Source organism: Microtus oregoni, unplaced genomic scaffold (genome assembly GCF_018167655.1).
Source record: "Microtus oregoni isolate MIOR12 unplaced genomic scaffold, Mior012 000020F_ref0000438, whole genome shotgun sequence".
NCBI lineage: Eukaryota > Metazoa > Chordata > Mammalia > Rodentia > Cricetidae > Microtus > Microtus oregoni.
The window spans coordinates 10,895,979-11,037,545 of NW_024543079.1; the positions used below are offsets into that span (position 1 = coordinate 10,895,979).

A 141,567-nucleotide genomic window follows, 5' to 3' on the forward strand; every position below is an offset into this window, starting at 1 on the left:
TAAATAGAGCAATAATATCCAGCATCAATGTTTTGATAAAATGAAAGAGGGGGAAAATACATAATATTAACACCACCTCCGGGAAGCACGGTCAGAAAAAGTTATCAAACATTCTGTCAGAGCTTGGCAAGCCGCACTGTCCACCCACCCGACTCTGGGTGCCTAATAAAGGCCGCATCTAGGAATTTGTCACTCTCAAATGCATAATTCACTAGTCAAAAAGCAGAGGTAATACATTGCATTTTCATAAGGGGCTCCAAAGCTGTCTAATTTCCCTGAGCCTCGGGACGACAGGAGGCTGTGGCCACTCATGGAGGCCCCTTTATGCATTATGGATAGAGGTTTTGCAATTCAAAGTGACAGCTCAGATTCCCACTCCCTGTCACCCCCCCCCCAAAAAAAAAACCCAGATCCTTCATAGAAACCTAGAACTCAGAGGTAGATTTATCCCCAAAGGCCACGTACATTGTACCTAGAAATGAGTATGGGTGTGTTGGTGTGAGGGTGTGGGGGTGTGCATATCCGTTAAGGTAGAGAAAGAAGCAAAGTTAATCCCTGGGTCTTACCAAACACAATCAATTGGGCCTGTCATATGATAATATGTTTTTAAGATGGAGCAAAGAACAAGTAGACAGAGAGTCAATAGAACCAGTCAATCTGTGCTCCATGTCCACCATCCATGTCCTCCACAGGCCCCAAGTTAGACCCGCACTGCTTCCCAGTCTCATGGATGGCAAACTCTGTAGGTACCAAATCGGCACCCATCATGGCACCTGGGAGGAATGCATGTGTCCTCTCCCGGCCCCTCACAGAGGAGGCAGAAGCAGGAAAAGAAGCTGAGGCAAATGGCTAATCCCTAAACCTCTAATCTCAGCTCTCAGCGGGTAGAGGCAGGATCAAAGACTCATGGGTCAGCCTCAGCTACCTGATAAGTGCAAGAGCAACCTGGGATACACGAGATTCAACCTTAAAATAATAATAATAATAATAATAATAATAATAATAATAATAATAATGTGCAAGGGGAGACAGTCTCATGGAAGAGTTTTAGGCAAGCAAGCAAGTCGTCTAGCTCCAACCTCAGCCCAGTGTAGGGTACCTGAGGCAACACTTCAACCTTCCTCTGTTATGGTCGAATATAAGGTGAGATGTGCGGTGTGCTGGAAAGACAAAAGGACAGGAATGGAAAGAACGGCCCCTGATTCTGTCGCCATGACCCCTTGAATATGTCAGTTTTGATCCACGCCCACACAGGCAGCACCAATGGCCAGTGTTGCCCCCGTTCCTTCTTTCAGGTACAACGGCCAGTCTCTGCTCTGTGCCTCGTAGCTTTTCTAAAACAGATGGTGCTCAGCTGCCAGCATTTGCTCCCCTCTGCCTTAACATCACTGCGCTTCAGCATCTCCATCTCTGACATCAGGCGCCTGACCTCGGACAGAGATGCTGGAGAAGAAGACTAAAAGTGTGGCACTAGGAGCTGGAGAGATGGCGCAGTGGTTAAGAGCACTGGCTGCTCTTCCAGAGGTCCTGAGTTCAAATCCCAGCAACCACATGGTGGCTCACAACCATCTGTAATGAGATCTGGTGCCCTCTTCTGGCCTGCAGGCATACACGGAGGCTGAACACTGTGTATATAATAAATAAATAAATAAATAAATAAATAAATAAATAAATAATCTTTTTTAAAAAATTTTTTAAAAAGTGTGACACTAGAGAAGGCTCACGAATGACAAGCAGAGGAAGGGTGCTGGCTGCTGTCGCCAACTTGGCACACACCTATACACACCCGAGAAGAGGGAACCTCAACTGAGGAATGGGCCCCATCAGACTGGCCTGTGGGATGATTGGTGTGGGTGGTGCCACTCCCTGGGAAAGTAACTGAGCAAGCCAGAGAGAAAGCAAACCAGGAAGCAGTGTTTCTCCGCTGGCTCCTCCCTCTGCTGCTGCTTGAGTTCCTGCCCTGACTTCTCTCAGTGGTGACTGGAACTGGGACATGAAAGCCTTTCTTCTTCCAGTGACTTTAGGTCAGGATTTTATCATAGCAACAGACAGAAAGCTAGAACAGAAGGTGAGACGATGGGCTACCATGCATTATGGGCTGGGAGCTGCTAGGGGGCTTCATCTGACAGGACTTCCCCAAGCCAATGTTGCGGTGAGCTTTAGCCAGCTTTGTGTTCCCAAACACCCTTTTCTCTTAGCTTTCTGATCTCTCTCGCTGACAGCCAGTTCTTGATGAGAAAAGGCCACAGATGCTAAAGACGATCCCCGCTCCTCAGCAGCTGAGTCTACACACAGTGGTCAGATACTGAGAAAAAGGAGAAGCAACTGAGCCACAGGTCTAAGAAGTTAGATACTTTCCTTATAGCTATCCCTGCAACACAGAAAGGAGGTCTTTTCATCCGTCCTGCCCTCTGACAGCTCCAGGGATTTGATGGTGATGGACAAGCAGCCGAGGGTGACAGGTGAGAAGCTCTCAGCAACAGTCTTGGTTGAAATGCCACCATAAGCCACTTGCTCAGAAAGGACAAAGAGCAGGAATCATTGCATATAATCTGGAAGAAAATCCTCAAGACTGAAAGGAAGGAGAGTGGGGGGTTAAACAGGGAAAGAGAAGGAAGAGAGAGGTGAAAAGAAATGAAAGAGAAAGCTAGGAAAAGGTGGTGTGCGCGATGATACTGGGTGAAGCCCTTAGGATAGGAGGACTTGGAGGCAACTGAAAAAGATAATTCCCTATGTGTCAGTTCCTCTCCTGAAACATCCCTCGCTTGAGTTCTGCCACTCTCCACACATTTACCAGTGATGGGAAGAAGGCCTGATCAGGAGGCTTAGGGAAGCAACTGAGTTTCCTGCTGGTCCCCAGTGTTGATCAGCGGCTGAAGTCCTAACATCCCAAGCTGTTTCTAAATACTGTCACTAAATACATGTCACAGAAATCAGGGGCAGGGAAGCTGGGAAGGTTAGGATGGAATTTAGATATAAAACAAGAGTTCTACATAGATCTTAGCTAGAAGCCAAAAGATAGAAGACGCCAATTGATGTCAGTGATCCACAGATAATGTACACTTTGTAGAAACATCCTGTGATATACAGAAGGGTCAACGGGAGCCACAAGGAAGAGCCAACGATTGTGCCCATGGGCCTCCACAGAAGGATGAAAATTTGTCCCATTTGTTCCAAGCAAAGAAAGAAGCATGTCACAAAGTCACAGGCGGACATGTTGGAGAAAGGTAGTTGGTGCTGAGGTTCTGGAAGGTTGGATAGGGAGATGGAAAGTTGGGTAGAGTGGTAGAGGAAGAAGGGAAGGCCAGGAAAGACTCCTCGCCACTCACAGGAGTGAGGGAGGAGCTAAGAAAGGGGGCTTTCTTAGTGGTTTAGAAAGGCAGATCTCTACTATACAAAATCCAGAAAGAAGGGCTGGAGAGATGGCTCAGCACTTTAAGGGCATGTTCTGATCTCATAGAGGTCGTGAGTTCGGTTCCCAACACTCATGTCAGGCAACCCACACAACTGTTCTAACTCCAGCTCCAGGGAATCTCACGCCCTCTTATTCCACTCGCCTGCACACACCTGCATACACAGAGACAGACACACAAACATATAACTAAAAACAAATAAAATCCAGGAGCTCTGGAGAGAGTAACAGTAGGGTTTGGGTGCTATAAAGGGGGAAGTGGAAAAAAGGGTTGGGGGAGACAGTCACTGAGGAAGGGGAGGGAGAAGAAGGAAAGGGGGCAATACAGCAGAAAGAGGAATAAATAATACTAAGGATGTTTGTGAAAGCCATAGGGGATTATAATATTTTATGTTTACCTAAAATAATATATAATCATATGTATACACATGTGTATTTATTTATATGTATATGGTTTAAATGAATTTATACCATGTGGGGTAACAATGCTCCCCCAAGAGCAGTAGACTCTCTAATAAAAACCCAAGTGTTAGACATGCAAAACCTCCTTTTGCATTGTTGGTCACAGGCGTTCAAGAGACTCCCAAAACAATATAGAGAAAATATTTTGTGGGGTCCCCAGCCCCAACTGATGCAGCTACAACACAACCTCTATACCTAAGGCTTTGGGAACATCACATAAGAGGGAGTAAGGAGATTTTCAGAGCCAGAGGACCAGGACATCACTGCAAGATTGTGTCTTCTACATGGGACAAGGAAGCTATACCTGTGAAATGTCAACGATACCCAAACAAGACCTGTACAATGACAGCACCATTGCCACAAGGCCCCACTGCTAGATGGGAAATGACAGACAATTAATGACAGCTGAGAGAGGAAGGGTCAGCCTTCCTCGGGAATGAGTTCCCTAATTGATTATTCAATTCCCAAACTGGCTATCCAACCCCAGGCTTGAATACATGCACATATAAGCAACACCAAATAGACCAAGCTGGTTGTATTTCTATATTTATATGTATGTATCTGCTTTGAGAGACTGCGGTACTGATTCTGGGGAAGGGTTTATTTCTTGGAGGTCTGACTGCTGACCACAATGGCTATTCTTTGTTATAAACCTGACCATATCTGGAATGAACTATAATTCAGAAATAGAGGCGACACCTCTGATCCAGATCTTGAGGCAGGAAGACAGCATGCCTTTGATCCAGACCTTGAGATGGGAAGACACATATTCAATCTAGCCACACCTTCTGCTAGAAGCCTCCATAAGGAAAATGGAAGAGGGAAGGGTCTGTTCTTCACTTGTCGGCACGTCCATTCCTTCACTGGCAGTGGAGCCTACTCCTTCGGGATCCCAGCATACACTGAAGACCAGCTGAGGCGCCCAGCCTCGTGGGCCTGAGCAAGTACTAGATTCTTGGACTTTCCATTCACAGCTCGCCAGTGTTGGATTAGTTGGACTGCAACCTATAAGTCATTCCATTACATTCCGTGTGTGTGTGTGTGTGTGTGTGTGTGTGTGTGTGTGTGTGGAGAGAAAGAGAATCCATCCCATAACTTCTGTGACTCTAGAGAACCCTAACTAATACACTGAATAGATGTATCTTCTTCACGCCCAGCTCCACAGATGTGTCTAGCACACCTGAAGGACAGGGAGGTGCTGAAGATGATTGGTGCTGGGTGGCCTTCTCACACTGAACCCGCTCCGGAAGTGAGTTGTGAGAGAAGAATCAGAATCCATGCAGTTCACTTGGGAGAGGATCCAGAGTGGAAAGTGAGGTGGGAAAGGGAAGCTGCTGGTGTGGGATTGTGGAATGGGCTGCTACACAGTTCGCTGCTATAGACAAACGATACTGGCTCCTGGGGGTTGGGACATGGCCATCACCATCTTGAAATAGAACAGTGCTGATGGCTCACACGAGGCCCTCTGAAAACCTATTAACATCAAGGAGCTCCCAAGCCTCTCCTCCACAGCTTAGATCAAAGAGGTAAACAGTTGGCTGGGACTCAGTGATGCAGCTGCTTGTGAGTTGCCATGATAATGTAAAAAAAAAAAATCATGGAAAACCATTGGTTTACCAAGTTGGGCATAGAATCCTTTCTTTGGGGTGTGGGTACCTTCTTTACCTAGGGTGATTTCTCCCTGGAAAAAGTCACGAATCAGGGGTGAACATTAACTTTTTTACCCTGTGGGGCAAGGAAAGCGGGAGTTCTTCTGCAGCCAATTTTTAGATTGCCCTGTAGCTGCTTTTGAACTGGGCCAGACAAAGTTTCCCTGTAGAGAAGGACATGGGACCTCATCCTCTATGAAAAGAATGTTGCAGTCATTATTAAATAAAGGGTTTTTCAACATGAAGATCATCCTGAGTTATTCAGATGGACCCTGAAGTTCTCTCTCACAAGTAACTTTGCAAGAAGAAACTTTGATACAAATAGAAGGAAGACGGCATTATGACCATGGAGGCAGGGATCAGAGAGACATAGCTTCAAACTAAATAACACAGCAGCCATAGGGAACTAAAAGAGGCAACCCACAGGTTGCCCCATCGGGTCTCTGGGTAGACCTCAGTGATGCTAATTTTGGACTTCCATCCTCCAGAACCATCTTAAGATACCATGTCTGGGGCATTTTGTTACAGCAGCCACAGGATGCTGATACAGTTATCAAGTGTTGCAGAGGGCCTCTTCCCAAGGAAAAAGCAGCAGAAATTCCATCTGGCAGATTCTCACAGTGGGATGTCTGTTAGCTCCTTACACGGTGATGAACTATCTATGGGTCATGGCATGCCAGGGGCAGCCTCAGCCTCAGCGGTCTGACTTGGACTCCATCACTGCACCAAACCTTGGAGGTACACAAAGCAGGTGCTTGTCTGGGTGACTCCAAGGCCACGTCTCACTTTTCTTTACAAAGGAACAGCATAAGGTTCACAGACAGTAGAAGCTAAAACCCCAGGGAGCTCAGTGTTGGGGCACCCAGGAGGTGACAGAGGAGGGAGACATCTGTGCTGAAGAAAAAGCCTCCCTAGTTTGCCAGGCACGCACCCAGGTACCACAAGCCATACCCCTGAATTCAGGCTTTGAAGAAAACTCCAAGCTACTTCTATATCCTGATTTCCCAGTTATTAATAAGCTCTATGTCAAAATATGCCATGCTCAAATAAACTTACGTAAAGAGAAGGAAAGCAAATTTAAACTGACTTATTGCTCAAAATAAAGACGATTATACAACTTTCTCAATTCTTTAATTGTAGGCTTTTTTCATCTCTTGGGATTTGTTTCTCAAAAACATGCCTGGTAGAGATGATCAGATGAGACATAACAAAGGCCCAGAGGAGAGGCTACCCAAAGACCACCCAAAGGACACCCAAAGGGCACCCAAAGGCCACAGGCCAAGTATTTATGATGGTCGTGATTCTGGCCTTGGTGCTGTTAGCTCATCATCCCCACCCCATTAAAAAGGTGTTATAATTAGTCCCTCTTCTATAGGTGACTAACCAGAGGCTCTGGCTGGTGAGTGGGGACTAGACAGGGGCCCTAGAAAATAGGTCACTGAGGAGCATTTGAGGAGGACCCAGGGAGTAAGGTGAATAACACTCAGTCAGCCAGCCTGGCTCTGGGCTGACTTGTGCCTAGAAACCAAACACAAGAATGAGTCTGGCAGGCTGCCTGAGTGCTTGCAGAAGGGCAGACAGCCAGGGCTGAGTCCCTGATATATATGTTCCTTCATCCCCAAACGGCTAAATCCAAGTCTGCCTACCTGAACATAACTTGAGTTCCTTGAGCCAAATCTGCCTGAGTCTGTGGGTTCACAGTTACAGAGGGATGTCCAGCACTGGGGAACTCCCTGCCCTGGTTTAGGCTGGACTAGTCTAGCCTCTGCTTCATCATCAATGACAGTGAAGTGAGCTGTTGGGTACCAGACACAGGAAGACTCAGACTGACAAGTGCTGTTTATGCCATCTGGCCTCCAAAGTCCTGGGTCTACAGAGAAGACCAAGTTATGGGGTGCCTCCAGAAGACGCTTCTTGAACCCCAGACTTTAGTAGCCTGTCTGGGGCCTGCAGACCTTTTTGCTGACCCTGAACTTGCTGTTGCTCCACCAGGCCACGCCACTGAAGCATCTTTCTACCCAAAAAGTGGGCATTGTTAAAGAAGCGGTGGCTAGGGGAAAGGGAGCTTTCGAAGCAGTCAGTAAAGGCACAAACTCCCCAAGTCTGACCTGAAAAGCATGAGCAAACGTGCTGTGCTGGGCTGAGGGACCTGGGAATAATCACATCGGTACCATGTCATTAGCTGGGGCTGTAGGAAAACATTACCAGCAGGGAGCTTCCCACAAGAGCCCCTGAGGAGGGTTTGTAACTGATGCTACACTGGCCGCCCTGGCTCCTACTGTGCTAAGCATGGTCCCTGGACCATCCACTTCACCTGGGAACTTGTTGCTGCTAATGAATACAGCCCTTCCAGAGCCTACTGACAGAGAATTCTGCATCCTAGCAAGACCCCCGGGTCACCTGGGCATGCCCTCAAGTTTAAGATGCTCCGATGTGAAACTCTTTCACAGAAATTAGGAACAGGAGGGGTGACAGGAAGGAATTAGCTCCCTCTGCTCACAGCCATAGACCTTTAAAGCTGACAGATGATCAACGGCCCTTCCTCCCAAGAAGCCACTGCTCAGGCCACTGAGAAGCCCCTTTTACCATCAAGCTGCACGAGGCTCCCTGGCCTAAGACCGTGTGGGTGGGAAATTCGTTCACTCATGACCAGCTCTGCTCCGTAGCAGCCCCATCAGGCTGAGGGCTTCTCAGCCCCTTGCCTCTGTCTGGCATGAGCGTGGGGGTACTCCCCCCACCCCAAACTTCCCTGTCTTTGTAAAATGTTTAGTGAAAAACTGCCGACTATGTAAATCAGGGATCATTAGAGGTTGGGTTTTTCCTCAAAGAATGGATTCAGCAAAATGCTGTTTTCTCCCCGGCTCTGGGTCTCTATTTAGGGGATTGGAGCTCTGTTTGTTTATTTATTTATTTATTCATTAGCTGGGCCCACAGTCAAGGAGAAGGGAGCAGGGCCATTAATCTTTCCTGTCATCCGTTCACAGATGTGGAGTTCACACTGCAGCAAATGTGAAGTCAGCAGTACACAACCACAAGGTGGAAATTTCAAGAGAAATAAGCTTAGAGGAATGAAAAAAAAAGAAAATAAAGTAAAATAAAAGGGGAGTGGGGGTGGGGTGGGGAAGAAAGAGCCGCGAGGAGGGGCACATATAAAATACGGTCTGTCCCTTCCTGGGTGTCTGGGTGTGCACAGAGTAATCTTGTTCTCAGCATGGAGGAGCCATTGATATGTTAATAATAATTTTCCTTTCTCTTCATCCTAAAGAAATGAAGTTTGCAAACTGATCCCAGTGAAGCAGGGCACACACGTGCTGTTTGTAGAGTGACTGGAACACTCACGCGTGCGTGCACACACACACACACACACACACACACACACACACACTATTTATGGCATCTATTTAGTAAGTTCTAGAAATCTCCATAGAAGGGTGAGCTCTCTCAGGCATGAGGTGTCCCTTTTGGGAATAATGTGACTGCCAGTCCTTGCATGGGGACAGCTCTGTGGCTTGGCTACAGGGCTAGGCTCTTTTCCGAGGGAACAAACCTGCCACACTAAGTGACTCCCATGCCTAGACCTGATCTGGGACCTGGCTACAACCAGTTGGTGTGGAGTAGGTCAGAAAACTCAGTCATAACTTTCCTGCAGTTGGTGTCTTTTCAAAACCTGGTGAATCCCAGAAGTCCCGACATATCCATACCACCTTGCCAGAGTCAGGCCCTCCTGCCTTAGTTTCCTGCTTCTGTTCTTGCTTTGAGGACTGAGGCTCTGAGAGTTTAACTCTTTGCCAGAGAGAGGTTTGTTTCTCAACTGTGTCTAGAGACCATGGGTAGCCAGAGTCCCAAAACACACTGCTCTATCAGAACATTCCAGAGATCTGACACTGTACCTGTTTCTCACACCGCAATTCTCCGATCACAGCTTAACAAAAGCCTGATTCATTTCTTGCCTCGAGTGCAGCTGTTCCACTAGGCTACAATGCTAAGGTCTTAGCTGTACAGCCACACCCAGGTATGGCCCCATCTCAAGTGGGAAAGGCTGAGTCCAGCCCGCCTGGAGCCTGCCCACTCACCCCTGAATAGCAGCACTGACTCTTCAGGGGATGCCAAGGTCAATAACTTCGCTCATCACCATGTGAGCTCCTCCAGGCCTTCTGACTGTGGATTGATCTCTGCTCCTTGAAACTTTGCAGAGTCTCAGGGAACATTGGCTGCATTGCATTAAACCCCAGGTCAAAGGCAGAGCTGAGAAAACGCTGACTAACAGAGGACTGGGGTTAAGTGTGTGAGGGAAGCACAGGCTGAACGCTCTTCCCTGATACCTGAGCCTGTGTTGATCCGGATTCTGAGGCTGCGTCTGGACCTGGTGGTTCCTAGCGAGTCTGTGCTGCGTGCTAAGGGAATGGATGGTGTTCTGGCCTCACACTAATCAGAGAAGTGTAACTTCCATGTGTCATGGAAATTTTTAAGATTGCTGCTTTTCCGAGCACACTGACATTATAAGAGAAGGGCAAGAGGACACAGGTTTCACAAGCAGCAACAGGAAGAGAGACTGGACCTGGAGCCGTCATAGCAGGTGACACCAGGGGAAAACTGAATGCGGATCATCCAGGCTTGAGGCATGTCCAAAACACAGCACAGGGAGCCTCTGTTCAGGTTAGTCCAGGCGTGCTCCAATGTTCTAACCAGAACCCACTCCCAGCACCCAGAGTGGGTGGCAGACACACTTGAATCGCTTTCTAGAACATCTCTACCTCTCTTGATGCCATCTCTTTTGCGACTGCATGCATTTTTAAATCTGTAAAAATGCAAATGCAACCCAGGCCTAAGAGGAATTGAGAAGGAAATGCATGCATGCCCTGAGCAGCCAGCAGAGCCTACCCCTGCCACACGCAGCTATAACTATCAACTTCCTGAGAGCCAGCAGCCCCATCTTGCAGCCAGCACTATCCCATGGCCCCTTCTCTCAGCTTCTGCTTCCCCTAGGTTCCAAGCACCCCAAGCCAGAAGCGCCATGCCATCTCTGTTCATGCTTTTCTGTCAATCATCTCTCCCCGGGGCCTCAGCCTCAGTCATCAAGCTCTTCCTTTAGATCTCGGGTGAGAGACCGCCTCCTCCACCCCATCCTGGAAACACGCTTGTGAATCTGTGTCCTCAGCTACCCTGAGTTCTCTTCTATGATCAGGCTGGTCTACCACAGACCAGCCACCCTTTTTAGTAGAACACCAATGGCAAAGAGTTTAGGCATCCCAGGTTTTATGCAACAGAGCTGAGCTGTTCTTGTCTTCTCAGTTACTGTGATGGAAACACTCTAAACAAAGGCAACACAGGGGAGGAAAAGGTTTAATTCCACTCACCGGTCCATCATTGAGGGCAGGAATTTAAGCAGGAACTTGCAGCAGAAACTATGGGAGTTGCTGCTTGCTGGTTCACTCGCTGGATTATGCTCAACAAGCTCTCCTATACAACCTATACAACACACTTGCCTAGAGATGGTGACACCCACAGTGGACTGGGGCCCCCTACATCAATTAACAATCCAGACAACCCCCGACAGACATACTGACAGGCCAGTCTTATTTGGGCATCCATCAACTGAGACTCCCTTCTCAGGTGACTAGGCTGTGTCAAGCTGACAGTTAAAGCTGATTAAGGTGTGGACTTAGTCCATTTTCTGGAGACAGGCATGGCTGAGTCAAGGTCAACTGAGCCCCAGTCACCCCTAGACACAGAAGAAAAGACACACAATGCTTCTAGCCCTTGACCATGGCTTTGGGGTGCTTTGTTACGTAGCATTATTTTAACTATAATCAAAATAATATAGTAGGAAACCATCTCCGAGCCCCGAAGCTGGGTGCCAGGAGTCAACTTACCATCTCAGAAGTCTGCTTGCATTCCTCCCTCCCATGATCCTCCGCTAGCCGAACACTGTCAGGCCAAGGAGAAAAGCTCTGCATTCTGGAAGCTTTTGTTTGCAGTTGGCTTTAACTTTCTGAGTAGCTGTACAGACTGTGAAGCTTGGTGGAGGCTTCTTGGCCCCTGGGGCTTTAAGGGAGGGTCAGGCCCAGTTAGGACTGGCCTCTGTTAAAAGTGACAGAAAAGGCAAATGGACAATGGATCCTAATAAGAGTACAGGGCTCTGTGAACAGAGCTAGCCGGGTGTCCCCTGTGGATGGCAAACGAGTGGGGGCTTAAAGCCTGGACCTCTATGGCTCACGTGTGAAAGAATTATTTCTTTGGAAATATTCATGAATTCCAGGAGGGGGTGGGAAGGTTTTCCAATGTGAAGTCATTGTGCTGACGGCCTTGATTCTATAATTCTCAGAATAGTCTCATTTTGCAGGTGTGAACCAGCACCTCTGAAACTCAAGAATCAGGTGAGCCCATCAGAGCAAACCACAAAAGTTCCTAGGGCTGTCTTCTTTGAAACATTGTTGAAACATTATTCTAGATGGCTTGCAAAGTAACAATGATGATGACGATGATGGTGGTGATGGTGATGATGGTGATGACGGAGGTAGTGGTGATGATGATGATGAAAAGTTGTAGTAGTAACTGTTGTTACTCACTGCACCATATTCACACCCCCCTTTGCAGACTTGCCCATGACATGGTAAGATTTTGCCCCTCTTTCTCTGAGTCTGAGTCATCCTCCTGGTACACTTTGACCAACAAAATCTAGAGGAAGTTATGGCTTTCCACTTCTGAACAAGCTTCAGTTCAGTCTTCAGGAGCCCTGCCCAGCCTTCCTGTAAACAAACTGGGATAGCCTGTGGGATGAGAGATGACAGAAGACACCAATGAGTTATCCCAGCTGGAGGAATCCTAGATAAGCCAACCCACAGTCAACCTTGGACACCCGGAGTCTTGGCAAGGACAGAACCACCCAGCTGAGCTCAGTTCATATTACTGACCCAGAGGATGGTAAGTTAAGTAGATGTTAATTGTTTTGACCTAGTGCTTTTAGAATAGCTTTTATCCAGCAAAACTGATATTGTCTTTATTTAATAGGCATCGAGATCACTTCACATTCATGGGTATGATCAAAAACTAAATAAATGTTGGCAGGGACATTGGTACAGCCCGTGGGAAACAAGTTTCTCAAAAAAAATTAAAAATAGAATCACCGTGTGATCCAGCAACTCAACTTCTAGGCATGTGCCCAAAGAATGGAAAGCAGGGTCCCAAAGATTCACCTAATACACTACACCATTATTCCCGGTAACCAAAATACAGAAGCGATCTAAATGCCCATCAACAGATGAATGAATGGGCAAACCATGGTGTGTATATATGCGCACATGCCATGGAATATTACACAGCCTGTAAGGGAACTCTGACACAGACTACAAAATGGAACAGTGTGGTGGTTTGAGAGAAAATGGCCCAAAGGGAGTGGCACTATTAGGAGGTGTGGCCCAGCTAGAGGAAGTGTGTCACTGTGGGGGCGGGCTTTGAGGTCTCTTGTCTCAAGCTTCACTCAGTGTGGCAGTCAGTTGACTTCCTGTTGCCTGCAAGATGGAGCACTCTCAGCGCCAGCACCTGCCTGCTCTCTGCCATGTCCCCCTTCATGATAATAATGGACTGAACCTCTGAAATTGTAAGCAAGCCATCCTCAATTTTTTTCTCAGGAAGAGTTGCTGTGGTCATGGTGTCTCTTCACAGCAATGTAAACCCTAAGGCAATGAGCCTTCAGAACACTGTGCTAAGTGAGACACCACAATACAAACACCATGTGACTCCCCTTGTACGAGATGCTTACACAGGGCAAGTCCACAGGGATAGGAAACAGAACAATGGTTGCTACAAGTTGAAAGGTTCTGGAGAAGGGTGGTGTGAATACCGTGTGAATGGGTCCCTTGAGGAGATGCTCTCATACACAAAGCATGGCCAGCGGTCACTACTGATGGCAGGATAGGGTGAAGCCATTGAGAGCCAGAAAGCATTACTCTCCAGTTCCCACAGGTGCTGGACCAGCTCTGAGAGCAAACTGATGGAGTTTCAGTAAGAAATATCCACACACACACTCATGTGCTGAACACTTGGTCCCCTGCTGATGGGGCTGTTCTTGTCTCTTAGGACACGAGACCTCGTTGAAAGAAGGATGGAGCCTGTGCTTATTAGACCACTTTCTTCTCTTCTATTTCATGTCCACCATGAAGTAAACAGCCTTCTCTACAGCACACCCCGGCCACCAGGAAGTTCTGCCCAAGCACACGGGGCCAAGCAGCCATGGACAGACCCTTTGGAAGCCATGAACCAAAAGAAACCTTTCATCAAGTTGTCTGTGTTTGGTATTGTGTTATGACAATGCCTAAGTAACCAGTGTAGTGCTCTTTCTTATGTATCAGTCCCTGAACCTCTCATCACCCTAACCTAATCGTGGCTCGCCTGCTGAACAGAATTCCAAGGGATCTTGTCTAAAGTGCATTCCTGGGTAAAATTCAGACTCGAAGAACCTGAATATCCACAGGTGGGCCTGGGATTTTTGAGAGCACTGGGCCAGCTGGGGACTGGCTTTTGAGGGTGGGGTTGGCTGGACACTAATGTGGTAGGTTTCAGAGTATGAACACATGTTCACATAGCACTATGATTCCTGCAGAGATAACTCCAGGAGCCTCCAGGTGGCTGGACAAGGGACAGGTAAAATGCACCATACTTTGCCACCAAACACTTCAACTGTGTTTAAAGTTGGCCAGTGTTGGGGTCATGTATGAAGATGCCACTCGGTAGAAAGGTCTGGTTAGTCATCCAATAAGAAACAGCCACGTGAGAAGAGATTGGTGTCAGGGAATGTTTCAACAAGCAAATTGCAGACTTGAACTTGACCCTACTTCACTGTTCTTTTCTCCACTCAGACCATTTTGTTTCGTCTCTACCCCTGAAAAAGCCATGGCCTGGATCAGAAGGCTTCCCCTACTGCGTGACTTGAGTGGAATGAACCAGATCCTGGATTGCCCCTCTGTTGAGTCTTCATTCCCCCTCTATCCTGGCCCCTGGAGGGTGATCCAACCCAGCATCCTGCAATGGGCCTCCTTTGCATCTCTCTGGGCTGACTTGGGGGTGGGAGAAGGAAGAAAGAGTAGTTAGCTTCACCTCTGTCTCTCCCCTGTTGACTGAGGTTTCTGTCCCGCATGGTCCCACAGCCATTCAGTCTCAAAGAAACACACAGAGGCTTACATTAATTGTAAACTGGTTAGCCTATTCGCTGGGGTTTCTTGTTAACTAATTCTTACACCTTAAATTAGTCCATAATTGTTGTCTGTGTTAGCCATGTGGCTTGGTACCTTTTATCAGTGAGACATTCTCATCTTGCTTCTTCTGTGTCTGGATGATGACTGCAGACTGCACTTTTCTTCTTTCCAGAATTCTCCTGTTCTGGACATCCCACCTATACTTTCTGCCTGACTAATGGCCAATCAGCATTTTATTAAAACAATACAATATAAGCAACAGGGTATAAGACCACTGTCCCACAGCACTCCCCATCAAAACACTTGATCTCCCCATTCCCAGGAGAGGTCCTGTTCTCACCACCCTAGCATATGCAGGAGAAGGAGGAATCTGGAAACAGGACACTACCTTCTCAGTTTTTTTTTTTATTTAAAAAAAAAAATAGACAGACATGGAAACCTCCTGTAATCCCAGGCCTTAAAAGGCAGAGACAGGATCCCTGGGGCAAGCTGCATAGTTCAGCTAACACCAGGCTCATCAAGAGACTCTGTCCCACTAAATAAAGTTGGAGTAATCAAGGAAGATACCTGTCATTAACTTCGGGTCTACCCACACAGGCAAGCACGCAGTCACACATGCATGCCCACGAGACAGCATGCAGTTACATATGCATGCCCACACAGACAAGCATGCAGTTACATATGCATGCACACCCTACAGAAAGAACGAGAAAGAAGGAGATGGAGGGGAGAAAGTTAGGCAGGAAGGAGCAAAAAAAAAAAAAAATACAAAACCAAAAATGACAAATAAAAAAAAAATGACTGGCAAAATAGTCAGCCCCTCCAAGAATGGCCACTGTTGAATGAATCTCCTTCATGCTGTCCCAGGCTGCAGTCAAGAAGGAGCAATCAATTGGAAATGGCAGAAAGCCAGGCATCACTCCAGCCAGTCTCAGCCCCTAACACTTGGATAGAATCTTATTGAATATTAAAACAAAAATAGATTATATCACCGAAACATGAAAATGATTTGACACTGTGTATATAATTTAATTCAAATCACAGCCCCCCTAATCGACATTTAATTGACGCAATGATGTTTTCATGACGGTAAATAAACAAAATATATAAACAGAAACATCTTCGTTGATATTTAATGACTACTTAGCAGCTATTGGGGTCAGAGATAGCGCTCTCTAATAAACAAATGCTTAATAATCAATTGGAAGTCATTTCCCTGGTTATTGCTTCATTAAATCAGGATCTGACGTCAGCTGCGGGACAATTCTCCCAACAGGAAAACAATGGTGAGAAATAGAATGGGCGGCAACAAGGGCCCCAGAGAAGCCGTAAGTGAACCGAGAAGGTTTTCTCTCTGCCCCGCTAGCCTGTGTGCTGGGCTTTGTTGTTGCCTGAAAGCACAGTCTGTCTCCAATCTTGGCTTAGTTTACACTGTAAATCACCCCCCACCTTCTCTATCAGGTAATCAAAGAAAGAGACAGAGCCTGAAGGTGCCCAGCCCGTTAAGTAGATGTGCACTTGGCAAGATGGCGCTTCCCCTTGCCGTCTGCCGCAGTTGTTGTAATTCTAATTCAACACTGTTCTCTGAGCACTCCTGGAACTCATCCTGGTGACCACACCCAGCCAGTGCCACCCTGAGCCATTCTCTCCAGGCCTGGTTGGTGGTCCCATGATATTCCAAACTATGTCCATGAAAATGGCACCACTGGTCATCTGGTCAGTGGTCAGTGCCATGTCTGGCTAGAGCTCTGAGCTCTTGTTCCTTTTTAGGTGTCTGGAGGCTGAGACAACTTTTCCCCCCTGTCATCTTTGGCCCTTGAGCTTCCAGGAGGAAAGATCTATATGGAACCTCAGGTGGACAATTGGGGTCCATCTGCTCAGACAGACCAAGAGACACAAGTCAGCTGCCCAGGTATATTAAAGAAAGAGCAGAGATGTGGAGGTTTGGGGAGAAGGTGAAAGGGGAGGTAGGCAGAGGCACTGAGGGAGGCAGGGAAGAAAAAGGAAGGCGAAAAATTAGGGGAGCTCTCTAACTCCCTCCCCCGAGTCCCTCTGGAATGTGGGATGTGGGGATGGTATGTGTAGCATGCTGTGTGGTGTGTGTACATGTGTAATTGCATGTGTGCAGTCTGTTTTATATGTGTGGAGCATATTTTGTAGTTCTATGTGTCTGGTCTGTGTATGTGTGTAGTTGTATGTGCAGCCTGTTTGGAGTGTGTGTGTGTGTGTGTGGTCTGTGACTCTATGGTTGTGTCTGTGTGTACTGGTGTATGTGTGTACGTGTGGTTATGCACGTCTGGTGTGCACTTGTGAATGGTAATGAGGAGGGTGACTGTGACCAAACAAAGCAGAGAACTTTTGGTGTCGATGGACCATTTATAGGGCAGAAATGCCACCAGGGTAAGCAGAGGCACCTTGGAGAGGTTGTCCATGTGCTTGATGGTCCCATTGCGCCATCGTGTGGCCAGCCTATGTGATGACCAAAGGCACCATCACTAATACACTATTCTTGGCTCCTAGGATCTTCGATCCTTATTCAGGGAATAAAGCTGTGCCCAGGTGCCAGCTCCCTCAGAAGAGCCCAGTTCACCATCTTAAAGAAACAGGAAATGATGCAAAGCAGAATGAAAGAAAGAAGAGAGGGAGGAGCCTGCAGATTCTCACAGACTCTGGTCTGAAACACGGAGAATTGCTGGAACAAAGTACTTTAGCAAGTCGGTCCCCAGCGCAGAGAAAAAGACACGAAGGCAGGTGGCCTCCCACAGAGCAGAGTCCCAGTGCCTTCATGCTGGAAACCCCGGGGGAGAAGAGTTAGAATCCAAATTGGCAGAGGGAGTTGCACTTAGCACTTAGAGAATTCCCCTCCCTCCTCAGTTCCACCCCTCCTCCTTGCTCCTGCCCCTCCTCCTCTGCTTTTCCCTCTTCTTCCTTCTTTTCTTTTTTCTTCTTCCTCCTCCCTATCCCTCCTCCCTGCCCCATGTCTCTCTTTCTCCTCTTCCCTTCTCATCCCTTCTTTTCCCTCTTCTTCCAACCACTCCCTCTCTGCCCCTCCCCCTCCTTCACTCCTCTGTCTTCTCTTAACAGTCTAGGGGAGTTTCCAAGAGCCTCCTATATGGGCCCCACCTCTCTGAAGACTTCTCCCCTGCACTGAACCCCATGAGTGGACAAATCTGTACAACCCCGTTTTTTAGGGGGAACTGCCTGCACATCTCTTACCCCAAGGTCATATGAGGACTTGCTAATGGCTGCCATGGGACACTCAGACTGCCAACCTGAGATCTGTGGGTTCACTCCCCACTCGCCCACCAGCTGCTCTGCACCTCCACACTGCCCTCCGTAGATCCCATCTCAGGTCTAGATACCTCACAATTCTCTTCCCAAAACGGTACCCCAAGCACCATCATCTCTGAGGGCCAGAAATGCTGGACAGTTACAGGTCATCTGACAGAGCAAGGGACAGAGATAGGGCCCCAGGTTTGTCCCTACCCCTTAGGACCAAGAACTCTTAGAGGACCAGCATCATGGAGAAGAAACATCTTCGTCCTCCACTGAACTCCTAGTGACTGGCATGTTGCAGGGTGTTGGGTGACTTTTCCTGGGGAAGACATGGGTAAACATCTATTCATGCCCCATACGGTTCCCACGACAGACCGTAGGAACAGTTCCGGCCTAGCTCCGTGAGCCGCTAGATTTATTCTGCTTTCAGGAGAAACATAAGTGCCTCTCAGGCAGCAGTCTCAGAGAAAAGCCCACCCCACACGAATGACAACTCGGCATCCCTCCAGCTCCTTGCACAAGTTGCCTCCAGCCCCACCCTCGGCCCCTCCACCAGCAAGTGTTTGCTGCTTTTCCACCCCCAGAGGAGCCCTGTGAATCTCGTGACTTCCTGAGCTTCCTCAGCCGTGGAAATAGCACTCCTTAGAGTCTCGGGAGCTCCTCCCCCACTCCAGAAGGGCTGAATCCAGAGGAAATAGCTACACCACACTAGGGCTTAATGAGTATCTGTTGATTGATAAATCAGGTCAATGTGCAGTCCCCAAGCACGCCATGCCTGCAGGGCTAGGACTGGGTGGGCGAATCCCGAAGCTGCTCTCCCTCTGGCCCTCGAAGCTTCCCTTAGACCACCAAGAAATTTCCTGTCCTTTTGCCTCTGTACTTATTGTTCAGGTCCCCTACAACAAGGAGACCATCTCCACGCTGGCCCAGGAAGATGTCCTCTGCTCTTCCAGAGCTTTCTGTCCACAGTAGGCATAGCCAGGCTCCCAATGAGACCCCACTCAGACAGAGGAATTACCTGGCAGGGTGGTCACAGTCCATCCACCTGGCTCCTACTAGGGGTACAGTTGTCAGAAACCAGGGTGTTGTCTGTATTCCTGCAGCTAGCTGCCTCCAGCCTGGGAGACTTCAGAGAGCCTGCAAGTCCTTCGTGATGGTGAGAAGGGGATAAGGAGAGGGAGAGATGGAGAGAAGCAAAGAAGAAGTGGGGATGTTACTGGAGGGAATGGGAGGGAGGAAGCAAGACTCTGCCTCTCAGTGACTTTAGGGGCCTTCCCCTCTCCCCCACCCTAGCACGGAGGCAGCCCTCCTGGTTACAGAAGCAGGGCTGCATGACACCCTCACGCCTCTCACCTGCCTTCTCCCAACACTTCCTTCCCATCAACTCTGCGCTTACCTAACTCCTGATTCTCTCTGTGCAGACACGTTCTTTCCAGAGCTGTAGCAAGCACAGTGCTGTCTCATGAGTTAACACGCCTGCCACTCAGTGCTGATGCCCAGAAACAAAAAGAAACAAGACAGGAAAGGGAGCCTAAATGATGCTGGGGAGGGCAGACGGAGGGAGAAGGGATGTAGTCCCCCAGATGGCGATGGTGATTTCAAGGGTCTCCACGGAAGACAGGAGAGCAACCGCCCACTGCCCCTCCCCCGCCCCACCTGCAGTCGCTCTCTGTACCCCGAATGAGATGGAATGCCTCCTGTAGGCATAGGTACTGGCTGGGCAAGGGTGCCCAAGATAGGAGGCTTTACACCTGTGCCAAGCCAGAAGGTCAGAGCAATCTCACCTCCCCTCAGCTGCCAGGAACCCTCCTGAAACACTACCACAAAAACTACAAGCCAGTCTTCAGCCCCCAGCATTCTGGCTAAAAACTAAATAAGAACAGTAACCTACGCACTTCTTCTTTCTCTATGCCTTCAAGTGCCCATTAGTACAAAGCTGTTGTATTTGAGAGTCTTTCCAAAGCTTTATGGGAAGGACAATCACAGCATGGTGAACAAGCGCCCACATCAGGTTGGGCATGGTGTTTCCTGTGAGCTCATCTGGCCCTGTCTTACCCTGGGAAATTACTCATTATCCACACCTGTGTGCCATGACGGCTTAGCATGTCTCTCTCTCCTTCTTCCTCTTTCCCTCTCTCCCCTCCGTCTCTTTTCCCCCTCTCTTTCCCTCTCTCCCTCTTTCTCCTCTTTCTTTCTCCTTCTCCCTCCCTCTATCTCTGTCTTTTCCTCCTTCCCCCTCACATCTTCTTTCTACTCCTCTGCATGGAATACATGCAGGTTCTCACACTGTTTCCTAGGACTCTTATAATTCCACTCAAGTTGAGAAGAGAAAGCATCACCTTTTCCCATCCTCCCCACTCCAGACTGAACCAGGGGAGACCCTCTCCTTCTCAACTATGAGGAGCCATCAAGTTCTTCTCTGCAGCCAACGAGCCGCCTGCATTTTCTCTGGACTGCCAAAGCGGAGCCAAACATCTTATTTCTAAGTAGCCTGCCGCCTGTTGTGATGACTGTGAGCTCATGGAAGAGTAGCCTTGCTGGAACCACGGTCCACATGGTCCAGGAAGCTTCTCTCTGCACATGAGTGGTACCCAGTCTCAGGGAGCTAATGCTGGAATGTCCTGGATACTTGCAATCATATAGGCACTGTACCCAGGGATGCTGGTTTCATTATTCAGGATAGGGGCCTGGCAGTGTGATGTCCAGTGCTGTTGTTGGTCCCCAAGGAAAAGGCTCATAGCAAGAGCTGCTGTATTCAGCCGACTCCATTACCCATGTGAAGAGCGCCAGACATTTCCCAGTCTATTTTGCAACTGGATATGACCAGTAGGTGGATTCCACAGAGTGGAGGATGAGAGGAAGTAAGTAACCTGGAAGACTGGCCTAGCAAACATCCTACAGCAAGCTCTCCCCTCCTCACCGTTTGTCCCATGAAAAGGAAGGACTCCGTGATCATAAGGGATACTGAAGCTACAAGATGGAAGGCATCAGGTCCCTGCATCGTGGTGTGGAGAGCTCCAGCCAGTACATCTATGACATAAAGGACTGAGACTGGACAGTCCATTACTACTGGAGCATCAGTTCCCTCAAAACTGACTTTTCTTTCTAGAAAATAGCCTTGAAGTACTGGGCTAGCACCTCTCTTGTTTGATGGAGGTAGTATGTAATCCTATGGACATGTTCTGGTAATTCCATGGAAGTATTAAGAGCCTTGACACTCTACTAGGCTTCCCTTAGTGCTGTTGACCCCAAGTTCCTACCACTCTGCCCCCACGGTAAGGATTCATCTAGAGACCTTCAGCCCTAAAGAGAGGTTCTTCCAGTGCTTTCTGAAGCTGTCTGACCCCCTCCCTCCCCCCCCCCCCCGCCGTCACAGTAACATTCCTGTAGCTCCCTGAACTCACGATTCTTTCCTGCCTCGGGGCCTTTGCCCTCACTACTCATTCAGAACCCAGGATCGTCATGCTCCACATCTCTTGATGCAATTCAGATCACCTACCCTAGAAAGGGTGCCTCAGGTGGCCGTGTAGGGGATAGCGTGCATAACTACTATATTTGGCTACCCTGGACAAGACTAAAATCTACCTGGGCCAGACAAATGGATGCTCCGAGACAAATTGTAAACATGGTGTAAACGGGGAACTGTCCAGCCTTTCCCCCAAGACAAAACTTTCTTGAATTCCAATACACAAAGACGGTGATGTATCCATCAAAGCGGGACTCAACAAAACCTGCTTCAAGGGCTTCAAAGTCTCTAAGAATGAGAAAGAAAGAAACATCATGCATGTGTACAGAGTGACTATGACCCACAGCATGGATGCCGATACACCACAGTACTAGCAATGCCACACATCCTCACAGTCTGAGCTGGGTCTCTGCAGAGGTAGATGGCTCGGGCATCAAGAGGTAACCTCACTTGTCCTGGGCACAAGACAGTAACCTAGAGCATCACCGAAGCTGTGCCTAGCCCCCTGTTTCCCTCTTAAGCCTGTGTCCCCAGCTCCACAGGGCAAATGCCTGGGTACCATCAGTATATCCAAGCCCATTCTGCTCACCTTTGCCCCATGGACCCTTGAAGAGACAGGTAAGAAATTATCAGAAGCTACCATGGAAAAAGGAAGATGCCCCACAGGACAACAGGATATTAAATCTAATATTCTTCACTAAAACTCTCTCCTTCCTTGCCTCTGTTTCTGCACCCTACCCTGTGATTTGAGTAGGTGGGGCTACACAAAGGACAGCTGACATGTAAGCCAAGGATCTGTGTACTTCTTCACACATCGTGGATCCTCCTCTGTCAGTGGTTTCTAGAGCCACGTGACTCTCTTCAGCCTGTCTTCCACAATATGCTTCTCCTTTGGGCCATTCACCACCACACATCTAGTGATAGGCTGAGCCCAGGGAATTGGCGAAGTATAAAACACAGGAGCCTGCATTTGCCGGATTTCTGCTTCAACAATGCTGTTGGCACCCCCAATAGCTCAGCAGTGTTCAGTCAACAGGGCTTCCTCTGCTGTGGAACACAGGCTACTTTCTTCTGCTCACACTCGGGCACCAGTGACTACTTGGAGAATCCTGCTTCCGTAGCAAATGGAAGATGTACCAGAGAGTTGGGGAAAAAAATTTAAAAAAAAAATCTGTTTCCCACAATCCATCCCAGCACCCTGTCTAGTCACCAAGGCCCCTCCCTCCTCTTGGTCTCCCAAATTCCTCCTAAGCGGATTCAGTAAAGAGTTCTATGCCCAGACCGCTCCATCCCCTAATTTCTGAAGTGGAAACTGCTCTCGGGTGGCCTGAGAAGACACAGTCACCGGCTCTGCTCTGCAAACCCTCAGGTGACAGATGTGTAAAGAACACAAAGATTCCCAGAGCTCTAGAGGACACAAACACAACCGAGCTGTACCAGGGACGGCAGCCCTACCCACACACCTGGTCCTGGTTCCCAAAAGTCAGTGTGTCTCAGAACAGGCCTCAAGACTGCAGGGGGGAAGCCACGAGCCAAAGAGCCGCACTCGGGAATACATCAGGCTGCACAGGTCTGGATTTGGGTACACCTGGGGAGGGCAGGAGGTGGCCAGGACCCACCCGTTTCTGTGCTCTTAATTTGAAGCTCCAAAGGGGGGAAATAATAACAATAACTATCCCCGCTGCCGCCACAGCATTTCCCACCCTCAAAGGCGCCCAGAAAATGCTGACAGGGATGGCTGACAAGTCGCACGCATTGTAATTCACACCATAACAGCATCTTTGGACTCATGGATTTCTCATTGAAAAATTATGTGATGTCTTTTTGGAAACCCAATACTGAGTTATTGATATCGCGGAGCACGGGCGCCACTTCCAGCTTATTAGCTTCGCTTTCTGAAGCCTTTTTTTTCCCCTCCAATTTTCAACTTGGTTTTTCCTTTTCTGTTTAAATTGGATCATGGTGCTTGAGTGAGTGTCTAGGCATGTGGAGCTGTGGTGTGGGGGCTCTATATACCTGGGGGTGTCTTAGGTGTGTGTCCTCTGCTGTGAGGGTGTGAGTATCCACCTAAGTTATGCCGTCGTCTCCGTGTTTAATTGGGGGTAGGGATAGGGAATATTTAACTCTGCCTCCTTGTGTGCAGGTCTGTGTGCAAACGTGTGCATGTGTCCATCCATGCATACTGTTATGTCCAACAGCCATGTGTTACAGTATCTGCGTGGTTACCCTGGCATGAAGGGGTATAAAGAGGTGCGGGGGTATATGGCGGTGAGTGGGAGGGGTGTGGAAATGAATGTGGAGGTGTGTAGAGATGAGTGGGGTGTGGGAGTGAGGGAGGGTGTGGAAGTGAGCGGGGGAGTGGAAGTGAGTGTGAAGATGGGTGTGGAGGCAAGTGAGGAGTATGGTGGTCCATGTGGATGAACCTACACACACACCTGTATATATGTATCATCAGGTGTATGCATGGGTGTGAAAGCATGTAAACACGTGTAGATGTATGTATGTCAGAGAAGCCTTGTGAATGTTGTGTGTGTAACACATTCTGCCTCTCTGCAAGGACCTCTGATTTTCAGTGCATGCTCATATGTGTATCCAACTATCTTCATACCTTCATGATGTGGGTCTCTACTTATGTGTTCATAGAGACAGAAAGGTCACAGCGTGGAACAACTGAGTTCTAGCCTAAGGAAAGCACTATTAGTTTTGCCTCCTGTCTGGGGTGTGACCCTGAGTGATTTGTGTGACATCTCTGGCCTCTGCAGAGTGAGGATAGGTATAGCCTTTCTGAACAGAAGTGCTGAATGGGTACACAAACCTACAGCATGGTGCCCACTGTGGGAGGTGCCTGGCGCGAGGGTCTGAGGTTGTGGCCCAGCCCTGAAAGAAAAAATATTTGACTCTAGCTGGCACCAGCTTGAGCCGCAGGCGTGGTTTAAATTGTGCCTGGCACCTCTCTTCAAGGTCTTGTGGTTTAAATTGTGCCTGGCACCTCTCTTCAAGGTCTCTGCTATACTTCCTCTGTTGAACTAACGTCCTCTATTCATTCTGTGACATGACAATAGGTGCCAGACTCCCACTTGGCCTGTGGGGGGGGGGCAGAGCTGACCTAGCTGAACCCAGGACTATAAGCCAAGAAAAGCACCAAGGAAACGCAGGTGGCATCACACGTTCTTCACCTTTTATCCTGACTCTAGATCTCTAGCTGGGCATCAGAGGCAGAAAAGGGCTCCACCAAGGAAGAGAAAGGGGTTGTCTGGCCCCTCAAAGCCCCCTCTGTGACTCGGAGAGGGGTGGGCTCTGGTAAACTTTGTATTTCAGATGCCCATCAGTCATGGGAAGCTGGTGTCTAGTGTACAGGATAGAGGCCTGTCTCCTAGGGGCACCAAAATGCCAAATCTGAATATCTGAGGTTGAGGACCATGCAGGGACAGACACCTAGAAGGATGACATCCCCTCTAGGAAGGAGGAAAATAACTACAGAGTGAGACCTGGGTTCAGGTCAATGCAGGACTGCAAGGATGGGGTGAGAGGGTAGTAGAGGTAGGGGCAGAGGACTGACCTACAGCCAATAACCAACCAGCAACCCAGCTACCTCCAGAAATGCTGCGAGAGAAAGGGTTGAGGGAGAGGCGAAAGCCCCATGGGCACCAGACTCTGTTTAAGGTGCTCTGCAAAGAGCATCCTATTTTACCTTCCCAGCATCCCAAGACATCTACTGTCTCCAGCTAATGAAGGGTGTGTCAGAGCATCTGGGACCTCACTGTGATTGGAAAACCCTGAGGAGTAGGAGTGAGGAAGTACCTGCCAGGCCAAGGAATAGGTTGTTCTGCTCAAACCACAAGCCATACTCCTGTTGAGACACACTGAGGGACCAGCCTGACTTCACAGGTAAGGAAACAGGCTCCATGGAGCTCATGGTAGATGTTTAAGCAAACACAGCTATGACAGCATCTGGGATAACTCTGCACCCATTCATCTTCACCTCTCCCAGAATCCTTAGCAACCAGAGGATAACTGGGTCTGTGTGCTGATTGGCCTCCTCTGCCCTGATGACCCTCACTTACCCCCACCCCACAATCATAGTTGAAACTTCTGTCCACAACTTCCTATTGAGGAGAGTTGGGGCAGGGGTGGTCATGGTAAAGAAATTCTCAGCTTGAAATCAAAAAATCTGAGTTCAGGTCTTGACTCTTTGCCAGATAACCCTAAGAAGGGTCATCCCTCCTGCCAGTCAGGCTTCCATCCCTCCACTTATTCTTCCATCAGCCTATTCATTTGCTCATTAATCCATCCGTTTATTCTCCTGTTTATTCATACTTCCACACATCCATCCACGTGTTTCCGCCATCCACTCACTGAATATACTGGTACGGTCAAGAGCGAGGACTCATGGGTAGACAGGTGTCTGCTGTTCTCTGCACTAATGAACGTGAGCCAGCAAGCCCTCCTGTGTAACAGAGGGATGGTCACAGTACCTAGGTCCTCACGGACTGGGAGCGAAGCTGAGATCAACACTCAAGCAATGTGTTAGTACAGAACACATCAGTCAGTCTACCAGCCAAAAATGTTGCTGGGATGCAACTCAGGGAGAGAGGCTTGTCTGGTTTGTACCACTTGGGATTCTATCCCCAGTGCTGCAAAGATCTATTTTTTAATTATCTAGTGAGTGTCTATGACATATTGTATTGCTGGAAACGCACCGTGAAGACAGAATATAGCCCATCTCAGCTTAGATTCTGGTGCCAACAGCACACACAGGCATCCCCTACAGAGTCTGTCCCACCCCAGGGATTGGGTTAGAGCCTGTCTACTTGCCCCTGCTTGTCGATGTCTTCCTTCCCTGCTTCTCTCCCTGGACCCTGCCTAGCCATAACCTACCAATGAGACTGACCACATGTGGAAGTTAGGCACTGTGACATGAATATGAAGAGTGTTTGGAACCAGGAGGCCATCGGAGCCCTGAACACAGCAAGTATGCCTGCCTGCCTCCTTCAAATCAATACGAGGCATGCCCTGCCAGACACTACCACCCTCTCCCCCTCACCCCATCCCCACCTGCCCCCAGAGCCCAGGAGGGAGGCACCCACCTCCACGGTCTCAGAACCCAGCTCAGCAGGCTAGGACTGTCAACACTCTGGAATATTCCAGAAGCAATGGCTGCTCCTGTACAGTGAGATCAATATGAAAACGGAGATGTCCTTTTTATTAGATTGCTACTGATACGCCCGAAGAGAATCCACACACAGTATACACACGCGCGCGCAAATGCACACAGATTATTTTTCGGTTTTGTCTAACAGAGAAAGGCCCCAAGCACTCCATCCCTATCCAAGACAAGGTGTTCCGCACTGTGCCCCAGAAGGTCTCTGTGACTGGGTGCAAATGTGTTCCTTTTTTTTTTATTATTAGATGAATTGCATCATTAAATTACATTATAAAAGCTAAAAATGCACCATTAATTTTCAAAAACAATAGTAAATACATCTCATTTCTAATACATGATTCTGCATTTAATTTTTGCCTGGGGCCCTTATAGGTTTTTTTTTTCCTCAGCCTTACTGTCTCCCTTTATGCAGACTATATAAATGGATCTAAATTGCTAAGGAAATTTTTTGCCAAATGTCTGTAATGTGAAAATAAATGAATTTCTAATTGGCTGTTTCAAAAAGAAAAATTACTTTTTGATCTCAGCTCAGCCAAGCAAAAATCTACCTAGACTGGGTAATAAGACAGAGACGCGTGGCGACCGACGCACGGAGAGACAAAGGCCCTAGAAAGTGAAGCTCCAGATTGAAGTCTCTCCTGTCTCCTCCGGGCTCCCACCCTGCCACCGAAGGTAGCCTGACCTTAAGCAAATTCAGGGTAGAAGCCGTGCAGGAGAAGACCTCTGCGAGAGTCAGCTCTCTACCTCTGCAATGAGTAGGGGCCCAGCTGGAGCTTGGCTCAACTAAAGGCCAAGGCTTTCTGTTCCTAGCCGGCTCCACTGGGCCCCATTTGACCTCCCTCCGCCTTGCACTCTTCGCAAGGATGGCATTCCCTCCTGTCTTTCGTAGGCTCCTCGGAAGGTTTGAGAGGCTGACTTCATACCCCAAAGTTCACAGGTTGAATCCCTCACCCTAGCCATCTCCAAATATGACCTTGTCCTTGTCAGAGACTTTATAGAGGTGCTGCATTTAAAAGAAGCCATTTGTCTGCTCTTTCATCCATGATGATCTACGTCTTTATGGGAAGACTTGTGAACACAGATACATACAGCTAGAGAAGACGTCATGGGAAAGAGAGAAGATGGCCTCCCACCACCCGAGGAGAGAGATTAAAGCAGGGTCTTCCCTGCTTCCTTAGAAGGAACTAACCGAAACGACACTTGAACTGAGAGACTGAATTCTTGCGGCTCCTATGAGAGCAACCCTGGCTAACAAGAGCCCAAGACTGAGGAGCATGGCAGGCAAAGGTTAGCAATAGTATTATCCACTGCCCACCACCACCCCCATCCACCGTCATCACCCCAGCAGTGAACTGGGACTGTCCTACAAGGAGTTAAGTCCAAAAGTTTTGCCCCAAACGTCTTGCTTTGCCTTGTCCCGAGGATCAGACTCTCCGAGACCAAAACAGCTCTCATGGGACTTTCTCCTGTCTTTCCCTTTACCTCACATTGGTCCATCCCTGGGTTAAGACTTCGCCAATAAGGTGTCAAAGGTAAGACATACCCTTGTTTTGCTTTCTTCTTCTCCCAAGGCAAAAGCATAAAGCCCCTCTCACTCTCACTGGAACAAGACAGAAAGAAAACAGGCTGCAGGGTACCTCTATCTCCTTCCTGTCATCGAACAGGAAACCAAGAGCAAGAGAGGCACAGGATTTGACCAGGCCCCCATGGCTAGGACTAAGCAAGCTGGTATCTAACCCAGGCATTCGGTTCCACGGCCTGAGCTCCTGATCACATCAACACTGCTTTTCAAGGTGAGAGGCTCTTGCTGGGACAGGGTGCTTTCCTACAATCCAGGGGGAATGGGGCTAGAGACCGCAGTAGTCCAGGGACTGCCTGCAGGGGCTGGAAAAGGGATGCGAGGGGAACCAGGCAGGACAAAGGACAGCTCATGTCACTCCAAATCCCTTCCACCTGAGCATGGCTTAGAGAAGAGGCTCTAGGGCGTGTCCCCTAGTCATGACACTAGAGGCATAGGGTGAGACCCAAGGATGGAGCCAAAGCCTCACGCTGCTACGCCGGGACTAGGGAAAGCGGCAGGATATCATGCATAGGGGCAAAATGGTTGGCAGGAGTGCCAAGGCAGGAAGAAGCGGACTATTTCCGGAATGCCTTCAGACCTCCTTTACCTAGGAGGAGCTTAGCTGTGTGTCTACAAAGGTTGAGCCACTCCGGGATGTCTCAGAATTATCACCACCTTTATCCTTTGCTGGGGGAGTCTGAAGACGTAGCGAGTGAGTTCACCCTTTGACCTCCACTTAGGAGAACTTCAACTTCCTAAGGAGAGCAGAAAGGATGGTGAGGAGGAAAGAGAGGGATGGGGAGGACAGTGAGAAGGATGAAGGACGGGAGGGAAGATGGCAGTGGCCCGGTGCTCTTGCCCTGAGAGCCTGGCCCCATCCTGAGCCCGAGGGCTCTGGCCACACTCTCAGTACTCCCAGCTCTGCAACTGCTGCCTCACGTCTGTCACCAGTGACATCTGTCCAGCAGGCCACACCTGAGATTCATGAGCGCCCTGCTCACCCCTGGCCCCTACCCAAGAGGATCCTCCTACCTGCAGCTGCTGGACCGCAGGCCAGGCTCCGGGCCCCTGCTCCCTCTCTGGACCCTTCCACCCAGCTCCCACCTCTGGGTCTGACACTGGCTGGCCACTGACCTGACATGGCAGATGGCTCCCAGACCAGGAGCCAGGCAGTTGGTAAAAGTCATCTCCTTTCCCTCTTTCCTCTGTAGTTGGCGCATTAAGGACCCAGGAACAGGTGCACGTATCAGGCCCCTTTTATTAGTATCTCTTTGAGCCCCTGATGGCAGGTGCTAGGAATAAATCCTAGCCACCCGGGAAAAGGATTTACGACCCCAAATTTACACGGGCCGCTTAATCACAGCGCCTTTGCCTCAGACAGACTTTCTGGAGAACAATTTGGCCCGCAATTTGTCAGCGGGAAAATGGCCTTATATAAACGGTCTGAGGAAATAAATGTTAATCCAGAAATGGTCCTCCTCCCCCTAATTGCCCGGGGAATTTAAAGGAGACAAACTTATTTACTCATAGCAGGAAGTACACTGTAATAAACCATCACCACTGTGGGGAGAAATGGGTTCCCGTGACAAGCAGGGGGAGGGAGATGGGAATTACAGAGTAAGGAGGGCATGGGTCCTCCCCTGCCCAGCCCAGATGCTCCTGCATTTTAAACCTGAGACCTCTTTGAGGCTGATCACAAATGCCAGACTGATGTGTCGGTCCCTCCCTGACTCAGGCAGAGGCAGTGGGAAGGACTCTAGGGAAGGAAGCAAACTAGGACCCCAAGATGGCCCCAGAAGATGGGGGGCTAAAAGCCAGCTGGAAAATCAGGCTTAAGAGCTTACTCATTTCCTGAGCTACAATCTAGGCCTTGCAGCCAGAATTCTCCCCAGGGTTAGGCAAAGTGAAGCACCACCTCGCCCACACGCAGGTCACAAGAGCAGGGTGCGAGCACTAGGGTTCTGAGCATGCCCCGCGGAAAAGGAGACCTGGAAGGCTTGGTGGGAAGCAGGACTCACAAATCTACCTAGGGGAGGCAAGGCCGGCTGTGAACCATCCCTTTTTCATCTCAGTGCCTGGCAACTTGTTTTCAACATTTTAAAATATATAATGCATGGATATATTCTCACCATTAAATAAATGGAGATACATAAGTCAGGCCCAACGGCGCATGCCAGTAGCTCTAGCACTCAGGAGGTGGGGGCAGGAGGATTGTGAGTTCAAGACCACCCTGGGCTGCATAGTAAGACCCCCCCGTCTCAAAAAGAACAAAGGGAAGTAGAGATACTCTTGTCCACCCTCCCCAATTTCTCAGAACAGCCTAAGAGATCAACCGTTTCCAAGTTAGTGTGTTTCTCACCAGCTCTTTCTCTTCTGTTATTCTCATCATCTCACACACGTACATGCGTGTAACACGTGTGAGCACAAACACCCCAAAAGAGCAGCCACACCTATAAATCTGTGTAAGGGAAATTTATAGCGTTGTTTTCACAAGCTTACATTTTAATGGTATCTTACTTGAAGGTTCTGTCAGTAACTTGTTTGTCTTGACGCTGTTTCCACCTGTTTCTGTCAGGTGAGCCAGGTCTAGACTGTGTTCACAACACTGGGCTCCACCTACATAGTAGACCCACCAGCACCTAGTTATCAACTCCCCGTTGGCCCTGTGGGTTGTCTATAGCCTCTCAGACCCCTGTAGAACTCACCAGAATCCCAAGTCATGATAGACTCAGACAGAAAGCAAGAGAAAACAAAACTATTTCTCCACAGGATGGAATGCAGATATCACAGCCCTGGTTTCTAGTTAATCAGAGTCTCCTTTGGGGCTTCAGTTTCCTCCATTCCCATTCCAAGTGCATTCTCTCCCCCATCTCCCAGGATGCCTTATTCCATTATAGTGAGACGAAGCATAATAAGAGTGGAGGAGACAGCTCAGTGCGTTTGCTACATAAACTCGAGGATCCAAGGTCTGATCCCCAGAACCCATGTAAAATCCAGATGTGGTAGCATGCAATCCCTGGTGAAACAAAAGGTGGAAAATAGAGTACCTGTAAGATCATGGGCCAGCTAGCCTGGCATACGTGTACGGCAGTGGCCAACAAAGGGACCCTAGCTCAAACAAAATAGAAGCAAAGACAGACACGCAAAGTTATTTTCTAACTTCTACACATGCACTGTGGCAGGCACACCGACACATGGAGAGAGAGAGAGAGAGAGAGAGAGAGAGAGAGAGAGAGAGATTATTTAAGCAACTTGAGTGTCACACGAAGGCTTGTTCCCAGGTTCTTAGTCAGTGTTCTAGTTTGGACCTGAAATGCCCTCTTAAGGCTTGTTCCTCAGCCAGAAGAAGACTGTGGAACCTTAATATGATAAGAGCTGTGTAGAGGAGGCTGCTTGTTCGTTTACCGGCTGCCCAGACCTGAAATAATCACACGGAAACTATATTAATTAAAACACTGCTTGGCCAATAACTTAGGCTTCTTTCTAGCTAACTCTTACATCTTAAATTAACCCATTCCTATAATTTTGTATTTTATCACAGTAAGGTTCCCAGGTGTCTGTCTCCTTTGGTGACTACATGGCATCTCTCTGACTCCACCTTCTTTCTTCCTCTATCTGCTTGGAATTCCTGCCTTATTCTATTCTGCCCTGCTATAGGCCAAAGCAGCTTTATTCATTAACCAATAAAAGCAACATATGTACAGAAGGACTTCCCACACCAGGCCTAGCTAGAAGAAGTAAGTTATCAAAATGGAGCCTTTGAAGATGATTTGACTTAAGATGGTTACTTTTGTCAACTTGGGAGAAGAGTCTCAGGGAGAGCATATATGCATCAGATTAGCCTATGGGTATGTCTATGAGACATTTTCTTGAGGTGGGAAGACTCAGCCCATTGTGGGTGACACCAATCCCTAGGCACAGTGCCCTGAGTTGCATGAGAGTAGAGAAAGTTAGCTGAGTGCTAAGTATGCATGCACCCATTCCTCTCTGCTCTTGACTGTGGATGCGATGTGATCAGTGGCTTCAAGACCAGGCTTCCTCACTTCCTGGAAAAAATGGACTATGACCTGGAACTGTGAACTAAACAAACACTTTCTCCCCTAACTTGTTTTTTGTCAGAGTATTAAATAGTAATTAATTTAGTACATGGCCCTGGCTTCTGCTGTCCTCTCTGTGCCCTGTCAATCATAATGGGAACAGCTCTCTTCCAACACATCTCCATAGCCATGCTGTTCTGCGAATGTTGTGTGTGTGTGTGTGTGTGTAGTGTTGTGTAGTGTGTAGTACTGTGTAGTGTGTGTGTGTGTGGTGTTATGTATATGGAGGTCAGAAGACAACTTGCCAGAGACCTTCCTGTCCGTCCACCATGCAGTCCCAGGAATCAAACTTGGGTCCTTGGGCTTGGAAGCTCACCATTCAAAGCTTTAAGAAAGCCTAGGGCAACACCTTTCATCTCATCTTTAACCCCAGCTCAACTTTCTTGATGGATGGCTTCAGTAAAAGGCAGTTTTATTTCCCAACCACAGGCTCCAGAACACTGCTGTGGAAAGTCCTCACAGCTCTGGGAAGAACTGTCCCTTCTTCCTGTGAGTGGAGACTCTTGGGCTGTGGGTGTGGTCTGCTGCTGTGATCCAAGGCACATCAGAGCTGGAACTTGAATCTTTTCATCCTCACACACAGCCAGTATTGAAGTCCCATCGCTAGTCTTACCTGGGAATGTGTCACAGATGGAGGGAGGAGCCAATGCCCCACGTCCTCACTTCGTCTATAGTCTTGTTTAGCCAGTAAACAAACGACACACGAGGCCGCAACTTCTACAACATGAAAGTATAAAAGCAGGTGAGGATAGACCATAGGAGACAGAGACAGGGCGGAGCAGGTGGACACGTGACCCTGGGGAGTAGGCCCATGCAAATGACCTGGCACTCCCAGCCGACCATACTATTGCAGCAAAGGCTTGGAGGGTTGGAGGGAAAATAAGCCACCAGGCTAGAGTGGTTGAACAGCATGGAGCAGAGGTGAGGTCAGAGATGCCAGGGAGGAGGCAATAAGGCCCAGGGAGAGGAGCTTAGGAAGATGACGCCAAGACAGCACCGCTCTGAATGAGAGTGAGGATGGGGTAGGATCTGGCTTTCATTTCCTCTGGACACACTGCTGAGAGCCTACCTGACCATCAGCATCCTCTGGTCCAGGGCTGGGAGCTCCAACTCAGGCAGGAACACTTCCTCTTGCCCCTCCCAAGCCAGGGCGCCCTCGCCCTCACCTCCCCAGCCCTGCTGTGCCTTGCTGCTCCCCCTCCACTCTCCCAGCTACCCATGCCCTCCCTTCTCCCACTCTCGAAGTCACTCACTTCCCAAGACAAATGGCAGCTCCTTCCTGCCCATCCATCACAGCTTCCAGGCCCATCCATTAGCCAACGCTCCCCATCCTGCCCTGGCCCCACGTCCTTGCCGAGGGACGGGGTCCATTGATCAGAGGCCCATCTGCTGCTTGTCACATCCTGGCGGCCCTGACAGCAAGAGACAGAGCTGTTGCTGGCCCCAGCCAAGTGAGAGAGGACACTTCCTCCACCCAACTCTCCAAGGCTAACCAAAGTAGTCTGAGGGAGAGGGCTGGGATTTCTCCAGGTCCCCACAGGACAGACCCACAATAGTTTCCAAGGGCCCTCTACACCAACCAGAGGACTGTAGGAGCAAGAGAACCCCACCAAACTGTAGAGGACCCACCAACCCTCCCCAGACTCTACTGACCTCACACCACCGAGAACCACACAGGCTCTGCAGGGCTCCCCGAACCTGACTGGTCCAGGTTCTCTCCTTGGCCAGTGACCCCTCCAGATCCACTCCATCCTTTTACCCAGATAAGTGACCAAGGAGGTTGTTGATAGGGACCATAGCCTCTGCATTCGATCTAGATTCAGCCTGTGGGAGGCACAGGCAAACCTGACAGAGGGAGGAGGCAATTGGAGGCTGTTCAACACTCCATCTTAGGCACTAAGGGGAATGGTAGGTCAGCTACTTCCTCTGCTCCAGCTACTTTCCCTTGTAGGTGGAGCTAGCTCAGTAGCTAGCTCATCCACCGGGCGATCCTGTGCCCCTCACCCTCACGGGGCCATCACCTGTGCAGATGAGCTCTCATTGACGCTCCTCAACTGCCCCATTTGAAAGTGTGCTTAAGACTGTTCCCATGCTCCTCTTCTCTCTGAGGAGGGCAGGAGGTGGCCCCTCATCTGCTTTGTCCTCAAAGAAGAGTTTCTTCCCTCTTCTAGACTACTGTGACCCAGGCAAGATTGTGGCAGGACATTTTTCTGAAGTAAAAATGCAGTGTCCTTCCTAAAAGAGACACTGACAAGGACCGGGAAAGCACCTGTTTTGTCCCAGGTATATACAAAATAAGATGTTGTGCCTTAAGGGGTCCTCAGTGTGTGTGTGTGTGTGTGTGTGTGTGTGTGTGTGTGTGTGTGTGTGTGTGCGTGTGTTTGCCCATGTCCCAGGGCAATTACAACAGAGTATGCAGGTTGGTCCTTGAACCCAGGCTACCCCAACATGCAGTGAAGTTTTGTCCTGAAAATTTCCAACAGTGTCAGCATCCCAAGAACTGAGAACTCCTAATCCCAGGGGGCCCTGCCTTGGCAGCAGCTTCCCAATCTGCATTTTAGCAAGATCCCCAGGTGATCCCAGTAGATGCTGGCACTCAAAAGCATCACCTAAGAACCAAAATAGTCTCTGCAGACACTCCCCCCACCCGTACCCAGTTACTGCTGATCCCTGCTGGACTGAGCTTCCTACCTGCTGTCCCTCACCATGGCCTCTGCTAGAAACAGTGTCAGAGGAGAGAGGGCATGGGAGCTTTTCATACCCTGCAGCATTTGGCAATGATTTTATTCCTCAGATGACGTCTCAGTCCGACTGTATGTCTATGCTCTCAGTAGTGTGCTAGGGGCTGGGCAAACACCATGCACAGCTCAGGTGTCCCTCCCAGAGCTTAGATGCTAATGGACAAGACACCGTAAGCAATCAGGTTAGCACTTCAGAAATTATAAATCGGGGTGCATAATAGAAATGACGCCAACAGAAGGCAGGGTTAAGGAATGAAAGGGACACACACCACCTCCTTAGGGCAGTGGTCCTACCCATTGAAAAGTCAAGCTTCACAAGGAGGAGCCACCATGACAAAAGCCACATGGCTATGCTGTCTGGTTTGTCCCAAAGGCTCATGCCCTGGAAGCTGAGTCCCTGTTGTAACGAGTGGACCCTAGGGGGAGGTAATCGGATCATGAGATGTCGGATCGCAAGAGTCTGGGTTACTCCCTTTCTCTCAGTCTTTCTCAAGCTCTCCATACTCTTTACTCCTGCACATGGTCCACCAGTTCTGCTGTCATGTTATGGTCCAGACACGACTGCCCTGAGCTTGGGTTTGCCAGCCTCCGAAACTGCAACCCAAAGTCAACCCATTTCCTTAGTAAACATCACAGCTTCTAGCAATCTTTATAGTGGCAGAAACAAACTAAGACACATGGCTGAAGCAAAAGTCCTAGCATTGAGCCAAAGGTTGACTATCCCAGAAATATAAATGAGGCCAATGTGGCTGAACCAGTGAGGCAGGAAGAATGGAGAGACAGACAGGGTCAGGCCAGGCTGGCACAGCATCAGGAGCCTGCTTTCTGTGTATACCCAAGAGTGTGTGAAGGGTTCTAAGCCAGGGACGGTAATGGGATTTCAATCTCAGAATGTTCCTTCTGGATGCTGGGTGGGAACAGGCTAATAACCCATGTCTGTGGCACAAATGTCAGCTCTTGACACCAGGTGACCTGGGCTCAGATGGTAGGTCCTGTTCCTCCCTTATGTGCAGATGCTGTGGTTTGCATATTAACACTAAGGTGGACTGGAGGAAGAGAAGAAGCTGTGCTGCTCAGGTTTGCAAGATGTGAACTGGAGAGCACCACATATGAAGGTGTGAACTGGATAGCAGCTCGTGTGAAGGTGTGAACTGGGAAGCTGTGAACTAGATAGCAGCACATATGAAGGTGTGAACTGGATAGCAGCATGTGTGAAGGTATGAACTGGACAGCAGCTCGTGTGAAGGTGTGAACTGGATAGCAGCATGTGTGAAGGTGTGAACTGGATAGCAGCTCGTGTGAAGGTGTGAACTGGGAAGCTGTGAACTAGATAGTAGCATGTATGAAGGTGTGAACTGGATAGCAGCATGTGTGAAGGTGTGAACTAGATAGCAGCTCGTGTGAAGATGTGAACTGGATAGCAGCATGTGTGAAGGTGTGAACTGGATAGCAGCTCATGTGAAGGTGTGAACTGGGAAGCTGTGAACTAGATAGTAGCATGTATGAAGGTGTGAACTGGATAGCAGCATGTGTGAAGGTGTGAACTGGATAGGAGTACGTGTGAAGGTGTGAACTGGATAGGAGCACGTGTGAAGGTGTGAACTGGATAGGAGCACGTGTGAAGGTGTGAACTGGATAGGAGCACATGTGAAGGTGTGAACTGGATAGGAGCACATGTGAAGGTGTGAACTGGATAGGAGCACATGTGAAGGTGTGAACTGGATAGCAGCACATGTGAAGGTGTGACCTAGATAGTAGTACCACATATGAAAATGTGAACTGGATAGCAACACCGCATGTGAAGGTGTGGACTGGATAGCAGCCCCTGTGAAGGTGTGAACTGGATAGCACTCACAACATTAAATCAAAAGCAGAACTCCCGAGTCTCTAGGGCTGGATTTCCCTGCCTGAGGCAGTCAGCCAGGGTCTAGCTGAGCCTGCATCCTTTTACCTTCCAACTGTGGGGCAGGAATGCTGGATGGTACCCCTGCAGGGGTTCTTTGTCTTGGGCCCTCTTCCTGTCTCTCTCTGGGGAGCCATCTTCACCCTGTTTTCAGTCAAGTGCATTCTAGGTATGTTTGTGAAGGAGTTTTCAGAGAGATTGAACTGAGGAGGCATGGAGACCTGGAATACGGTCAGAGTGAGAGCTCCAGACTGAATAAAAATCGGAAAGGGGGAAGCCAGAGGTACTCCATCACTCATCTCCCTCAGCTTCCAGACTGCTGTCTGTCCATACTGCCTCCACAGCTAGAGCTGCCCTCGCCATCACACCATGATTTACTGGACCCTCATTTGTGCGTCAAAATAAACTCTTCCGTTCTTAAAATGCTTTAGTGGAGTGTTCTGTCAACTGCAATGAAAAAGGCAACTAAAATAACCAACCACTGCAGTCAGGGGTGGGAATCAGTGGGCAAAGGCTGGCAGGGAAGACAGGTAGTAGCCAGGGAGGGAAAGACACACCTTGAAGGCACTTTCAAGGCACTGCTGTGACAGGGACAAGAGAGGCTAGTGTTTGAGGGAGTTGTGAGAACAGAGAGGTTCTTCAAGCTAGGAAGATCTGCCAGGATGTTGAGGGGTGGGTCCAAGATAATCCTCAGTATATCAAGAGGTATTGGAAAAATGGCATACCAAGGGATTTGAGTTTGCCTTTCTTTGTTGTATTGGTCAGAGTTCCTAGAGAAACACACATACACACATGCACACACACAGAGAGAGAGAAAGAGAGAGGCTTGGCATGAGGACCTGTCTCACTACACTCTATGGAGTTCACCAAGCCCTAAGACCTACAGTCAGCAAACAACAGACCAAGGTGGTCAGGTCCACCCCAATGCCAGCAGGCGAAGCTACTGGTTCTGTTTAGTTCAAGTCTAAAAGCAGGACCAAAACAAGTGACATCCCAGCCAGAGGAGTGCCCCTCACCCACAGGAGGTTCCTACACATCTGCTCATCTGATCTTTAACTAACTGGGTGAGGCCCACCCACACGGAGGCCATCTGCCTCGCTCAGTGCACGCATTCAAATGTTATTCTCTCCCAGAAAAACTCTCACCCATCAAGAGAATGGTGTTGCTCACCACACACACTGTGCCCCTTCACACTGACACAGAAAATTAACCATCACAAGGATGGGTGGAGATGAAGATGTTTGTGGTTGTCATATGAATTATATAGTTTTTCTGGGCTCTGCAGATTAGAGCACTGGCTGCTCTCCCAGAGGACCTGGTTCAATTCTCAACACCTACATGGCAGCTCACAATCATCCATAACTCCTGTTTCAGGAAATCCAGCACCCTTTCCAGGCTTCTACAGGCATCAGGCATGCACAGAGTACACACACACACACGTAAGCAAAACAGTTGGAAATGCAAAAAAACTCTAAACGTTTTAAAATAAAGGTTTGCCCTTTGCCCATTCTAACAGCACTGATGATATTCTTACTCAGCTACTAGACATGCTTTTGGCTGTCATATGTGTCTAAAGGAACTGTCCCTTTGATTCGGGTCTTTCCTTGGGAAACTGAGATCAAGTAGTATCTCAATATTTTTTATATTTATTTGTTTGTTTGTTTGCTTGTTCTGTGTCTATCTGTGTGAGCATATGCCTGCCCTGACGCCCACAGTCGGTTCTCTCCTTCCACCATGCAGAACCCAGAAGATCCAACAGAGGAGAGCAAGCTTAGCAGCAAGCGCCTTTACCTGCTGAAGTGTCCTGAAGTGAGACCAAATCTGTCCATTGTTTAACTTGCAGTTCTATCCAAGGCTGTAGAGAAAACCCTCTTTTCCTGAGAGCAAACACTTCTCCTGTTATACTTTTTTTCTAGCCTTTTATTGGTTTATCTTTTACTTCCACCTATGTGGTTTTTATTTTTTAGACTCTAGAATAAAATAGAGATCTGAATTAACTGCTTTCCAAATAACCAGATTTACAGACAGCGTTTACTGAATAATCCATCCTTCTTCCACTGATATGCGACCCTTCGCTTTCTGTGGACTGAGTCCTCATTCAGGACAATCTATCTCATTCCATTGATTTGTCCATCCAGCGTTGTGCCTCAAACATACTGGTTTTATTATTGTAGCTTTATCACGCATTTAAAGAAAGGCTTGGTGAGGCAAACCTTTTTCTGCATCCACTTAGTTATCCTCATCTTAGGCTGATTTTGTTGTTGCTCTTGGTTTTTGTGTTGTTGTTGTTGTTGTTGTTAACATGTGTTGATTCCCTGTGGTATCTTTTTTCTTTCCCCCTGTGGTATCTTTTTACGCTTGTTTCCGCAAGTGTGAGTTTTGTGACGACATCCTGGGGATGCTGGACTTCCATGAGTCATCCCTAACTCTGTCAGCCAGGTAGCTGGTGCTATAGGACACTTGAAGCAAACAGGCATGGTGGCAGAGGCAGGCAGTAAGAACTCTGCATTCTGCCCCCAGCTGCTGTAGTGTCTCTGCTAAATAAAAGTCCACTTTTATTCTTCAGGAGCCGAGCAGGGAGATGTTTTACACGGGGGTCTTCACCCACAGTGATCTATGTCCCTTTTACAAACTTATCTCTGGGTTTTGCTCAGTTTATAAGCTTGGAGCAATCTTTCTTCCCTAACGCTTCCTTCCACCCGAGTTTGAAGGAACCTTGAGATTTCCTGTGGATGATTTAAGGGGCTATAACACTCGCAGGCTAGATTTGTTTTAGTGTCCATAAAACTCAAAAATTTCATAAAACAATTGGTGAAAATAAAATTACCAAAAAATGATCTAATGCCAGCAGACTGCATAATAGTTACGGGAGAAATGGAGACCATGATTCACCAGGGGATAAAAACGACAATGTATTTATTGCAGTGCGCTGGCAAGAAGCTAATCTGTCCCTTTTACTTTTGAGACAGGGCAAGAATTCTGATTTTTGTCTTCTTGCTCTCACTCTGACAGGAGAACAGAGGACCAAAATGATGTTCACATGCATACATGTGTGTATACATGTTTGTGCATGCATGTACATGTGTGTATGAATGTGTATGCATGTGTGCGTGTATGTGCATATATGTCCATGTTTGTGTGTGTATTTGTGTACATGATTGTGTGTGTGTGTGTGTCTGTGTGTATGCACATGTGTGTTGAACCTGGTCACTGTCAGCAATGCTTAAAGTATCTAGATGGCAGAAAATTTAATGTTTTATTTGAGTATTGATAGCATCACAATTTTAAAAAATGCAGCTTAAACAGATACATTGAGTCAGTGGTCACTAATTGTGGGGATGGGTGGCTAATGAGTGAAAGAGAACCTGGGAAACTTCCTGGATCATGGACATATCTGTATCTTACTGGGGAGCTATAGCACAAGAGCAAGCCTTTGCCCAAAGTCATTATCCCACTAACCTAAAACATATTTAAAGAAAGGCTTTAACATAAAGTATATCTAAAGGAACAGAATTGATAGAATATATATATGAATATATACAAACATATATATGAATATATACAAACATATATATGAATGAATATATATGCACATATATATTATAAATGAATATATTCATTTATGTGAGATTTATTAGAGTGGCTCACAGACTATGGTCCAGGTAGTCCAACAATGACTGTGCTCCAACAGAGCAAGGCCAAGAGTCTGGTAATTGTTCAGTCCATGAAGCTAGATGTCTCAGGTGTCCCAGTCTGGTGCTGGAGTCCAGGAAGATTCCTAGAGAGGAGCTAGTTAGTCTTCAGCCTGTGTTGGGATCTCAAAGATATGGGTTCTAATACCAGCAAAGGAATGCTTCAGTAACAGCATAGGTAAACTTGCCAGTGAGGGTGAGGGCAAGCAGGCAAAAAGCAAAAGCTTACCTCTTCCATGTTCTTTATGTGGGCTGGCACCAGGAGGTGTGCTCAGACTTAGGATGGGTCTTCACACCTCAAATGATCCAATAAAGAAAATCCCTCACAGGTGTGGCCAACTGCCTCGGTTTTAGTTTGTTCCAGATGTGGTCAAGTTGATGACCAAGACTGGAAGTCATAGCCATGAGCGAAGCTGATCTTTTACAGTCAGCCCATCGGAGGATGAGTGTTTGTGTTTGTGTGTAAAGATGTGTGTGAGCGTGTGTGCATATGTGTGAGTGTGTGTGCATGTGTGCCCTCTGAGACAGCCTTGGTGACCACATTCCCTCAGACTCGTACCTGGTGTACTCTCTCCCAAGTGTGGGCTGAACTAGGCTCTAGGTTTAGTTATTGCCCTCCACAAATTATCACAATGACACCACACGAAAATCAGTCTAGTGGGCTGGGAGTCAGCTCAGCCAGCGAAGTGCTGGCCACACAAGTGAAAGGACCCACGTGTGATCCCAGCAGCTACATATAAAACTGTGCAGATGTGGCGATGCACACATGACTTTAATCTCCATACTTGGAGGACAGAAGCAGGAAGATCTCTGTGAGTTCAAGGCCAGCCTGTCTGTCTACGTGGTGATTTCTTGGTTAGGCAGAGGTACATAGTAAAGCACTATCTCTCAGTAAGTATACAAACAAATAAGAAGGGCATATGTGTTTGTAATCCCAGAGCTGGGGAGGCAGAGAAAAGCAGAAAACCCTTTGGGTCACTGGCTACCAGGCCTAATTGAGTCAGCAAGTCCCACATCCCAGTGGGAGATCCTGTCTTAAAAAACAGGGTAGACAGCTCCTGAGAAACAACCTGAGGAAAAACAACAGTACACACACATACACACAGAGAGAAACACACACATACTCACACATACAGAAATGCACATACACACACAAATACACAAACTTACACACATACAGACACACATGCTCACATACACAAATGCACACACACAGAGACACATACACACATGCATACACACAGTAACACACATAATCACACACAGACAGAAACACATACACACTCACAAACATGCATACGCACACAGTAACACACATACAGAAACACACACATGCATGTACACACACACACACACAATCAAGCTGATACTCAGAGTCTCAGAGCCAGTTACTCTTCACAGCCTATGGGATACTGGCTCCTTCGTGTGTCTGGTGAGCTGCTGGTCAGGTGGGGCTGCTCACTGGTCTTGTGATGAGGCGAAAGTGGATCCACCTTCCATCAGGATAAAAGACAAAGCCATATCCAAAGCTCATGGATTTGGTGGGAACAAAGAGAAGAATATATCTTTTCAGGCTACCCAGCTACCAAGTCATGTGGTGTGCAAACTTTCTAGATGTTATCCACCCTCTGTGTCTTCAACTCAGTGGTCTCTAACTTAGGGCAGCACCCCAATTTTAGGATCTATTTTTAATTTCCATAATGTAATAAGATGAAGATGTGCTCAGAGGTCAGATCCACAAATGCACAGGTTCCCAGGTTTACAAGGACAAGCCAAGTGCCAGGGATTACTGCGTAGAGACACGTTATCTCACACAGACAGACACACTGTCATCGCTATGCGGCTATCCTAAACACACACCCAGGGTTCCCTTGCATATAGCATGTCACAAGGCATGCAAGCAGACACACCTAGGCTAGAATCTGTCATACAGAGACGTGCATAGTGTTAGGAGCCATGTCCAATGAGGACATAACCGCAGATGCCCACCAGCTCGTGGCTCTGGACACAGACTCTCAGAGTCCTGCTCACTCTGCATGTACGGTGCATCCACTCTTCCTCCCCGAGCCCCACACAAACATACATTCCAGGTCCGCACGCTGCAGATCAGTGTGAGCACGCAGACGGATCCACGTGACAGCTGCCAAATTTGTCTTCATTGGGGTGTTTTGGGCTTCAAGAAAGATGAATGTCGTCCTTTCAAAGATGAGTTGCCCACCCCACAAATCACCACCCCTCAGCCCTGCACCCTCCCCCCAACCCTCCCCCATTACTCATCTGAAAGGAAATGCAAAGAGTGATAATAATTAGACAAGGACAAATCGCTGGGCTGGGCTAGGGATGGCTACACTCAATAAAGAGCTGTTTCCCAGGCAACCAGGGCAGGTGCTGTGGGCAGAGGGACTTGAAGGACCACAACCAGGGCTTGTCCCTCTACTAGGTCCAGCAGGAGTTTAAGGGACTGGGTTTATCCAGACTCAGACCCAGGTTGACTCATTACCTGTGTCTCAGTGAGCACCTATCATATCTTGTATTCTGCATTAAGTTTTGCAAAGCTTAACGCTCTCCCCAAAACTTCTGATTTTCTTCTAAAGGGGTGGCATTTCTAAGACAATTGGGGGGTTTAATTTCTAAACACAAGTGCTTGTTTGTACCTTCTGCAATAATGCAAAAATATGTAAAGTGAAATGTGCAACTCTCTTCTGCATACCTCAATTCACTCCCTTAAGGTAGTACTGCTAGCTATTTCTAGAACTTTCTATAATGCGTGTAAATATTGACACACTGCAAGGTAAGGGTACACCTGATTCCCAACATAGAACTCAGTGCCAAGCACTGCTCTAATCACGAGTCCATTACTTCATTTAAACTCGTGATGGTTTTAATACAAAATGGTCCCCATCACTTCGTCTATTGTGGGCTTGGCTTTCAATTGATGGGCTTCAGGAAGGTGGTCACAACCTGAGGTCTCTGGCCTTATCAATAGATTAACATTTTGATGAATCTTTAATTTGATAACATTAGTGGGAGGTGGTAAAAAGCAGAGGTGGGGATCTGTTGGCAGAAATAAGTCATTGGGACAAGTCCCGGCCCCTGTTTCCCTCTCTTCTTTTCCTGACTGCCACAGGGTGGGAACTACCTTCCACACACAATCCCACAGCCATCATGTTCTGCTGAAGCTGCCAGGACCAATCAAGCACTCACTGAACCATCTGCAATCATGGTGAAAATATATATTCACTGTCCTACACTGATTCTCCAGCGTGTTTTGTCACAGTGATGAACGGCTAATACATTCCAATAATAGTGCTATAGGTTAGGTACCATTTGCCGTAGTTTTAGTGAATGTCTCACCAAAAGCCCAGTGTTAAAGTCTATTGTCTAGGGAAACCAAGGAAAGAGATCAAGGCAGGAGCCTAGAGGCAGAAACTGGACTAGGAACCATGGAGAAATGCTACTTACCGACCTATTCTCCCTGACTTGCTCAGCCCACTTTTCTATACCGCCAAGGCCCAGTGGCTGAGGGATAGTGTCACCCACAGTGGGCTAGACCCTCTCACCTCAGTCTTCCATCAAAAGAACTCCTCACAGACGTGCCCACAGGCCAACCTGATGAAGGCAGTTCTGCACGTGAGACTCTCTCCTCCCAGACAGCTCTAATTACTGTCGAGTTAACAAAGACGATCTGACAAAACATTCAAACCGTAACAGCAATTAAAAGACAGCAAACATTCTGAAGCAGTGGGAAGAGAAGGGTTAGAGCAAAGTGATGAACTGACCAAAGTCTCCCCACACGAGCCCAGCTTGCTCAGATAGAGCACTAAATTTGAGGTGGAAAAGTGGTACCTCAGATAACTTGGGGCATCCAAAAGTAACGGTGGCTTGGGTCTGTTGTCCTATCTGCAATCCTGATGGAGACGGCAGGGAGAGAGGAACAGCCGGGGGAAGCCCCACAGTAACATTGAGCAGGGGTGGATGTGGGCATCAGGAACGAGCTGAGAAACAGCATAGAAAGGGGTCTCACTGAGCAAGCACCCAGGCAAATCCAGTGCTGACCCATAGACACCGTTACCAGCACCATTGTGCCAATGAGGGGTCATGAACTAGCAAAGGCTTCCCACTTCGACACCGAACACGCTCAGCTACAACACCCTCATCAAGAAGATAAAGGAGAGAGAGAGAGATTTACCTGACTGAGGACCCTCTTATGGACCAAGTAGATCTTGGGTTAGGTAGATTCTTTTTCTACTTTCTGGTAGAGGCTGTGTGTCTTTAAGTGGGGAAAGAGACATAAATCAAACTCAATTACAGAAAAACAAAAACTTCAATGCCTTGTCCACCTGAGTTGTAAAAAGCCCTAAATGACCACACACATTGTGTATCTTGTGTCACTTCCAAATTGCTCTCCTTGAGCCTTGTACCAATTTGCGCTTCCTTAATGAACACATCAGTGGACCATTCCCCGTACCCGCACCAAGATGCATGGCCAATATGAAAGATACACTTGAAAACACAAACAACAAAGTTCCCTTTGTTCCAGCTGGATAATCAGTTACAGTCATCACACGGTTATGTGATGGATTCTGTCCACACCAGCTCTTGGCACAGAAACTGGAACAGACTACGAAACTGATTTTAACCAATTCAGAACAGTGGGTTCTTGGCTGGGGCACCACTGGCTTATTGAGGGATGTTGGGCCTTGGTGGGTGGTGAGCATCACATCCAAGGCAACAAAATGGAAAAGACTCCATCAGAAGAATGAAGGAGGAGGCTGCTGTGGGGTGGTCTTCGAGGTTCATCCAAGACAGAAATTCTAATGCCTGGTTTTGTTTTCCAAGGCTGCTAGAATGAATTGTCACAAACTTGGTGGCTGAAAGTGACACATCTTCCCATACAACCCTGTGCCAAATTAAGGTGCCAGCAGAAGGGTGGTCTTCTGAAGCACCTAAAGAGGGAGCAACTGTGCCCTCTCTCTGGTCCTCACGGTGCCACGCCTGTCACTGTGTCACTCTGTTCTGTGTCCATCACCTGCTCCTCTGTGCCCCCGCCCCCGTGTCTTTGTCCCTCTTCCAACAGATACTGCCCTGGATTTAGAACCACTCCCAGCACCCCACAGCTCAGCTTGGGCTCCTCAGTCTAACGGCATTGCAAAGACCCTTTTCCCAAGGAAGATTCACAGCCACAGTTCTGTTTTGTATGTGTACATGTGTGCACAAGTTCAGGTGTGAGCAGGAACAGGTATGGGCTGATGTGTGTAGAGATTAGGGGTCAACTTTAGACATCCTCGGGAGTTGCCTACCTACTTTTTTGGAGACAGGGTTTCCCCTTGACCTGGAACTAAGCTGACCAGACTGACTGGCCAGTAAGTCACAGGGGTCTACTAGCCTCTGCCTACCCGGTGCTGGGATTGCAAACCCATGCCCCCACACTCCCTTGGCACCATGCCCTACATGTTTTTAATACGGGTTCTGAAGGTCAAAGTTCAGTAAGTTTTCACACTGACAAAGCAAGCACCTTCCCAACTAGCCCATCTCCCCAGTCCCACAATCACATGTTCTCAGTGGACACGTCTTCGGGGGCACTGTCATTCAAGTCAGAACACCCCACTGTGTAATATGTTCTGGCAGCAGAATGGCCTCAGGCCTGCCTCCATTCCTCACAGAATGCTGAGCCATTCTGTCCCCCACAGTACCGGCATGGCCTGCTTGACTGCTCCCACGCCAGTGGGCACTGCTCCAGCTTTTCTACCAAAATGGCATTTGGATACTTGCCAGATGCCAACTGTAGATGTAAAACATTCTCCATTGAATCTTCTTGAGCTCCCGGGAGCAGCAACAGGAAGGAAACAAGCTAGAGCAGAGTTAAGCCCTCCTTGCTCTACCTTCGAACGGAGCGAGGTTTTCAGCCATCTCAGTTCCCTTGTCTGAAGGATAAATCTGGCCAGCTTGAGCATCCATGTTAGGAGCTCTCCCCAGTCTCTCTTCCTCTCTTGGGCTTAGAGGTTGTGCACACAGACTCCCTATCTCTTCCCCACCCAATGCCTCTGCCCTTTTCAGCTCTTTTGCTCCTTTCTGGGCCATAGTTGCTTTCATGCTTTGTCTAGGCTGTTAACAGTTGGGGAAAGAGATCAAGCAAGCTCATTCATAGAGAGAAGCAGGTACTAAAGCCAGGTAGAAAAGCACAGGGGATCCCACAGCCCCAGCACCCACACCTGTGCCTCCCTGTCCTCTTCATATTTGGTGTCCACAGAACAATGATGTCCCTGTGGGCCTCTGGTGGTCTAAGGACCACATGGGAAGAAAATACAGCTTTACATTTCCTGTATGGTTCAGATCCTCGAGCGTGCTCAGCGAGTCTGCTCCATGCTTTTATAAAACCCCAAGGATTTAATATCCACATGTCCTAAAGTCAGCTACTAGAGCATGTCAGGTCCTCCCAGCTCTTTCCCATGTATCCATGCGATCCTCAGCAACCACTAAAGCAGACGGAGCTCAGTCATCCCCTGAGATAAGGGGTGACAAGCCGGTCTGGAACCGCCGGTGAGTGAAGGGTCGGAATGGGGACAAATCGAACACTCTGCCCCAATACCAGGGTTGTAGGCTCCTACCTCAGGAGAAGGAGAGTGGTGAAAGAGGCCTCCCCAGATGCAGCCATGGCCCACTAACCTACCCTGCATACCTAGACGGCTCTGAAATGACAGGGCAGCCCTGGGATCTGGAGGTCAGAAGGCTGGTTCAAGTCTTGCCTCTGTTTCTCATTAGTCACCTGACTTTGCAAGTGATCAAAGCTCTGAGTGACAATAAAATTGTCAAAAAAAATGGATACAAATGATGGCAATATTTATGGTTAGAGAAGATGACACATGGGAAACATTTTGTAAAATCTTCCAACCAGAATTTTTCCGTCAGAAAAAAAAAAAAAGTTCTAGAGGTGGTGGTGCCTGCCTTTGATCACAGCACTCAGGAGGCAGAGGCAGGCAGACCTGAGTTCAAGGCCAGCCTGGTCTACAGAGTGAGTTCCAGGACAGCTGGGGCTACACAGAGATATTCTTGATGGAGGAAATAAAAAGAAACTGCTTGGTCCCCATTGGTTAGAAGATAGGTGGGAGGAGTAAACAGAACAGAACACTGGGAGGAAGAGGAAGAGAGCTCAGACTCCACAGCTCTCCTCTTGGGAGCAGACACCTCAGAGAGATGCCATGCTCAGCTCTCCCGGGCAGACGCACGCGATGAAGCAAGCCGCCAGGTTAGACATGCTGAACCTTTCCCGGTAAGACCGGTGCTCACAGATTATTAGAGATGGGTTGATCGGGATGTGAGAATTAGCCTGTAAGGGCTAGAGCTAAAGGACCAAGAATACAGTGTCCGTGTAATTATTTCGGGGCATAAGCTAGTCGAGCAGGCAGCCGGGGTGCTGGGGACGCAGCCCCGCCGCTCCTATTACTACATATTCTATCTCAAAAAAAAAAAAGAAAAAAGAGAAAGAAAGAAAGAAAGAAAGAAAGAGAAAGAAAGAAAGAAAGAAAGAAAGAAAAAGAAATGAGACAGGGTCTCATGTAGGCCAGGCTGGCCTCAAATTCACCATGTAGCCAAGGGTGACCTTGAACTTCTGGTCCTCTCATCTCTATCTCCCAAGTGCTAGGATCATAGGAAGGCATCGTCATGCCATTTCACATAAGAAATTTAGGTCTTGATATAAGTAATTCTGTTATTCCATCTAAACAAATTCAGTGTGCCTACAGCCCAGCACCAAAGTACAGTGGCACACTGAACCAAACCCAGCCCAACAAGCAGGGAATTCCCAGAAGCAATTCTGTCCTTTATGGGATCCTTCTAAGGGTGTCAAAGTTCATTACTTTTTTTTTTTTTTTGGTTTTCGAGACAGGGTTTCTCTCTGGTTTTGGAGCCTGTCCTGGAACTAGCTCTTGTAAACCAGGCTGGTCTCGAACTCACAGAGATCCGCCTGCCTCTGCCTCCCAAGTGCTGGGATTAAAGGCGTGCGCCACCACCGCCCAGCAGTTCATTACTTTTTGCACATTTTAATATCTCAGTACCCCACAACTACCCAAGCCTCCCCCTCCCTCTCTCTCTCTCTCTGCCTCTCTGCTCCTTGTCCAAAGTGTTCTCTCTCTCTCTCTCTCTCTCTCTCTCTCTCTCTCTCTCTCTCTGTGTGTGTGTGTGTGTGTGTGTGTGTGTGTGTGTGTGTGTGTGTGTGGAGTGTGGTACACTATGCACATATGCACAAAAGCAATCTTTCACCCCACGAGGCAGGCCCTTAACTTCCTCTCCTTCCTCCTTCCCAAGTTCACTTAATTTCTCTCTCTATGGAACAGCTTGGCCTTTCAGATAGAGTTTCCAGGTCCCTACTTTTCCACCCATCCTCCCAAGGTATAATTATCTAGATTCTCAAATCCCTGTTGCATCCCTGGGTCCCCGAGCAGAAGAAGTAGGGAGATCATCTTGAAATCCTGAAGAATCCCCCCAGAAACCAAAATACAAACGTCGTGTGTGGCATGTGAACAAATGCACACATACCAGGCACATTTGGACACATGAGTGTGCTGCAGCACAGGTATGGCTGGGCACTTGTGCCATGTGCAGATGCCATCTTTGCACACGTGCGGTATCGTGTGTTTGTACATGAAAGCACACACGTGTAAGTTCACATGCTTTATTTTGGGCAGAACCCCTCACACACCTATGCCATTTGGGCCCCGTGCCTTGCTTTCCAAGTCTGTGTCACACTGAGAGAGGGAAGCCGAGCCATCACCCCCCACCCCACCCCACCATCATCAGCCCTCCCTCCCAACTGCCTCTAGAAACAAAGACAGTTTAGCAAGGAACTCCCCAGCTAAGCTGTTTTTTTTTTTTTAAGACCTTCAGCCAGCAGCCGCCAGGCTGAGCGGAATGTCTCACTTTATTAGTGAGTTTGGCCTTGGGTGTCTGGCTGTTTGATCAATCCTGCTGGGGGTCAGTGATATTTCCTCCCGGGCTCCCCCTGCCCTGCCCTGCCTCCCCTCCGCACCTGATGAACAGCATGCCCCTGGACCACTGATCACCTATTGATTTTCCAGTCCGAGGCTGCCTCTGCAGCCAGCTGCCATCTCTAGCCCTGTCACAGGGACCAGTTGGTGACTAACTGATCCCTGGGTCCCTCCTAGGTCCCCCGCCCCTCACTGCAGGCCCAGATTCCACAGCATTGCCCAGGCTTAAGCTTCTAGCTAAGTACAATTCTGCCCTCTCCCCAGGGCTCTGTATAAGGCTGGGTACCAATCAAGGCCTCTCCCAGTGGCTGTTCCCATTCTGTCCAGGACACCCAGCTTCATGACCTTGGACAAATTACTTTAACACTACCTTAGTTCCCCACATGTAAACCTGGGACAATGTAAGAATCCACGCATCTTGAGCCAGTAAAATGACTCCTTGGGTAGATTCCCCTCTCTGAAACCTAATGACTTGAATTCAATCCCCAGTACTCCCATGGTGGAAATTGAGAACCCACTCCCACAAGTTATCCTTAGACCTCCACAAGTACAACACTGTACACATCATCTCCCACCCCGAAAAATAAATTAAAAAAAAACATTGGAAAAGTTAGGCATGGTAGCACATATCTTTAATTCCAGCACTCGGAAAGCAGAGGCAGGGGGATCTCTGAGCTCTGGGCCAGCCAGGGCTACGTGATGAGAAAACAAAACAAATAAAACGGTAATAAAAAATATTAAATAAAAGAATCTACCCAGCTTGTACATAAGGCAGAAGCTCCCAAAACCTGTTTTGGGTGATCCTGAGGGGCCAGAGATCTTTCCAGACTCCTCTCTCTCTCACCAAAACCTTTGAACTCTCAGTGGGCCATCCCAGGAGCACATGAGAGCGCCTCCCTCCGGCTGCAGAAGCAGATATGAGAGCCCGGCTGCCTTCTGCAACCGTGTCATGCAGCCACACTTCCTCCTGTATTTTGTGTGTGGAAAATATAGGCGCATCGTAAAAATGTTATTTGCGCTCGTATGCATTTATTATTGCTCTTTTAAATAAATTATAAACGAGGATCATTAAACTTTCTGTCTTAATTCCTAAAACAGTAAATAGTGAGAGATACAAACTGCACTCACAGAAGCCCATTGAGGTCCTTAACTGTGTGGGGATTGTGCAAGCACAGGCAGACACACGTGTGTGCAGATGCCTGAGCTCACGTATGCATTCCAGTGTGGATGCCAGGGGTCAAACTTGGCTGTCATTTCACAGGAACCATTCACCTTGGGTGTTTTTTGTTTTTTGGGTTTTTTTTGGGTTTTTTTGTTTTTCTTTTTTTTTTTTCCAGACTGCATCTGCTCTTGGAATCTAGGACTTGTCAACTGAGCTAAACTGCCCGGTCAGCAAGTTCTAGGGATCTGTTTCTGACTCCTCTGGCTGGGATTACGCGCATGTCCCAAGTCTCCCAGCCTTTTGTATAGGTGGTGGGACCCAAACTCAGGTCATGCTCCAGTCTCAGATAGGTTTCTGTTTCTGTGAAAAATATCATGACCAAAAGCAGCTTGGTGAGGAAAGGGCTCATTTCAGCTTACAGCTCCACATCACTGTCCATCGCTGAAGGAAGTCTGGGCAGGACTGGGAGGGAGGGGCTGATGCAGAGGCCGTGGAGGAGTAGTGCTTACCGTATTTACTCCCCAAGGCTTGCTCAGCTGCTTTCATATAGCAGCCAGGACCCCCAGCCCAGGAGGGGTACTTCCCACAGTGAACTTGGCCCTCCCGCTCCAGTCCTCAATCAAGAAAATATACTACAGGCTTGCCCACAGGCCAATCTAGTGGGAGCATCTTCTCAATCAACGTTCCCTCTTCCCAAATGACTTTAGCTTGTGTCAATAAACTAGCCAGCACACTAACTAAGTTTTTTCTCTGACCACCTGTGAGGGCTACTCTCAGTCACCAACCTGACGATGTCTGCAATAATTTAAATCCAAACAGTTGGGTACACCTGTGAGGGATTTGTTTTTTTCTTAATCTTACCTTCAAATAATTTAAAGTGGGGAGACTCGATTTCAATCTGATTTGTTTGAGGTGGGAAGAGCCACCTTTAACCTGGGCCACACCTTCTGCTGGCAGCCTGTATCAAGGACAAGAAGAGGACGCTTGTTCTCTTTGCCTGCTTGTTCCTGCTCTCGCTGGCAAGTCCATTCCTTCACTGGCATTAGAGCCTACTTCTTCGGGATTCCGGTGTATACTGAAGACCAGCTGAGTGATCCACCCTTGCGGACTGAAGAGTTACGAGATTTTTGGACCTTCTGTTGATAGACAGCTGTTGTTGGACTAGCTGTACCACAGCCTGCAAGCCATTCTAATAAATTAGATAGATAGATAGATAGATAGATAGATAGATAGATAGATAGAATATATCATACATATATATTGATAAATAGAATATATCCTATATATGATATATATTTCCTATCAGTTCTATTCCTCTAGCGAACCATGACTAATACACTCCCTCAATTTTAAGAGCATAAAAGAAATTGAAAATTGCTGTGCAAGATGCATGCACAGGGCCCAACCTCCGCCTCTGGCAGTTCAAGCCAGGTGTGGTGGTGGTACATGCCTTTAATCCCAGCACTTGAGAGGCAGAGGCGGGCAGATCTCTGTGAGTTTGAGATCGGCCTGGTCTATATGGAGTGAGTTCCAGGATAGCCAGGGCTACACAGAGAAACCTTGTCTGGAAAAACCAAAAGATTAAAATAAATAAATAAATAAATAAATAAATAAATAAATAAATAAATGGCGGTTTTAAAAAATGCACCATGATGTTGGAGAACAAGGCAACAGGCCCATTGACAGGTGGAGCAAATATTGAGTATCCTAAGTTGTGGCTGCAGCCTCATGGCCTCCACAGAGAGGGGAGACCCGGGATCAGGCTATAGCTCTAATCTTACTTTTTCAAGATTTTTAAAAAATATTCTTAGTTATGTGTAAGCATGTGCACGTGAGCACAGATACCCACGGAGGCTCTGCTCTAGAGCTGGAGTTACAGGCAGCTGTGACTCACTTGATGCGGATGCTGAGAATGGAAGCTGGTCCTCTGGAAGAGCAATGCATGCTCTTGACCGCTGACCCATCTCTCCAGCCTCCAATCACAGCTCTAAGCAGGTTCCCCTGCCTCCTGTTGCTGAGGCCACGCCCCAGATTCCCTGCTCCTGGAGGCTACAGGAGTAATGTCTATGGCAGACAGAAACACTGGAATGGTCTCAGCATCCCACCGACCCCTCAGATTTCCACAACCCACCTGCTGCTCCTTGTATTGTGGCAGGCCCAGCTGGTAACTGTAAATGCTTGCTGGCAGTCTTAGAGTGCTGCTGTGATCATCACAAACTGGGGTGTGAAATGAGGGGATGTACGCATTCCTCTTGGAGGCGCTGAAGATCAAGGGCCTGGCTGGTTAAAGTTCGTGGGCAATGTGACTCCTCACTCAAGGAGGCATCCAGACCAGAGCAGGCCTTAACTCTCGGGCAGTAAAACCAAGTCTGGCTTCTAGAACGCGCTGTTCCCGGTGCACAAACACGGGACGCCAGCGACCCCTGCTGGCCTCTGGGTGCAGCACGCGTCCCAAGCATCCAGTTACCTCTTCTATGTCGTGAACAGGCCAGACTCCGAGCTTGCACATCTTGCACAGAGAGCCTAGACTCTAATAAGGGTTTGACCCTGCCCCGCACAGGGAACGCAGCTGTACAGGCTGACCTATCGGTTTAGACAGCCTTGACCGCTGCCCCTGTCTTGAGTTATCTGAGCCTCAGTACCCCACAACAGGGACTAAACTAGGCTGGGACTCTCCCTCACCATCCCTGCTACACCTGCACCCCCAGGCCCACGCACACGGACATTTCCTGCAACTCTGAATGTCAGTGTGTCGCTCTGACCCGGAAGAGCCTTCAGAGGTTACACAAACTCTTGCTTTCACATCAGCGTGAACTTGACTTGTGCAGTCTGCATCTCAGAACAAGCCTAGGAATCATCCAGGAGGCTGCAGAGTTCTCCAGGTAGCCTGTAGTTCCAGGCCTGGCTGCAAAGGCCCTCTGGGTCACTGTAGCCAAGTCCAGTGTCCTACATCAGCACGATGCCCCTCTCACTAATGCTACCTCACACTGCATCGCAAAACTTGGGACGCATGACACGTTTTATCATAGCCACAGATGGTCAGGAACCTCAACCGGGCACAGTAGGATGGCTTTGCCTCTGCTCCACCTGCTGAGGGTCAATCGGGCTGGATTTGAAAGGACTGGGGTGGGACTCACCTCTGCAGTGGCACTCCAGCTCCTAGGCAGGAAGGTATGAATAAGGTAGGGATCTTCTGGGACTTTTGCCCAGACCAGTCCTTGGTCTTGCCAACATTCTGGCATTATCTATCCTACTGGCCTGTTCAGAGGCAGCTCAGTGTCCCGGCAGTGACCTTTTGTGGCCCAGCTGCACACAGCATCACCTCACAGTCTTCCATGAATAAAAACAGGCTCACGGGCATGCAAGTCCCAGAGAAGTGATGGACAGACTCTGCCTCTTCGTGGGAAGAACACTGGGGAGTCTGCACCGCATGTGGCCGGGCAGTAGGGACACACACCTTTAACCCCAGCACTTGGGAAGCAGGTCGATCTCAGAGTTTGAGCCTAGTTGGTCTACAGAGTGGGTTCCAGGGCAGCCAGGGCTACACAAAGAAACCCTGTCTGGAAAAACAAAAACAAACAAATAAAAGAGCACACTTAGGCACCAGCCCAACAAGTGGCTCCTGGAACTTGTGTTCAGTTCCCACAGCCAAGCCCTGGTGTTCCCTCCTGGAGCTCAGAACTGGCTGGCCAGTGAGCCTGGATGTTTCCCCACATCTGGGATTACGAGCCATGTGCCACCACACCCAGCATGCTCACACGGGTTCCGGGGATGGACTCTGGTCCTTACGCTGACAAAGCTCCCACTTCTAGATCCAAGTGCTTACAGGCAAGGGAGGGGCGTCAAGGGCATGAATGGAATAAGGGGAAATAGCTCCTCAGCTGCCTCTGTCCATCCATATCTGCTCTCAGATAGCCAGAAAAGTGACCAAAACTCATCCGTCAAGAAGCAGTGACTCCTATTGGCCAGCAGAGGGCAGCACAGTGCTACTCTGCAGCATCAGAAGCACCAGTGGACAGGACTGGATGGGAGTTGGGGTGGGTCAGAACCTCCACATTCCTGGTAAGGATGGGCTGATCTAGCACTTGAGGGCCATGAGGACGGGGACTGTATCGTGTTGACTGTTGTATTTTAGGCCATTTTATCTGAATGGTGAAACAAATGTGTATGGGGGTGGGGGGGGGGCAGGGAAGGGGGATCGGGCACATGCAGATAGCCCAGACATGAGGCACTAGGTATGCTAAATATTCATGTGCCTGACCAGATAAGGTTTAAGGATATCTATATACCAGGCTTGTTCCTGGGGACTTAAGAGTACTATATGTCCAGGAGAGGATCCATGCTGAAGCTACCACTTGCCTGGGGTGGCCAGCAGCCCCACCTGGATGTGTTCCCCACAAAACATCTGGTGTCCCAATAGCCAGGACCAGGGGGCCCCACTCTGGGCCCCTGAGAATCCCTCCTAGACATAGCCCTGGCTACCTCTAGATTCAGCCCATTTAGATGGCCCATCGTTGCATCTAATGCTTTTCTGGATGTTGTATCTCCATCATTCAAAGTTCTCCTTGGAGGAGACCCATACATCCTGGCACCAGGGAGTCCACATTGGTGATGGAGGAGGGGCAGGGGTGTCTTCTAGGATATAGCTGGACTTAGAGACAGCAGGAGTCTTGTCTACTGAACCATCTCAGGGCCAGGGCTTCTGAAACTCAATCCAGCATCAGTGCAAACGAAGAGGGGATTTATTCCAAGCTGTCATCCTCGCTTGACAAACAAATCCGATCCAAAGGTAACTGTGGAGTCTTTGTTCACAAAGTGACTGTCTGGGTGGGTGGGCCTTACACCTCGGACTTGTAAACACTGCTACACTCCTGGCTGTGATAAAAAACCAAACCAAAGCAACGTAGGCAAAGGCTTGACTCGCAGCTATGGTGAAGGAATGCCAGTGGAGCGAGGCACATCCTGACCAGAAGTGGAGAGGAACATTTGCACCCAGCAGCCTTTCTCCTTTTCATCCAGTCTGGAAGCCCAGTCCCTGGGATGGTGCCACCCTCATTCAGGGTGTGTCCTCACTATACCCTTCTGGAAATGATCTCGAAGCCATAGGGCATGTCTCCTAAGTGACTCTCAATCTAGTCAAGCTGACCATGAAGATAACCAACCCAGACACGGAACAGTCATATTCCATTTCTTAGGAAATCCTAGAAAAAACAAATGCACAGGACCAAAACCAGAAGGAAACAGGGTACCCTGACTATAGAGGATCACCAGGGAACATTTCAGTGCCAATGCTGGTGACCGATGCTTACGACCAGTGACCGTGCACTATGTCAAAACCCAGTGGCTACTCAACAAAATGAGTGGTCATTAAAGTTGGGACTTGGAGCCAGCAGTTCAGAAGGCAGGGTGCGTCTACACAGGTTGAAAGCATCGTTTCCGTCTTGAAGCTGCCATCCATTTTCCTGCCTCCTGTGTTGGATATACATATGGAGAAGCTGGGCCCACAGAAACCACACAAGCTCCTGTCGGTGTCAGCACTGTTTACCCATGAACATGGACAGGACTTTTCCTGTGAGCTCACTCCTACCCAGGGGCTAGTGCCAGCCCGGCTGCTGTGACTGGCTTTCCAACTGCAGGTGGAAACTAACCCCACCCTGGTGGTACAGAGCGAGGAAACGAGGCATCCCTGTTCCTGTAAACACTGGAAGCTCCTTCATCCACGGGAGACGCAGCTCTGTCGAGCTACAGTGCAGTTCACAAGCAGACTACTGAGACCAATCCTGTGACCTGCAGGAGCCACCGATAAACACACCTGAAGGCCCAGTTAGGCTAGGATTGTGTCCCGAAATGCAGATCAACTTCCATATGAGCGGGGGGGGGGGCTCCTATTTTGTCTGTACCCGTGTTTGTGGACAAGTGTGTGTATGGTGTATACCCACATTACCCACGTGTATAGTTGTATGAACACAGGTCAGATAAGGAAGCTCCAGACAGTACACACTAGCAATCCTGCCTCCACCCCACACAGCACTCAGGTTACAGGCGCATGTGCAGCCATGCCTAGCTTTTTATGTGGTGCTGGACTCTAAACTCAGGCGCTTATACAGTGAGCCAACACTCCAGCCCCCAGAGACCTCTTATTTCACACATCTTTGGTCTTAGCATTCCTATCACCAGACTCAGTTCTCCCTGCTTTGTCCACGCTTCTACAATCCCAGCACCACCCTTGAGGGGCCTGCGTTCTGCTCTGTAAAAGACAGTCACATTTCTCACTCTTTCAGCTTAGCTGTTTCCAACGTCGGTGACTGTATGAGGCGCAAAGGTGCTGGACTTTACAGCACACCTCGGTGTCATCCTCCATAATGGCCCTGCACACCCTCCCACCAATCACCCTGAGGGGAGCACCCTGCCACGTACCTGCTGTGGACTCGGGGAGGATATGGCAGGAATGCATCAGAAGCAGAAATCTGGGCTGTGGGGCATGTCCTTGTGATGAGCCGACTAGCACCTGATTCCAGTACAGTGGCCTCCACTCGACCCACACTGTTGCTACCCACGGTCTGCTCGTGGGCTGTGCAAAGGGTCGTGTAATTGCTGCTTCAGTGCCTTTCTTTAGTGGGGCCCTGACTCTCTTGGTTGGTCTGCTGGCTCTCTGGGTCTGTCTGCATGAGCCTCTCTTTCACCCCTTTGCCTGGGTTCCTACTGAGGTAGTCTTTGGCTGCTGACTTGAGGGCCACTTTGTGTGCCCCTGACACCTCACCCTTTGCTGGTGTCACCCCACTGAGATGACAGCTCCCAGCTCCCATTCAGGCCCCTGCCAACTCCCAAAGCAAACTCAGCTAAGACAGGAGGAGACAAGCAAAGAAAAGAGAAATGGGAGGTAAACTGTTGTTCAAATGAAACAAACGAATATAAAAAAGATCAACAAACTAAAATGTTAAGGAAAAATGTTTGTCAAAACAGCATAAAATAAATAAAATAACCCATGTTCTTTTATTAAGAACTTCGTGCTATGGGGACACGACCCAGAAGTCAGGGTAGGGAGCAAAGGGGCCCAGTCCAGTACAAGTAAAAACAGCAACCGAGGGGCAGAGCAAATACTACACGAACCTAAGACTGTGCCTTAGAATAATGAGGGTGGGGAGACGGGTCAGCAGGTAACACTGTTTGCCCTGGAAGTGCTAGGACTTGAGTTCAGATACCTAGAGCCCACAGAAAGCTGGACAATAGCAGGCTGTAACCCCAGCACTCCTACAGGGAGATGAGTGTGGGACAGAAGGCTCCCCAGAGGCCTGAGGGCCAGCTTGTCTGGCAGACACATCAGCATGCGAGGTAAGGACCAATACCTAGTTACCCTCTGACCTCCACATGTGCCACGGTACACACATACATACACACACACACACACACACACACACACACACACAGGCACATGTACACGCACGGAGTAAAAATAAAGAATCAGATTAAAACAGGGTAAGGAAGCAATCAAGAAAAAGGCTAAAGTAGGCAGAAGGCGGGCTGATAAGTTCCTATCAATACTGGTCCTAGAGTCCCTGTGTCCCAATGCAGGGGCCACATGAGTGGTCAGAACACAGACAGGAGCTCACCCACCAAGCTGACACCAACAAAGAACAGGGACCTTTGTACTCAAAGCCAGGGACAGCGGCATTATTGACAGACCAGGCCTCGCCAGAACTGGGTCTTCACCTGGCTGTGGAGACTCTCGGGATCAAGCACTGCTAAGTCTCCCACATTCCTACTCCCTGCAGAAGACACCACAAGCAGCAGAGTGTATCTGCAGAAGGCTTAGGGGACCTCTGCACTGGGAGCCACGTAAGCAGGCCTCAACAAAGCTGGCCTCAACATGTTCAAAACCACCCTAGAGCTTCAGGGATATCTCCAGGATTCACCCCACATCAGCCCCACTCACTGGAGAAAGCGGTGACTGAGGACCTGGGGCAAGTCCTTCCCAGGCCACCTGTCAGGCAAAACCCAGCTACTCTGTCAAATATGACTGGCTTCCTTTCAGTTCCCATGACCTAAGAAGCTTCAACGGAAAGCTCATCGGAGTTCTGTTATCTGCTTCATCGTGATAGGAAGTCGAGGAGAATCGAGTTATGGCACTGAAAAGTGGGAAATGTTTGATCTCACCCGTGGAAAGGACATGGGCTCAAGACCGGGTAGCATGAACTCCGCTGACAAGGAACAGACAGTCCCTCACTGCTGGAAACCCATTTGTTCAGCGCTGGGACTACATTCCAGGAGTGGCGGGGCTCAGTCTTGATGCCAGCTGGCCCATAGTCCACACAGCCCACACCCAGCAGTTTCCGGGCTCTGGGACTTCACCATGTTTTTGTTTACATTTTGTATTGGTTTTTAATTGGTTGGCTGACGTAAGATTGTTGGCATTTGTTTTTCCCCAAGAACATTATAAAATAATAATAATAAAAGAAATAAATCACCACCCAATAACAACATCATTCTACCTCCCTCCGGGTCCACCCTCCAGCCTTTGGCTGACAAGCATCTCCCCTCTCATACCCACACCACGTACACAGTCCAAGGGCTCAAGCAACATGTGCGGACTGACCCACAAAGCAGGCCAGAGCCTGGGTTCCAATCCACAGCAAATCACCTGTGGAACACATGGAAATGCACGAAGGATACCCTGGGCCACAGTCTTGTGCAGACTTCCTGGATGGTGAGAGTCCACCTCTACCCAGAAAGGCTATAATACAGTGGAGCACAGGAGACAGAGTCGGAAGGCAGCCCTCAGCTGTCTGGATGGGGAGGTAGAGATGACTATGTACTCGGACCATGCAAAGACAGATGCAGCAAGAGAAGCTGGCTTGCTCCCATCTGCGCCACTCTGGAGTGCACAGCCTCCCATTTTAGATATGTGACCTCAAATTTGAGGATAGGGTTCCTCTAGCCCCTTTCCCTTCCACTACAACATAACCTTTAAAAAAGAAAAGAAGGAAGGAAGGAAGGAAGGAAGGAAGGAAGGAAGGAAGACACTTGCTGCTCTTGCAGAGGACCCAAGTCCAGTTCCCAGCACCCGCGTGGCAGCTAGCCACAATCCATTCCATTGTATCTGGTCCCCAGGCATGCCCATGTGCAGATACACACACAGGGAAAACACATGAGATAAAAATACAATTAAAACCTCTTTAAGAGCCAGGCGGTGGTGGTGCACGCCTTTAATCCCAGCACTAGGGAGGAAAAGGGAGGTGGATCTCTGTGAGTTCGAAGCCAGCCTGGTCTACAAGAGCTAGTTCCAGGCCAGGAACCAAAAGAGCTACGGAGAAACCTCTTTAAACTAACAAACCACAGAAGGAAGCTGGGGAGATGGCTCTATTGACCAGGGGCTTGCACACAAGCACAGAACCTGAGTGGGATTCCATGAAGCCATGTAAAGAGCTGGGTGTGGCGGTGCACGCTTATAATCCTAACCCTGAGGAGGCAGAGGGGGAACCCTGGAGCTCACTGGCAGCCAGCCTAACTGAAAGGGTGAACCCCAGGTCCCGGTGACAGACCTCGTCTCAAAAATAAGGTGGGCTGTATCTGGGAAATGCCACCCGAAGAAACCTCTGGCTTCCGGGTATAACCACAAGCACACTATGGTTTGCCCGTACACACCCCACAAAAAACATTAACGAAACAGCAGGGAGCCCGCGGCTGACGAGAGTGAGATCCTCTTCAGATCTTCCTTGAAACAACGCCCCACGCTTTGCTCTAACAAAGATGTCTGAGAGCATCCGGGCACATAGCGTGTACTATGGGGCTCTGTGTCGATATGTGCCCCACCCCAGCTGCTGTAATACGACAGCATCGGGTATCTTAGACACTGCCAGACCTCTGGAATAATGAACCAGACCATCTCACAGACGGGAGAAACACGTCCCCTCAGGTAGAAAGATTTATTATGATTAACAACGCACCACTATTTACACACTTATAAAATGGAAATAAAAATGACAGAGGTTTGGCGCCAAAGTGGCACGTCCAAACTAAAACCAGTACAAAAATAAACTTTTAAGCTACGCTTTTAAAATAAACATGGCTGAGACATTAGGGGAGAAGTCTGTCTTGCCGTGTGCTGGAGTGCCACCACTGTCGCAGCAAAGCAGCCCTGCTGAGTATGAACAGTGCCCGGGGGAGCTGCCCGTGATCTTGCAAAAATGCAAGCAAACGAACAAAGATAAATATACAAGAGTTATATTCCTGAGCTACACAAGTTTAGGGCGTCTAAACTGTAGTGGGTTCCTGCTAAAGAGGAGTCCCGTGGGATCGAGGCTGATGAACTTTCCCTGGCGCCCAGACACTGGCACCAAAATGTGGCATCGTGCTCTGAGAGAAAGCTAAGTCCACTGCTAACAAAGACAGAGCCTGTGATCCTGCATGGCCCACCATCATGGCACTAAGTCTCCCGCTGCAGATAAGCAGGGACATGGGCAGAGGAAAGGAAGAAGCTGATTGGTTTGGGGCCCCGTGCCCGCATTTCCTTCTGTACTTGCTGCACAGAGCAGCAGCGGACTGCAGCAGTCAACAACTATGGGCACAGCAGGCCAACACAGGCAGCGAGAGAGCCCTGTCTACACAGCCTTCGGCCTCCAGCAGCTCACTCCCCTCCTCGCCCGCCACAGAGCAGGACCAGGACGGCTGGAGTAGCATGCTGGCTACCGAGAGGGAGGACTGGAGGCCAGGGCACAGCCGAGCCAACAGCTGCTTGGCCTAGGAGCAGTGCAGCAGGACACTGGCCATGCTCAGACTCCTCTTGGGTCCCAGCGAGGATAACAAATGCTGAGGGGAGCAGGAAGAGGGAGCATTAGTGCAGGGCGCAGTCCACACCTGAGCGACTGCCTGTGCCACCTGAGCTGGTGCCGGAAACACGGAGGGAGGATGTCAAGCCGTCCCTGCAGCCACATGCTGAGCTCCACTCATTGGTCCTGGACCTTGGCCTTTTTGGCTTTCAGGGACAGGTGCTGCAAGAGAAGAAGAAACATTAATGGAGATGGTGAGACTGACAAGGCAAACTCAAGCCGACTCCAGTCAGATCCTCCACCTAGCCCACACGGTCCCAAGGAATGCTGTGCCCCTTAGGAAGCTGTCTGCAGGGGGCAGCTATAAATAACAAGAAGCTTCCTTACATCGCATGGGCACAACTGAGAACTGAGGGAAAAACCATATTGTAGGCAAATCTAAATTCCTACAAATTCTCAAATATATATCTGAGATGAACATAAGCTTCTAATCAGGGATCTCTCCTCACCAATGGAGCGGGAGCTGACATCCTGTCAATAACGTAAACCAATGAGGCACAGACCCTCAGCTCAGCCAGGCTAGCACCCAGAAGCTCTTCCCAAGAGGATGCTGCACCCCCAACTGCTAGTGCCCAAACCCCATGTCCCCTAGCACATCCAACATGACCACACAGAACCCCAGAGAACTACAGCCCTGAAGAGACAGCACACTACCAACAACATGAGCTGACAGACCAGCAGGCCCCAGGCCTAAGAATATGGGCGGATTCCAGGCTTTCTACACACTTGTGCCTGAGAGGAGAGCCCGGGTCCTCAAACAGTGAGCCCAGATGCTCTCCTAGATCCCAAGGGTCTCTCTGGGGCAAATCTCGGTGGGCTTGCTGCTTCTCTGAATTCTTCCCTCTCTGTTCCTCACCAGACATGACCCTAAACTAATTCTGGACATGGGTGGCCTCATCCAGGCAGAGGCAAAGACACCACCAGCCAGTGAGCCATTTCTGGTGTCTTTATTGGAAGGAACGCCGAGTATAAACAAAGCTGACTTTGAGCCTCTACAGAGAGAAAGCAACTTTGAAAGACAAATGATGGAAAGTCACCAGAGGCGCCAGGAAGACCATGCCAATAACTGAGGGCTGCACACGGCCCAGAGGCTCGGCTCTGTGTCCAAGGCAGCAGACCTGCCCTGCAGGGGCAGCCCCTGGAAACCTGGAGAGTCCCTGAAGAAATGGCTCAACCTTTGGACCTCAATCCAAAAAGATACCAAGCTGCCACAAAGGGGTTCTGGGGAGCCCTGCCATATAGTAAGGATATTCTGGGTGGTTTCTAAAGGGCCAGCTCTCCCCAACCCTCTCATCATGGTGCAGGTGAGGGCTGAGAGCAGAAATTCTGAGAGAAGAGATAAACACAGAATGCTAACCTTGTCATTTTCTTCAACACACTGAAGCAATCTGCCCCTTAACTTTGTGGGTCTGACCTAAAGAAACCAACTTTGAGCTGAGAAGGAAAAATACTCAGTTTGTCGGCCAGCTCTCCCGGAGGGCAGCACCCTGCTACTGGAAGAGGCCCTCCACAGCACGCCCACCCTCTACACCCAGCCTGCCTTCTAACTATGTCTTTGGCCCCTGAAGGCTGCTGTTTCCAGCCGATTAGATGGAAGAGGCTTTCTTCTACTCCAGGTAACTTCTATTCAACCCAACAGAGCCGAGACACGCCGTGCACACACAGTCCGTCTGGTTCCCAGCTGAAATACCCGTGTCAGGACATGTGAAGAACTGCAATGGTTTGAGCCGTGTTTTGCTCTTTGACCTAAGAATTAAATGATGCAAGGGTTCAGAGGGCAACTCCTCAGCCTCACAGAGGAGGGATCACTCTCCAAGAGCAAAGCACATGAACAAACACACGGAGCAGGTCTGTGGCACCTCAAAAGGGTCACCAAGGGCAGGCAGCTACTGCTCCACCCCTGCTGACTGCAACCTCGAAGGGGCGAAACAAGACCCTCTGCATACACAGGGAGGCCTGAGAACGGCCGTTGGCCTCTCAGAGACACTGCACATGGCAAAAGAACTCTTTAAAGGGTTAAGATGAAAAACAAAACAAAATTCATTCAAGGTAGAATTACAAAGAGGAAAACTATCCTTCAAAAATAAAAACGAAGCAATACACTTGCAAATAAACAAGAGGGTGTTCCACCACAAGACGGCGCTGAAGATGCACTGAAGGAAGTTCCTCAGGCAGGGATCCCACAATGACAGTGGGAAATAGAGATGCTCTGCTATTCACTCTGGTGAAGATACAACTAACTGCTTAAAAGTAATCATAACATATTACCAAGTATAAACATGTGCAGAAATAAATTACTGACCATCAACAGCACAAAGGATACTTGGATACAAAGCAAGATACTGGTGTAAGTTTCTTACATTATAGCTAAGCAGTGTGATACTAATTCAAGATCAACCATGAGGAGGAGTCCAGGGTGTAAAAGGCCTCAAAGAAATAAAATATAATACTAAAAAAAAAACATTAATTGAAAAGCAGTAAGTTTTAAAAATAAAAACAATGACTAAAATGGACTAACGGAATCATTTCAAGGCAGCGTGCTTAAAAACAATCACTCAGCTCAATTTCCAGCAACATACACATTCACACTAATAATTACACTAACTAACTTACCACACAATTACAGCACAGTACAGACTGAACGGTCTGTGGGCCTCACCCAGCCAGAAAGCCAGTATACCTGTCAGTCTTCCAAACATGATCAACCATCTTTCAACTAAGTTATATTAGAAGGATGCATGGACTTTGGGGTCAATGAATGGACCATTTTTGCAAAAATGAAAAAAATCATAAATCTGTTTTCCAAAGTGCAAGTAGTAACGGTCTCACCTGTGTACTATGTGTGTGTGCGTGCGCGCGCACGCGTGTCAGTGGGGGTGACTGGGAATGATCTAGGGTACTGAGATGGAAAACACATACAGACAACACTATGAAGAGGCTGCTGTTCGCCTGGGGCCAGGTTCCCTCCAGTCCTACCGTTCCTTGTTGATAAAAGTGTGGAGCCAGCTCCAGCAGCCAAGCAGATTCTATGGCAGTCACGTCTCGCATGTAATACTTGGAGGTCTGTATAACTTCATTGTAGATAACCCTAAACAAAGAATGGATGGAAACACAGGCTGACGTCACCTCTGCTCTCAGCACAGCAGGTGCACGCTGCCTGGGTGCGGCTCTACACACAGGCACTGCGGCAGCTCACTCAGCCTCCCGACCGAGTGGCAAGTCACTGTGTTCCACAGATGCAACTCTACATCCTGCATGATTTTCAGGGCTCTCCAGCCAGCCACAAAGGACCTTGCCAGATTGTGGCCTGCATCTGCAGAGCTCTCAACAGAACTTAAAGACTTAATTAGGGCCGGGCGGTGGTGGCGCACGCCTTTAATCCCAGCACTCGGGAGGCAGAGGCAGGCGGATCTCTGTGAGTTCGAGACCAGCCTGGTCTACAGAGCTAGTTCCAGGACAGGCTCCAAAGCCACAGAGAAACCCTGTCTTGAAGAAAAAAAAAAAAAAAAACAAGACTTAATTAGAAAGTACAGAAATGGGCTCAAAGTCTTTTTTTTTATCTTTTTTTAAAAAATTTATTTATTTATTAAAGATTTCTGTCTCTTCCCCGCCACCGCCTCCCATTTCCCTCCCCCTCCTGCAATTAAGACCCCCCCCCCAGCCCGAAAAGCAATCAGGGTTCCCTGTCCTGTGGGAAGTCCAAGGAACCCCCACCTCCATCCAGGTCTAGTAAGTTGAGCATCCAAACTGCCTAGGCTCCCACAAAGCCAGTGCGTGCAGTAGGATCAGAAACCCATTGCCATTGTTCTTGATTTCTCAGTAGTCCTCATTGTCCGCTATGTTCAGAGAGTCCGGTTTTATCCCAGGCTTTTCCAGACCCAGGCCAGCTGGCCTTGGTGAGTTTTTTTTTTTTTTTTTTTTTGCTTTTTCAAGACAGGGTTTCTCTGTGGCTTTGGAGCCTGTCCTGGAACTAGCTCTTGTAGACCAGGCTGGTCTCGAACTCACAGAGATCCGCCTGCCTCTGCCTCCCAAGTGCTGGGATTAAAGGCGTGCGCCACCACCGCCCGGCTGGCTCAAAGTCTTGATTGTTCCAAAAGACTAGAAAATGACCATAAAGACACACAAAAGAACCTTCCAAAGTGACAAAAATATTTTAAATGCAATTTTGCATGCAGGTTATACCTCTGTCAAAACCCATCTTTAGCTGTCATAAATTATGTCTTAAGAGGAAAAAGACTTATCTATGGACAAGGAAATATAGTCAAAGAGCAAGGAACATGTTTGCTAAGCCCTGGACTTCAGGAGTTCACAGAGTAAACACTAGTTTCTGAATTATGGGAAGAATTAACTCAGGGCATCCTTAAGAACTACAAACCTATAAATACAAAAGCCACATGGAGTTTGTCTCTTAAACACTAGTAAATGAATCTCGGTGGATGGAAAGAAGGGGAGGGGAAGAAGTGGCAGGGCTAGGAATGTAATTTCCTTACTAGGCTCAAAGCTTGGGGGGAAGAAAAAAAGAGAGGGAAAGGAGAGCAGGAAAAGGAGAAGAGGAGATGGCAGGGAGACAGGAGGGAAAGGGGGGAATGAATGGAGAGAACAGGACGCACAGAAAACTGGGTTCCCTCCTGGACTTTTATATACTCAAGGGAGCAGGGAGACACCTATAAATCCAGCGCTCGGGTCACACTCCACCTAAGAAGCTTCTAGACCTGCACTGGTATAAGCATGGCCTAATTCTTTGGTCAATTTAAATACTCATCAGAAACACTGCCAGGAGTTAAACAGTGGGCACCGCCCCAGGTTCTGATTCGGGAAGGCTGGATAGAGCCAAGAACCTGCATTTCCAACATGGTTCCAGGCGGTGCTGCTGCTGGGAGCGCAGGGTACAATGTGCCTGGCACCAGTGTTCCCCGGCTCCATCCCTATCACTGACACTTTCCAACTTCTCACCACGCCACATGCTCCTGTCTTCCCGAGGACCGAGTTCTTTCAACTAGTAAAGGGCAAAGCGTTACTGCCTTTAAAATTTCTAATCCTTTGTCAATCCATATTTTTGTAAAATATAGTGTAAATAAATTATAGATAGGAAATAAACACAAAATGTAAGCCCAAATTAGCACTGACCTGGGAAGACATAAATGTGGCTTGTGAAACACCATAAAAATATCCGTGCTGTCTCTCACTGCTGCACTTGCCTCTGTCTTCCCAGCCAGGACTGCAAACTGGAATCTTCTTTCGGTCACCCTGTCAGCTCACTGCTCAGTCCCCAAAAACATGTGCTTCCTTCATGCTGCCACAGCTCTGCTACCCTCTTTCCTAGGTGTAACTGTCTTGAGTCCTTTCCTGCCAAAAACACCAGTCACCAGGTCCAGAGCAAAAATTATTAATTTCTCCACGGAGCCTGGCTTCCCGGCACTGACTCCAGCACTGCATACAGCCACTAGAATACTCCTACAAGAATTCAATCTGTTTGTTTGTTAACAGTATAGCTGGAGGCCGGTGGTGATGGCACACACCTTTAATCCCAGCGAGGCAGAGGCAGGTGGAGTTTTGTGAGTTTGAGGTCAGCCTCGTCTACAAGAGCGAGTTCCAGGACAGGCCTCAAAGCTACAGAGAAACCCTGCCTTGAAAAACAAACAAACAAACAAAGGATAGCTGGGATCTGAGTCCCCTCTCCATGCTGTACCTCAAACAGGAAGCCTTTAGTCAGTGGGTCAAAGTGAGCACCTGTTGGGAGAATGACTGAGGAGATACACTGCAGTTTGCTTAAGATTTTTTTAAAGAATATTTTATTGAGTACAGTGTAAGACAGCTGGGTAGTTACTGGAATGCTGTCTACCTTTAGGAGTTCCCTGATAAAGCAGAAATCCTGGCAACCCAGCACACCCAAGTCAACACAGGGAATAGAGCGCCTGTACTGCCAGGCCACCCAGAGAACATGCAGGGTCAAGTTCAGCAGCAGGAGGGGCTTACCAGCGGGGTGGCTTCTCTGCATAGAGGACGGAGGCAGGGTGGATGTGCAGCTCATGATCATCACGGATCGTCCTATGAGACATGAGAATTCTGTGTGAAGCACACTGCATGCACTTACTGTAAGAGCGTGGAACACTTTACATATGCAAATCCTTTTCTACAAATGTGTTAGTATTAACCCCCAGGTGCACACAGACGAGATGCTACTCTCTAGACACACCTCCACCAACACTACCACCTCGGAACCAAGAATAAATCAGGCGAGAAGAGGGCTGGGCATGGTGGAGCATAGCTGTAATAACGACTGTAATCCCAGCTACCTGCAATACTGAGTCAGAAGGATGGGGGGCAGGGAGCAACCTGGACAACTTAGCAAGACTCTTCTCTTTCTAAAATAAAATGTGAGGTTAGCTCAGCAGCACAGTGCTTGCCTAGCGAGCCCAGCATGGGAAGGGACACACTGTGGACACTCAGAACAAACCACACAGGAAGAGAACATTGATCCACAATAATGATGGTGTCTATCGTCTACAGATCCCCTCTCAAAACGATCCCTTCCCTGCAGAAACTGAGGTTCCACAGACTTCCTACTGCACAGTGAAACACTGACGACAGGCGATGGCAGGAGGCACTTATGTACCCAGTGAAGAAACAACTGAAGGCTCCAAAGACAAAATGCCATCCCACATGCCAGGCTGTGTCCTATAGAACTTGGGGACACAACGAACAGCCCACTGGGGAAAGTGTCTTCTCTAGACCACACCACTGTTAATGGTTCCTCCCATACTGAAATGTAGATATGTCACTGACATCCTAAACACGTGTCACTGTGTATGGCTGCACTGGGCATTAGGACTCTCCCAGAGAGCAGACAGTCTGCTGGAAGCTTGACAGCCAACCTCACTCGGTTTTAGGAGACCTGATGTCAATTAGAAGCCGCTCAGCTCTGACCTCTGCACGGTGAACTGTGGCCTCGTACCTATATGCTCCAGAGGAGTGAAGCCGCGCAGCATTTGCAAAGAAGCCCGACACGATGCACTTCAGGACGGGATCCGGATCACCTGCACAAGGCAGCAACAGAAGGCTGGTGAGACCCAGCACCCTGGCACCGCGTTCCACTTGCTCGCTCCCCGGCTGTCTCGGCCACCTGAAACCATTTCTGAGCACACTCGGCCTTGTGCTCCCATGTCTGACAACCGCTCAGCGTCTGAGGACGCATCCTCCCCCAGTCAGAACAAGGCAGGACTGCCCCCATAACAAGGTCTCTCCAGCCAAGCCCAGGCACAGAGGCCTGGACTCAAGACAGACGCTCCACAGACCGGCCAGTGAGCTCAGAGCACGGTGGAGACACAAACTGCGGAAGCACACCGCCCTGTCTCCGGCTGCCAGCTAGTTTGCAATTCTCCACCACTTCCAAACATTCTGGTCCTTTTTAACTGACATTTCTATTGCTACAGCAAACACATCTTTCATGAATAAAGCATCTCCATGCACTAGCTCATAGCCATGAGATGAATTCTAAATTACCATGCAGGGGATAATCATGTTTTAATGGCTGAAGATATACTCCATTTCATCAATTCTAAGCCATTTTAACTCACTTAAGTCAAGACACAATTACAGTGGCAGTCACTCCTAGTAATATATAAAATAACGATGAATACATGCCTTAGCTCTGATGAAGCACAGTGCATGGGCAAACAGGTTGCTACAGGTGGGAGCCTTACAGGGCTCTCAAAAATCATTTTACTGAATTTTTTACAGCACGTTTTGGTGGGGGAAGAGAAGGCTACGCTACATTCTTTTATTTTTTAGAAATTAAATTACTACTTGTGTGTTTTTATTTCTTCTTGGTGAGTTTTATATTCTAATCATTTGTTTACCTATCCAACAGGCTCAAGAAAGTCATTCTATAATAAACTTGGTTTTTAACTACGTAACTGTTGGGATACATTTTACTGTTCTCTAACCTCCTAGATGTGTTGTAATTTATATGCAAATGCTTGTCCTGTCTGTCATGACTGTTCCCAGCAGAGATGCTAAACCTCAAGCCTGTATTCTGTCCACTGCCCATCCAGATGCAGCCCCTTCCTCCAGCTGGTCAGAATCCCCATACACAACATGCTTTGTTCTCGTGGGTTGTTTCAGAGAGGGTAGAAATGCATGTAATAACTGTTTGTGACCCTCGAAACCCAGCTTCGTAAAATCATTCCTCAGCACCCCACTCCTGGGCAGTGGGATGACAGGGGAAGACAGATGCAGAGGTGAGGCTGTCATTTATCTGCCAGGCGACAGGACCCTGGGCAGATGTTCTCCAGCTGGCAACCCTTACAAGTGTCCTGTTTCTGCATGGCACCCTGGCATGGCATCCGCTCTGGCGGATTTCTCCTTCCCTTCACTTATTTCTGCTACTTGCCACTGTCACCCACTGTTACTAAAGTGTCTACACTGTCACTTCTACAAGGCTCTATAGCCTAGCATGACAGTCTACGTGTCTCCATGATACCTCTCTTGACTGCACTGGGCTCTCAGTGAACCAAGCTGTTGTCATAGCCAATCACTTTTTATTAATAGAAAAGCAAACAGCACTTCCTGGGTCCTGGCTCTAACAGGTTTCCCTTAGCCTAAAGCAGCCCAAGTCTCCCAGAGCGCTGAGAGCATGATGTAAGTTAACACACAACACTCTCAGACTGCTGCCCGGCCTAGCACACACGTCTCCCAGAGTGCAAATAGCATGATGTGAACTGACACACAGCACACTCAGCGTACTCAGGAAATGTCAAGAGGTGCTTGTTGCACAGCAGGCTTCAAAACTGCCAAATGAACTCAGTGTGCCCCTTCCTACAAGTTGGATGCTGGGTCTTTGGCTTGGCGGAATACAAGCTATGCAATCCTGAAGGTCATGTGGTTCCTCCCAGGCCCTCCTGGTTCCTCTGTAAACTAAAGACACCATCAACTGCACACCATACAGTGGGAGACAGAGAGAGAATGCGGAGACCCTGACATGGTGCCACCTACAGTGGATGCCACAAATGGCCACCTCGGTCACTGCTACAAGCCAGGACGTCTGGTACAGCCTTACCCTTGAATGCCTAAGCTAAACTTTAATAACACTGAATGTGAGAAGAACATGCAGTTTTCATGTAATACCTATGAATTTCATTCATTTAAAGTTAACATTTGGGGGATGTTAAGATGGCTCAGCAGGCAAAGGCCCTTACAGACAGCCTTAATACCTGAGTTCAAAACCCAGTAGAGGAAAGGTTCAACTCATGTGCCCACCCAACATACACACACACACACACACACACACACACACACACACACACAATCCTAGCACATATGGAGGCAGGAGGATCAGAAGTTCAAGGTCATTCTCAGCTATAGTAAGGCTGAGGTCAGCACATGCTATATGAGACACTGTCAAAAAATGTAAATTTTTGCAACAACCATCACTATATTGATTATACGTGCAATGATGTGGAAGTTAATAATCCTTAAGCATTTTCACAAGCTTTAGCAATTCGGGGGAGGGAGTAACAGCCAACAGGAATAAAAATGGATCTTTCCATAGGACGCCCAGCCTTACATCCCCACTGAATGGGTGCAGGAAGCTCGGGATGTAAGCTGGCCGCAGGTACATGGCCTCACATCAGCCCAGCATGAGAACTGGAATATCTGACTGTGTGGAGCAGAGAAGGACAGCCACAGGCAGGGACAGGCCACACCCACCTTCACTGGACGTCTTGGGCACCTGGAACTTGACGAGGAGCTTTTTCAACTGTTCTCTCACGGTGGCAGCTCTGACAAGACCCTTGTAATTCAGGAAATGTTCCTGACACCACTGGGAGCTCTTGTTGTGCTGCAGAGGGGCCACGCAGAGGAGACGGTCACCAGGTCAGACAGCTTGGCTGACGCAATGCCGTCAACAGGTTACTTTCTCTTCCCTACTCGCCCAACCCCATCTCTAATGCAGAGGGTAACAACCAAACATGCTGCCTGCTGCCCCCAGCCCCACTCTTCACACTAGCAAGCCAAAGGGAACTGACGGACAAGCACAGTCAATCTAAAGGAGGTCAGCTCTGCTCCCCATGGCTCTGGGTAAGTCTGTTAGCTCCGGGAAGCAACACAGCACATGCAGAAACCATTTGCAAATCCTTATCTGCCCTCAAGGGGACTTTTCCACCACAGTGCCTAATTTCCGTACTCTTGAGTCAGACCGTTACATTGTGCTGAGTTTCAGCAGAGGGAACAGAGCTCCAAAATTTGACTTTTAGCCAGAGAAGAAAGCTTTCAAATAAATTTTTAACATGATAACATTTTTAAATGTAATTTACACAGGATTTTTTTTTCAGAAGACAACCAGAGAATGGTCCAATGCCGACCTACAAATGCACTCTTCTGTGGTAAAGCTGGATCGTGAACTTTAGCTAACTTAAACTCACCTACTGAGCAATCATTCTCAGATCTCTGGTAAAAACAAAACTCTGGTATTTCTCTTTTTAAATTATACTAAATTACTAAAAATATGAACTATTATTCCTTTTCCTTTATATTACCTTTAAAAGCTTTGCATCGTTGTTTAGCTTTCAAGTAGGAATTTTAAGTTCTATTAATTGCTCTCAGTTCCACAGAGTACTCAGAATGGAAATTAGCATTGCCCATGGCTAATCAGGAAGAAGATATGTGGATCTAAGCAAGGCTCAGTGAACATGCTCTCTGGGATGCCTTTCAAGATTCAATCCACACAATCGTGCTTCTCAGCCCGTTCATCACAGGTTGTCCTTCTTTCCTTATATAGTGCAGAGGGACACTGGGAGGTCAAGCTGTCGGCCAGCCTCCAGTGTCATACATAACCAGACAAAGAAAAGGAAACACCCTTAGCCTTTCCAGCAACACTAGTCTCTCCAGAGGGAGGCTGGCAGTCTAACTAACTGGAATGCAGAGGGGTCTCCTGGCCAGGGGTTTATGAACTGTAATTTCTGACCTTGCTCCAAGGGCATCAGAGTGTGTGTGCGCGTGTACGTGTGTGCATGTGTGTCTGTGTGCGTGTGTGTCCGTGTGTGTGTGTGTGTGTGTGTGTGTGAGCCTCCAGTGTGGCCATGCTTACTTTGATAAATGCTTCGTACACATTGAGCATGGTAAGATGATCACCCTCCTCCACAGCAAATTTCCGGTGCACTCGAGTCTGTAAAGGATAAAGTTCCATTTAGAATTTGACTTCCATGAGCCTCTTGCACTGGTGGACATGGTATACTCGAGAAGGGCTGACAGGCATCCCCATGTCCTACAACCATACACTGTTCACTACCTCCTCTTTGTTCCCTTTAGATCCCATCCTTGAGTTCTTTCTGTGGCAAAGATCCTGAATAATGCCACTTGTTTCCTGGGGCTGAGAGGCACCAGGTACAATACATATGGCGAAGACACAAATCTTTTACTTCAGAACTTTCTCCTTGAAACAAATGCCACATAATCAAATGCCTCCCTGCCTCCTTCCTTCCTTCCCCACTGAGTACCACTGTCAACCAAGCCCTGTTCTAAGCATCTGGATACAATAATGAACAACAGTGGTGGAAGAAAGACATTACACTAAAAAAATAAATAAAAATAAAAATCAAGCAGAATCTGTAATGTACCAGAGGTAGGAAACATGGCGGGGCAGGGAAGGGCTGCAAAAGGGGGCACTGCCATGTTAAACAAAGGGTCTTATACTTTTTCTGAGTCACCTGCATGAGAGGAGGGGTCTTAAAAGGTTAACTAAAGGGACAACAAACAAAACCACTTGGGTGTGAGTGACAGACTCTGCCTCCACAGTATACAGGAAGAGTATAATCATGCTCGTGAAATCTTCCCATTATACACAGTATACTCACTCAGTGGCAATCTAGGATCTTTATACAACTGTCTACAGTACTTTCTAGGTGAGATTTGACAAAAATGCGTAAGAGAACAGTGAGAGGAGCTTGGGAGAAGCTGGACTTACTGCCTGAGACTTCTGGTTTGAGGGGAATACAAAGACATTCTGGATCTGCATCATGGCGGCGATGCTCAGGACCTCCTGAGAACAGCCAAAGTTCCCTAGAACACAAAAGGCATGTTTGTAAACATGGCGGCGATGCTCAGGACATCCTGGGAACAGCCAGAGTTCCCTAGAACACAAGAGGCATGTTTGTAAACATGGCGGCGATGCTCAGGACATCCTGAGAACAGCCAGAGCTCCCTAGAACACAAGAGGCATGTTTGTAAACATAGCAGCAATGCTCAGGACCTCCTGAGAACAGCCGAAGTTACCCAGAACACAAAAGATGTGTCTACAAATGGACGACATAGCAATAAGGAGTTAAGGGCATTTCCCAATGTTTTCCTTCTACTGGGCTGTAAAATGTAAAATAAGATCATATCTTATAGTTCTTTTTTCAATTCCCTAGCATATAAGTATTTACCATGCCATGAATGGCTCCATGTGTCCCAACTGAGGATTCTTCCCTGCAGCACTAAGGCTGAAGGGCTCCTGATGCCAGCCAGGGTGAGGCCACACTGACCTGTCACCAAGGGTAGTTCAGTGGCCTGCCTGCTCCCTGCCCTCTATGTGGACGGCTGGAGTCCAGGTAAAAGCATAGAGGGAAAGGGAAGAGTGTAGGGCTGTGTTAGTGCTAGTGTCCTTCCACTCTTGGCCCAGCTGTGGAGTGGCCTGCCTCTCCTAAGTACTCCTCTGCTCTGGGCACAAGCCTATGGCACAAGGCAATGGAGACGGCATCCTGAGAACAGATTCTGCAGCAGCTCATCAACAGGACGCTACGCGGAGCAAACTGCACTCCTGTCTGGGTCTCCACTGCTCTCTGCCTGAAGTATAATGGAGTCCGCTCTGGCTGCACTTAGAATCCCACAGCTAACTTCTACCACGCTACCTCTGAAACATGCCTTCATAAACAGCCACCTGATACAACAAAGGCATAAAATACAAACAGGACCGTTCGGGGGGGCGGGGACAGCTCCTATACTACCAAGATGTTTGTAACTAAAGAAACAGACCTTGCCCTAACTCACATCAACAAAAATCTGCAGAGAAACTGGAACTAACTTGGTATGTTGCTTTAGCACATAAAGTCACGCAGTCACTGTGGCACAAAGTGTGATCATTTCTCAGACAATTGAAGTTAGCACAGTATTTCGGAAAATACAAGGATGTTCCTCAGAAATCTAAAACAGAATGATCCAGCAAGCCTGCTTCCGCATACACCCAACGGAACTGAAATTGGTATGTGGAAGGAAAAGCACACTCTGGTGTCCACTGCAGCATGAAGACAACAAGATACACACAGTGGAGAACACTTATTACACAACATTTAAAAAGTAAGTTCTGTTACCCAGGACAATGCGGAAGGCAGTGGAATCTGTTGGGCCAAGTGAACACTGTATACTTCAGTTACTATGGGAACGGAGCAGACTGGAGCCACGAGAGGCTGCTGAGAGGGGGAGCAGTGATCAAGACTGGAGAAGTTGCGGGAAGGCTACAGCTGAAGGCTGGAGGAGGGAGCTGCAGTGATCTATGGTAACCACATTATGATGTACAGGTCAAATTGCTACGAGAACTCCATAATGTAATGATGGGCTAGTTACCTGGACACAAGCTTTCCACTATGTAAGCACCAAACATTACACTGTGTCTTATAAACACACGGTTCATCATCAGTAAAAAATACTTTGTTGCTGTTGTCACTTTTTAAACCATTATTGGTCCCTCTTCCTTCCACACACAGAATTCAGTTCTCTGGAAATCAAAATAAAGTCAAAAGGAGCTGTCAGGCTCCACCCACCTGATTCCAACAGCATCTTGGCAAACATGGGGTTCAGAGGGAACTCCGCGATTCTCAGGCCGAGCGGCTCTGTCAGACGACAGTCTTTGTCCAGGCCTGTCAGAAGAACAGAGTCAGAAGGCAGGGACCACTGTGCTGGAAGAGGAACAGCGATGAAAGATGACTCACCACCACTGACCCAGCCCGACACAGCACCGTTACATCAACAGAGAAAAGTCACACTGAGCTCAATGCCCAGCTTTAAAAGCTGCTGCTTCTAACAAACTCTATTCAAGGACTTCATTACAGGCAGCAGCTTGCACTTTTACTGGGCATCAGGGAGGTTCTCAATATCGTTAAGTCATCAGAGACATGCAAATCAAAACTACCAGATACCATTTCAAATCCACTAGGTCAGCTGTGATTCAAAAGACAGACAGTAACGAGTTTTGGCAATGGTGTAGAGAAAGTGATGGGGGGGTGTCCATCAAAAACTCATATGCTGATGTTCATGGCAGCACTATTTATACAGACCAAAAAAAAAAAAAAAACTCACAATACCCACCAGCTAATGAATAGAAAAAAATCACTATTCCATACACTGGAATAATATTTAGCAGCAAAAGTAGATGTTATACTGATAACTTGCTACAACTGAATGATACATGGATAACCTTGGAAAGAGCTAAGTGAAAGAAGCCAATCACCAAAGACAACCTAAGATTCCATTTCTAAGCAATGTTTAAACTAGGCAAATCTATGGAGCCAGCAGGTTAGTGGTTGCCTGAGCCAAGGAAGACAGGAATGGAGAACGCAGACTTTTAGGAATGGTGAATGCAGATACACATTTCTCTTCAGAATGATGTGAAAATGTTCTAAAATCAGACTGCACTGAAGACAGCCCAACACTGTGACACTGGAAGCTCTTGTACAGCAGGCTGTGAATTAACAAACTGTGCGGTATATGATATGTGCCTTAATAAAGCTATTTTTAAAATACTGAAGACAAATCTCAGGGCAAAGCCTTCACTAAAACTTCCTGAGAATGCCCCACTCACAGAACCTCCCAGGAAGATACCACTCACAGGGCACAGTGCATAGCAGAAATGGTAGCTCCTGAGCTGGCACCATTTCCTCTAACGTAAGGCACATACTGTATTTTCAAATAAACCAGCAGGGCTTCCTCCACACAACAGAGCACTCTTGCCCAAACAAAATCCAGGCTGCTATCTACCCAACTCCTGTAGGGAACTCAGGAATGAAATGAGAGGGATTTGGGGGTGGGGCTGGGAAAGAAAAGGGGGTCTGAGAACAAGAACTAGGTTCTGCAGAGATCTTCCAGTCTCTGTGTGTCTCTTCAAGTGTGGCCCTGGTGATGGCTGAAGGAACTCTAGCCAGCCCAAGCATGTCAAATATGCCTTTCTCCCCTATTCCCGCCTTGCTAACGATCATTAGATTGCATTCCTGAAGCAAGCCCCCAGGTCTATTCCTTTATTTGGCCACTTCCTCCTCTTGAGGTTGACTACCAAGTACAGCTAACAAGGTATTAAAGTCCAGCAATCAAAAGCCCCCTTTCGGCTCACCTAATTAACATGCCCAATTAAACTGAAACACCTCATCCTAACACAGGGTTTCCCATCTTACTTTTATGAACCATTATTTACCTATGGGCCACATCTGTCTCCCTGCCATCCAGACACAGTCCTTTGTCCCTCTGAGACAAACACCCCTTCCTCCTCTGCCTTGTTCCCTTCCCTTTCCCCCTCACCCTCTATCTCCTGTCTTTGTGTCTCCTCTGTGCTGAGAACTTGAGCCAATACCAATCCTTTCATCGGTTATCCACAGTTCCTGCCACGCTTTGTAAATTATCATATTGGCCATGAGTTACTTTTATCTAATTTCCATTTCAATGGAGTAAATATCACTAAAGAGTTTATGCACATGGGGAGGGCCAATCCCATTCCTAAAGACTCTAAAAATTCTAATGTGAATCCAGTTACCTATGTTGTGGAATATTAGTTGAAGATGTGCTATATTTGTTTACGCTGTGGAACATTTGCTTAATGACACAAAAACGTGTTATATTCTTTTACGTTGCATTTGTTTAACTCTGTGAAGCTGTGTTACTTTACCTGTCTAAATATCTGATTGGTCTAATAAAGAGTTGAACGACCAATAGCTAGGCAGGAGAGAGAAATAGGTGGGGCTAGCAGGCAGAGAGATTAAATAGGAGAAATCTGGCAAGAGATGATAAAAGAGGGAGCAAGAAGAGGGGAAGAGGAGGACATAAGGGAGCAGTCACCCAGCCACACAGCAAGTCACAGAGTGAGACGTAAAGAAAGGTATACAGAAATAGAGAAAGGTAAAAACCCAAAGACAAAAGGTAGACAGAATAATTTAAGATACGCTGGCTAGAAACAAGCTAGGCTAAGGCTGGGCATTCATAACAAAGAATCAGCCTCTGCGTGATTATTCCAGAGCTGGTTGGTGCCCACCCCCCCAAAAAGAGAACCAACAACATACCTACTATCATACAAGAGAACACATGAGAAATAGGCATACCTCCGAGAGCATAGAGTAACTCCAGGGCCTGAACCATCGATTGTGCTGGCGGGGGCTGCAAAACACATCAAAGTCCTCCAAGGTTAGTCTCTCTTCAACTAGGAACTGAAAAATGTGATCATTCTGGCTCACTCTCTCTCTATTACACCCTGTCGGCCCAGTCTCCATGCTGCTGGTACCTTAAAATGTGCCTCCCACCTTTGCAGCATCCTTAGCAGTGCCTTCTTCATACCTTCAGCGTTTCAAGCTGCCCTTCCTCATCCCACTCCATCACTGGAGACAGTCCCTACTTTAAACCACCCCTCACTACCCTAAGCTCCCCTCAGCCTTCTCATACACTGGGAGCTGCAAAGCCTGAAGCACAGGGGGAGTACTAGCGTCTACTGCCCAGGCCTCACCATGATGAGTTATTAACATGTTCAAATTGCTGAGCATGTAGAGAGCGCTGATGTTGCAGAGTGTGCACAAGGCTCATCTCACACTGGGCCTTTCAACACCTCTGCCACCTCTGTCCTTCCCTCTAAAATCCTCGCTGAGCATCTCTGGGTGCCAGGCATCAGTGGTCCCTTCTAGGGACGCGGTTCCTAGTAATCCAGTTAACAGTACTATTCCAGATTGCACTGCCTCTCCTCTGAATCTGCAGAGCAGCAAATGCACTTTAAGCATCGGAGTGATTTAACTCAATTTCACAGATGAGGAAAGTAACAATTAAAAAAGGACATCTGAGCAAGGCTTTGCAGCACTCCATGCAGGGTCAGAAGCTAAACTGAGGCCTTTTAGTTGTTGTTCACCAAAGAACAAAGTCAAGCCTAGTCAAGATCTAGTGACCGCCTATATCACCTTGACGGTGGGAACCTACACCTGACTGGTTATATCCAGGGGAGCCAAGGAATCACTGTAATCACTGTGCAAGTCATGCAGTTGGTGAACCAAGCTTCCCTCCGCTACCACTGCGTTCTTCAGAGAGGCAATGTACACACTAGCTCAGCGGAGAGCTCGTGTATCTGGAGATCTACTGTGAGAAAGCAGCAGAACAGCAAAACGGCATGTTAGTGCATCTCGGGGCCTGTGGGCACACGGCCTTGTTCTATGATCTCCGGGCTCTTGCACTCACAGAAGCTCCAGGGTAATTACTTGGGGTCAATACACAATACTCCACCACTGTCACACTCTACAAAGAAGTCAGTTCTTCTATAAGTCGGCAGGAAATTACTAACAAACGTAACAGATAAAAAGCTCCAAAAACTATATGAAATATACAGTGATCAATAAGGTGAGGGGAGTGGGAAGATGGGAGGAAGAGGGAACTAAGATTGGTATGTAAAATAAGATTGTTTTAAAAATTAAAAAAAGAAAGGATAAAAAATAAACTGACCAATAAAGTTTTAAAAAAACCTCCCGCATGAGAAACAACAAAAAGGATGGATATAACACCTTTCCCACTCAGCCACCACTACATCTGTGCACCAAGAGAGAACAGTGGTGAAATGGGAGCACCCAGTCAGGCTGCCATGCTGCTGAGACCTTAGCAGAGCCAGGCAGCCATGCATCAGGAGTCCACAGAGGACCAAAAATTCCACTCCGACACCTTCCTAAGGAAATCACCGGAGATACCATGAGCCAGAGTCTCTCCCAAAGCCTTGAGCTCCCTCAGCCGTGGTACTCTACAGCCAGACCCATTCACACCCTCTGGATCTGGTGACAGCTCATTCAGGAGGAGCGGGGCTGGAGGCCCCTTCCATTGTCTCCCTGAGCACTAGTCAAGCTGCCCTGTGACTCTCATTGACTTGTCTCTCCCCCAGAAGAAAGGACAGGAGCAACAGAGGAAGAGGAACTCTGGATTTCTCCAGTTCTCCTGGCCACCAGGTTTGCCCCACAACCCGCACAGGACCAAGTGGCACGGGTGTCTTAGCTGAGTGGGGAAGAAAAAAAGATGGCGTGCCCAATCAGTGTCTTCAGACCATAGCCTCATGAGCTCCTCAGCCAGAAGAGGACTTACAGACATGAAGTGGAACCTGAGGACATTGTCGATCCCTAGGGCTTTCAGCTGCAGGATGACAGGGGCCAAATTGCTGCGCTGCATCTCAGGGACGGTGGACTGAGGTAGCTGGTCAAAGGCATCCTCTAAGAACAGGAAATCAGAAACAGATCAAAGGTGACACTCAGATGCCCCCATATGCCAGCAGTCTTCCTTCTCTGCCTCGAGCAAGAGCCCTGTGGTTCTGGGGCCAGACACACAACACTAAGGCACAAAGTTGCTTTTACGTCTAGAAAGGATCATTCTATAAGAAAAATACTGGAAAATATATGAATATATATATGAATATATACCTCTTTGTGTGTGTGTGTGTGTGTGTGTGTGTGTGTGTGTGTACACCTATATATTTATACTTCAAAATATTCCCCTTTAAAAAGCATGTTACTTGGCTAGGCGGTGGTGGCACATACCTTTAATCTCAGCACTCAGGAGGCAGAGGCACGTGGATTCTGTTCGAGGCCAGCCTACAAAGTGAGTTCCAAGACAGCCAGGGCTACACAGAGAAACCTACCTTGAAAAACAAAACAAAACAAAAGGGGGGGGGGCACGTTACTTTACTTCAGAATGACAGAATGATACTTTTCAAATGTCTTTTTATCAGTGAAGTACTAAACCAAAACAGCAAGCATCTGCATAATCACTATCAGGCCCAGTTACTATCAACTCTGCTTAGGGTGGAGTATGTCAAGAAAGCAAGAACAGCACAAATAAGCAAAGAACAATGTAAAAATAAATCACCAAAACTGCCACCAGAATCTGACAAAGGACCTAATTACAAAGAGCAGAAATTGTACAAACCTAGCTTTTAAATCCAGCAGCCAAATGCAGCATCACACCCAGGATCCTGTACTTGCATGTCCCACAAGAACATAAGGTGACCTCAAACAGGAGAAAGCACCCCAAGGCAGAGAGATGGGGGTAGAGGGGAGAGAACAGGGAATTAGGGGAAGACTTTATAAAAACCAGACCAAAGGGTGGTGAGAAAGGAAGGCATAAAATCATTGTTTGTGTACATTCAGAAAGGCCATGGACTACATACATGAATTGCCAAACACACGGGTCTAGCTGGAAGGTTCTAGATGGCAGACAATAGAAGGAAAGGAAGTTCTTTAGTTTTAAGAACATTGTGGATATAGTATTGTTACGAGGACAACCACATTCCCCAAGAGCACCACTGGCCAAGGCCCTACTGAGAAGATGCTCAGAGACGAAGCTGCAATGGCACGCGGAAGCTGCAAAGGCCTAAGCCACAGGCAGTGCCCCCAAAAGTGTCAGAGGCAGGAAGGACCTGGATCAAGACCAGAAAACAAGCCCCACAAGGAGCAGGTGCTCCTCCCATGGACCATGAAGGCTCAGGACAGAGGAAAGCAGAGACTGGGGAAAGTTCCACCAGGGCTGCCATGAGCATCAGGAGGATCTGCTGGGCAAAGGCAGACAAGCCTAAGGCATGGAAGGTGGAAGTGGTGGAAGTGGGAAACAGAGGGCATGTCTAAGAACCGAGTACAGCTGAGAACCCACTAGAATGTGAGAATAGGGGAGCTGAGGAAAAGTCCAGGAAGGTTCTGGAAAACTAAGTGATCTGAGTAAGGCACAGCTGCACCATCTGAAAACTCAGCCAAGAATGTGAAGGCTGGGTACTAACACACTGGGTACTGCTCCGGGCCCTTCCCAACCACACCCATGCACAGCAGCTAGGGCTGAGGATTCAGTGACCTTTCACCCAAATCCACCTGTCCAGCTTTAGTCCATGTCCTAGCACATGATTTCCTTGACATGTGAGATGAGCGTAGCCATTTCAACTTTAAACATGATTTGAGTTGGAGCGGGAGAGATGGCTCAGTGGTTATGAGCACTGACGGCATTTGCAGGGGACCCCGGTTCAGCTCCCCAGCACCCACATGGCAGGTCAGAATCATCTGTAATTCCAATTCTAGGACATGCAAAGCCCTCTTCTGACCTCCTCAGATACTAGGCACACATGTGGTGCACAGACATACATGCAGGCAAAAAAATTATATAGAACCAAAGGTAATAATTTTAGTTGTTGGGAATGGTGGTACACCATTTAATCTTTAAATCCCAGCACTTCTGAGGCAAAGGTAGGGAGATCTCCAAGTCTGAGGCCAGCCTGGGTTACACAGAGAGACCCTGCCTCAAAAATAAAACAACTTGAGTTCCTTTAAAAGTTAAACACGCAATTCCTAATACCCACAACTATGCAATTCCTCAAAGAATTAAAGGTTTCTCTACATGTCTCATGTCCACACACACTTATACCCAGCACCACCAACCCTTAGAGCCTAAGAGAAACAGCGTAAATGATGAATGGACTCAGTCGTCCCACGTGTCCCTCTCCTGGTGTTCTGAAACCAGTCTCCAGTGCCCCAGCGCTCCACTTGGACAGCCTGGGCTGCCAATAAGACCAGGCTCAAACACTGCCTGGGCTATGAAATGCTCCCTGCCCCCCAGCTCCCCGCAGGGGAGAATGTACCCTCTCAGTTTCAGCGGCTCCCTTCCTCTACAGTCACTTCTCACTCCAGGGCATGGTGATCTTTTCCTGGGTCTGCCTCTACCACCACACCACCCACAATGTAGCCACAGTCCATGGCTTACTGAGCCCTAGGTCCCCAGGCCCTGATGACGAGCTGAAATAAAGAAGGCCTAGTTGTGAGGCTCAAAGGTAGTGAGGTCCTCAGTTCCATACCCCACAGAAGAAAGGGAGGGGGCAGATATACATCAATGTCTGTATAAGGATGATGGTAACAGGAAAAGAAATACATGGCAGTCCTTAGCCCTCAGATTCTTAAGCAAACTGTAGGTAGATACTGGATAGAGGAGGGAATTAATGACCTGAAAATTCCATCTGGACGCTCGGAAGGTGTATGCAGAGGCAAGGCTTGTGGTGGGGTCTCAGTACCACTCCCAGTGAAAGAGACATAGAGACCAGCAGCTCTGGAGCTTCACGGTACCTGTGCTCCCCAGCATCGGCGGGCAGAAAGGAAAACTTCTTAGGGGCCAGGAAGGCCTGTCTACCAGAATTCCACTCTGCACCTCAGAACCTAGCATGGCTCACGATGAGAATGAGCCAATGATCTGTTGTCTGTGAATGACTCTCAGGGCAACTCAGCAAAGACAAATGGGGATTGATGTGAGGTGCCACTGGATTCAGGAGTCTCGGGGTAAGAGCACAGCACATTAAACAAAGGGGAAGTGAGGAAGACAGTGCTTGAAATACAAAGCCTGTGCTGGGTTCTGACAGGGGCCCAACACCAGGTCAGAAGAGAGGAGGTAGGCAAGTGCGGGATCAATGAGCCAGCCTCTGAAGGAAGTGGTGGGGACACCCAGGAGGGAGAGCTGGATTTTATGGTAAGCTCTGCCCTGTGCTCCAAAGCCCAGGCTACTATAAGAAAATCCAAAGTTGTTAAGAAACACCATCCACACCTGTATAGAGACGGTAACACTTTCCGGAGCGGTTGCGCCCACCACGTCCTGCCCTCTGGTTGGCTGACGCCTGAGACACTGGTACCACCACCAAGCATTCAATAGCTGTCCTGGGGTTGTAGGCGCGAAGCTTCATAAAGCCACAGTCAATCACATACACAATGCCACTGATTGTGATGGAAGTTTCTGCCACATTGGTAGCCACAATCACCTACCAAAAAGAGAAAGAAAGCTGGTTGGTTCTTTCCAGTTTAAATAAACTTAGAAACCCTAAGATATTTTGATATTTCAAACACTATGCTGTGAGGGAGGAATTAAGGAGTCACCACGCCAGGTAGAAATGATCCAGTTCTAGAACCATACACAGCTCCCTCAAGCTCCCAAGCTCTCCTTCCTCATCTACACAGTGTGGCCACCGCCTCCCCCAGTGTTGTCAAGGGGAGAAGATCCAAACATAGAGATTAGAACCTACCACTGAGCACATGGTAAGTTCTTAATGTCTGTTTGCTCTCTTATGCAACCAAACAGTCATCTTGCACAAAGCCTCACAAGCACACAACCTTGGACTTTCACACCTACTGTATAGAAATATCATCTGCTTGTTCACACAACTATGTCTAAGGTTCCGCATTTGACCAAGCACCGATTAAGAGTTCAAGCTCCCGTGTGTCTACAGCAGAAGCACCTCTATCAGGCAGTTAACTTCAGAAAGCAGCAGGTACTGGGGAGAAAGCACAGCCATTATATGCTACATAGTATATATTACACATTATATAGTATAACAAAGTTTCCCCTTCACATTACTGTCCAGAGAAAACATCCCAGAAAGATGAACGTGAGCTGAGACCTACTAACAGAACTGGCCAATCCTATAGGGACCCAGAGAGAAGTGCCACAGGAAGGAGATAGTGCCAACACAGCCACTGTGCAAGGAGCGTGGGCGACGGGGTGTGGGGGAGTCTCTGCTACAGTGCAGTGCAGCAGTCTCTGGCTACTGTGCATACCAGCCAGCTCTCCCTGCCGGGTTTGATGCAGCTGGGAACAGATATATAAAACACACACAACCTTTTTCAAGCACTTCACATTTTATAAAACCATTTTATGAAAATATTACTACTTTTATATAGTAGAGGGTTACAATTTTATACTAACCAAGTTTATAGTATAAGCTTATACTTATGGCATAAACTACTGTATAGCTTATAGTATAAGCTATTGCTGAGGCAGGGAAGATGATGCAAGGGAAGATGGTGCAGTGGGTAAGGGTACCTATTGTCAAACCTGAGGACCTGAGTTCAATCCCTGGAACCAACATAGTAAGAGAAAAGAATTGACTCCCATAAGTATACTTTGACGTCCATATGCACATGACACATATGTGCCCTGCCCCACACCACATAAATAAATGTAATAAAAATGTTTAATTACATGTTTTACAGCTAGGAAATCTGAGATCTGAAGCTAAATAACTTAGGGCAAGGCATAACAAGGGTGAAACCCCAGCCTGTAGACTGGCAGAGTGCAGTTCGCGCATGACTGGGCGGGTTCAGACTGTTCCCTCCCAAAACGTCTGAAGCTGGGAGTGGGTCCTTAGACCCACACCGTCCCTCACCTGCTTCACCCTGAGCCACCTGCCGTGACCTCCACATCTAGGAAAGGAGAAAGGAGGAGGGGCAGAAACCAGGCTCCTGGTTCCTCCCATCCCATGCTTCTTGCCACCACACCCATCCTCAGCCTAATGTCAGGGCTAAACACTTAACTGATTTAAACTTGGTTCTAAAGGCAAACTGGATTAGGAACCGCTGTTAGTAACTTTATCTTGTTCTGACTGACCACAATCCACCATGACAGTCTCTGAGGCTAAGGTAATAATGTGTTGAGAAAAGTATTAGGCAGACAAAGAAAAGCTCCAAGAAGTAAGCTGCTCTGGTAATTACCGTCAGAGTGGCCGAAACTTCTCTGAGCAGGGTTAGAAACCTCACACCACACTACCTACTATGGACTTTTAGACCTACTGTATAGAAACATGGACCTCAGATTTGAAAGACAAGTCCTGTCTAGCAAAGTTCACTTCAACTGAAAAAATAATCAGGTGGGGAACTGGAGAGATGGCTCAGCGGTTAAGAGCACTGACTGCTCTTCCAAAGGACCCGGGTTCAATTCCCAGCAGCCACATGGCAGTTCACAACTGTCTATAACTCAAAAGATCTGACACCCTCCCAGAGCCACACATGCAGGCAAAACACCAATGCACACAAAATAAAAATAAACTATAAAAATAAAATGGTCTGGGGAGAAGGCTCAGAGGGCAAAATGCCAGTTGTGCCAGTGTGAGGCCCTAAGTCTCCAGAACCCACACAAAACCAGAAGGGTAGCATGTGCCTGTCATCCCAGAACTAACACAGTGAGAAGAGGCAGAGAGAGGAAAACCCCAGCATCTGTGGGCCACCTAGCCTGGCAGCAAGAGACCCTGTCTCACTCAAGGCTGCCCTCTGACCTCAACATATGCACTGTGGCACACGTCCATGCTTACACACATGAATGCTCATATACACACATACATGAACACACACTAATACATACATATACTTAAAGCATCTTAGCAGGACATGACAAAGGGGAGTCAGTGTGATTACAAATGGCTGCAAGCACCACTGAGCAATAGGAGTCTCACCTTTCTGACGCTGTGTGACACCCTTTCAAACACCTTCATCTGCTCAAAAGAAGGCAGTCCTGCATACATGGGGAGAACCCGAAGGTGTTTCTTCATCCCAGTGCGAGCCAGAGCCCGCGCCTGCTCGATCAGCATGGATACAACAGTTTCTACTTCTTCCTAAACACGGAACCAGAAACCAAAGAAGCTGGTCATGCTAACACACTGAAAGAACAAATGCTGGCATACAGGCTTTAACTCTGCCACCTTCAGCAGCTGCTGCGCTGCCACTGCCCAATGCTACCAAATAACAGTATCAAAGGAATGAAACCCTGTAACTGGACAATTAATAAGACTAAACCTTCTGTAGCTATAGACAAGTTCCTATAAATAGAAACAATAAGGAACTGGAGAGCTGGCTCAGTGGTAAAGCCTGTACAGTTCTTGCAGAGGACCGGATTTTGTTCCCATCACCCATGTCAGGCAGCTCACTCTGCCTGACTCCAGCTCCAGGAAATCCAATGCCCTCTTCAGGCCTCCACACAGGCATCTGCACTCACTACACATAGATCTACACATAATTTTTAAATGACTATTCATACACAGCTTTTATGGACTAAGGCAAACAGAACATTCCATGTGCACGGGCATGCTGAACATTCTGTGCAGACGGACAAGCTGCAGCCTATGAAGTCATGGTAAGCATTCCTGAGAAAAGATTACTAACTATGGGAAATGTCTGGCAGTGGAAAAGGCTGTGACTGGAGCTAGTTCTGAGCAGAACTACAACCATAAGAGTGTTCCAGCTTATTTGGCTGTTTTCCACTATGTGGTCACTAGCTGCCTGCAGAATGAGCTGGAAAGATGTCCAAATTAAAGGACCCACACTCCTAATGTTAAGTCACTTGGGAAAGGGTGCCCAACTTTTTGACCACAGGTTGGGATAGCAAAATGCACAATGTACCTAGTTCAACATCCAATACTGGCAAACAAAACAGCCCCTTTGATGTAAAACCTGATTTATTCTGAAATCAGCTAATACATTTAAAACATTGGGGCAAGAAAGGTGGTTCAGACGTTAAGAGCACTTGCTGCTCTTTTAGAGGACCTGTGTTCAGTTACCACAACAGGCAGATCCCAATCACCTGAGACTCCAGTTCCAATAGATCCGAACCCTCGTGTCCTCTATGGGCACATGCACCCACATAGTACATATACATACACAAAGGCTCACACACATACACATAAAATAAAATTAAAATTTTAAAATGCAATTAACCTTATATGAACAGAATAGAGAGGCACTAATGACCCCCTGACAAATCTAGATGGTAGACAATGACATCAAACCAACAATTTTTTATGCAGTTTAGCCACTATGAAATGCAATTAAACCTGACACAAGGAGCTGGAGAGATGGCTTAGTAACTAAAAACACGGGCTGCTTTTCCAGAGGACCTAAGCTTAATTCCCAGCACTCACAGGGCAGCTCACAACCATCAGTAACTCCAATTCCAGAGTACCTCACACCATTTTCTGACCACCTAAAGCACGAAGCATGCAGGCAAAACATCTGTGTGTAATTTAACAAGAAAAGAGAAGAAAAGAAACAAACGGCTAAGAACAGGGCTCTGTTAACTCTGGTACTGACTTAACATGTCTACGCAGAGAGCAAGAACAGGGCTCATCTTAATTCTGGCACTGCCTTAACATGTCTACTTAGAGAGACTGGGTAGAGTTACCTGGCCAGTAAGAAAGGCTAGTATATCTCCATCTCCCTCTGTCTGGTGAATTTTCACCACTGTGTCCACAGTTGCCTTGATATAATCTGGAACAGGACTGGAAAAAACAGATGAAGAAAAAGCTCATCACTGGAACAAGCTCATTCATTACTCACAGCTCCAATTACCAATAGCTTGGCAGCCAAACCTCATCAGGGTTAGTTTGGGCCATCCCAGCAGGTAATTAGCATATGGATAAGTAAAATAAATGTCCTTTTTTTTCCAAGTGCAGCAATCAAGAACTGAGGGTATATCTCAATAGTACAGCATTTGCCTAACATATGTAAAGTCCTAGGTTCAATCCCCAGCACAAGAAAGAAAAAATATTAAATGTAGCACTTCTATACATAATTACATGCAGACAATTGTTTCAGCTATATTTGCTAAGAAATAAAAATTCTGGAAACTAGAATGTTCTGGAAATTGGGCCAGCCCAGCCCCCTGTCCAAGTTAGGGTTTCTATTGCCATGATGAGACAACATGACAAAAAGTAAGTTGGGGAGGAAAGGGTTTACACTTCCACAGCACTGTTCATCAAGGAAGGAAATCAGGACAGGAACTCAAACAGGATAGGAATCTGGAGGCAGGAGCTGATACAGAGGCCATGGAGGAATACAGCTTACTTACTTCTCCTTATGGCTTGTTCAGCCTGCTTTCTCACAGAACCCAGGACCACCAACCCATGGGTGGCCTCGCCTGGGCCCTCCCCCATCAATGACTAATTAAGAAACCACCTAGAGGCTTGTCTAGAGCCCAAGTTTAGGGAGGCATTTTCCTTACTGAGGTTCCCCACCACTGATGGCCTTAGTTTGTGTCAACCTGACATAAACCAGTCAGCACAGCACATCCATCTTCCCCTGGCCAGAACCCAAGGGCTAAGTGAACAGAAACGGCAGACCTTCCTCCAGCTGGAAGGACTCAAAGATGAAGTTTACAACTCTCTGGATTTATCAGGCACTGGACCAGGCCCAGAAACTAGGCACAGCAACCAAGATGGCCCCCTGCTAATAAGATGACCTTGCTAAGGATGAAAACAACCAAAAGGCGGGACTGAGCAGTGCCTCCCTTACTGATGGCACCCTGGGAACTCTCGTTCAGAAGACTGCCAAACCACCTCCCCTTAGCCTACTACTTCACTCTCTCCAACTGAGTTAATGGCCACAGATGTATGTACATTTGCACAGGAGAGTCAAGACTAAATTCAGCAGTAATGCTGATCTAGCTTCCAGAGCATTCTATGGATAACAGGCACTGCACAATACCCCTTGCCAAGCTGCAGGCGGATGATACTCCCTATTCTTCTGCATGACAGACAAGGTCCCATATCATCATCACCAAGAAGCAAGCATTACCAGACCTTTGTAGGTAAAAGATATCCACTGGAAATGTCCGCCCTTCCACTGTCAGGGTCACACAGGTATCCCTGGCTGGGTCACTGGTCTCATTCTGGTTAAAGAAATCTCGAAATTTCTAAAAATAAATGTATACATAAATATTATCCACATTTATCTCAAAGATTGATCACAGTAATTCACAGAAAGAAAATATAAAACTGGCAGAGGAAATTGGGATAGTAGAATGGCGACTACATGCGGCAGAACAGTTTATTTTAATTGAGAGACAGGACCCCATGTAGCTCGGCTAGCCTCAAACTCACTACAGAGCTGAGGCTGGCCTTGAACTCCGGACCCCCCTGCCTTCACTTCTTGAGTGGATTATATGTGTGCCAGCACATCGCACAAAGCGGTTTCCTGAAGTCACAATTTTCTTTCTTTTCTTTTACAGCTCTACCAGGCCATCTTCCCAAAGGCCAGCTTTGTGGAGACAGGGTCTTGATACTCAGTTCAGACAGATCTAAAACTCTATGCAGACCAGGCTGGACTCAAAATCAGGATCCTCCTGCCTCTGGCTCCTGAATGCTGAAATTATAGGTGTGTTTCATCACATCCAGTGAAATTTATTTTTCTCTTATTGAAATTGCAGGGAAAATTTCAGTGACTGATTCTAAAGGTCTGATTAAAAATAAGGGTTAAAATTTAATGACCCTAAGCTGCCATGTGGCTGTGGTATTACTTTATTCCCACCCTCTGTATTTTATTTAGCTGAAAATGAGGTCTGACTCAGTTTGGTACAGGTTAAACCAGGCTGGTGGACAGCCCTAATCTGGAGAGCACACGTTTACTGGCACAAGGTTGTCAATTCATAAAGGGTTCCCTCTTGCACAATAGGTGTGTCTCTGATACATATTTACTATAACTTCCCAATAGATTTCAGGCCACCTGATAGCATCAACAGTGTCTTCTCCAATCGTGTGCACATGCATGCTGACACCGGACGAACAGTACTGATTTCTTCTTAATCAATGAAGACACATCTTCATCAATGGGTATCTTGGGCTCAATTACTATGACTATGAGAAGAGGTTGGGACAGAACTGGACAGAATTGCTAGGGCCAGGTTTAAACATTCCAGGCAGCTCAGAGTCAGCAAAGGTAGACATAAGCAACACAGTCAAAACTATCACCAACACCCAGTGTCACCTGACCGGGGACCATGGGAGGAGTGGACAGCCTTGAGGAAAGAGGGGAGATTCAATACCCCAAGAAGAAAGTGAGTGAGGAAGCAGGAAGACTGGGGACAGCAGGCCCAGGGCTGCAGGAGGAGGACTTTAAGAAGGGCTTGCTGGTCACAGATACCACCAGGACACACTGAACAGAGAGAGGTAAGGCCATTGACAGCTTCATTAGATGGTGTGGATGGCTGATCCCAGTCTACTGGAATTGTTGACCAGGACTCTTTAAAAAAAAACACTTCCCATGTACTGAGAGACACAAAGTCTGTGTCCTTAAGATTTTTATCTGGTACCTTCACTAGGAATGTACAGATAAAACTGTACATCTCTCAGGCTAGAGAGATGGTGCCGTGGTTAAGAGTACTGGCTGCTCTTCCAGAGGACCCAGGTTCAATTCTCAGTACCTACATGGTGGTCCACAACTGTCTGTAACTCCAGTTACAGGAGGCTGATGCCCTTTCCTGATCGCCACGGGCAGTAAGCATGCAAATGGTGTGTGTGTGTGCGTGTGTATATACATATACATATACATACACACACACACACACACACACATATATATATATATATAATGCCCATATACATAAACAAACAGTAATAATAAATTTTCTCCTTAAAAAGCCAATAACCTATTTCTCAAGAGCGCATGAATCCTGAGGCAGAATCAAGGAGACAGGAAGTGAGCAAGCCCCTCACCTGAAAAACCTGAGTGAGGTTCAAGAGGTGGGGTCACAATAACATGATGGAGAGGAAAGGGGGTCAGTCTGTGAGAATAAATGGAGATGATGGAGGCCTTTGCTGGGCCACCTGCCAGCTCACTTTAGCTTGCTGTCCTGGGAGCTGCTCTCACCTGGCTCACACTAGATAGCTCCCAGCATCCACATCCATGCCCTCCCCAATCCCCACCCAACCTAACAAGATTGGTCTCTGCAAACTGGTCCAATGTGGGAATCTGACTTCAGAGGACTCAGAATCCCTCGCCAGAACTGATGGAAGAGAGAAATTAATCTCTCTACAAGTTATCAGACCTCTGACGAAACAATAACAACAAAACAGGGGAACTGTCCGCCAGCCTAGGTACTGTCGTGTGGACGGGCTCAAGTAGAAGAATGTGATAAAGGGAAAAGGAAGACTTTGCAACCACACCCCATATGGATGTAACTGTTCCCCTAATCAAGCTTCTACAAACAGGGCAGCTAAACCAATCAAGGCAACTACCTGATCAGCCTCCAGCCTCTCTGCCACTTCCATGTTGCAGACATCAGTGTCTCATCTACAGGCTGAACCGCCCACCAAGTGAAACCTGGGCAGGTGACCTGTAGGCAGTATTATACACCTAGACAGCTTGACATTAAGTCTGTCACCTATAAACATAGCAACTTGGCCATCCTTGGGCCTCCAGATGAAAATGCTAGGTAAGCCACACCCTATGCTGCTCACTCCAAGAAGTGGTCCTCACCCCAGGCCTCCTTAGCCCAATAACATCCTCTTCCTCTCACTTAAGAATACACATATTGAAAAAAAAAATACACATATTGGTGCTGGAGAGATGGTTTAGTGGTTAAGAGCACTGGTTGCTCTTCCAGATGACCTTGGTTCAGTTCCCAGCAACCACATGGCAGCTCACAACTATCAGTAACTCAAGTTCCACTCCAATGGATCTGACTCCCTCAAACACCACATAAAAATTTTAAAAATTAATACAGACTAAACAGATTATACTAAAGAATACATGTGAATATACAAAGATGCATGTAACAATGAAAAAAATGTCATGAATTTGGAAGAGAGCAAGGAAGGTAAATGGGAGGGTTAAGAGAAAGAAAGGGGAGGGGGAATGGTGTAAGTATATTATAATATCAGAAAGAAAAGAAAAACAATGCAAAGTAGCAATGAGCAGTTCACAGCTGCCAGTTATCAAGGAGTCCCAGGCAGGGTGATTATACTTTTCACTACAACTAAACCTGTTTAGGTCAGTTTTTCAGTTTATAATTTTTAAGAGAGAAAGAAGGAAGGAAAAGACAACAGAGATGATCTGTGCAACTGGCCCACAAGGGAGAGAACCAGAGGCAAGTCAGACTCCTCCTAAAATGGTTACCTTGACACACTCTACAGTCACCTGGGAAGAAAGATCCGCGCGATGAGTGACAGTCTAGATCAGGCCAGCCTGCGGACATGTCTGTCAGGAGGGCAGGGATGCCCTGCTTGTATTAACTGATGTGAGAGAACTCAAGTCCATCACAGACACCATGCTAACTGTACTACAAGTGGGAAAAAGCTGGGGCCAGAGAAATGGCTCACCGATTAAGAGAACTCATTTACATGTATTAAGAGAACCAGGCTTCAATTCCCAGCACCAATATGGCAGCTCACAACCAAATGTAACTCCAGTCCCAGGAAATCCGATGCCATCTCTTGGTTTCCATGGGTACTGAAAACACACTGTGCACAGACATACATGCAGGCAAACACCCATATGCATTTTCTAATAAATGGTTAAAAGAGTGAGAGGTGAGCTGAAGTAAGCATGCATGCATTTATTTCTCTCTGAGAGCAAACACTTTCATTCCTAGGCTGCTTGTTGTCAAGGTGTGTTATCATAGCATCAGAAATGAAATTAAAATACCCGTGGAGAACATCCAGCAGACATCATGGTGACAGAGATGACAGCTAATGCAAGAGGACCATAAACAGTTCAAACCCAGAGGTGATCATGGGCAGCCTGAAGCCAAGAGCTCCAACAGCTTGTAAACAAACTGGCCTGGATACACCGGCAGGCTCCTCTCACCCAGTCGGTCTGCATTCTTCCACTCAGGGACACAGAGGAACAAGTCAGGGGCCAGACCCTCACATCTAACCTGGAAGACAGAGCTGGTCTCCTGACCAGCATTTCTGTAACTACTCCCTGTGTCTCTACACAACATAAGAATCATCTTCCTGAGTCCCAAATACAGGAAATCACTGTCCTACCTACTACAGTGTAAGGCAAGAGGGTAAAATCATGAGTAAGACAGAACCCCAAGCCTCAAGGATTCAAGCAATTCCTGAACAAGCACCTAAAGTCAGTGCAACTGAAACACACACAAAGCAGTACAAGAGGACAGAAGCAGCAGGGGGGAGGCCTCAGGGGAGGCCTCTCTGAGGAGATGAGGGTCTCCTGGACTCAAACCCTGCTAAAATGCCGCCTCCTTAGTGAAAAGTTCTTGACGCTCCCAGCTGGCTGGCCTGAAGAGCAGCCTTCTAAGTCACCTTAACACACTGAACACCTATTCGTGTGCTGCCTTCCCTGGACTCGGGGGATGTATGGATCACCTGTAGCTAGCAGGAGCCTTAGCATATAGCACATATAAACAGCAAGTGGACAAAAAAACAAGATGAACTGAACTGTTTTAAAATAAAATATTAGTCATCAAGAGAGGAAATCAGCCATATAAAAACACAGGACCAAAGAGATGGCTCGGTTGGTAAAGATGCCTACTGCTGAGCCTGATAACCTTGATCCCTGGGGCCCACACGGTAGCACAGAGTTGATTCCAACAAGTTATTCTGCCTCCACCATGGCCTATGTGCCCCCCACCACACACACAAACAAAATTAAAAATTAAGTAAAAAAAGAAAAAACCACTTAATGTGAAAACTACTACATTTCAGGAAAAGCTTCAACTGCATCAAGAACATTAAAATAAGTGTGCAATTTTCATATATAAACTCAAGAAATAAAGCCTCACACTTAAAAGTAACCAAAAAGAAAACTGCCCGTGTCAGGAGAAAGACAGCAGAGACAGAGATAAGGCAAGAGGGTGATCATCAACTCCCTTGCTTAATAATAGGCTAATTTCTATTCGCGGTTGAAAAGGAACACTGTGGGACATCCAGGGCACCAGATGGGTCCAAAAGAGGCAGGTCACTCTGCCAGAGGCATGCCTTGCCTGGAGGCTTGCTCCCAACGATGTCTGACAGCTCCAGTGTTTACACAGAAGGGGGAGGAGAGAGATGCCCTTACCTCTGCGTCCAGAGTGGCTGAGGCCACAATCAAGCGAAGATCCCCTCGCTTTTTCTGAATCTGAAAAAGAAGGCATCAGGAAATAATGGTGACAGTGGAATAAGGTACAATTCCTAACCAGACATGGTGACTCGGGCCTGTAAATTCCACCAAGCAGGAGGCCAGGGCAGGAAGGTCACAGTTTAAGACCAGCCTGGGCTAGACAGCAAGACCCTATCACAAAAAAAAGCAGAGGCTTTTCAGTAGGCGAGAATGCTACAAACAACTGGCTGCTGATGTCACAAATCACTGTGAGGTAGACCACTCTTCCTGATTTTGAAAATGTACAAAATTTTCTGATTATGACCCAGTAAAATTCTTATACAAAATACAAAGGGAATTTAAAACTTTGACCTTAACCCTACTCACTCTCTAACTCTAACCCTAAATTTAAGGACCAAATTTGAAATTATTAAAAATAAATGCTTTTCCTCACATGTGAGTTTTGGGGTAGTGTAAAGGCATATATTCAAACTCAGAAGTATGAAAAAGTGCATTAAAATCAAGAAATAACAAATCTTGACACCAAGATATCAATATGGGCATTAATAGTTATTCAAAGAAATGCGGTCACTGGGCATAAAGCACATCTGCCACACTCAGGAGCAGCCACGTGAGGCTCCTCAATACTGGCAAAGCCTGTATAGAATTGCCCTGTATTACACTGTCCCTAGGAGGGGATGAGCTAGTGAGAAAATTCCTCATACACATCAGAAAGTCTGGTCATCAGCCAAAAGATAAAATAATAAAATAACGACAACAAAAGTGGTGTATCTATTCCTAGTTGTGTGCCAGACACTTCAGGGCACATATGGAGTCATGCGGTGCAGGCTACATAAAGATACAAGGCTGAGGAGGTGGTGAGCGTCTAACCATAACCCACCTTCCCCTCACCTCACTGTGGACAGCCATGGAGAGGCATCCTTTTCTTATTTGCACAAACGTAAATGTATGGTGTCATCTTAAGACTGTGCTGTCTTATTTAAGCCTCATGACCAATCACGATGTCCAGCAGGTCTTTCCAGCAGACTTCCCTATGAAGCAGTTCCTAGTCTGCCCTTGTCCAGGCAGTAGCCACCAGCCACAAGTGGCTATAAAGAGCCTTTGAAATACACTAGCATGATGGAAAGATTAAACTGCTATTGTAATCCTCTTTCAAATAATTCAAATTTCATTTCAGGGAGCTCACTGCCCGAAGACCATATACTTAAGCATACACGTGTCAGGAAGAATGTGGCAGACCCCAACAGCCTTGTGCAGCCGTCAAAAACACTGTCTTCGGGGCGTGGAAGTGGCTTAGTGGCTAACAGCACTGGCTGCTCTTGCAGAGGTTCTGTTCCCAGAACGCACATCAGACTATCACCTGTTACTCCAGTTCTTGGGGATCTGGTGCCCTCTTCTGACCTCTGGAGACACCTGCACACATGTGTACACAGACATACATACAGGCACACACATACTCAGGACACAAATACAAAATCTTTAAAATAATAATAATAACAATAATATCTTCAAAAACTACTTCACGATGAAGAAGTTTTGATATAATACTAAACATGCAAGATACAAATTACACACACTGTCCAATCCCACTGTGTCAAAACATATACAGAGGCGGGCAGGCACAGACAGAGAAGAAAAGCACATCAACATTCGGCTCGTGTTTTTCTCCAAATGGGTAGGATGATGGGATAATTTTCCCTTTGTATTTGTTGGATTTTCCAAATTGTTGTCATTACTTTCCTAACCAGGCAACAACATAAAAAGAAAACACAGAAAGCAAAATACGGGCAGTAGAGTCTACCTTCTTCAGCAAGCCAATGGCAATGTCTGTATACAAGGTCCTCTCGTGGGCTTCGTCCAGCATGATGACACTAAGAATTAGAGGGACACTCTCAGTAAGCATTGAAACAACAGCCCACAAAATCCCAAAAGAGACCTCTGGGTACTCAGCACTCATGTAATGCTATCAAATCAAGAGAAAACCCAAGTCATACTCAGCCAGTGAAATCATTCCTAGACTAGAAACATGATTTCAACATTCTTAGTGAAAATAATGACGATACATTATTTGCAAAGAGCGTCACCCACCCTGTATTCCATCAGAACTTAATAGCTGGTTCTAACTGGTATGTATGACCTCTAACCCCATGGAGCACATGCAATAACAAAGCCCAGCTACCTCGAAGATGCTGAACCATGAGAGCAGCCAAAGAGGGACGGCAGCTGTGAAACACGTGTGCCAGGGAGGGGAGCAGGATAATCTCTCACCCACCAAAGCTTCAGGGCAACCCTGGTGCTCCCAGAGATGCCCAAAGATACACAAAGAGGGAGAAAGAGCTAAGCCCTCAGCTGCACTTTGTGTACGAATTCAACAGAACACGGTCCAGAGAGAGAAGTGTAACGCTTGCCTATCATATGCAGGCCCTGGTTCCAGCCCCAGCAACTGGCTAGTCACTTCTCTGCTGGGCTACGGTTCTGTAGTTACCCCAATTCCCAGAGTGTGTCGCAGGGAAGATAAACAAAACCAAGCCAACAGGCAGACTGGTGGCAGACGTCCGTGGGCCTGCTTTTGCTCATGTTTCTGTTTGTCTGCATTGTGTGCTCACTGTTGCTGCCTGTAAGAGGCACCACTATCAAATCTGAAAAACTAGCAAGGGCAGGAAGAGCCACCATCAGGAAAGAGGACAGATGAGGGCAGCTGACCAGACCTGAATCTCAGCTGCTAAGCTGACTGCTTCCCAGTGTACAAGTGAGCTTTGGAAACATTAGGAAGGTATCACAGAAAATTGCATTTACCTATATTTTGTTAACAATGGATCAACCATCATTTCCCTGACCAGCATCCCATCTGTAAGGAACTAAAAAGTAAAAATACAAAGAAAGAGAAATTTATTTACAGTGATGATTCAAGTTCAAGTATAATCTCTGTTCGCATGCAAGAACAATCCACACAGCACAGTAAAGACAACACCTCAGTAGCTTTATTCATTCAGCAAAGTTTTAAAAAAATTCCCACACTGGGCTGCAGACCTTTTGCCACCATCTCTGCTCACCTGGCCTAGTTCCTAATGCTAATTAGCATCAACAGCAATCTGTGTACCATCAAGTGAGTCTCCCACTTGCCATTATTTACTATGTGAATGCACTGAGTGGGATAACTCCTCAGCATGTTCTCAACCGCGGCCTCCACTGACAGAGCCGCGTTTAGAGCATGGGCTCTGCAGTCACGGGCCTGAGTTCAGAGCCCGGCTCTGTTTTACCTGCTGTAAATACCCAGGCCAAGTGTTTAGCATTGGAGTCTTATTCCTCCCGTGTCAAATGAGGTAATATAACAATTTCACCAAGTTACAGTGAAAACTAAGTAGGATTAGTAAACACTAATAAAATTCTTCAGAAATGAGCAGTAACAAGTGGGTGCCATTACCTCACCCCAAACAAGATTGATGATGAGCAAGGCTAAGCTCTCCTACAGGCTCGTTTCACTCTGACTTTAAAAGTGGGATGTGTTTCTAATACAGTTTGGTTGGCCCTGGTTCCAGCTGTCACTGCCCCTCCCCCTCCACACACATACAGAAACAAGTGGAAAGTTCTACCAGTAAGTCTTAGCAAAGCTGCTCATGGACCCAAAAAAAGAGTCACCTGACTACAACATTCACCCAATGTTAACTGGTTCACACATAATTAAAGTCATAAAAACAACACAAATTCCCTTTACCTGACAACATGGGTATCAAAAATTTGGAAAACAAAGTCTGTATTGGCTAGCTTTATGTTAGAGTCATGTAGGAAGAACCTCAACTGAGAAAATTCCTTTACCACATTGGCCAGTGGGCAAGTCTGTGGGCATTTTTTTGACTGAAGATTGATGGGGAGGGCCCAGCTCAGTCTGGGCAGTGCCACCCCTGGATAGTAGTCCTGGTGTGTAAGAAAGCAGGCCGAGCAGGCCAGGAGGAGCAAGGCAGTAAGTGCTGCAGAATATTTGTGTAACTATGCAAAGATGCGCTGCATTTGTTTAACTATATGAAAATATGTTGCATTTGCTTAATTATGTAAAGATGTGCTGCTATTTTACCTTGCCTGCCTAAGGTACCTGATTGATCTAATAAAAAGCCGAACAATGGCAAGGGAAGTAGCATAGGTGGGACTTCCGGGCTGGGTGAGTAAGTAGGAGGAGGAATTTAGACTTGAAGAAAGAAAGAAAAAGAGATGCCAGGGAGACACCAGGGCCAGACAGACAGACATAGAGGAATCAGGAAAAGTAGGGCATACAGAGTGAAAGAAAGGTAAAAAGCCCCAAAGCAAAAAGTAGAGGAATAGAAAAAGGTTAAATTAAGTTAGAAGAGCTAGTGGGACAAGCCTAAGCTAAAGCCAAGCATTCATAATTAATAATGAGTCTCCACATCATTATCTGGGAGCTGGTTGGTGGGCCAAAGAAAATTCCAATTACAAGTAATCAGCACTCCTCCATAGCCTCTGCTTTAGTTCCTGCCTTGAGCTCCTGCCATGATTTCCCTGGATGGTGGACTCTAAGTTGTAAAACTGAAATAAACCCATTCCTCTCCAAGTTGCTTCTGGCCATGGTGTTTTATCACAGCAGTAGAAATCCTAACTAATCAAGATCCATTTTCTTACAACTGGCTACAGTGTTCACTTGGCTCATCTGAACAGTTGTAATCCCTGCGTTCCAGGATGCAAGGCACCTGGGTCTAAAGACCCAGCTTCATTTCATCCAGCACCTTGCTCACGGCTCTACAGGACTATTGAGCATTGGTTCTAACACAGTGATGAACTATCACCAATTACCACTATGCTAATTACTTTATTATTATGTCAGCTACCACTGAGACAGTCCATTAGACAGTTCTAACTAGCCAACCACTGTGAATTCCAAGCTGTACCAGTTTACACAATTCACCCCATGTTTGTACAGTTTTGTTTCTCAGCATGAGTCAGAAGAAAAAGCCTAGCATGTGTAGAAAAGGGAACGCTGCATCCTTACACTGTCACCAGCGAACACGTACAGATGAGCACTGACCTCCCAGGCCTCAGCACTGTCAGCTATAGAACAGGGATAAATCTTACTCCTGTGTTCTTTTCTGGGCTAAGATTCAAGGGCTCTTTCAAACTGCTCTGGTCTTCACAGAAGACGAATATCCCGTAGAGACCTTGCTGCCCTGGCCTGCACAAGCTTTAACTCCCCAGGGAATCCTCTCCCCTGTTCACACCAGAAGTCCCTGTAAGCACTTCACCTTGATTCTGGTTGCCAGTGGGTCGGTGCAGTCATCAAAGCGGATGCAGTAGCCCACCTCGTGGCCCAGCACTGCGCCCCTTTCGTCAGCTACTCTCCCTGCAACCTTTGAGAAGAAAGATCATGCTGAAAATAGAGACACAGTGATTACTGCACGGGGCACACGCTACAGGGAACATAAAGGTCGTATCACAATGTGGAGAAAGGGACAGGTCACTGGAGAGGAGTGAACACTGATGATCAGCTGATAGAGCTCTCAGTCTGTCATGGCCTTGAGACAACTTCAAACAGAATACAAGGGCTGGGCATGGTGGCACAAGCCTTTAAACCCAGCACTGGGAAGTGGAGGCAGAGGATGTCTGTGAATTTGAACCCAGCCTGATCTACACAGCAGTCCTAGGCCAGCCAGAGGTACACAGTGAGACCCTGTTTCAAAAGAAAGACAAAGCAGAGAGCATACTAAATAAAAGGAAAATCACACAATGATTTTACAGATCAGTATTGAGGAAACTGAGCTGTGGGTGTGGTACACCTATCAGTGTGGAAGGCCCTAGGGTTAAATGACCAGCACCAGAGGAAAAAAGGAAAAGAAAAAAAGAAAACCAAAGAAATTACATGTAAAACCCGAAAGATCTAAACCACAGATTCAAGCTAAAGAGCTATTTGGCAGTGGCACACTTGCATAAGGCCCGGGGTCTTGGGGAATGAGGGGGAGCAGGGGAGCAGGATGACTGAACACAGGAGTGGGCCAAGTTCATCTCCTCTTCAAAGGCAAGCGTGTTCCAAAGGTCAGATGCCTAACACAATTTTCAACCTTACTCCAGCTACCAGTACTCCTGAAAGTCAATGAAGATAAAAACATGCTTTTAAAAAAGACAGGCTAGTGTCTGAAAGGAGTAATGAAAGATCCACATGACCATTACATAAAATGAGAAAACAAAGCCTGCAGTACGAGGACTACCCTGGATATACCACAAACTAAAGGGCAGTATAGGAAGGACTACTGCATATGCCGATAACCTCAGCCCTTGGGAAGCAGAGGCAGGAGAATAAAAATTTCAGTCAGCCTGGCATACACAGCACGACTCTATCTCAAAAGCAGGGAGGGGGTGCTGAGGAGACAGCCTGGGGCTTTCATTGCAAGCATAGGGACGGGACCTGAGTTTACCCCAACACCCACACACAGAGCCTGCAGTGGAGTATTCTAACCCCAGCAGGGGAGGCGGGTGGACTCCTAAGGCTCAGCAGCCAGCAAGTTAGCCTCCCACTGAGCTGCAGGCCAAGAAAGGACCCTGTCTCCAAAGACAAGGTGGCACCTGAGGAATGACACCTGAGTCTGTTTTCTAGCCTGTACACCCTCAATATGCACACACACGGTCTGTGCACAAGTGAACACACACACACACGTGAATGTAAGGAAACTACAAAAAAATCCATCTAGCCAGATCCCTAACTGTCTCAAAAAGACCATTCAAAGTTTACTAATAGGAAATATCTGAAATGAAAGCCAGGCAGTGGCTCATGCCTGTAAACCCAGCTACTCGGAGATAAGACTCAAGCGCAAGCCCAGCAGGGACAACTTTGGAAGTCTCTCCCACCATCTCAAAAAAACGAACCGGCATAAAAAGACAATCACAGTTACTAGTTGTTTTTTCAAAGAGAGTTTCACATTTGCTCTCTAAACACATGACTGAAAAGAGCAAAGCTAAGCCATGAGGTTCCATGACCTCGCACACCCAACCAGAGAAAGCAGCTATGTGTCACCCTCCTTCCGGGCCAGGCAGCCACAAACCCCATAATCGCTAGTCTGAGTTTGGAATGTAGTGGCTCCAGGAAGGGTCCTGAGGCAGCCCAGACTCCGGACCACAGAGACTCCCTGCACTCAGCCATCCCCGCCATCAATGTGCACAAGAAATCGACAAGCAGATGGAGATCAGAAGCAGCCTCACCCAGTGACTTGAAATTACAGATCTGACAAGACCCACACCGAATCAATCATCAAGCAGGCGGTCCACACCATGCAGTCTTTCGAAACATCTTATGAAACCAGAGGTGCACCCTGCTTGGCTCTGCCTCTGGAGGGTGCCTTTCCCAGGAGGCTTAGTTATCATGGTTGTTCTGAGCTAATCATCCACGTCTCAGAAAAAGGCACAGACAAGCTGTGCAGAGATGCTGGGAACCTGCAGGGAAAACAGGCTAGGAAGAATGAGCACAAATAAGCCAGCCTCTTCAGAAAATAGTCATTTTGTGGGTATAAAAGTAAAATTCAACATTTCTGTTCTTACTATTTCACTATTTGCATAAACATGCACTTTAAAAGTGTGCGTGCATGCATGTGTGCATGTGTGTTTGGGCTGGAGAGATGGCTCGGTGGTTAAGAGCATGTACTATTCTTGCAGAGGACCCAAGTTCAGTTCCAAGCACCAATGTTCAGTGACTCACAGCTGCCTCTAATTCTAGCTCCAAGGGGACAAAAGCCTTTGACCTCCTTGGGCACCAGCAGCCACACATGCATACATAAATATACACAATAAAAAATAATAAATTTTTTTCTTAATGTTTTAATTAAGTATAATGACATACATCTATAATACCAACTCCCAGGAGGCTGAAGCAGGAGGTTTGCCAGTTCCAGCCAGGCTAGGCTATGGGCACAAGTCCTCACCTTCAAATAAATACACAGATATATAAGCTATGTATATAAGATTTACCATTTATAATCGTGCAGGATTGTAGTCTGTTGGCTTCATTTATGTGTTTCTGATTTATCTACTACTTGTGGTGGGTATGTGTGGATGTGCAGGTGCCTGTGCCACAGTGTGCCTAGGGCGGTCAGAGGACAACTTGTGGGGGACAGTTCTCACCTTCCACCATGTGGCAACCAAACCCAGATCCTCAGGCTTGGCAGCAAGCGCCAAGCTGCTGAGCCATGTTGCCAAACCTCTACTGGCTTTTTAATAGATTTTCGCCTCTACAGTTTACATTGTGTTCTCCATAACTCCATCAGATTCAACAGACCGCAATCACTGAAAAACTGCTACATGGCAAGTTAGACCTGCGTTCTCATGAAGCACAGTAGCTAAGATACAGCAGGACATTCCAACATGTTCCATGAACACACATGTTCCACAGCTCCCCTCTTAGGTGGAAGAAGGTCTGATCTGGAGGCTAAATTTGGACTCGTGAGACCAGTGGCCCTGCTTACCAAGTGCCTCTCACAGAGATCCAGCACAACTTCTGCAGTTTGTTCTTGGGCTCAGTCTGTGCACACAGCACATCTCTGAGAAGTGCCATCCTAAACATGGCGGCCCATCACCACTCACGGTTAATTTAAGTGTTCTTTGTTCTGTCAAGAGAAAGCTTGCAGTTGCTCAGGATGTTATCTATAGCTACAAACGTGCAGCTAAAATGCAAACTGATTAAGAGCTGGGATTTCAAACCACACAGGGCAAGCTGCTCTAATTTTTAGCTGAGTCATCTCTCAGTGACATAAAAAGTTAACTCACTGCAAATTCCAGACAACACATTCTCTCTCTTAAATCCTCTCTTATCCTCTCTCTCCATTCTCATTTTCTCCCCACCGTGTAATCCTGGTACTCCGAAAGTAGAAACAAGAAGACCAAGAGCACTGAGGCCAGCCTGAGTTACATAAAGACCCTGTCTCAAAAGATAACAACAAAATTTGAGGCCAGCCTGGTATACAGAGTGAGTTCTAGGACAGTTAGGGTTACATAGAGAAATCCTTTCTCAAAAAACAAACACACGCACTAAACATATACACACACATATGCGCACACACATTCACTCACACATACACACACTAGAAGTGCACACAGTGAATATGCCACAGAGAAGAAAGACTCAGATGCTGTTCTTTCTCCACAGGAAATAACAGAAAATCACTGCTGTGTGCACAGGCCATCAGTGGAAGGCAGCCAAAACTCAGGGAGGAAAGTTTATACAAATGTGTCTGTCAGGCAGATTTAACTGATAAAAACATGCTATTTCTCTGGATGTTTTTCATGTTTATGGCATTACCTGTTTTTATTTGTAACATATTGCATAATCTCTCATTCTAAATATTCACTGTTGTACTGAAAAGACTCAAGATACAGGTACAGATGAAAAGGAATCAAATGGGATAAACATCACTAAAAACAGCAACAGGCTGGGGGTGGGAGCTGGGTGCAATACAGCACTAGCCTGCAGCACCAAGCTCTGTGTTCAACCAACAGCACTGAAGCACAAAACTACCAGCTCTGTGCAGGGTTACAGGAAGTCCTAGAGAAGAGCACATGGCTCTGGGGACATTGATTAACACTCAAAACAGACCAAAGAGACAGATATATTCACACTGTGTGCTTAGAAAAGAGACAAAACTATTAGAAACACAATAGTATACCATAATAGAATACAGAGAGCTGAGCAAGGAGAGTAAGCCTTTATCCACACCTGGAGGAAAGCAACCCACACTATTCTGAAAAGGAACCATTCAAGGAGACCAAGTAGACAGGAAGATGAGGGGCACCTACTGGACCTCGGCACCAAAAAACAGAGGAACAAAGTCTGAGGAAACAAAAGTGTAAATCAAGAATTTCATACTGGGCATGTAGCTCAGTGGCAGAGCACTTGCCTAACAGGTCCTGGGCTCTGTCTCCAGCACAGAAACAAGGCGGGGTGAGGGGAGGATGGTAAAGAAAAGTATATTAAGACCACATCAAATATTCTCAAACAAGTTTTTTAGAAAATTGCTAAATGTGGGACTGGAAAGATGTCTTGATGGTTAAGAGCACTCGTTGTTCAACCAGAGGGCCTGGGTTCAATTCCCAGCACTCCCATGGTGGCTCACAACATCTATAAGTCTATTCCCAGAGGATCTGATGCCCTCTTCCGGTCTCCATGAGCACTGCATGAATATGGTACATGAATATGAATGTGAAACATCCATACACAAAAAGATAATAAAGTAGTTTTTAAAATGTAAATCTTAAAATAAAAATCACAGTGCTGCATCAATGAAGGAAGAGGGAGAGTCCATCTTCTCCTCCCTCATAAAACACATCTGAAAAATAGGCCAGGCACAGGTACAGCATCTCACATTTGTTTTGTTGATGGTCAGTTTTTTGTTTTTTGACACAAGGTATCACTATGTGTATAGACAGATAGATAGACAGACAGACAGATAGACTGACCGACCGACCAGAGTGGACTATATTGCCATAGACCCTAAAATCATAGTGATCCACCTGCCTCTGCCTCTTGAGTGCTGGGATTAAAGGTGTGCACCACCACTCCTAGTAGGCAGGATATTTAGGCAGAAGGATTGCCTAAAGTTCTAGGTTAGCATCAACTTCATTAGACCCTGCCTCAAGAAGTAAATAAGAGAAAAGGGAAAAATTACTGTGAAAACATTAAGCAAGTTTTTTTTTTTTTGTAATTTTTTTGTTTTCAAGCTTTAGCAAATTATTTTGCGGTGAGAAAATATTTATCTATAATTCGAAGCTGCCCCATTTTACTATTTCAGTTTCCTCTTTTGTTATATTTAATACACATAAAGCCCACACTTATAAAAGTGTTCCTATCCAGCCTGCAGCCACTTACCCAACCACTCCTCCCCTCCTTATCCTGGAGAGAACCATGGAGCGACACTCGCCAGCTTTCACAGTGCTTCTCCTGCTGAGTTGGGCTTTCAACAAATATATTTATTTTTATATCTAAACTCCTTATTACTAATTGGTTCATAACATACAGGTATCAATTCTGCAAAATTTCCAATCAAAGCTCTCTTTAAGCTAAATTCTTAAAGAGTAACTTCCACTCATTTGTATTTTTCAGGAAGAAAGGAAGTGATGGGGAACAGAAGGGGCAGGCACAGAGAGAAACTCACTGTCACGGCGGCCACTCTTCGCGGCTGGGTCACTCCAACTACTCGTCCTTCGGCTGTCCAGCCAGCTTCTGCCAGGTACTGCAAGGAGAAGCACAGATGGATTAGTATCTTCCAGACAACCCTTCCTCCAGGTGACCCTGCTCTGTGCTAAGTCACCAAAAAACGCCACCCTGCCACATGACAGATGACAGACTTCAGGCTTGTTAATGTTAGCAAGTCCCTTTCACATCGAAGCTGATGGAAGAACCAAGAGACAGATTCAGCATGAGGACTCCCTGGTCCTACAGTGTCTGTGTTCTGGTTGCATCAGGCAAAAGAAACGATTAGTCATGAGAACAGCACTTAATCTACAGAACAGAGAATTCTAAAGTACACAGAGACAGCTAAACATTGAAGTACCAACCATACAGCACATCTTAGACAAGCTAAATAAAAACAACTGTTCACAACTATACATAAATATATACCACTAGAATATATTAGATACAACTTGATTAAATATGTTTTCTGTGTCTATATCTGATTTTAATCAATTAAAACTCAACATGTACAACTGGTTATCAAACTTAATTTTCTTTTTATAAAACAATGGATACATTACTTATATAACTGAAAAGATTAAAATTGGAATTTCATAAATTCACTGATCTAAAAAAAATAAAGGTAATAGCTGGGTGTGGTGGTACACACCTTTAATCCCAGCACTCAGGAAGCAAAGGCAGGCAAATCTGTGAGTTCAAGGCCAGCCTGGTCTACAGAGCAAGTTCTAGGACAGCCAGGATGACACAAAAAAAAGCCTATCTCAAAAAAGAAATGAAAAACAAAAAGTTTAAAAGGTAATATAGAAATTAAAGAGAATTGCTGTCTGTAGGGGTTAGGCAGCAAAGATCCAGGGGAAAGGAGCAGTTCACAGGGGGGAGACAGGGATGAGCGGGCATAAGAGCTCTGGATGGGTCATCTCTGACACAGAACCCACTGTGTTCCATGTGCTCTTCAAAAACCCAACAGCCAAAACCAGTCAAGACCTGGAGGAAAACAGAAAGAAAGACAAACACTAACAGATGACCCTATGCAAAAGTGATAGCACAAACCCAGAAACACAGGTGGAGAGTGGTACCCTCGCTAAGCAGGCTGAGTGACACTAGAGAGTGGTACCCTCGCTGAGCAGGTCGAGTGACAATGGAGATTTGTACCTTCAATGTCTAAACTGAGTGATGACAGAGAGTGGTACTCTCATTGACCAAGCTAAGTGACAACGGAGATTGGTACCCTCAGTGACTAAGCTGAGTGATGGCAGAGAGTGGTACCCTCACTGAGCAGGCTGAGTGACACTAGAGAGTGGTATCCTCACTAATGCTAAAGAGCTGGACAGAAACATCCTCAGAAATGATTAATCCGGACGGGGATAGGAGATAGCGATTCCTTAACTATGCTATGTGTATACTAGAATCCAACAAACACATAAACAAGCCCATAGTGATTGATCTTGATTCAAGAGTGATAAATGCAGGGAGACCAGAGCTTTGGGGGGAGGGGATTAATAATCCAAAGGCAGTGACGACACCTCAGCAGCAGCAAGCACCCTTGCAGTGGGATCCTGACTTCTCTAATGAAAGGAAACAAAGTTCATACACAGACCATAGAAGATGAGCCACATCTTGTGAATCTAGCAGGTTTGATACTGGTCAAAAGGGATGAAAACTTTTAGACAGAAGGTGGACGCAAAAGAAAGAGCTTCTCACAGCCAGATGTGGAACCTTTTAAGCAGTAAAATAAACATGGTACTGGATTTCATACTGTGAAAACACAGCTATACATGAACCATACAACTACATGTAAATAACCAAATATATAAATAGGAGAGAGATGAACTGTACTTCTCAAAGTAGATTCCCTCTAGGAGAGGTACAGAGAAAGAGGGACATGTCATAGCTGCAGACAGGGCCTATAGGGGAGCTTAAAATCAGGTCAAAGTTTAAAGAGAAGGAGCTTTGCACCCTGACATTCCTCTTCCCAAGATATTTATCAATTGAGAAGGCACAGAAAATAGTGTTAGAGGTGACATCTGGCACCTTAACCAATAGCCCAAAGTCGGAATGGGCAGTGACAAGACAGATCACAACGCTCGGATACGATGCACACCACCATTTCTGATGTATTCTTGTAAAAATGCACAGGCTTCTTCTAACAGGAAAAAGAGACCAAGACTGAGAGCCATGTAATACACAAATGAGGACTACTCCAGGAAAGTGTGACGGACACAGGAGAGGAGAGAAGGGGGCCCTCCCACTATAATACACAAATGAGGACTACTCTAGGAAAGTGTGATGGACACAGGAGAGGAGGGAAGGGGGCCCTCCCACTATAATACACAAATGAGGACTACTCTAGGAAAGTGTGATGGACACAGGAGATGAGGGAAGGAGGCCCTCCCACTATAATACACAAATGAGGACTACTCCAGGAAAGTGTGATGGACACAGGAGAGGAGGGAAGGAGGCCCTCCCACTAGCTGAGGAGACTAGACAGAAACAGCAACTGAATGCAGTGTAGGACCCTGGAACTAAAAAAAGACACCTGTGACAGAACTGATGAGGATTTAAACACAACCTTAGGTTTAGCGCCTACTGCCCACTGCTAAAGCCTGCTGTCTGACTGTGCTGCAACAGCATGGGAAGCAGAAGGCAGGCACTACGTTAGTTTGATGACTTCACTCCTAATCTAAAGCTAGTTAAAAATCAAGTTTAAAAACGACAGTGAAGAACAAAGTGCTGTACAAAATGGTTTTCACTAACAAAACTGTAGTGTCTTACAGTAGTCACACAGCACAAAATACTGTCAACCACCCCAACCAACAAATACAGGCAGAATTACAAGGACACAGCTAAAGTTCCATGAATACCTATGTACATCCCCACATGCCTAACTCTGCAAGGAAGACAGCAGCATCAACAGCACTCAGATGATGGAATAAGGTCAAAACCTCATCTGAGGAAACGATAAAAACCCACGAGCTGGAGTTCGAGGCCAGCAAAGCAAAGCCTTGAACATCATCTGAAACTCTACAATCTGAAAGCACAGACACACAAGGTGTCTCTCAGCAGCCGTGCTGTGAATGACACATGGTTTCCATGAAAATAACCTGTTCATGAAGCTAGTCATCTCAATAAGCTATGCAGTTTAGGTTTAGATTTCAAATAGAGACAAGGATCTCTGTGAGCTCAAGGCCAGCATGGTCTACAGCAAGCTCCTGGATAGCAAGGCTACAGAGATCCTGTCTCAAAAAAGCAAAAATATATACATACTTATAGTGTTCACTTACGTGGTCTATAAAATATAGTATGATAAACACATTATAATAATGTAATTACTAATGATTGGTGTAGAAGCTGGAATGGAGTTTTCCTTGCCTGTGTGTGAGCAGCAAGCAGAGACTAAAGTGGCCACAGAAGGCTTCTGGAGTTCTGCTGTGTCTTCAACTGAGCGCTAGTAACAAATGGCACCCCTTGTACAAATGCTGCACACTGTGCGATCAGGATATACACACTTCCCTGTGTGCATTTTATACTTCAGTACACAGGGAAGAAATGCCTGCAGGCTCTTGATCCTGGCCACTTAACTGTCATTCTTCACCTGGCAAGTCAAGGCACTTCTCCACCCGAGTGCCACAGCAGACATTTTTCCAATAAGACAAGCTCCTTCCACAGCAATATGTGATAACGACCAACGTTACTTACTGCTACAGCAGTATTCAACTAGGATTCACCACGGACAGAACTACATACTGCACATCTCAGAATGAGTTCCTACTGTTCCTTTCAGAAAATGGCCATCTTATGATTTGGGGAGTATAATAAATTGGAAACAATTATTAACTTTATTATAAATTAAAAATCCTAAGTTTAGTTTAGCAAAATATCTGAGAAGAGTGTTTCTTGCGAGGAGACCATGAGTGTGATGGAATGACAGGAAAGAGCATCCCCAAGTTACAGAGTACTCCCAGCTAAAATCTTCACGGAAGGATAGCAATGCGTACTCACCTGCGGAATCTGGGTGCTCTTCCCACATCCCGTTTCTCCAACAATCACCACGGTCTGATAATTTTCTACCAAGTACAAAATGTGGTTCCTAAGCTGGAGAGAGCAAAAGGACATGGTAGGCAACCACACTTTGTCTCAGAAGACCCAAGCAAACAAACTTCAACTCTGTGAATAAACTGTTTCCGAGGAGGTTGAATTTTAAGAACTATCAAAATGTGGCTCCAGCTCTCAGAGGCCACTGGAGTCAGCATGAGGCAAGGTGTGGACATAACACTTGTAGTGCATGCTAACACTCTTGACTCTCCAATTAAAGACTGTCACCTGTACGAAGTAATACTGCAGGTATATACATGAACACACACACACACACACACACACACACACACACACACACAAGGGAGTAAAACCAAGCATGATGGTACACGCCTGTGATCTCAGAACTTACAACGTAGAGACAGGAGGATCAGGATTCAAGATCATTTTCAGCTACATCACAAATTCAAGGCCAAGCTAGGCTATATGAGACCCTGGCTCAAAAACACAACAACAAAAAAAAAGTATATAAACCACATTTGCTCCAGAACTGTCTACTACAGCCAAAACTTGTAACTACCTAAATGTTCATCATGACAGGTGTGTGGTTAAATCAGTTATGAAACAGACTAGTGTGAATGTGTACATGTCTGTGCACAGTGTATGCACATGTATGTGGGGGTGTGCACAACAGTTCACATGTGCACAAGGACATGGGTGTCCTGCTCTATCACTCTGTACCTCATCCCCTTGAGACAGGGTCTCTCACTGATCTTAGAACAAGGCTACCATACACCCCATGGCACTTGAGTTACCAGCACAGCCTTGGCCATGCACAACTTGTTCTGCGGATGCTAGGATCCGAACTCAAGTCCTCATGCTTCCACGGCAAGAGCTTCTTCCCACTGAGCATCTCCCGGTACCCAACTACTTATATTTTAAAGAAAGGAGGTAACAGTGCTGCATCCAGAGAGGGTAAAAAGGTGAGGAAAGGGATGTGAAGAACTCTGGATTTTATACATCACTTATGCATTACCTAATTAAAAATTATATTTTATTTATTAGCATAGAAAAACAGCAAAACCAAAGTACACGATAAAACATCCACAGGTAACTGACCTCCTATGACCACTCAGTGGGAGCAGGCTTACCCACTAAAAAGCCCCAGAAAATCCTAGTGTCCTGTGTGCTTAACTTGAGAAGACATTTCTGAACTTGTGATTGATTACGGAGGCTCCACTGTGCCTCATCTGGAAGGAAACCGGCCTGGGGGTCCCTCTGATCAGGGTTCAGCTCATCTACTGCCACATGGCTGAGGTGTTTGGGGGGCATACAAGGTGGGGTGCTGACAGGTTCCATCTAGCAAACAAGGTCATGGTGATTAGGGGCTTCTGAATTTTTATTCCTAGGTGTAGATATGAGTCCTCAGGCCCTAATGGGAACATCTTCTGGAAGAATTTGTTAAATTTCTAAACAGTGGAGGCAGGTAAAACCCAGGAACCTGCATTTATACACAAGCCCACACACAAATAAATCAAGAAAATATAATAATTAAAGAAAAGAAGAAAGAAAAAGCTTCATGTGATGGCACACACCTTTGATCACAACACTAGGGAGGCAGAGCCTGGTAGATTTCTAAGTTCGAAGTCAGCCTGGTCTACAGAACAAGTTCCAGAACAGCCAAGGCTGAGAAACAATGTCTCAAAAATAAATAAATAAATAAATAAATAAATAAATAAAATAGAGAAAGAGAGAGAAAAGAGACAGGAAGTAAGAAAAGGAGGGAAGGAGAGAGGGATGGAGAAAGAGAGGAAAGGAGGGAGGGAGGGAAGAAAGAATGAATGGATGGATGAATGGATGGATGAATGAATGAATATATGCTCTACTGGAGAAGACCTATGAAGACCCCATGCATCCAGGTGTGATGGCACACACCTGTAATCCCAACACTTGGGAAAGAGGCCCATTGGTCCAGGTGTGGCTTAGCATTGAGTTCAAAGACAAACAGCTCTTCAGTGAGAGTGCCCTTAGATGCAAAGCTAGAGGCTGGTCTAGGAGGCGCAGGAGGAGGCTGCTCTGTAGAAAACCAGACAACAGCACATAGGACTGCCCTGGGCAGGAAGGAACCAAGGGCAGTGACTCCAGCTTCGTGTGCTTTAGCCTAGTGTGGACAGACACGACAAGAAGATGGCTACTATGGAGACAGGAAGAGACAGGGAAGTACTGTCGCCAGGCTTAGTGAAACTGGGAAGCCAGTGAAGAAAGGCGTGAGCTCCAGACAAGGGAGCTGGCAGACATAGACACCTTTCACAGCAGTGCCCATACCTCAGAGAGAACGACAGCTGCAGAGGTAAGTCAAGGGGAGGTTGCCTTGGAAACGGGCTGGGGAGATGACCGGAGGCTGCTTCGGTCAGCTGTCCACTGTGGCTGTGGCAGTGCTGGGATCAAGGCCAGGAGCTCGCCACGCTCGGCCTGGCTCCACCATACACTTCATAAAGCTACCTTTACATTCAGTCTGAACAGGAGAGACGCTGAAGGAGCAACACCATCTTTTCACCTCCTAGATGGGTCTTTAGCATCTCACAGAGTCCAACAGCTCTTAGGCTCTGCTCTGCCTTTTATCACAATGCACACTTCTCTCCATCCCTCAGCCGGCTCAACTTGTTTTCATTAAGGTTTCATTTCACTTGTATGACAGTTAGAAAATGATGAGCAGTCAAGAAAGGTCAACATAAAAACCCAGTAAACAGCCACTTCCTTATTCTTGGGTAGTTACTGTGTCAGGCACCTTATAAATGCCACAGGTGACCTCGGCCAAGCCTGACAGCAATCCCACAAGAAGGTGCTATTAACACATAGCACAGATAAGGAAATGGAAGCTGACAATGGTGAAGCAAGGTGACCTAGCAAATGGTGTAACAGGGTGGGACCCTGAAGTCTACTCCAGAATCCACTTCCTTGTGGCTCAAAACCAGTTCCCTTCCAGACAGGAGTTTGAGGCCAGCCTGGTCTACAGAGTGAGTTCCAGGACAGCCAGGAATGTTATATAGAGACACCTTGTCTTGAAAGACAATAAATAAATAAATAAATAAATAAATAAGGTGCCCTTCAGTGGTGAGAAAGCAATGGTAAGCTTATCTCATGTCCTGAGGGTCCCACCCACATATCCCAATCATATACAATGGATAATGTCAACTGAGGAAAAAGCTCAGACTCTACCAGAGAGACTTAAATGTTTAAGGTCACCTAAAATGCCAAGCAAAGCAACTTAGCTAGATTCCACATGTGGAGAAAAAACACATCATGGAAGGGAATTACCAGCAGTGTCTAAGTAAAAAGAACCCCCAAGTCTAAGAACTCACTGTCTTAGTAGGGCTGGTGGCACACACCTGTCATCCCAGCAACTCAGGAGCCTGAGGCAAGAGAATCCCAAGTTCAAAGCCAGCCTGGATTACAGAGTGAGTCCAAGACCAGGCTAGGCTATTTAGCAGGACCCTGTTTCAAAACAAAAACTAAAAGCATTGGGGATATGACACAATTCAGGGGTTGAACACCTGCCTGTCACATTTTTGATTAAATACTCAGCACAAAAAAGAAAAAAACAAAGCAAATGAAAAACAAAGAAGCCATGTTATCTTCTACCCAGCTCTGCCCAGCACAGAGACAGGCATGCACGCTGCTGACCATGCCTACTCTAGCCATTCCAGAGACATCACATGAAGCAGGCAAAACTCAAACCTCAGCATCCTCATTAGAGGCTGAGACCAGTATTCACCAGCGACACTCAGCTCACCTCTGAGCCTACTTTCTGACTGCAAGGGATCTCCCACGTGGAGATGCCAACAGACCCATCAACAGTGTCCATGGTACTAAAGAACTTCGGTCACCATAGACAAGGAGGTTTGAATATACTCAAGTTTACACTTTGGTCTCTTGCAAGCTGAGTACCCACCATGGAATGTGCACTCGTAAAGCTGAGTGTCTGATAGCCTCACCAAAATCCCAGCACTGTCTTATTAAGGACTGCAGCACTAACTGATCTCTTCCAAATTACCAATTAACTGTGTTAACTATGTCTTTTAAAAGAAAGCAAAAATTGGCCATATGTTAATAACAGGTTGACTCTGGATTCACAGAGGTTCACTGTGTTACTGTGTCATTTTCTGTATCTAAAGTCATTCATAATTGAAAGCAATTTCCTATTTCCTAATATGCAAGATCTAAAAGAAAAATCTTAAGGACTTCCCAATCATAAAGGGTTCTCTCCCCCTGTGCCTCCCCAAATGCAAACACACACACACATTCCCATGCTTGCACACATGTATGCACATGCACACACACACACACATGTACACACACATACACAAACACACACACACACTGGAATGGGGTGGGGGTTCCTCTGGCTCACTGTGACTTATAGAACCATTCAGTGATAGTCCAGTTCCTCCAGTGACAAGCTCACAGTATGGGCCACAGACATACCGTACCTTGAACACAGGAAGTTTCTGCCGTTGCTGCTCTATGGAGAGGGCAGCATAGGGATTGTAAATGATGGTCGTCCCAGAGTTCTCAGCGACACTTTGTCTCTCTTCAGAGATGCTGATGCCTGGCCCCTCTGTACCTGCAGCAGAAATGGTTTTTTTCAGATTCTGATGTAGTAAAAAAAAAAAAAAAAAAAAAAAAAATGGGTGTGTAAAAGACAGATATACAAAAGAAACAATGTTTTTGATTTCAAACTACTAAAAAGTATTAAACTTTGTGTTTTCAAAAAGTTAAAGAGGAAGAAGAGGAGGATGAGGAGGGAGCAACAGCAGCAAGGGAGGTGCCCGTCAGAACACTAAAAAAGTCCCTGAAAGTTTCAGTGCAGAGTCTAGAACAAAGAATATGGCAGTCCCACCAAATTCTGAAGAGAAGAGAAAGGAACCCAGTGGGAATCTGCCAAGGCCAAGGCCAAAGCCTGGTCCTGACAGACAGCAAGACTCAGAGACAATAGGAACCAGGGGCTCAGGCTGCCATGGCTTCCCCATCCCTCACCTCTTGCACCTCTTGACAACCTTCCAGCTGGGGGTGGTTTCTCCACAGGCTGCTGATGGCCCAGAGCTCCGCCCACAGACCGCCAGTTACCCAGGCACCCAGGAACAAGACAGCCTGTGCGAATGCTTCAGGGTGGGCACTGCTCTAAGCACTAGAACCCAGCCCTGGGCAGCACGGGTGCAGGCTGACCCTCACGGACTCAATGCCTCTCACATGCTGCCTCCCAGGAGAATGGACCTTGGTACAAGAATGACAGGGAAGTGCCATGTAGTGAAAGGAAAGGGACTTCCAGTGCTAAGTGTACGATGCATAGGGCACTGAGGGGGGTTCTTTATACTGCACCAGGCGGGACTCGCTTCCCCTTAGGTAGAAGGCCTAACACGATCCACCTACCACAGTGAGAGCAGCTGCAAGTGACCTAGGGTAGTTACATGGAAATGACCGTCCCAGAAACACCGCAGGGTAGATTAAAAAGCAGACAGCCACAGCACCTAACTCAAAGCATGACAAATGGAGAAGGCAGACCCCACCAAGAAGTATGGGCTCCATATGATCAGTTTCTGTTGCTTTCATTGCCAACTTGTCTGTGTGAGCCAAGGGCAGAAGTAGGTTAGGATACAAGTGAGACTGGAGAGACAGCTCAGCGGTTAAGAGCACTTGCTGCTCTTGCAGAGGACCCAGGTTCAACTCCCAGCACACACACAGTGGCTCACAACTGTCTGTAATTCCAGTTCCACAGGACCTGACGCCAGGCATGCACAAGGTGCACAGATACACATACAGTCAAAACTCACACACATAAAAATAAAACTAGCTAAATAAAACAATAGGAAGGGGCTGGAGGGATGGCTCGGTGGTTAAAAGCAGTTGCTCCTCTCACAGGGGACCTGGTGACTCACAATCAACCGTCCGGTTCTAGAGCTCTAACGGTCTCTTCCGGCTCCATGAGAACTAGAACAATGTACGGTGCACAAAATACACGTAGGCACACACTCAAACATCAAAAATAAAAATAAATCCTTTTAAAGTAAATAGATATAAATTAAATGAGAAAATTCAGCTCAACATAAGGAAGACATATCTAAATATAAGAGCTGTTGAGCCACAGAGTGTGCTGCCTCGGGAATCAGGAAAAGCTCCCTAAGTTCAGAAGGTTGCACAGCCCCTACTGGGGGCATCTCAAAGATAATCACCCAAAACAGTGACTTCCGAGTCTTCTGATCTCAGAACCTGCAAAGCCACTGAAAGATGGGAGATTTGTGGTAAGGTTAAAGTAGCGACTCCATTTTATTTATGCTAACACGTTGGTTTTTTGAGACAGGGTCTCCTGACATATCCCAGGCTGGCCTTGACCTCCCAATCTTGCATGAGCACCAAGTTCTGGGACTAACAGGCATGTGCTACCACACCCAGCATTCTCCATTTCTGTAGGGCTCCAGATGGGATGAAGGCCATGAACTCCCCTCCTGAAGGAAACCTGAGAGAACACAATGTATCTGACAGGAGCTCCAGGGCTGCAGATTCCTGGAACCAACCTCAGGGCTCCAGCAGCTTCATCTCCAGCCCAGTTCCAGGTTCTTCCAGGAACACAGCTGCCAAACAGCAGGTAAGTGGGGCACAGCTGCCTGCTAACCTTCTGCCAAATAGCTAACCTTTCTTTTGAAGAGAAAAAAAGCAGAGCAGGGCCTGGACCAAAGCCTGGGTTGGAGAAGCAGATTTCCAGTCCTCTACTTACTACTGCTATGTCCTGACTTCTGAACTCTTGGAGAAGAAAACTACAGCAGAGAGTACTGTATCCTCTTCTGCTGTTTTTGTTCAGAATGCCCCTCTTCCCGAAACATCTAAACCATGCCAATATGCCTGCAGTATCTGAACACTGTTCACTGTACCACAGCTGGCTCACAGCCTCCCCCCCCCCCCCCCCGGGGCTTGGTCCCTCTGTCTCTAACCTTACAGCTGGTAGGAACTTTTACAAGAACAGCTGCTATCATCCGCACTGCCTTTTCTTCTCCTTACAAAAGGCTTCATTCAGCCGAAGAAGCCCAAGGCTGCTCTCCGTCCATACATGCCCCACAGCCCACTCTGTTTATGACTGTTTATAAATCAGGAGTGTGTGCCATGCTGCAGGGAGTGGCATTTTTGCAATTTTCACAAGCCATTAATACTTTCATTTCCCCATCAGTAAAGCAAGGCTGACAACAGCACCCAGTTCAGAATCCCTTCAACCTAGGAAGCCAGAAGAGAGCGTTGGAGCTAAAGTCATAAGTGGTTGTGAGCCATGCAATTTGGGTACTCCACAAGAACAGCGAATGATCTCTGAACCACTGAGCCATCTCTCCTGCCCTACAACACAATTCTTACCATGAATCACATAAAATAAAAAAAAAATCCTCAAAGCAGCTCAATAAAGTTTCTGCAAGGCACAAGGTTAGTCACCATTAAGTACTTGTTGAGGGAGTAAATGAAAATGGACGGGCCCTTCTGACCCATACATGTGAGCCAGCAGAAAAAGTGAGCATTTTCTCCTGGAAACCTCAGGCAGGTCGCACAAGGCTAGTATAGCACTCGCCTAAGTTAGAGAGAAGAAACAGTATTTAAGGGCTCCACTCGCACCACCACTGAAATGTCTCAGATGATGTTGTTGCTGCTGACCTGGAGAAGATCTTTCTTGTCAGTTTAGTCTTATTAAATGGGAGTCTTGAGCTGTAGCTCAGGATAGCCTGAAACTCACTCTGTAGCCTAAGCTAGCCTTGAGCACTCAATCCTCCTGCCTCAGCTTCCCAAGTGCTGAAATTACAGGCATGTATTAAAACATGCAGAAAAATATTTCACTTAAAACATCAACCATTATTTTCCCATTTGGGAGCCAAGCTTAGGCATGGGTCTGTAATCCCAGCTACTCAGAAGGCTGTAGTAGGAGGATCACAGTTAAGGCGTGTCTAGGCTAGGAGAGAATTCAACACTAGCTAGGCAACTGAGGAAGACCCTGTCTGGAAGGAAGGAAGGAAGGAAGGAAAGAAGGAAGGAAGGAAGGAAGGAAGGAAGAAAAATCTGACAACTCTGAGTCCATATAACAATCAGGTGGAGTGTGGTACCACATATGCAGATTGCAGTGCACACATCTCCACTGCACATGAGAAACCCTCCAATCTCATCACATAGTATTCCATTACACTCTTCCCTTATGTAGTCTGTCTAAAAAGCTCCTGTAACTATCTGAACCTGTACTTTGTGCTCATGATTCCACAATCTAGCCTTATACTCAGCCCCATCCACCTCCCTGACCTGCCTTTCCCACAATCCATTTTGTATCTTGAGTTTGCTCAGCTGTGAGAATATCAACTCATCAGAGAGATGTTGTTACTAGTTGATAAGATGCTGTAAGTCAAAGTGGCTGGCCCAGAGCTCAGAACCTACCAGGCTACTCAAATCTCACTAAATCAAAATAGTATACCTGGGCCAGTGGGTCCCCAACTTTGATGCATGCTAGAAGTTCCCCAAAATATTTAATTCATACTGCTGCCCAGTTCCTGATTTCTTGACAACAGTGAAAAGACACCTGAGGGGTTTTGTTTCTGTTTGTTTTTTTAGTTCTCCAAATAATTCAACTATACAGAAAAATTTGGGACCTGCTTACCTAGGCAGTCACCCCACCCAGACCCACTTACCCTAGGCCATTACTCCATCCACAGCACAAAGAAGTTATTACTGTCTTCACCTTCTCTTTACCTTTAGTGTCTAATGGCCCCTCCTGTCAGCTCCCAGGCTAGAACTGAGGTTTGATATTCATCCCAGACTTCAGTAGCAAGTGCTCTAAAGAGAGGTCTTCTTCACTGTATCACTGCCAGAGTCAACTTTCCAAAGGAAACCTGGGAAGTTCCCTGCTAAGATGCTTAGTGCGTGTGCATGTGTCTACACATACGTATGGACATGCATGTCAAGGTATGTGCATGGAAGCCAAAGGACAACTTTGTAGAGTCAGTTCTCTCCATCCACCCTTGCATGAGCTATGGGGATCAAGCTGGAGTCATCAGGTTCTCACAGCAAGCACCGCTGCCTCACTGGCTCAGGAACCCAAATCCTTTAACTTACCAAGGACAGTTCAAGATGAGGTACCCTCCTACCTTTCCAGCATCATCTCCTGCCATTCCCCAAAATATAGCCACAATTAACACCATCACGGTATTCCACAATTGGGGGCTTGGGGACAGCCTTAAGACACAAATCCTACTTTCAATGGCCTGGAGAGCCATTCCCTACCTCACCATACACAAACCATAGCAAGCTTTCTTCACCCTTCAGAGTCCACTCCAAAAACATGACCGTCTCCATGCCGCAGTCAAGGCCCCACCCTCAGCCTTCCTCCCTCTCCTTCTATACAATTACGATGGCTGTGTGCCTAATGCCAAGAGGCTTTCTGTGCACTGCCCTCATTTAATCATTTAATCCTCACAGCAATCCTCTTATGTCAAATTACCCATAAGGTAGCAGAGATGGGAGCACTCACGTGGCTCTGCAGGTCACCAGGTGAGTGCAGGGAAGGCACTGCAACCCAGCGCTTGAGCCCATCTTGTTTATCATCACCTCATCTGCCTTGCTTAGAGTCTCTTCCAAATGGCACACAACTTCAGAATCAGTTGTGAGAGTACCTCTTGAGAGCGGGGCCTCGGGCATGTGTGCCTGACCTCCTGATTACAGGAGTACACTTTCGATGAACTAAACAATGGGACAGACTCTAGGAGTAATTCCAGGTTCTTTAACCAAAACGGTACCCTGGTACCACATGATAAACTCTTTAATAAGTAAATGGTATTTTACTTATTAGACAATCAGCTGAGGCCCGGAAACGCTGAATCATGAAAGTGTCACCAAGGGGAGGGGGAAGGGTATATATGAAGGGTATAGTTGAGGGGGGAAAGGACAGAGATGAGAGCAAGGAAAGAGATATCTTGATTGAGGGAGCCATTATTGGGCTAGCAAGAAACCTGGCACTAGAGAAATTCCCAGGAATCCACAAGAATGATCCCAGCTAAGACCCTAAGCAATAGTGGAGAGGGTGCCTGAACTGGCCTTGCCCTGTCAGGTTGATGATTATCTTAAATGTCATCATAGAACCTTCATCCAGCAACTGATGGAAGCAGATGCAGAGATCCACAGCAGATCTTTGGGGTAAGCTCCCAAAGTCCAGTTGAAGAGAGAGAGAAGTGATGAGAAATGGGGTCAAGACTGTGATGGGGATCTCCACTGAAACAGCTTACCTGAGCTAATGGGAGCTCACCAACTCCAGCCTGACAGTGGGAGAACCAGCATAGGACCAAACTAGGCCCTCTGAATGTGGGTGACCGTTATATGGCTGGGGTGAACTGTGGGACCATTGGCAGTAAGACCAGGATTCATCCCTACTGCTTGGACTGGCTTTTTGGAACCCATTCTCTTTGGAGGGATACCTTACTCAGCCTAGATATAGCGGTAAGGGCCTTGGTCCTGCCTCAAAGCAATGTGCTAGGCTTTGTTGACTTCCCATGGGAAACCTTACCCTCTCTGAGGAGTGGATGGAGAGGGTATGGAGGGGAGGTGGAGGGAGAAGGAGGAAGGGAGGGAGTGGGAACTGGGATTGGCATGTAAAATAGAAAAGATTTTTTTATAAAAAGATATTAATTAATTAATTAAAAAAGAATTAACTGTGTCACTTGCTTGGGTTTATTTCTCTAACACTTAACATGGTCAGAATTTTGGGGACCACCTAAGACACCCTTTAAAAGCTGTTCCCTGTTACCTTTTCTGTCTCATATCATTTTCGCCACAATATAGTGTATACCTCCAGACCATCTGTGGTGCAGGTAGAGGAGAAAAAGAAATATATACAAGAAAAAGTAAGGGTGGGGGCTGACACTGGTTAAGAAGCTGTTGTTTGTTTGTTGTTTTTATAAGAGGCGTGGACAAAAAGAAGTATCCTACATGAGCATGGTCTGGTATGTATGTATGACTTAATAAAAACCCGGCCATGAAAAAAATGCAAAATCAAAGGGTGCTGTGACGGTAATTATTAGCCTGCAAGACAAAAAGAGGTGACAGGCACTAGGAAAGAGGGCGTTCACTTTGTAGTAAACATTCAGGACCTTGGCTAAAGCACTGGAACACATTTTCCCTTTTATGAGCCAATAAGTCCTGACTCCACGCCCACAGGACAGGTGTTCGTACCCGCCCACTTCACAGCTGAGGGGACCAAAGCTCGAAGGGACAGAAAGCTTGGTCAAGGTCCTCCAGCTACTGCTGCAAAGCTGAGGCAGACTTGAACATTGGCACTCTGACTTCACAACCTGAACGTCCAAGGCCGTGAGCGGCACCGCCTACCGAGTCCCAGTGCAGCCCCAGGGCAGCAGCAAGACACGCGTGGGCGCCTCGCGATTCCGCAGCACTCGAACAAGGTCACCCGCAGTTCCCACCCGGGTTGGGGAGGCCTTGAATTCCTCGGGACCACCGTGGGCTGCAGCATCCACGCTCGCGAAGGGGATGCTACCCAGCCCTCCCCGGTCAGGCCCAAAGTCAAGTCGCCGAATCTACCCAGGTTTCCTTTCGTGCCTTACCGGGTTTCCAGAACTTCACAGGTCCCAAGGGCGCAGCCATGCTGGGGTGAAAGGTCACGAAGAAGACTCCGCCCCGCTAAACGCGCGCGAGTCCCTCGGGGCTAGAGGGGCGTGGCCCGCGAGCGGACTCAGCCTGGGTCCCAGGGAAGGTGAGGCCACGCCCCTAGTGGCACCGCCCACTGTGGACCACGTGATCGCGGCTTCTTTAGGACGGCCCTTTCAGTCCCTCCCCTTGGTCCACGTGACGCCGCACGGCCGTGTTGGCGGGGAGGTTGGCTTTCCCACCCTGCTTAGGCGCTCTGGGCTCACGCTAACTTCTGGGAGCTCGCGTAGCCGAGTGTGCACGGAGGCAGTGCGTCCCAGGTGAACGGAGAGATGCTCATATTTACACGCTGTCGCAGCTGTGTCCCTTTTAGTCTCTTTTTTCATACGGAGAGATAATAATGGTATCTGCCTCCTGCTTCTAATGACTCAGTTAATATTTCTGTGTTCCCAGGGACTGTGGTTTCTTGTTTCCCAGGCGGGGGTAGAGCAGGGATGAACTCAAAGTGAATTAACGCTAGATAAGCAGTAGAATGATGCTGATTATCAGCAAGTAAAACTGAAATGTTAACAGGCGTCTTCTGATCCTAAGAGAATTGTCGGTAAATGGAAACGGAGGAGTTTATTGGGTTGGAAGATGAGACTGAAAATTAGATCAGTCAGGCCAGGGCATTCACCCAGTGTTCCCTCCAGGTCGACTGTTAATGAATCAAACGCTTCTTTATAATTGCTCATCCAATCCTCAGTCTACAGGGACGTAACCCAGTAACATGCATTGTAGGATGCTCCCAAATTCCCAGGCCCAGGAGCAAGCTTGGGAAAGATTATACATTTTAAACAAAGAGTAGCTAATTATTGCTGACCTGTAAATATTTTATAAGGGGACCACAAATTAAGAGGCTTTAGAATCTCTACATTTTTAGAGCTCTGAAGAAAGTGTTGTGCTTTGTTCTCTGAGGGAAATGGCCAGTTATGGAAAGCTCCGGAGAAGGCAAGCAGCTCTGATTCGGAATCCTTACCTTGACCGTCACATGGCTCCTGGCCGACATTTAACCTCAGTTGAAAAACTGAGCTTCAAAGGAGTATTAAGTGAGGTGAAGTACAGAGTATGGAAGATAATGCGAGGCCTTGCAGGCACCAGGTCCATATTAGCTCTCATGGCTCAGCTCCAAGAGCAAATGCACTAAGTGAACGAAGTCTGAGCTTACCTCATTTTTCCAGATTTGATTTGTTTCCTTAATAATTAAAGTTCAACATATGCTAATCCTTCAGTGGAGAATTCTCCATGTATGGCTTAAGACCTTCACATCCTTGAAGGAGCATCACTAGGCCCCTTCTGTGTTCACTTCCAAAGGTTCCCCCTGTGGACTCAGGACTTACAAGCCCATGCTTTTACCATAAGATTTGTGTAGTTGTACTAAAGTTACTCTACCTCTATTTTCTTGCTAGGAACTTCTATATTTTAAAAATTATTTTATGTTTATGGATTTTGCCTGCTTGTGTGTCTCTGTACCAACTGTGTGTCTGTGCCCATGGAGGCCAGAGAGGGTGTTGAATCCCCTGGAACTGGAGTTACAACTGGGTGCTGGAAATCAAACCTGGATCCCCTGGAAGAGCAGCCAGTGCTCTTAACCGCTGAACCAACTCCTCAGTCCAATGCTGAGAATTTCTTGAAGACAGACTCTTATCATACTTTTTATGTGTGTATTGCCAATTGCTCAGTGTGACTTGAGCAAGTACATATTTTAAATACCATGTTTCTAAATTATTATAGCAATATTGGCAATCTAACCCAGAACTTCATGCCAGTGAGCTATAATCTAACCCAGAATCTAATATCATTGAGCTGTAATCCCAACACCAATTCTTTTTTATCTTTTCATTATACAGAAAATAATATTTATGCATGAAAAATGCCAATCTGTAAATGTTTTTCCTACCCCCTGCCTGGGGGCCTGTTTCTTTTATTTTTAAAGGCTGCTTCTTGGGAAGATGGAGCTACCTTTGGGAGTTAAAGATTCGTGCCATTAATCCTAACAACCTAAATTTGATCCCCAAAACCCAAGTAAAGGTAAAAGAAGTTGGCCGACTCACAAACCTGTCCTCTGATCTATATACACATATACCTACATGTGGTACATGTGTGCATGCACAAGTCACATAACACTAATAATAAAATTGAATAAAATATTTCATAAACTTAAAATATTAAAAAATACTGCTCTTTAAGTTTGGAACTCAAGAAAGCCTCCTGCCTCAGGCTTCTGAAGTAGCTAGGACCAAGGTGGCCAGTTTTATTTCCATATCTATGTTTTATTATGACTTTCAAAGAAATTTTCCTATTAAAAATAGACAACAGATTGGGAGCACCCAAATTATTACATCACAATCCTGAAACTGGAAAATTTAATCAACATCTAACCTAATCTTATAATACAGGTTCATGGAAGTTAAAAAGACTGGGTCAGAATCAATGAGGGACTGTGTGTGTGTGTGTGTGTGTGTGTTTGTGTTGTGTCTGAGACCAAGTATCACTCTGAAGCCCTAGCTGGAACTCACTATGTTGCCCAGGATGGTCTTGAACCACATGGTCCAGGATAGCAATCCTCCCTCAACCTCCTGTGTACTGGAATTACAGATGAGAACTAGATCTCAGGTTTCCTAGTTCCCAGGTTGGTGTTTTTAGCCACAGAGGGGCCAGTTAGAGCCATCAGAACTAAGCTCACCTACATTCGCCTGCCTCAGAATGTCCTCAGGGTCCCACTGTCCACCAGGTGGATTGTTTGGCTTCCCCAGACTTTTACTAAGTAATTCTGTCCACTCTGATGTTGTGCTTTTATTGCTACAAAAGAGGACTTGTCTCAATAATCTTTCTGGTTAATTTTTTTCAGAAAGAATGGCCTAAAATAGCTACTCTAAGAAACTTTTTTTAAAGACATGCTCTCATTATGTTCTCATTAAGACATGCTCTTCCTGGACTGGCCCCAAAATCATAAGCCTCCTGCCTAAACGTCCCAAATGCATTTTCAATCCTGGCAAGAATGACTGTTTCTTAAGAGAGAATCCAGAACTGATTTGGTTCATTGCCAATAATTCTACAAAAATTTGATCGTTTTGTCATATGGAGGTATATTTTGCAGCTTCCAGGTGGCAGATTTTCCCACACATGGCGACCCCTTCATTAGATTCCTGTTTCACAGAAAATGGCAACCTTTCAGACCAACTCTACCTTGCAACTAATCTCTAACGTAGAAAAAGACAAGATCTCCTGAGTAAATTGGGAGCATAGGGATCATGGGAGAGGGTGGAAGGGGGGGAGAAGAAGAGGAGGGAGTGGAGACAAATAGCTCAATAAAAACTATTTTAAAAGTGCTATTAAATAAAAACGAGTTTTAAAAAAGTAATCTCTAACCCAAGCTGTCAAAGGGAAAAGAAACAACTGAATTTGAACCCAGAGGAAAACGTATTGCTATTTGGGCATATGGAAGACGTGTTTCTGTGCCTATAGTAAGGTACTCTCTGCTCTGAAATACTTCTGGATTACCACGTCCACATTGCCTGTGTTTAAGAAGCATAGGGCTTAAGGGTTGAAATTTTATTGCATTTGTGAATGCAAGTATAGAAAACCCAGTTAATGGTCTTATCCTATTCCCCATGCAGGGATGCCTTGCCCAGCCTTGATGCAGGGGGAGGAGCTTGGTCCTGCCTCAAAGTGTTATGATTTGCTTTGTTGACTCCCATGGGAAGCCTGCCCCATTTTGAATGGAGAAGGAGTGGATAGGGGGATAGACAGGAGGTGGGAAGAAGGAACTATGTAAAATAAATGGTTAGTATGTAAAATAAATGAAAAAAAATTTTTTAAAAACCCAGCTCGTCATCACTTCAGCAAAAATGGTTCATGCAGCTGGGCATGGTGGCTCACACTTGTAACCCTAGTCCCTGGAAAGCTAAGGCAGGAGGATTTCCAAGAGTTGAAGTGAGATCCTGGTCAACCTGGGCTACAGCGTGAGATCATGCCTTAAAAAAAAATAAGTGAAAAAAAAAGAGTTCATAGACACTAAAAATGCCAAGAGTATCTGACTTAACGACAGGGCTACATCAGGGCACATGCAGCATAGGCAGAACTCTGTGTTCTGCCAGTCTATCACTCACATGTAATGCAGCGACAAGATGGCCATATCAAGATCCAAAACCCTTTTAAGCATTTCAGAAGAAAATTCTCTAGCAAAAATATCTCTACCTGCCCTGTGTATCTCTCACTGAATTAATCAGTGGGGCTAGGGAATACGATAGACTGGTTAACATAGGGCTAGATCACATAATCCATCACCAGAGTCAAGTGTGGCCAGCCTCACTAGAACCAAACAGGGAAGTGGAGACAGAATGGTTTTCAGAGAGACATCATGGCATGAGATTACCAAAGGATAAATGAATAAAGCCAAAATAATCTATGTCTACCACACCCATGTCTGCTTCACTAGAGCTGCCAGCTTCTCAAGAAGCTAGACCAGACAGATGTCCCTTACCTTATGCCTGGATCACCTGTTGAGAGTCTAAGGCGGGTCTTCTGCGATTGTAGTACAATATTCAAAAGTACCAAGCTTGTTGGCTTTGCACACCAGCCATGATGGTGTTCACCCCCTTCAAGGATCCGAGTGCAGTGTTGTGGAGAAATCCACAGAAAAGGCACTCAGCAAGCAACCACATGAGTCTGTATTGTGCTATGTGCTGGCTTGGCTTGTGTCAACTTGACACAAGCTAGACGGGGAACTTCAATAAAATCTGGCTGTAAGCCATTTTCTTAATTTCCAATTGATGGGGAGAGCCCAGTCCATTGTGGGTGGAGCCATCCCTGAGCTGGTGGTCCTGGGTTTTGTAAAAAAGCAGGCTGAGCAAGCCACGAGGAGCAAGCCAGTAAGCAGCACCCCTCCATGGCCTCTGCATCAGCTCCTGCTTCCAGGTTCCTGCCCTGTTTGAGTTCCTGTCCTGACTTCCTTCAGTGATGAATAGTGGTGTGGAAGTTCTCCCCAAGTTGCTTTGGTCATGGTGTCTCATGGAAGTCACAGAAACCCTAAGACATGATAGCTTTAGGAGCCTGTGGTTCTGGGAGCTGGATGGGTTGGGAAAGGCCTCCTTAGGCCAGCAAGATAACTTTCTGGCTAGCCTCAAAACTGGGGCACTCAAAGACTGAAAGGGAGTGTTAGAGAGATGGGATCTCGGGATAAGAGGCAAAACTGGCAGTGCCAGGCAAACTAGGGCACCTATATAGGTTTGTAGCCCAGTGAAACCAGGTTTACCTAAATGCACTCAGTAAAAAGTGCATTCGTACAGAAACCTTCCAAATACGTTCACCTCAATGTTTCAAAAAATTACCGTTTTAGAGTTCAGAAGTAACTTTTTCGTTTGATTTTTGAGACAGGGTCTCATGTATCCCAGGTTACTCACAATGTAGCCAAGCATGATGCCGAGTTCACTATTCTCCCTTCTTCTACCTCCCAAATGCAGGGATGATGGGTGTGGACCACCACACTGGATTTACAATGCTGGGAATCAAACCCAGGCAATCGCTCTGCCAACGGAACGTCTCCAACACTCCACATATGAGAATATCCTTATAAGAAACGAATGCATTCCCTTAGTAGCAGGAATATTGTTTTCACCTTGCAGACACTGGTGTTTCTAAACCAGGTTCCTGTGTCTACCACATGAGTCTTGCAGGTCCTCACATGCACTCTTAGTTTCATGCGTGGTTCTATTTTGTATCTTACAAATACCTTGGGGCTGGAGAGATGGCTCAGTGGTTAAGAGCATTGCCTGCTCTTCCAAAGGTCCTGAGTTCAATTCCCAGCAACCACATGGTGGCTCATAACCATCTGGAATGAGGTCTGGTGCCCTCTTCTGGCCTGTAGACACACACAGACAGAATATTGTATACATAATAAATAAATAAATATAAAAAAAAAACAAATACCTTGACTTTCATGAAACGTTTGATTTACACAAGCCTGTAGCTTAGGTTGTAATTTTTAGAATTACACTTATTTATTTACTGGGGGCAAGCACATTTGTGCCAAGGTGAATGTGCCATGACATTCCAGTTGATGTTGGAGGACAAACTGTAGGAGTTGGAGGGTCCCTGGAACCAAACTCAGGTAGTCAGACGGGGCAGCAAGCACCTTTACCCGCTGAGCCATCTTGCCCACCTGGCTTCTGCTTTTCTTATTAGCCACTTTAAGTTCCTTCAGTAAAAAGCAACTCTGTAGTCACACTGCCCATGAAGGTGTGGTAGCCATCTCTTCAAAGGATTTCATGTTTTATGAGAGGCTGCCAATCCTGCAGACTGGGTCTAAAACTTATATGGAGTTCTATCTCAAACAAACCATTAGTGAGAAAAGAAATGATGCTGTATTTAAGCATTGAACATTTGATGACATAAAAAAACTTACATCAGTGTTGCTTATGTATAATACTTGTATTATGGTTATGTCTTTAAAGATATTTTAGATTTGTTATGTATGAGTGTTTTGGTGGTGTATATGTATGTTTAGCATGTGGGTGCCTGTGAAGACCAAGAGACATTGGATTCCCCGGAACTGGAGTTAAGGATGGTTGTGATTCCCAATATGGATGCTAAGAATCAAATCTGGGTCCTCTAAAAGCAACAAGTACTCCAACCTCTGAGCCATTTCATTTTTTGTTTTTAGTTATCTTTTAGAGCTAAATACTGGAAGAAAATGTAGCTCAGTTACACCATTTGCCTGGCATGTGTGACCTTTTTTTGGGTGGAGGGTGGGGAGAGTCTAGAAACAGGGTTTCACTGTGCAGTCCTAGTTGTCCTGGAACTCACTCTGTAGACCCAGCTGGCCTCAAACACAGAGATCTGCCTGCCTCTACCTCCTAAGCACTGGGATTAAAGTCATGCACTACCACCGCCCAGCTCTTATCTTCCATCTATCTCTTGCTCATATTTCTAATTGTTGGCAGCACTCTCAGAGAATGACGCCGACTCCTGCCCAGAGAGAAGACAGTGTGGTCAAGAGTGTGTGATGGCCAAGTTCTCACCCCTCAGAGAGATGCCCTGACACTTACGGCACCTGGGTAGTCTGAATAAACTTTTCAATTTATTAGTTTAGAATTTCTCAGAAATGGAGGGGTGCATTTATGCACAGGTGTACATTTGTGTGTGGAAGTCAGAGAGCAATCTTAACTGCTATTCTTTAGAAGCTATCCACTTTTTTTTTCTTTGAGACAGAATTACTGGAATTCATCAAGTAGGCTAGGCTGCCTGGTCATTAAGCCTCAGGACCCACCTATCTCTGCCTCCCAACCCTGGGAATTCATGAGACCCTCATGACATTTTTGTGAGTTCTGGGGATTGAAATCAGCTCCTAGTGGTTGCAAAGCAAGCACTTTATCAACTAAGCTATAACTTGTGTTTATATATTGTGTGTACATGTTCATGTGTGTATATACATTCATGCGGGCAGGCAGAGGTCAATTCCTCATTTCCTATTTTAAAAATTTTATATTTTTGGTTTGTGTATGCACACATGACACAGATATGTGTGGAAATCAGACACACTGCAGGAGTCAATTGTCTCCTCCCACCACATGGGTTCCAGGGGTCAAACCCTGGTCATCAGGTTTGGCAGCAAGTGCTTTGACCTGCTGAGCCTTCTTGACAGTTCCACCCACCATATTTTAGAGACTGGAGCAGACACTGAATCTGATTAGGGTTAGACCAGCTGGCTAGCAAACCCCAGAGATCCTCCTTCTCCACCTCCCCAGCACTGGAATTACAGATGCATGCTGCCATGCCCAGCCTTTTTACAGAAGTCTTTATGCTTATACGGTACTTTACCAATTAAGCCATCTCCAAGCCTATAATGTCTTAAGTGAAGGTCTATTAACAATCTTGTAGAACATGGGTATAAAATTTCAATGGAATTTAAATCCATGATCACAATCAGGGCTTTGTGCTTACATTTCTTCATGTGGCTGTTTCTGCATTAACTCCCACTACACAAGACTCTAAGGCCTTTATACTTCAAAGGAAACAGTCACACAGTAGAGGATCTGGACACCTGTCTTTAAGTTCTTACATCATCGTAGAGCAGCTATATGATCTTGAGTAGGCTATTTAATTTCAGCCTGCTTCCACATCTGAAGATGGGATGCCAGCTGTCTAACCTCAGCCACTAGATATCATGAGGATTTAAGGCAGCACATAAAGCAATGTAAGTCTGCAAAATGTATACTCAAGGAGGATCAGCCCAGCGGGTTCAAAGCCAGGCACGCACCAGTGTCCTAACATGCTTGACAGCCACAGACTACAACACTAATGCAGCTGATAACCTTGTCATGAGTCCTGGAACACTCATGAAAATCTGCAGTGACCTTCCTGATCTGCATGCATCAGCATTCTTCTTGAAGACCACACCCTACTTATTGTAGACTTCTGGGCTGGCAAGCCAGGAGGAAGCTACGGTTTAACTCTTTCCTTTTGTCTGTTTTTATGAATGAGACTGACAAAACCAGGATTCCACAATCATACCAATCCTGATTAGCAGGATGTAGGGAACCAGTAACAATAGACTGACACTGGACCAGGAATCTGGGATAATTGTCAGTGTCCTTTCTTGCCCCTACTCTGGGATATGGGATTGCTAAATCATTGACAATACACCCATCTGATGAAATTGGACCCATTGGGGCCACTAGAGTGAACGTGAACCAGGAATGCACACCCAGGACTCCTTTGGCAGATAGCCACGGTTCTCTCTGAAGCAGCTCAGGGTTTTTCTCTGAAAACACAAAAGCAGAGACACACACAAAGGCCTGCTATGCTGGCAAGACTCCTCAGGTGCAGAGTAATGTTAGTAATGTCGGTTTTCACATTATCAAGGATGGTTTGACCCCCAATACCAACTCAAAGTCTTTTAAATTTTTCATGTTTTGTTTTCCAGATAGGGTCTCCCTGAACAGATCAGGCTGGCTTCAAACTCAAACCCTTCTGTCTTGGCTTAAGTGCTTGGATCAGAGGCATAAGCCACTACACTAAGCTTTCCTCTCTCTCTCTCTCTCTCTCTCTCTCTCTCTCTCTCTCTCTCTCTTCTCAAGATAGGGTTTCTCTGTATATCCCTGGCTGGCCTGGAACACAGAGATCCACATGCCTCTGCCTCCTAAGAGTTGGGATTAAAGGTGTGCACCACCACCCTGTCTTCTAACTCTTAATGAATATATTGTCCCCTTTACAATCTGTATCATTTACTTCTTTACCCAAGACTGTTCAAAAACATAAATAAAAAAAAAAAAAGAGGGGTTGGAGAAATGGCAAAAGCACTGGCTGCTTTTCCAAAGGACCCAGGTTCAGTTCCCAGCACCCACATGGCAGCTCACAACTGTCTGTAACTCCAGTTCCAGGGGATCTGGCATTCTCACACAGATACATGCAGGCAAAACCCCTATGTACATAATAAATAAATCTTTAAAAATCAAACAAACAACAACAACAAGACAGAAACAAATCACACAAATACCTATATGGTACATTTATTTATGACATACCGTTAAAGATAAAGAAAAGGTTGCCAGAAAGGAAAATCAAACACAGGCCAACAAAAAGTTGTCTAAACTTATTTAATGCTAAGAACACAGTTATTCAAGAAAACGTCAGTTAAGAAACAATATTGTTTAACTTTTAAATATGATTCTGATCCTAAAGTGGTGATTCAAAACACTAAGGGCATCTGAGTGCAACACACACACACACAATCAACCTAAAACCCTAAAACACATATGTAGTGTTGAGATATATTATAATAGTGCAAAAAGAAAAAAAAAGTATGCATAGTGTTTAAACCAACAGGTGGCTTCTACAGAACACAAAAACATCAATGTCTAGACTTAAACCCAGAGGTGTAAGAGATGGCTGGGGAATGTGGAACTTGGTGGAGCAGGTAGTCCTGCTGGCCTGGAGAGGGCTGGCTGAACATAGCAGTCACTGATAGGGGGGATAAAGTGCTATGTCCCTGACAGAAACCACGTTCATAGACGCTCTAGTAAAGCTTCCCAGACCGTAGCTGAGGTAGTGTTCTGAGAAGAGGGTTCTCCTGGACAGCACAGTCAGCATCTGGTTGAGTCGGGACCTGATGCCAGTGAAGTGAACCTGCCGCTCTTTACTCAAATTTCTGAATGAGTCCCTCAGGCACAGATCCAGGTGGGGGGTGCCCAGACCCAAGTACTTGGGGTATCCAGGAGTGTGGAGGTCAGGGGCTGTTAGGGAGATATGAGAGCTGACAGAGCTAGCCAATGAGCCCTGGGAAGACATAGAAGAGGATGACCTCAGACTAGAAGATCTCGACACCGACATCCTGGATTCAGGTGACCCTTCTTTAGACTGGGCACCCTGAGGAAAGAAGCTCTCATCAGCTTCAGTCTGTGTGGTAGTGGACTTGGACCACACTGTGGCCTGGGAGCTTGCTGCCCTCGTGACTACTGTGGTTTGGATCCCAACACACGCCACACTGGAACTGGTTTGTGTTCCCACCTCACTCAGGCTTACTGCAGCAGTCTCTTCTGGCTCTGTTTGGGTAGCAGCATCAACCACCTTGCTATCCTCGAGTTGGTCCTTGTGGCTATAGAAATAGTCTTCATCACTGATGGTAGAAGCCTCAGAATCATGGCGCTTGGTTTTGGCTCTATCTTCTGGTGGCACTTCTGGGCCCAGGCTGGTCTTCCTGGGAGTACTAGAGAGTCTGGCCAGCCGCATGCGCAGCAGATTGCCCAGTGTGGGCTCCATCGACTGTGGCTTTCGGTCAGCCAGATGGTCAAACCTGCCACTGATCTGGAAGTTGGACAGGAGTTTGGAGCTGATGGGCTTTGACTGGGCATACAGGATCCGGAACTCCAGATCAAAATGTTCAACCACTTGGCCGGACAGAATTACCAAGTTACTGCTATTTAATTTGCCATCGGTCCATGTAAAACTGAAGGATTAAAAACACAAACAAGTAAAGATAAGGGATCTCAGTTTACTTATTCTCAGTAGCTGTCATATAAGAGTGGCGGCTGTGCTGTCTATGAAATAACAAATATGCATGTCAAAAACAAAGGAGGCTAATAGCTTAACACTCTCTCTCTCTCTCTCTCTCTCTCTCACACACACACACACACACACACACACACACACACACACTCCTCAGGCTGTTGTATCCTAGGAGAAAGGTATACAATATTTAGGCCAGCAGCCTTTTTTTAAGGGTAGAGAATCAGCAGGAGATGCAAAAGTGGGAAGCTAGTGGCACTTTTTCCAGTTTCTCAGGTGGAGATGGCTACTCCACCAGCACGCCAGTGCTCAGCACATTTTATAGCTCATTAGCTTGGTGCTCTTCCCTGTCCAGCACCTCTTCCTCCTCTTCTGAAAACAGAACCTACACTTGTCTCTACCCACAAAACCTTCCATGCACACACTCTAGTCTCAGTGTGGTCCAGAACGGCCAATGTTTGATCCCTGGAATTCATCCAAGTGCATCTGTGACTCCTCAAGGGCCAAACGGGTTTTCAGAGATGTGTGTCCCTGCTTCAGGAGTCTCTCCCTTTGGGAAACAGCTGCTGCAGTTTGGGTCAGTAAGCAAGGGTCTCTGCCTTCAAAGGAAGAGGGTATCAAAGAATAAAGAGCAAGGCAGAAGTCAGGGATAGTGTTCTAATAAACATCCCCCAAGACCGAGGGGAGCTACAGTCAGCTGCACCTTCTCACCCTAGCATTGTCTGCAGGCTGCTGTCTCACTCTGCACTCTGAGTTAGTCTCCTTACATTGAGCCAAAAGCAAGCAGCACTAATGGGAGACCCTGAAACTCAGTTTCAACTATTTCTTGCAACTAAGAACCATGACTAATACACACATTGCCTGATAACTGCTTCGGAGACCAGGAGTCTTTGGAATACCCATGATGGGGTAAGAGAATCAAAGAAGCTACCTAACCTTAGGGCTGTAGCGTGTCCCAACACACGGGAGTATCACTGTCATGGGTGGTAGGACAGTGCATGTGTAGAGGGCAGTTTTTATGTTTATAGGTTTTCAAACAGCCAAAAACCATTCAGTCAAGTTTCATCGGTACAAATTAAATCCACTTTGGGGAATGTGTAAGTCCCCTTGGTATTTACAAGTGTCTCACAGAAGGAAGTCTCAAGAGCATGTTGTGCACAGTTCTGAACAATGGAGCTACTGTGTGAAAAGGAAGGGCACCCAGAGCTACTACCTCACCTGCCACAAAACCATGGCTGGCACAAATCCACCAAGGATGCACACTCTACAAAACTGGGTTTTGTTTTGTTTTGTTTTTCCAAACTCTGTACCGGCACGTACCATTGGCCAATGCAATAGAGAGATGGCCAAGCACACAGCATGACACGGAGTGAGTAAGAATGGTATAACTTCCAGAGATTAGCATTGCCAGCTGTTACCTCAACCCTTCATTCATCTTCCTGCTCTCCACCCAAAGATGCTACTGGCAAAGTGGGATTTTCCAAGTGGGCCTGGAATATGCCCAGTGCTTTCTAGACTAAAGTACTCATTACAAGGCTTACAACAACCTTACAGTTAAGTATAAATTAGTAGCTTCAGTCTGAAATGTCCTTACCTTCAAGTAAGTAGAGTAAGTGGGGTCCAAGTCCCCAGGAAACCAGGATTTGAGGCCAATTAGCATCCAGTTTTTCCCCAAAGCCCTAGGCCAAGACTTGAATGCCAGAGTCTAACTGTAGAATCTCAAGTTTTGTTTAACTTTTACCTTAGTTTTGTGGACCACAGGGAAAAGAAAGAGACTCTTATCCCATCTACATCCAACAAAAGATGACTATGATGAACCAACTCACACACACCCGCATACACACACACACACACACACACACACACACACACACAGTGGGGCGGGGGGGTGCTATCAGAAGGGCTCTTGTTGACAGGAGCAAGCATTTACTCCTCTACAGGGTCTGGACTAACTGGTGAGGCACTGTTCAAACCATACCTGTAAGAGCCTGTGGCTACCCGGACGCCGTCAATCAGTGTGAACTTTTCATGAACCTTCCCAACAACCTTTGTTCCTGACCTTGCATAGTAGATATTTCCTGTAATAGTCCGCACTGTCATCAGCTGTGGGGCAGGGAGTAGGAGGAAAAAATAAAATCAGAGACCAACACAGTGACACTGTCCAGTGGGCTGAGCTTCCTGCTCCCCAACACAGTGACACTGTCCAGCGGGCAGAGCTTCCTGCCCCCCAACTCAGTGACATTGTCCAGCGTGCTGAGCTTCCTGCTCCCCAACACAGTGACACTGTCCAGCGGGCTGAGCTTCCTGCTCCCCAACACAGTGACACTGTCCAGCGGGCTGAGCTTCCTGCTCCCCAACACAGTGACACTGTCCAGTGGGCTGAGCTTCCTGCTCCCCAACACAGTGACACTGTCCAGCAGGCAGAGCTTCCTGCTCCCCAACTCACCTGTTTGCAGGAGCTTAGCATAGGGTCACCACTGAGAGACAGCACACATGATACACTAGTCAGGCACTGCTCAAGTAATGTTACTTCTGCATCTAGCCCATCTTTTCCTATGTAGAGAAGAGGTCTTTTATCATCCAGGCTGGCCTTGGACATGCAATCCCAAGTGCTGGGATTACAGGCCTGCACCACCACACTTGGCTGATATTTAGAGATCCTTAACTCATGTGTGCATGCACTATAAAGAACATTTGCTTTTTGGAAGAAACCAATAGAATCCAAGTAATGATTATGAAACAAAAGCAGGGGAGATAAAATAATCAAAGAACATATGTTAGTAATGAATAACATTTGGTAAGGATTGAAAACTAAGCCGGCACTTCTCCTATTTCTTTGTCTCATTGCATCAATAAGGAATAATAGCCTACTTCACTTACTTCCACATTGGAAGGGGCTTCAAGCTGTAATCAGGTCAAGTCTCTAATACACCATGTGGGGATTAATCAGCCAGTTCACATCTCTTACAGGTACACAGTAACCAAAAAGGTACACTATGAACTCATGGATGCACAATTATTCCCATAGAGATGACACATACAAATGCATACATAACGGCATGCAAAATATGAAGACAATCTTGAGCAGAATAGAAGTGGTATATCACTATAAATCTTAAAGTGCTTGTCATGTAACCTTGACAGGCTAAGTTCAATCCCTGGAACCCACATAGAGATAGAAGGACAGACCTGACACACAAAGTTGTCCTCTGACCTCATGTGCATTGCACACACATCACACACGATGATAATAATAAATTTTACATTTTAAGTAAATGTTTAGAATCATTTGAATCTTTTCTATTCTATAGAAACAGAGAGCCTCTCCCACACACCTCACTAAACAGCAGAGGTGCGAGGTGTACTTCTTGCCCTCAAAAACTAGAGAAAAAAGTAACTGATGACTGAAATCCTAAGCAAGACATCACATGAAGCAGAGGAGGGAGACCCATGTCTGCCAAGTCTCAGCATGAGCAGCCACAGCAACTCCGTTCCTAACAGTTAGAGTAGACTATGACACAACCACACCTGGACACTCAGCAATAAAACAAACACATTAAAAAGAGCAAGCTTTTGAAACATGTAACTTACATGGTGCTCAAAAACACTGAGCCAAGGGCTAAAAGCCAATCTCAGAAAGACACACACTGTAGGATGTGACAGAATAACAGACAGGAGTGACATGACCTCTGAGGTGAAGTATGAGGGTGATCTATGTGGTGGCAGAGCAATTTTCCTTCCTTCTTGACAAGATCTGTCTATGAAGCCCTGGCTGGCCTCAGATTCTCGGATCCACTGTCTCTGTGATTAAAGGTGAGTACCAGCAGTTCTACCTTCATGCGCGTGGGCAACAAAGGGCACAGGTACACCAACACCACTTCCAGGCTCCAGCTCCGGACTGTCATACAGTGCAACAAACAAACTACTGGGAAGCCAGGTAAGACATACATGGTACTCCCTGTGCTGTCTGCAGCTCTGCGATTCTGCCATTATTGCCAAATAAGATATTAAAATTAAAACCTAATGCCTGGACATACAATTATGTCTTTGGTATTCTTATCAAAATGCATAGGAACTGAACCACAGGGAGTAACAGGATAAATACAAATTTACAGAACAATGGCTAGTGTTCTCCACAAGTGTCCAATGTCAAACCACAAAGGTGGAGGTTAAGAGCCAGGGAGACTTCACTAGTGGGTGCAAGGTGCCCTGCTGGACTGGATCCTGGGCTGCAGAAGGGGCAATAGTGAAACAAAGCTGAGATTCAGAAGGGGCAGAGATAAGATGGTGCTAAATCTAACTGACATTTTGGGGGGCTGGGGGCTTAAGAGAGGGTTTCTTTGTGTAGTCCTGGCTGTCTTGGAACTCACTCTGTAGGCCAGGCTGGCCCTGAACTCAGAGATCCGCCTGCCTCTGCCTCCCACATGCTGGAATTAAAGGCATGCGCCACCACCACTGCCCACTGAGGACAATGAGATAATAACAATAATTGAAAAATTTGGACACAGAACATTCAGAAATTCCTTATATTACTGCTGCAGTTTCTTAAATCTTTAAAAAGATGATTTTTAAAAGATTTTAAATTATGAGTATCTATGTGTGAGTATGTGCACATGAGTGTGTCAGATACCCTGGAGTTAGAATTACATGTGCTTATGAGACATGCATGTTGGGACCCAAACTCAGGTATCCACCTCTATAACCATTCATAAATCTCAATTTCAAGGTAAAGTTTTTCTTTAAAAACTGGAATATTTCACAGATGAGCACATGATATTGGCTGGATGGAGTAGGTAAGTCAACACATAGTGAGCATAAACACAGCCTACCTGTAGGGCTAGAGATGGCTGTATCCTATCCTTTAACATAGCTGAATGTCGTGGAAGCCTGTAATTGTGGACACAGCACTTCTGCACACCTGTCCATGAATATGCAGCCAGATTCTTGTAGACAGAGTGACTCAAAATACTGAACCAATCAGAGCCCAGGGTAGGAGGAGCCTCTGAGACATAGACCCACAACACAGAAAAGCCTAGGAGGGAAGCTGGTGCCTACCTAGGAAGGAGATAACCTACTATAAAGACAAACTGTCTTTAAACTCCCTGCAGAGGCTCTGGACCACCATGAAGGCAGCCGCCAACAAAGTCAGCAATCACTCCTGGGTTTCTGCCTTGTTGATGAAGCAGAGCAAATGGCTTTGTCACAGCTGGGACAGTTCTGTCATTGTTCTGCAGCTGAGACTCGGCCTAATTACCCAAGAGCACCTTGAAATTATACCCTGGCCCCTTCCACAAGAGCAGCTGTGGCCTAAATACCTGGATAGACGGCAGTGCTCTTTACCATGCCCAATTGGCATCTTCCTTGGCCCTCCTGGACTTATATTCAAGCTGACTGCTGAGTCACACGGCTGCCCCATTTGAGTCTCAAAGCCCAATCCTATCTGTATCATGAATTGCCCTGTGGTACAAATGACAAGCTAGTAATGACCTTATTCAGCAAACCTTGGTTTGCTTATTAGGAAAAGCAGTCAGCAGGCGCTCTGGAGGAATGCTAAAGAGATGAAATTTTGTAAAAACCTATCTGTCTGTTTACAAGGCACTAAGTCAGGGCCTCTCACAGAGGCCTAGAGGGGCAAAGGCTGACTTCTCTGCTGAATGCTGCATTCCTTGTGCCAAGAAGTGCCTGGCAGCATGATGATGAATTATGTGCTGACCTTCCCAAGCTGCTCCATTCTTTAGAACATGAGTTCTATAACAAATGCTTCTCTTACCGCATTCCCAAAGAGACTAGGCCAGGGTCGTGGCCTTATATGGAGATACTGAATTATTCTCATGCCCAGAGAAAAGGACATAAACCTGGTTCTGTCGTGAGCAGCAGTGGGTGACAAGCGACTGCACAAATGGGGTGAGAGGAAGGCAGACTGAGCCAAAGCCTGGGCCATGTTGTAGCTGTGGACTCCTGGGCTCCTGATCTCACCATTTCCTGATCCACAATCAGGACCACAACCTGACAGGGCCACCATGAGTGTGAGCGCTGCCACATCTGTCAGAGCAGTGAGCAGTGCCAGGCACAGAAGGAGAGCTCCAAGACAGTCTCTGTGGCTAAAAGCGGAGCCACCTGGAGCCATGGTGGCAGGTGGCAGCAGTCTCCAAGCACTGGCTTGGCTACGACTGGTCTGTGCTCACTGCTGGGAAACCTGAGAGCAATTTTGCCTTTTTATTTTTACAATGGCTTAATGGAGATGTAATTCATGCATCACAAAATTCACCTGCTTAGTGTGCAAATCTACACTTTTATGGATACACAAAACCATTTCCACAGTTGTAGAACTTTCTCATTACCTGTACCCCTTTAGCTACAAACCTACCCAGCCCTCTATCACATGCCCCCAAACTTGATGTTAATCTACCTTTCTCTCTCTACAGAAGACCCTGTTCTGGCCCTCGTATATATGATAAACATGATCACTTCAGTATGACTTCCTACACTTAACTATTTTGTTTTCAGGTTCACCCATGCGGTAGCATGTGTCAGCACTTCAATACTTTTGAAGGGTGAATACTATTCTATTGTTTTGAAGAGCTAGTGTGTTTGTTTATCCACTTATTAGCTGATGAAACTGCCAGCATCTATGAACAGATATGTCGCTGTGTGTGTTTCTCTCCTCTTGGGTAGTTACTGAGGAATGGAACTGCAAGGTCACGGCTGGCTGGTGTTCATTTTCTGAGACTTCAGTTTCCTCACATGTCAGTGAGCCCACCACCACCACCACCACCACCACCACCCACCACCACCACCACCACCACCCACCACCACCACCACCACCACCACCACCACCACCACCCACCACCACCACCCACCACCACCACCACCCACCACCACCACCACCACCACCACCACCACCACCACCACCACCCACCACCACCCACCACCACCACCACCACCCACCACCACCACCACCACCACCACCACCACCACCCACCACCACCATCACCCACCACCACCACCACCACCCACCACCACCACCACCACCACCACCACCACCACCACACTGTAGACCACGGGCACTCTGTCACATTGCTGACAGAGGAAAAACGGGAAATAGTGTCTCACAAACCTTTTCCTGCTCAGGATGAACTTTCAGATCCATGCACATGTCCAAAAAGTGGGAGAGCAGAGCCTGGTCCAGAAGGATGTACACAGCCACACCCCGTTTCCTACAAATCTCCTGTAGGTCTCTGAAGATGTCGATGTCTGAGAAAACGTCCATTACCACAGCAATCACCTATGAGATGAGGCAGGAAGAGAAGTAAGGAACTCAAACACCGTCCTCACACACACTCCCTTCTTCAGCAGTGTGGGCCTCCCCTCAGCATCAGCTCTTTTCCACCCCAAAGACATCCAGGCACCCATATCTCACAAATCTTTGCTTGGCCCAGCCAGCTGACACTCCCCAGTGTCCCCCAGTCAACCTAGTCTACACTGGCAAACTTCTCACTTAAGTTCTGTGCCATCACTAAACCCCACCTTCCAGGATCAATTTGGACTGGCAAGTTGTCTATGTTCTTAGACCAATACACTGGGATCTGAATCACACTGCTTTCCCGGTCAGGCTTCAGATTCTATAGCTATATAGTTGATAAATAAAATCTTGGGGCTGGCAAGATGAGTCAGCTAGCAAAGGCACACGTTACCAAACCAGATGACCTGTATTCAATACCCAGAACTCACATGGTACGAGGAGAAAACCAGCTCCTGCAAGCTGTTGTCTGATCTCCACAAGTATGCCATACCACATGTGTACCAACACACAAATAAATAAATGCAAAGAAGAAAAAGTCACCTCGGATTCTCTAGGAAGCCCTTTTTGACTATTAATATTCAAGTCCACTTTTTTTTTTCTATTGTCTGATTTTGGATCATGGTCCGAGTACTTTTACCTTGTTTTCAGAAAGACTCCATTTCATTACCAATTCATTTCTTGAAATGATCAGACAAAGCTTACAGCACCTCCATCCCATCTTCTGTTTCCAACACCGCACACTCCCCACCAGTCAGGACAAGAATGGAAATATTTTCTGAAGATTCTGACCTTTGGCTCAGCTCTGTTCTTTATTTTCCCCCGACATGTGTGCCCTTGATAAGAACTGATTTTTTTACAGTCAGCTCAGACCACAGCTAAGAGCCAATGCTCACCCATGTGTCCACTGTTTTGGATGTCTGCTTCCCCGGCTACAAAACAGGCCTGCTCTAAAACCTAAAGAACTGCACAAGGGCAGGGTCCAGGAGACCCCTGGTGTCTGCTCAACTGCCCATGTTACCAGTGTGGGCTGCAGCTACCTTGACAGCCATCACAAGGGAGATTTTGGTGGTCCCTGGCTTCCCTCCCTCACTTACAGAGGCTGCTATTTCAACTGCCTGCAGAAACTCCTGGCAGGGAGGCAAGGTTGTAAAAACGTCTAGGCTTAGAACAAGTCCCTACAAAGCAAGTCAGGAAGCCAGCATCTGGGAGCTATTTTGCAATCGGGAGTGGTCAGGCTTCTCCATCTCCCAGCTTCAACAGTCAAAATCCCTTGTCTCTGAATCACATTAACCCTTTGGCTGAGCACTATGATTACTTTTAAATCTCACCTCCCCTTCCTTCTTCTGCCGCAGAGGCCCTCAAATGGAATGCATTCATCTCCATGGTGGAGAGCTAGCCACAGTGGGTAACTGGAAGGCTTTACCCCTTAAGCATTTGTAGGGTTAAAAAGAAACACAGAAGCCAGGAATGGGGGCACAAGCATATAATCCAAGCTCAGGAGGCTGAGGTCAGCCTAGATAAAGTGAAAGCCTATCTTAGGGAAAAACTAAGAGAGAGAGAGAGAGAAATGCAGAGACAAATGGGCAATGTTGCTACCTTTCTAACATGCCAGGGTTCCAGTTGCTCAGATGAATGACCCTGAAATGCCAGCTCCCAGAAGCAAGTGCCACCTGGGATGACCAAGTGTCTCTCTGGCTGCCTCCACCCCACTCCCTGCCTGACCTTCATAAAACCTCAACAGTGAGGGAAACAAAACAAGAAGCATCTTCAGAAGCTTATTGGCTCTGATGGTTTTTATATGTTGTTGTGAGGGTTGTGCCCAACCTGTTCATTTGGGGCCTGTAGCAGGGTTTAAGGTAAAAGCCAGGACACAGAGCTCAGCATGGC

At 47.0% G+C, this 141,567-nt stretch overlaps 2 protein-coding genes across 3 annotated transcripts in view; both read right to left on the bottom strand.

Annotated features, from left to right (window-relative positions):
* Positions 1 to 60,672: 60,672 nt before the first annotated feature.
* Dhx35 (DEAH-box helicase 35) lies at positions 60,673 to 121,431 on the bottom strand. 2 transcript variants are annotated; one of them, XM_041670406.1, is made up of 22 exons: positions 121,289 to 121,431; positions 114,155 to 114,288; positions 109,632 to 109,724; positions 105,592 to 105,669; positions 99,706 to 99,810; positions 97,253 to 97,314; positions 96,258 to 96,327; positions 94,415 to 94,474; positions 89,197 to 89,309; positions 87,801 to 87,897; positions 86,080 to 86,238; positions 83,406 to 83,616; positions 79,926 to 80,050; positions 77,927 to 77,981; positions 75,386 to 75,481; positions 73,552 to 73,646; positions 72,676 to 72,753; positions 71,298 to 71,427; positions 68,545 to 68,626; positions 67,566 to 67,637; positions 64,566 to 64,677; positions 60,673 to 61,751 (listed from the first exon to the last, which is right to left on the bottom strand). In XM_041670406.1, exons 1-22 carry the CDS (start codon positions 121,326 to 121,328, stop codon positions 61,707 to 61,709), a joined length of 2,112 nt encoding a protein of 703 aa, XP_041526340.1. In that variant the 5' UTR covers positions 121,329 to 121,431; the 3' UTR covers positions 60,673 to 61,706. The 2 variants fall into 2 exon arrangements, with proteins under 2 accessions (XP_041526340.1, XP_041526342.1); XM_041670408.1 differs by lacking the exons at positions 79,926 to 80,050; positions 83,406 to 83,616.
* Positions 121,432 to 130,875: 9,444 nt separating this feature from the next.
* Positions 130,876 to 141,567, bottom strand: part of Fam83d (family with sequence similarity 83 member D) — a 22,069-nt gene continuing 11,377 nt past the window's right edge. The window contains exons 2-4 of the mRNA XM_041670482.1: positions 139,495 to 139,662; positions 134,356 to 134,480; positions 130,876 to 132,318 (exon numbers count right to left, since the gene is read on the bottom strand). Coding sequence (XP_041526416.1) covers positions 131,331 to 132,318; positions 134,356 to 134,480; positions 139,495 to 139,662 — 1,281 coding nt within the window. The 3' untranslated portion in view covers positions 130,876 to 131,330. The remainder of the gene's footprint in view (positions 132,319 to 134,355; positions 134,481 to 139,494; positions 139,663 to 141,567) is intronic.

What these genes read in the sequence shown, in the direction of transcription:
- Dhx35 (XM_041670406.1), bottom strand. Translation starts at nt 121,328, where the DNA reads ATGGCTGCGCCCTTGGGACCTGTGAAGTTCTGGAAACCCG. An exon ending in TGTACGAAGCATTTATCAAA is followed by an intron (nt 71,428 to 72,675) that starts GTAAGCATGGCC and finishes GCCCCTCTGCAG; the next exon opens with CACAACAAGAGCTCCCAGTG. An exon ending in GCCCAAGACGTCCAGTGAAG is followed by an intron (nt 68,627 to 71,297) that starts GTGGGTGTGGCC and finishes TGCCTTGTGCAG; the next exon opens with GTGATCCGGATCCCGTCCTG.